The following is a 144,179-nucleotide window of genomic DNA, read 5'->3' as shown; positions in this document are numbered from 1 at the left end:
TCTCAGTTTTCTATCATGTATTAAGAGCCATTTTAAATCACAGAACTAATGTTGCAGTTACTTAATTCTTGTTACTTTTGCTTTTCCAAGGTAATTGATATGCAATTGGATCATTATAAGATCTCAGCATAGGAGCCTAAAGAGTGGACTTCTCAAAATGAAGAGGTTGCAGTCACAAAAGCACATCAGAGATGAAAGCGTCCTGTATTTCTGCAGCTATACAGTGTTTTCAGTTTCCCTGGCTCTTTATCAGGAATGTGTGAGGAGCTTGACTCCAAATCTACAACTCTGCTTCATCCTCCCCAGTTTCTAGCATACCAGAAGCCTGTTCTCTAGACCAGAGCAACTCCAACTCTAGGTTCACATAGATTACCGGGGTATCTTATAAAAATGCCTTAGTCCCTGCTCTGATTCAGTAGGGTGGAGATGGGACCCAAGATTCTACATTTCCTAATGCACTTCCCCGTGATTTTGATGGAGCTGGTCCACAGATCACACATCTGGACCCAGACCATCCAATTCAGTAGCCATCAGCCACGTGTTTCTCTTTGAGCATTTGAATTGGGGCTAATCTGCATTAACATTGACTCTAAGTGTAAAATACATACCAGGTTTTGAAGATTCAGTAGGAAAAAAATAACAAAATATCTCATTAATAATTTAATCTTGATTACATGTTGAAATAACATTTTAGAAATATGGGGTTAGGGGCGCCTGGGTGGCTCAGTTGGTTAAGCGTCTGCCTTCGGTTCAGGTCATGATCTCGGGGTCCTGGGAGCAAGCCCCACCTCGGGCTCCCTGCTCAGCGGGAAGCCTGCTTCTCCCTCTCCCTCTGCCTCTCCCCCAGCTCATGCTCTCTCTTGCTCTGGCTCTCTCTCTCTCAAATAAATAAATAAAAATCTTAAAAAAAAAATATGGGGTGAAATTGGGCGCCTGGGTGGCTCAGTCGTTAAGCGTCTGCCTTCGGCTTAGGTCGTGATCCCAGGGTCCTGGGATCGAGTCCCATATTGGGCTCCCTGCTCCGCGGGAAGCCTGCTTCTCCCTCTCCTACTCCCCCTGCTTGTGTTCCTGCTCTCACTATGTCTCTCTCTGTCAAATAAATAAATAAAATCTTAAAAAAAAATATATGGGCTGAAATAAAATACATTACAATTACTTTCACTTTCTTCACTTGCAATGACTTTTTTAAATGGAGTTACTAGAATATTGTCAGTTAACATAGATTGTTTGCATTTGTGGCTTATGTTAAGTGTCTTTTGGAGAGTTCTGCCTCAGATCAACAGAGCCTAGACGTTTCTGTAAGGGAATGGATTCCCTACCCTTATGGTTCCTTTTCACCAGGCACTGAATTCATCTCTTTTTGTTTTTTGAGAGAGAGAATGTGTGTGAGTGGGGGTGGGGGGTGCAGAAAGAAAGAGAGAGAGAGAATCCCAAGCAGTCTCCACCCTCAGCGTGGGAGTCCAACAGGAGGCTCGATCTCAGGACCCCGAGTCCACAACCCGAGCCAAAATCAAGAGTTGGACATTCAACAAACTGAGCCCAGGCTCCCCCGAATCCACCCCTTAATCCATCTCCGTGGGTCTCAGAACTGATGCTGTGGTGCGTATCGCTGCATCCCTTGCCCCACCCCTTTCAAAGATGGGTTGGTCATCTGACTGCTTGGCCATCTTGGGTCCTTCAGTCAGGGTGTGTGCTCTCTGGCAAGACCTAGCCCAAAATGACATAGAAACCCTCTCAAAAATTCATTAATGGGGCTCTCGTGTTCCTCCCAAAGTCTGTGACATACGTAGAGCCTTTGTAAGGGACAAAGTCCTTAGCAAAAATAGCATGGGCTTTAGAACCAAGAGACGCTGGAGTTTAATTTGATCACGGGATTAATTAGTTAATTGAATAAGCCACTCTGGGCCAGTCTTTTAGGTGCTAGGGATTCGGTGGTGAACAAAAGTAACACCTTCTCTGCCCTAAAGAGCTTAAAGTTTAGAAGAGAAAACAGGCATTAAGCCAGAAAGCACATGAATAAATAGACCACAAAATACAATTCCAGCATCTCTTGTTTTCATGTGCTTCCTTATCCCTTCTGAGCCTCGGTTTGGTGTTTGGAACGGGAATAAAAGCACCCGCTTCCGGGGTCTGTGAGGATTAGAAAGAGTGATGACATTGGTGCAGGTAGCCTTATGCCCAACACAGAGTAGGTGCCTGGCTAAATAAGAACAAGTAGCCCGGATCCTATTTATTTGTTGGCTTATTTATTTGCTGCCCTGTGATGGGTAAGTTTATGTGTCAACTTCACTGGGACGTGGGACGCCCGAATAGTTGATAACATTATTTCAGGGTGTGGTTTGTGACCGATGTTTCCAGAAGAGATTAGCATTTGAATCAGCAAATAGGAAAGAAGATAGCCCTCGCCCTCAGGGGAGGGTGTCATCCAGTCCATTGAGGATCCAAATGGAATCAAGAGGTGAAAAAGAGCTAATTTCTCTCTTCCCCTGCTCGTGGACGTTAGAGCTTCCCGTTCTCTAGCCTCAGACTCCAGGACTTACACCCATGACCACTCCCCTACCTCCCCACCCCACTACAAGGTGGGTTCTCAGGCTTTGGAACTTGAACTGAATTATATTCTATCACCAGCTTTCCTGGGTCTCCAGCTTGCACTTTGTGGGACTGCTCAGCCTCCATAAGCCTATGAGCCAATTCCTATATAAATCTCCTCTTTGATATATCTAAATATGTCCTGTTGGTTCTGTGTCTCTGAAGAGCCCAGGAGAGCACACTGCCTCATCCCCAAAGCGTTTGCAGTAACTGGTTAGGCTGTTGTCACATTGCAACAGCCTCCACTCAAACTTCTTGACATGTCCTAAATCAATTCTTGGCACATAAGAAGCATTCAACAAACATTTCTGGGATCAAACTATACCTGCAACAGACCCCTTGCAAGAGTCCTAGCACAAACCTCCTCATTTGCAGAAGATGCTAGAAGCCAGAGTTGACGCAACTTACCCAGGAACACATTTTCAGTAATCCCTCTGGAAAAGAAAACACTGATCATATCTGCTAGGCACCTGTGGATGGAGAAGAGTTTGTGGAAGTGCAGTCGGAGAGAAGAAAGAGGACAATGGGGACCAGGTTGCGGAGAAGCAGGGCAGTGGAGGCCAAGGGGCCATGGAGGTGAGGAAGTGGACACGATGTCAAGGACTCCTCTTTCAGGAGGTTTGGTGATTAAGAAAAGGAGGGAGCCAAGAGCTCCATGGACGAAGCACTAGCACCAGGGGGCTTTCTGTTTGTTTTAGAGCAGGAGACTCGAGCACAGTAGAGGCTGAGCTGAGTTGCTGGTTGAAATGAGGTGTAGACAGTACAAGAGAGGAAGAGAGCAGCTATGACCCCCAAACCCAGGCAGAAGGAGGATGGGTGAATGGGTGGGCAGAACAGGGGCATTCGGCAGCGTTAGAAAGTAAGGGGGCACCTTGGCTTCTGAGATGAGTAAGGAATGTGATACACATTCAGTTCTATGTTGAGTGGAGAGAAGGACCATTTAAGAAGTGAAGAAGGAGGCAGGACACTCTGGGAGAGTGAGGAGGGCATTATATGCTGGTGTTCTGCCTGGACTTCCAGCCCAGACTCTCCTGAACTTACAAACCAGACCTAGGCTTCTCGAAATCTGGTCTGTGGACCAGTGCCGGACCACACACTGTTTGTTGCTGGTCTAAATTCAGAGAAAGAGCTTTGTGTCCGAATGCAAATAAACAACATTGCTAAGCACGCTGTTTGGTTCAACTGAATTTTTTCCTCTGTCTGAAAGGAGCAGAACATTAATCTACCTTCTAGCTGAGCTCCTTTTCTCATCACAGCGCACAGAGAAGGTACTTTTGGGTAACTCTGATCTGTACAGTCTCCTCCTGACAATTCAGCCTCGATACCCCACAGACCCCTCTCACCAAACTGAATTCATCACCTTAGCTCCCAAACTTGCTCCTGCTTCTTTGCTGTCTTCCTCAGTGAGTCAGTGTCTCCCTCTGACCAGGTCTCCAAGCCAGAAATGTCAGGGAGGGTCATTTATCTCACACCCCCCTCTCCAATCTTGACCAGTCATTCATCAGCCTGGTGGATACTCCCCCCTACATATAGCTCTCAAGTCCACCTTCTCTCCATCCTCATTCTCACTCGAATGAACGAATGATGTCAAGGTAGAAAGGGACAACTTAGTTGACTGCGTACTGAGCAGAGGTGATGAAATGCTGCCTGACTATGGTCAAGGTGGTCTCAGAGCCCAGACTGAACTAAGCCTGTAAATGGAGTCACGGAACTCCATCCAGCAATAGAGGTGGGGCTGGAATCAGGCAGGCCATTCCTGAAAATCTTCCACTAGGTGTGGCTTCTCTCACTGAATCTGGTTCCATTCACAAAAGGTCTCCTGGATCCCATCAAAAGCAGCTTCGGCCAAGACCATCTTTCAAGTCAAAACTCCTACCACCTGTGCATATTGTCAGCTACTTTTCATTTCTAGGCTTCCTGGTTTCGCTCTCTTCCAACCCAAGTATCACTATCCTCCCAACCCCCACCAACACCACTACCATTTCGGCTTTTGCCCTTGACTTAGACCCTATTACTTAAAATCTCGTAGTTTCCTTTACATTCCTGTAGCATATGACTTACAGAATCTGGCCCCAGATTGCAACATAGCAATAGATGGGAAGAAAGACCCACGTCTGACACTCTACCCTGGTCTTTAGGACTCCGCTGTCTATGTTGTGGTGTTGTCACTTTATGCCGAAAGAAAGATAGGTAGGACAGAGAAGGGGTGGGGGGAAGCTAGCACAGTCGGTTGGAGCCAAATAATAGATTATAGCTGGAAACTCCCGTCTTGATTTGGCTCAAGGGCCACAGCTATATTTGGCTGGCCCCTGACTGACATAATTATTATTGCCAGAAAGTAATTTTAGAAAGACCTTAAAAGGAGGACATGGGTGATTAAAGTTCTAATAATAACATTTCTAAAAAGTCTGGGTTAATGAATCTGTAACACAGGTAAAAGAAAGGAGGCTTCAGGTGTTCAGGGATTAGTACCCGGGACTGAACTTGGAAAAAAAAAATTTCTGTTGGGGAGTCAAGTAGGGCAGGCATAGATCACATGCCCCTCAGAAGTCATGTGGAAGCAGAGAGAAATGTTTCACAAAACAAATAATATTTTAAATCCATTCACTGAGCATCCCTTATGTCAGGGCGCCGTACCAGTCCCTTTGCGGGATTCCCATACGTGTGAATAGGGCTGGTCCGAACATTAGCCTAGGCATTCTGGTTCTTTATGGCCAGCGTTAATTGGCTGATGCCCTACCAGTTGTTAAATATTTTGAATGCCACCCTTGGATATAAGGCAAACTTTCTGTCCTAAAATAGCTTACAGTTTACAGGATGAGATACGCCCACGAGTAACTACAGTGCAATGCTGTCTCCTAATAATGGCTACAATTTTATTTCGTGTTGTCCTTTACAACGTGATTTCAGACCCTTTATCACATTTGAACTTTACAACAGCTCCGAGGTGCATGTTCCTATCCTCATTTTGCAGATAAGAAAGCATGAAGTTCAAGGAAGGAGGCAGACTTTCACATTGTACAGAGCAATAACTCGTCCTGGCTCGACAACATCTGATTTTCCCTCCCGTCCTTACCCCCAGGGCCCATGGCCTCCCTACTTAAAAGAGATTCATGAAAGCAAACAACTGTTTATTTCATGAATTAAGTCTTGATTTCTAAATACAGATTTTTATACCCAATAACCACATGAAGATCAGCTTTGTAGATCATCCTGATAGAAAGTTTAAAAAAAAAAAGTCTCATTCTGGGGCACCTGGGTGGCTCAGTCGTTAAGTGTCTGCCTTAGGCTCAGGTCATGATCCCGGGGTCCTGGGATGGAGTCCCGCATCGGGCTCCCTGCTCAGCAGGGAGTCTGCTTCTCCCTCTCCCTCTGTGTGCTCTCTCTCTCTCTCTCTCAAATAAATAAAATCTTTAAAATATATATATATATATATAAAAATAAAAAGCCTCATTCTGAGAAACACGCTGCCACAAAGCTCAGGTCACACACATTCAGGAAGCACAGAGTGCCTTCAGGGACCTCAACTAAGCAGTTATGTGTAAAATAAACAAACAAATGCAAAACAAAACAAAAAAGCAAGGGTGATGTGAGTGGATTGCAGAGGGAAGAACAAAACTAAATAAGCAAGCCAGCAAACAAAAACACAATAGCCTTAAAGATTAAAAAAAAAAAGTGCCCAGTTATCTGGGGACCAGACCTGCCCCCGTGAACAAGCTTCAGCATGTTGCCGTAGCTCAACACAGAACCATAGTAGGTGTTCCTCATCCCAGCCCGGAGAAAAAGAGGTTAGATGCTACAAGAGAGTGTGGATGCCTGCAGAAATAAGCTTTGTTTTCTGGGACCTCGCTCATGCAGAGTACCTCATTCTCCAAGGGCCCCAGACATGTACAGCTGCTTTGAAAGCACCTCAGGCATTTAGAGAAATGGTCACGAACAGCATGCCAGTTGACTACGGGGAGAAAAACAAAATATCTCCCGCGTGAGTGATGACTACAGTCTACATAATGGCTTGTCCAATGCTCCCGATGCAGGAGGATGTGCAGATCCAGGCTCTCAGAGCTGACCCTCTGGCCGATTTCCTGCTCGCCTTCTGCATCTGGCATGCATTTTAGCAGCATTCCATTCATATTCATCCCCCGGAATGATTTCTTTCATGAAACCTTACAGAAATACTCTGTAAGGGTAGGAAGGAAACTTAGAAATAAAGCACCCCCTCCTTTTTTCAGAAAAGGAACGTGGAATTTACAAAAGTGAGATGACTTATTCAAGGTGAGTTACAAAATTAATATTAAAGACTATCATCTCTGGTGGTAGTGACTAGACATTCGTTAATTGCCATGTTTGAAAGAATCTTATTATCAAACGACTCGTGAAACCAGTAACTCCACTAGGTATTAAGGCATCAGTCACGGAAATGAGGCCACCTTATTAGTACCCGCTCACTGGAACATCCTGTTCTCTATATAAGGTGAATTTCTGAAAAGTTGGGCATATGCACACTCCTCATTATTTAGATTCTATTTTGCACATACTCGTAGATCTCTTTTTGATGCATCTTTGAAGGGACTCCAGAATAAACTTTGGCTATGAAGCAAAGCAGCTTCTTACAGCGAATATTTGCTGCCCAAGCCATTCTTTTGACAGCCCTGACTGCTTATCTTCAGGGCTGGCATCCCGTTATCATCAGCGCGATCAGGTGCATTTTGGTCACTGATTCATTCACTTTGCCACCAGAGGGGCCCAAAGGAAACCTCTCCAGGACAGGGGGCATTTGTCTATTTTGTTCAGTCCTGGATGCCCAGGATTTAGACTCAGCCTGGAACACAGGAGGGGCACAACACGGATCTGATGACCAAATAAAGAAATATTCAGAAAGGGAATTTCTAGCCCTGGCTCATCTCTGTCACAGTATCCCCCTCCACAGAAGCTCCTCCTGCCTGTGAGGAGTGTGGCCATACAGCTACAAAGCACCACTGCCCTGCCGTCCTGGCCCCTCAGACAAGCTGGCTTTGATTTCTCCTTCTCCTGACCTGAGCAACCAGCCCACCAGCTCAGCAAGTCAGAGACGTGGGTCTCAGCTCCTGTGACCATCATCTAGGTCTTCTCGGAATGTGTTCTTCTTCCCGCTCTAACCCATCTCTCATCTCGGGGAGAATGTCCGCATCCACCATTAAGGAGTCGAAGCAACCCTTCCATGGGGGCAGGGAAGAGAGCTGCTCATTATGGGCAGGTGCAACTCAGTGTCTTGGGGCCCCTGTTAAGTCAGAAATGCCCTCTCTGCATGGGAAGTTCACCCAGAGTTACAGGGTGCATCACAATCACTTGTGGAGACAGGATGGCATAATAGTTAAGAACGTGGCCTTGGACTACTGGGTATTTACCCCAAAGATACAAATGTAGGGATCTGAAGGGGTACATGCACCCCGATGTTTATAGCAGCAATCTCCACAATAGCCAAACTGTGGAAAGAGCCAAGAAGTCCATCGACAGATGAATGGATAAAGAAGATGTGGTATAGATATACAATGGAATATTATGCAGCCATCAAAAGGAATGAGATCTTGCCATTTGCAATGACGTGGATGGAACTGGAGGGTGCTATGCTGAGCGAAATAAGTCAATTAGAGAAAGACATGTATCATATGACCTCACTGATATGAGGAATTCTTAATCTCAGGAAACAAACTGAGGGTTGCTGGAGTGGTGGGGGGTTGGAGGGATGGGGTGGCTGGGTGATAGACACTGGGGAGGGTATGTGCTCTGGTAAGTGCTGTGAATTGTGCAAGACTGTTGAATCTCAGATCTGTACCTCTGAAACAAATAATGCAATATATGTTAAGGGAAAAAAAAAGAAGAAGAAGATAGCAGGAAGGGCAGAATGAAGGGGAGGAAATTGGAGGGGGAGATAAACCATGAGAGACGAAGGACTCTGAAAAACAAACTGAGGGTTCTGGGGGGGGGGGAGGATGGGTTAGCCTGGTGATGAGAATTAAGGAGGGCACATTCTGCATGGAGCACTGGGTGTTATACGCAAATAATGAATCATGGAACACTACATCAAAAACTAATGATGTAATGTATGGTGATTAACATAACATAATAATAAAAATTTTTAATTAATTAATAAAAAAAAAAAAAGAAGAACGCAGCCTTGGGAATCAACCGACTCCAGGTCAAGTCTGGCAACTTCCACTTCCTATGTAACCTTGGGCAAGTTACTTAATTTCCTTACAACTCAATTTTCTTATTTGTCAAGTCAGGAAAATTCCAGAACATATCTCATAAGGTAGAAGCGAAAAGTAAATGTGAAACATTGCTCAACGCATGGTACGTATTATAAATGCTCAACACATTTTTTATTGTATGAGAGGGGAATAAATAAATGATATTATTTCCAGGAGATGGTGATGCAAATTGGAGAAGTCGAAGGAGGTTCAGATACTCCATATGAGAAGCAAACTGGCTCTGGGGATAGGTTCAGGATGGGGTTAACTGGACAACATGGAGGCAAAGGGAGGACAGAGAGTTTAGCCAGGTTTAGAGGGGTGGAGGACGAGGAATTGGAAAAGAAGAGGAGAGTGTCCTCTAAGCTTCTCAGGAAAGAGAACTTCGCATGGCTTAAGCAACTTTCCTGACCAGCCCTCATCATCCCCCAGACAGGGGTATGTTCCTCAGACTATGAGAACATACAGCCCTTGTTTGTTTTGTAATTTTATAGTCTGTCCCCACTGGGCTGGAAACTCGGTGTTGGTAGCTCCTCTACAGTCTTGCCCCTTGGTGTATCCCAATGTCTGGCATAGTCCCTCCCAGAGGGGACACTTGACTGCAGGTAAAGCAGCCCCAGGTCTTTTACCGTCTTCTGCCAAAGATGGGAAATCGACAAATCCCTCACTTGGAAATGATTATTGAAGAGTTTCAAGTGGTTCCTTCCTTCCCTTGTGGCTCTTGCTGTGAACACAACAGCAATAGAAAGAAATAAAAGTTAAATGTTTATTTCCCTCAACTTTAGTTCATTTTGGGTGTTAGCCTCCAGTTCATTTGTCCACTCAATGGTGTGCCTGGCTTGGCAAGAGAAAACAGGAAAAGACTGAAGGCTGAGCCTGGCCCTCTCAGGTCTCCAAGTTCCGGTCACTCTTTGGTGTCCCGGGTGGTGTGCGTCTCACCGAGGGACTCCCTGCGCAGACAGAGGGCAGGCTGAGAGCCCCAGCTTCTTGCTGCACCCCCACTCAGCCCCTGGGCCATCTGCTGTGCTACTGTGAGCCCAGTTTCCCTTACCATTCTGACCGAGAGCAAGAGATACTTCACAGGCCCCAGATCCCCCGTGCTGCTCAGAACGTGGGTCCAGCTCTCCACCCTCCAGCCCTTGCCCCACAGAGGCTGCATTCCTACCATGGGGCTTTGGCTTTGGCCCCTTATCTCTCAGTCCTTGCTCTGTCAACTCCCAGTCCTCTCCTAACACGACACTGTGCTTGGCTCCCAACAGTAATGATACCAAGGGTAATTAATAATAGCTGACAATTTTTCAGCATTTATAGCATGCCAGCCATGGTGGGTGTTACATAAATGCTGTCCTCACATAGCTTCATTCAATCTTCACAATAATCCTGAAAGACATTAGAACCGTGTGTTTCCATTTCGCAGATTAGGACACTGAGTCTCAGAGAGATTGAATAACTTACCCAGGGTCTGGGGATGGTGAAACCAGCCCTCAACCCAGAGAACCGGTCTCCCTGCATCCTTTCTTTCTTCCTCTCCCCATATTTTTCCCTTACTGAACTCTTCTTTGAAAGAAGAGAGTCTCGGGGTGCCTGGGTGGCTCAGTCGATTAAGTGCCATGATCTCAGGGTCATGGGATCAAGCCCCGCATCAGTCTTTGTGCGGGGCGTGGAGCCTGCTAAAGATTCTCTTGCTCTCTCCCCCTCTCTAAAAAATACAAAATAAAAAAATAAACAAAAGAAGACAGTCTCAATCAATCACTCCCTTGTTAAAACAACTTCAGTGCTGTCTCTGCCTTTTGGAGAAAACTCGCTCTTTCTTGGTCTGCGGCAAGGTGCTGCAAGGTCTGTCCATCACACTGCAGGGTCTCAATCGTATCCCTTTCTCTTCTGTCATTAAATTCCAGCCCCGTCAGTTCCCAGAAGAGCCTAACTTCTTTCCAGCCTTAACATATTTCAGCTTGCCATTTCTCCTCCTGAAGTCTCTTCTCCAGCCTTTGCATTTCTTACTCCATTTCTGCCTTCATGTCTGAGCTGAAATGTCACCTCACTAGCAGTTTTTCTAAACTGGGTTCTCCTCTTGTTCCGTGTCAGAACACCCTGTTCATGGTCTTCATGGCAAATAAGATTTTGAAGTTGCTTGTTTACTTGTTGATAATCTGTACTGTTTCGTTCTACTGGCATGGGTTTTTGATGAGGGCATGAGGGCAGGGAATCTGTCTCATTTATCATTGAACACACAGCTCTTTACATATTAGGTGTTCAGGCAATATTTGTTGAGTGACTGACTGGTCTGTCTGACTCAGAAGTAGATTTGCCACGAAGCCGATACATCTTCAGGGTCCCCCTTTTCTTAAGGGTCATAGGATTATGTCCACATGGTCTCATATTTTTGAAAAATTTGCAAAAGTGATGTGTTGAAGCTACAACTATTTAAAACCACAGAGGTGTTTTCTGTGGTTTCGAATACTTCCGTGTATAGTTAAGAGACTCCTAGCTCTTCCAAAGCAAGACTGATTTCCAGGAATACTTTCACTGCCCAGTATATGGGCTTACTTGCTTTTGTGACACAAATAGGTAGGGTTGTGGCATCACAAATATGGGGGTGTGAAGAAACCAGGCTTGAAATGCATGGCACCTGATGGAAGTCTGTGGGAAGTTCTTCCAAATCCTACAGCTCACTTATGAAACCTCAGTAGAGTTTTCCCAATTTTGATAACGATCTTAAAAATGTATTTGATGTTGCTAAGAATGAGTCACACATCTGAAAGAAGCTTCTCTGAACCATCATGAGGAAAAAACAAAGTTCCTGTGATCAGGGACCCACGGCACTGTGCGCTTTGCAGCGCAGGGTGAACTTTAATGTGCACACATTTTTAAAAACCATTTAGGAGGTCAGGCGATCTTAGGATGGAATGCAGAACATGACCGAATAATCTAACTGCATTAAAAATGTATAAAACAGACATCCTGAAAGGGATGGGGGAAGAAGGTGCCGACCTAAGTAACTTTGGAAATTAGTGGAGTCTGCAGGACTCATGACCAAACCAGGCTGTATGTAAGCACTATACTCTAGTGGATAAAGTTGTGTCCCACGGGGGGGGGGGGGGGGGGGAGGTTAACAATTCTTACACTGCTGTACACGTCTACCCGGAATTGGTTAGGTAAGCAAAAGATGGTCGATAATGGGTGGCCAGCTTCCTCACTGTTGATGTGGGAGGTTACAGATGAGCATGGAGAAGAGGCTAGAATGATGATCCACGAGACAACAGTTCAGCGTTGGAGACACCAGTACAAACCAGTGTTCTGTTTAATGCAGATATAGATGGTTATATACAGAACTATTCATATATATATATGTATATATATATAGCCTAGTGTGTACATCTTCAGTATAAACCAATGATCCACTTAACAGACACCAATGGTTACATACAGAAATATTCATATATATATATATATATAGGCTAGTGTGTACATCTGTATTTCCTTGTTTTGTCAGTTGAGAGCCTAGAGCAACTGCAAGGTAGTAGCAATGAATACACCTGATACTTACGATCTTGGTTTCTAATACCATTCTCCAAAAAAAGGAGCCAGAGCTCCTTCTAGGACTGGGGAAGGAAATAGAAATGAGGATCCTGGAGCATCCTGTAGAGTCAGAAAGTAACGAAGTATTTAATCATAATCATAATCATAATGACAGGGGTATTTCAAAGAGGCATAGGAGCCCAACTTAAAGAGCTTCTAAAGGTCCAAGTGGAAACAATTTGAGCAACAAAATAAATAAAATAGTATTGGATTATAATCAGAAGTCTGAAATTAATACCATGTATTTATAATGATACAAATAAATGATTGAACAAATACATCAGTGGGGGAGAAAAGGTAAATCTTTCATGTTGAAGATTTCAAAATAATTTATGTAGATGCTCTGCCCTCAGGGTGGAGGATAACTCCCCACTTCTTCTCTCTCTCTCTCTCTCATTTTTTGTTTTTTGTTGTTTGTTTTTTTTTTTTAAGTAAACCCTACACCCAGCATGGAGCCCAATGTGGGGCTTGAACTCATGACACTGAGATCAAGACCTGAGCTGAGATCAAGAGTCAGATGCTTAGCCAACTGAGCCACCCAGGTGCCCTGTAACTCCCTGCCTCTTAAGTGGGGGCCACAAATAGTGATTTTCTTTCAAAGAGGACAGAATGAGGAGAGGGAGGGAGGGGGAGGAGGGATACGTACCTTTGACAATATGTGATGAAAATGACACTTTGTCTCTGTAGTTTTCCTCCCAGAAACCTATAACCTCAGTCTAATGACGAGACAAACATTAGGTAAAACCCAATGAAAGGACACTCAGCCCCCCTCAAAACTGGTCCTCAAAAACAAAGAAAGTCTGAGAAACTTACAGCCAAGAGGAGCCTAAGGAGACCCAACAACCAAGTGCAATGTGGTGTCCTGGATGGGATCCTGGAACAGAAAAAGAATACTTGGCAAAAACTAAAGACATCTCTGAGTAGCATATTGATTTTAGTTAATAACAGTGTATCAACATCCCTTCATTAATTGTAGCAAATGTACCATATTAAAGTCAGAGGCTAATAAGAGGGGAACAGGATATGATGTGTACAGGGTCTACTTACTGTCTTCACAATTTTTTTTTTTTTTGCAAATTTAAACCTGTTTTAATAAAGAAAGTTTATTTTAAAAAATTTGATCAGACATGTTAGAGGAAAGACTGAATTATCTTTCCACTCTATAGAAAATAGTCATTGTAATATGAAAAGGTGATCAAAGAATATGGAGTCCAAACACATAAAAAGAAAGCATTTTAGAGATGTATCAGGCAGTTTGCTTTGGAGGTCATAGAGTTGAGTCAAGTTCGGTTGTGAAATTGCATTATTTTTCTGTATTTTGTAAAATTTGTGAACCACCGGGCGCCTGGGTGGCTCAGTCGTTAAGCATCTGCCTTTGGCTCAGGTCATAATCCCAGGGTCTGGGATCGAGCCCCGCATAGGGCTCCCTGCTCAGCGGGAAGCTTGCTTCTTCTCCCACTCCCCCTGCTTGTGTTCCCTCTCTCGCTGTGTCTCTCTCTGTCAAATAAATAAATAAAATCTTTAAAAAAAAAAAATTTGTGAACCACCAACTTTTCCAATTACATAATGCATTGTGGTTTTCTCGTTCTAAATGAAGTCACTTGTGTATTTAACTTTGTGTGTGCAATTTTGTACTGTTTTTCTTAAATCGGATCCCCAAACTGTGTAAGCTTCAAGTCCCCCAAACCAGGAGGTGCCCTGCCTGACTCCAAGCTGTTGCTCCCGACCCTTATTCCAGGTCAGTGGGCTTGTCTGCAGCCTTAGCCCAGGTGTTTAGGGACTGCCCAAACCCCTCCCTTGCCAACCGTTTCCCTGCCTTCTAGTACCTCTTGGAAACTCTAACTTACTGTCTTTTGGTAATTGTTTACTCCTACTATATAGTATTTCTCATACCACAGGGGCATTTTCCTTTTATACCAGACTGCATTGTTCTTTAAAAAAAAAATCATCATGCTTTCTTCTTCTCCTTCTCCTTCTCCTTCTCCTTCTCCTTCTCCTTCTTCTTCTTCTTCTTCTTCACCACTGTATTGAGGTATAATTGAGATGCAAAAAGCGGGACTTATTTGATGTATACAACTCAATGAATTTAGGGATACATATCCATTCATGAAACCATCACCACCATCACTGCTGTAGAAATATCCATTACCTCCCAAAGTTTCCCTGTCCACTTTATTATTTTGTGTGTGTGTGTGTGTTAAGAGCACAACATAAGATCTACCCTCTTAGAAACAATCAAGTATCATTAGCTATAGACACTACTCTGTAGAGAAGACCTCCAGAACTTACCTTGGAAAACCTGCAGCAATGTCACCTCCCCCGTTCCTGTGTGGCTTCTATGGGCTCCTCTCCATCCAGACGCCCCTGACCCCCTCCCCATTACCACTGTTAACAGCTCATGCTCTGTCCTACCCTCAGAGTACAGTTTGTTTCTCCAACTACCTCATACCTATTCCTTCTCACCAGGACTCTACTATATTGTCAACAATCAAGGCTCTCTTTTATTTTTAAAGATTATTTATTTATTTATTTGAGAGAAAGAGAGAGAGAGAAAGCATGAGCAGGGGGAGTAGCAGAGGGAAAGAGAGAAGCAGACTCCCTGCTGAGCAAGGACTTGATCCCAGGACCCTGGGATCATGACCAGAGCTGAAGGCAGACGCTTAACCCACTGAGCCACCCAGGCGACCTGCCAGGACTACTTTCTACACAAGTTCCACCATTTCCTCCATTATCATATTCTTCCTTTTGGAACAGAATTAGGTTCTTCAAAGTAGTCTTAAATGTCATTTTCTCATCCTCCTAAAAGATTTGAAGAAACAAAAATAAATAGATATTCCTTTTCAAAGCATACGATGTCATCCACTCTCTGACCATCTGGGTGATGTCCCCACCACAGTCCTGTTGCCTTCAGCAGCTTTTCCTGGTGCTCTGCTAGTATCCGCGTTCCTGGTCCTCACCGGGGGAGGCAGCATGGAGTAGATTTCCATGATGCTATCACCTCTGACTTCTAATTTATATCCGTATCACTTCCTCCACTTTTAACACTCACATTTGCAGCCTTGCACATGCTTTACTGCTTGTTTGGGTTTTTTTAATCTGTAGTCATAGTTCTTAAACTTCTTTCATTTCACTCGGTAGAAGTGTGTGTGTGTCTGTGCAAACACACAGTGCTTTCAACATCATCCCCAAAAGAAAAGTCTATTTCCTTTTGCTGCGCTGATCATGAGGATAAAAATAAATAAAATTGTCCTGGGAAGATAGTGGAAGAATTTTCTAAGGTAAAACTGGGGTGTTGTTGCAGTTTGGGGTATTGCTCTTTAGGTGGAAGCATTGGTTGCAGACCCTGAAGTTCGAGCAGATGTGAACAAGTGAAACAGATGTTTTCACTGGGGAAACCAGGATGGATGTCCAATTATCAACTATTCTGTTAAAGTTTTGTCTTGTTTGTTTTGTTTTTTGGCAAAATCATTGCTCCCTCTGTGATTCCTGACTTGTTACTGGGCAACAAGAATAAAAATCTACTGGTTAATTAAACCTAGCTGTAGGGAAATTATTAACTATTCCTGAAAACGGTCAAACCAGTCCTTTCACTCAATTGTTGACTCAGAGTGGAGGGGAGGATGCAAGCACAGGGGCCAGCATGGAGTCCATGGTCCATGCACTCTGACCTCGCCATGCATGGCGACCTCATCACACACAGTCTTCCCTGCTTCCACTTAGTCCAGCCACACTGGGCTTCTCTCACTATGTAAGATGAGTCTTCGCACATTCAGTCCTCTTTCTGCAACCCTCTTCTCCCCAGTGATGTTAAATCCCCTTGTTCTGCATTGGATCCTGACCTTTTATTCACATCACTCATCTCAAAGTGATTATTTGATTAGTATTTGTTTCCCTCACCAGACGATAAACTTCAAGAAAGCAGGGACAGTGATGGCTTTTTACCATTATTGTTTTTCTTTTGCAGAGATCTTGGCATATCCTAAAACTTCAATAGTATTTTCTGATTAAATGAATTGTTACTACAACTAATAATTGATTGTATGCTGGCTTTCATTGGATTTTATGTTTAATTTGGGTCAATTAATCATCATCATCATCATTGCCATTTTAATGCTATTATTTATTAAGCATTTTCTAGACACGCTGCAAAGGGCTTTTCATAAATTAGCTCAATGAATCCTCATAAACTTCATAACAGTCCAACCATAATGGCAGCATCTATTGCCATGACCATGTTATAGATGAGGAAAACGGAGTTACAGAAGGCTATCAACTGGCCCAAGTTCACATAGCAAGTGGTTAAACCATTAAGGGATCAAGCATTTAGCCTTGAAATTTACTGAGACTTATGTTATGGCCCAGCATATGGTCTATTTTGATAAGTGTTCCATTGGCACTTGAAAAGTATGCATATTCTAAAGATGTTGGCTGTCATGTTCTATAGCTGTCAATTAGGTCAAGTTAGTTAATGCTACTTTTCAGATCTTCGATATCATTACTGAATTCCTATGTGCATGATCTATCAATTACTGAAAGCCAGACTATGTGCATAGTCTATCAATTACTGGAACTGCCAACTCTATGTGTCAACCTTGGTTAGGCTCCAGTGTCCCCACTATTTAATCACACAGTAATCTAGATGTTGCTGTGAAGATGTTTTGTAGATGGGGTTAATATCTACAATTATTTGACTTTAAGTAAAAGAGATTTCCCTCAATAATATGGGTGGGCCTCTGTCAGCTAGTTGAAAGCCTTTAAGAGCAAGACTCCAGTATCAAGTCCTGCTTGAGTTTCCAGCCTGCTGACCTGTCCTATATATTTCAGACTTGCCAGCCCCCACAGCTGCACAAGACAATTTCTTGAAATAAACCTCTTTACACACATGCACGCATACACACATTCTATTTCTTTGAAGATTTCTGGCTGATGTAGTGTGTGTTAAAATCTCTAGTTTGATAGATTTGTCTATTTCTTCCTTTAACTCTATCAAATTTTGCTTCATATACCTTTAACAGCTCTGTTATTAGTTACATTCATATTTAAATTGTTACCTCTTCCTGATGAATTTCCCTTTCATTATTGTGCAATCTTTCTCTTTAACATTAGTACTTGGTCTGAAATCTATTTGTCTGGTTATTAATATAGACACAATTTTTTATGCATCCTGTTTGTACTGTACACTTCTTTGCATTTAAATAGCCTGTAAGTGAGTATTGCTTTTTCTATTCAGTCTGGAAATAATTCTCTTTTAATTGGAGTGTTCAATTCATTCACATCGAATGAAATTGTTGATATGGTTGAGTTTAATCTACCATTTTGCTATTTGATTTCCATTTTTCCTTCTGTTTTTCATTCTTCTGTTTCTCTATTTTTTAAATTTGTTTTGGATTAATTGAGTAATTTCAGTACTCTATTTCATTTCCTACATTAACTTTTTAGTATATATGTCAGCTTTTGTTTATTTAAACAAAATATCCTCATTTTTTATCCTCCTTTTTGAAAGATATTTTTCTTCGAGATATAGAAATCTTGGTTGACAGGCTTTTTATTTTCCTTGTAGCAATGTAAAGGCATTATTCCAGTGCCTTCTGGTCCCTGTTGTTTCTAATGAGAAGTAGTCTAAATTTCTTATTTTCCTTTGTATAAAACATGTCTTCTTTTTTTTTTAATCTAATGGACTTTAATATTTAGAGTGGTTTTTGGTTTACAGAAAAATGAACAGATAGTACAGAGAGTTCCTGTATACCCCTTCCCTCCCCTGCTCACACTTTCCCCATTACTGATACCTTGCGTTGGTGTGTCACATTTACTACAGTTGATGAATCAATGCTGACACATTATTATTAACTAAAGTCCATAGTTGACGTTAGGGTTCACTCTTTGTGTTGTACATTCCATGTGTTTTGACAAATGCACAATGTCCTATGTCTTCTGTTACAGTACCATATAGAATAAGTTCACTGCCTTAAAAATCCTGTGTTCCACCCATCCATCCTTTCTTATCTCCCCTCAAATCCTTAACAATCACTCATCTTTTTTACTGTCTCTACAGTTTTACCTTTTCCAGCACGATCATATAGCATGCAGCCTTTTCAGACCGATTTCTCTAAGCAATGTGCATTTAAGTTTCCTCCATATCTTTTCAGGGCTTGATAACTCTCTTTTTTTTCTTTTCTTTTTTTCTGTTTGCTTTGAAGATTTTCTCTTTAGTTTTGGCTTGCAACAGTGTGACTATGATGTACCTGGATGTGGTTTTCTTTGTATTAATCTGACTTAAGTTTTCTCAAGCTTATAAGATTTCTAAGTGATATTTCTCTTCAAATTTGCACATTTTCCAGCCACTCTTTCTTAAAATATGTTTTTTCTGCTTCATTATCACTCCTTTCTCCTTCTGAAACTGCAATTACATGTATTTTATAGTATTTGATATTGTCTTATGGGTTCTAGGCTCTGTTCATTCTTTCACTGTTTCTCCCCTTTTGTTATGCTGACTGAATAATTTATATCTGTGTTTCTTCAAGTCTTTTTTCTGTTATCTCTAATTTCCTTTTAAGACCTTTAGGTAATTTTTTATTTCAATTATTTTACTTTTCAGCTCTAAATGAATCTATTTTTTTTATTTTATAGTTCTTTTCTCTGCTAATATTTTCTATTTACTCATTAAGACATGCTTTCCTTTAATTCTTGGTATGTTTTAAGTAAAAGCTTTAAAGTATTTGACTGGCAAATCCAACATCTGGGCTATCCTGATGTCAGTTTCTACTGACTTCTTTTCTTGACCATAGATCACATTTTCCTCTTTCCTTTCATGTTTAGTACTTTTTATTGTATACCAGACATTGTTAATTATCTATTGTAGAGACTCTGAATTCTTTTATTCTCCAAAGTGTTGAGCTTTTTTCTGGCAAGCATTCAATCACGAGGTAATCACTTTGAACTTGTTTAGGCTTTATTTTAGACTTTGTTAGGGAAGGTCTATGGAGAGATCAAGATGTTTTCCAAGCTTTTTTGGTGTGGTCCATTTCAAACTGCTCACTCTGTTTCCCATGCAGATCTTGTCAAGGCTTGGTTTTAAGATGTGTATGGGTGGTAAAGAGTAAGTCTTGGTCTAGGGTGTGTCCCTTATCTCCAGTGTGTTTTTCCTAGTATCTCAGCTGGGTATCTAGGGAAGTTAGCAAGGCCTAAGCTGGTACTCTACTACCCACCAGCACTGCTAGACCTCAAGTATGCCTGTTCTGCTTACAGCCCTACATCAGCTACTATCTGATAAGTTTCCTTTGGTGTCTTTCTGTGCAAGCTCAGCCCATTCTTCACTCAAGAACTCATGGGAAACCCCCAAACAGAGTATGATCCTCTCTTCACAGCTTTCTTCTCTCTTGTGTCCTGTCCCACAGATTCTAGCCGCTTTAACAGCTTCAGATGCTGATCCTTAGTTGAAAGACTCCTATGCACTCTGCTTTTACTCCAGGTCTCTGTGCTGCATTGGAGACATTTTCCACAAATGTGATCTTGTGAGTTTCCCTTTTCTTGGAGATCATAGTCTGGTGCTGTCTACTGCTTGATGGCTGAAAAAAAAAGCCTCACATATTTTGTCCTGCTTAATGTTTATTTATGGGAAGAAGACTAGTCCAGTTATTGGCCAGAGTTAGATGTCTTATTTAAATTAAATCCTTGAATTTAAATCTTTGTCCATCTGAATCCAGAATTAGTCATCTCAACCCCATGCTCTTTTGCCTCCCAATATAAGGCAAAAGAAGTTGAAACCTGTAAACTGTGGTAAGACAAAGTATATAATTAAAATCTAGATCAGGGAGGCTGAGCCAGGAATTTCAATTTCCAGATAGAGTGGGATGGAAAGAAGCCTTTGTTCAAAGAACAGTAATAATAACACCACCTTATGGACTTTCAATATTTGCAAAGTGCTTTGTACCCATTATTTTATTCTCACAGCAAACCTTGTTATACCCTGATGCATTAGATGCTGTCATTCCAGTGTGACAAATGAAGAACTCAGAGACCAAAAATAGCAAAATGGTTTGATTAAGATCTAGTTAATAAGACAGTAGAGCCAGGAGATGTATATGGGTGGTATAGAGTAGATCTCCTCAAATCCAAATCTGTACTGTCAATAAATTAAGGACATCCTTGTAGAAAAGGAGTCTGTGGAATGATTACAACCCTATGCCAAGAAAGAAAACCTTGCTCATAGCTATGCAGTGAAAACTTAGCACTAGCTTCTCCTATCTATTTCATGAGTGCTTGGCCAGAGACACACAAAGGAATGTGGCTTTACACCATGGCCCCTTTCAGAGACAGCTCCACAGTGGACACACAACAGAAGATGGCAAAGACATCTTTCTAAACCTTTATAACTTGCTTGTCATTTTTCATTTCTTGCTCTTTTGAGCAAGGAAAAAATACCGTTCTATGTAAAGTAACCATGTAATAAATAACAGCAAGTCACTCAGCAAATATCAAGTATTACAGAAGTAATTATTAATATCATCATCATCCTGAGTGTGGATTTATAGCCTATATACATCAAGTGAGACCTGGAAAGAATTTATGTAGCACATATATATGGATGCATATCAGATAATGCATACTTGTCCAACCTTCTAGAGGAGAGAATTTATATACAAAGTTTGGGAATTAATTATGGTGGAGTTTAAATACACACGCACATTCACACACACACCCACACACACATACACCTTTCAATGGCAGCCCTGCTGGAAATTCTCATTAGCCTTTATCGGTAAAAGTTTTGCTGGCTCAGCTATTATTTTATTAATCATATTTAAAAGCAATATTTTTCCTATCAAAACTTCCTCCAGTATCTGACTTATCATTCAGACAGGGGCAACAAGAATTAGAAAATGGACATTGAGGGATGCCTGGGTGGCTCAGTCGGTTAAGGGTCTGACTGTTGATTTCGGTTCAGGTCACGATCTCAGCCTCATGAGATTGAGCCCCACTTTGGGCTCGGAGCTCAGCATGGAATCTACTTGAGATTCCCTCTCCCCCTCTCCCTCTGCCCATGCCCCCACATGTGCACACACTCTTTCTCTCTCTCTCTCTAAATAAATTAATTTAATTTAATTTAAAAAAAGAAAATTGGCATTGATTAGCTTGAAAAGGCCAAAAGCTGGGGCTGATGAGTGGACCCTGCTCTTCTTAGGAAGCAGGGGTTGGAATAGCCTCTGCAGTAGGTTCAAACTCCCATGCCCAATGGGGGTGAGGCAAAGAGGATGACAATTAACCAAGAGGAGTTACCATTCTCTTTTCATGCTTTTGGTTTCCCCACTAGTGGGAAATAAGGACTGACACTTAAAACACAGGGAAGAAAAATCTGAACTGCAGAGTCTTCTCCAAATGGAAGATAGATACAGTGCCGAAATATTAATCATGCCTGCTGTGACGTGGGAATTTCTATGACAGAGAGCAAACTTCAAAATGTCATCAACGACTTGACTTTTGAGCTACAGAAATGGAAAACCAAAGAATTTACCCAGGGCTTGGACTCCAGTCTCCTTTTGATGGAGATCATGACACAATTTCTTCAGGAAGACCCCACGTTAGTGCATCAAATAACACCCCGAGCCAGCACTGAAGCAATGGATGGATGACAGGTGAAGGCGGGTAGACCTGAGGGGAGGCCTGGGGTATGTGGGTAAGAAAAATGGCCATTATCTCTTACAGCCTGGAGTGTGGCACAGTTCACAAAGCCTCTCTCTGTACTCCAGCTCCTTTCCTCCCTGCTTCATCCCTGGGAAGAAGTTAGGATAATCTTCTTGTTATTAGAGATGAAGAAAATGAAGCCCAGCAGGAGTAAAAAGCAAGACTGCCAGGCATCTAGACCTTGGCAGAAATGGAATTTGAACCTGAATTTTTTGTACCATGTGCGATGCTCTTCTGAGGTTCAGAACTCAGTCACCTACGTTCATCAAAAGCCTACCTACCGGCCATGTAGCTGAAGAGCTGAGCCTGCCCAGCAGCAATGAAGGGCTGTTTTTAAGAACTGCTGCGTGAGCTCAGTGCTAAGGCTACCATTTCCTTTGTATTCCTTCAGCAAATTCTGTGTAAATGGAAGCTTTATTTGGGTGAAGGAGAGTGTCCAGGATTCTTGAGCGTTCCAGCAACATCAGCAAAACATGGAGAGAAGATCGACTGGACACCAATCAAACAGCGAGAGCACGTAGAAAATGTTCTCTCTGCCCCAAATGCCACTTTCTTTCCCTTTCATTTCTTGCTTTTCTTGAGCTTCTCCATTTCCCCCTTAGGATGCAGGCTGTAGGCCCCTCTAAGGGCACCATGTCCTCTGCATCTTTATATACCTCCTTCTGGAGGGACAGGCATCATGTATCGTATGTTGCAGCCACGTCATGGAGGCTTAGTAATTGAAAACTAAGCTCTGTGCATAAATCTATCACAACCCACCGAAAAGTTCACAATCCTTTGGCTTTTCATTTCCGTCTGAGGAGGGCTTCTGAACTTCCTTTGGCGTTTTGAAGACAGAAATTAATCTTGTATTTTAAAAATATAGAGTCATGATTAAAGAGGTGCAGACTTAGGACAACTCCAAGTTTTCCCTATGATGCAAAAACAGATGGCCAATCCACTTAGTTCAAAGAAAAGATATTCAAACAAGCTGTTCAGTGCTTCCCACAAAGATTAATGTGCACTGAAGGATTTCACCAAGTTGGATGGTAGCAACGGTTCGTAATCTTCCATTATTAGCACCTAACAATTGGATGGACATTAGGGAAAATACATTTGAGAGTATATGCTTTAAAAAATCCTGATATTTGGGGCACCTGGGTGGCTCAGTCATTGGGCATCTGCCTTCGGTTCAGGTCATGATCCCGGGGTCGTGGGATCGAGCCCCGCATCGGGCTCCCTGCTCAGCTGGGAGCCTGCTTCTCCCTCTCCCACTCCCCCTGTTTGTGCTCCCTCTCTCACTGTCTCTCTCTCTGTGTCAAATAAATAAATAAAATCTTTAAAAAAAAGTCCTGACATTTGACTCAACTGCACATTTTGGAGTCAAAGACTGCTTCTTCATGTGTAAAAGCCATCAGGTGAAAATAGACAATTCCAACTAACTGGTCATGTGGTCTACACCCTTGCTTCCCAAAGTGTAATCAAAGGAATAGCATGGGCACCCCATGGGACCTTATTAGAAATGCAGATTCTCAGGCTGGGTCCTGGGCCTCTTTGATCAAAACCTGCATTTTAGCAAAATTGCCAGCTAATTCAAATGCACATTCATGTTTGAGAAACATAGAACTTCACTTCTAGCTGTTTGTATTTGGGAATATAGCTGATGTGCCCCAAGGTTTGGAGCAGGCAGAGTTAGAAGAATTTCTCACCCGAAGACAAAGTCAGAGTAGCCAGTATCGGGTAGTGTCCAGATTAGGAGCCCAAGGGGAAGCCATGGTCAGAGAAGGTTAGGACAGTCAGTGCCCAGAGCCAGTTTTTTTGTTTTATAATAACAACTTATTGAGATATAGTTTATATACCCTATGACTCACCCTTTTAAAGTGTACGGTTCAATAGGTTCTGTGTATTCAAAGAGATGTGTAACCACCACCCAATTAATTTTTTTTTTAAAGATTTTATTTATTTATTTGAGAGAGAGAGAATGAGAGAGAGCAAGCACATGAGAGGGGGGAGGGTCAGAGGGAGAAGCAGACTCCCTGCCGAGCAGGGAGTCCGACGTGGGACTCGATCCCGGGACTCAGGATCATGACCTGAGCCGAAGGCAGTCACTTAACCAACTGAGCCACCCGGGTGCCCCCACCCAATTAATTTTAAGACATTATCATCATTCCTGAAAAAATTCTGTACCCATTAGCAGACACCTCTCAATGCCCCTATCCCAGCCTAGGCAAACACTAATCTGTTTTCATCTCTATGAATTTGCCCAATCTGACCTTTCATGTCAAGGGCATCATGTAATATGTGTGGCCTTTTGTGACTGGTTTCTTTCACTGAGCATAATGTTTTCAGCGTTTATACCTTTTTTTTTTTTTTTTTTTTTTTTTTTAGAGATCAAGATAGAGCAGGAGCAGGAGGTGGGGCAGAGGGAGAGAGAGAATCCTAGGTAGGCTCCATGCTGAGCATGGAGCCCAATGCAGGGCTCAATCTCAGGACCCTGAGATCATGACCTGAGCTGAAATCAAGAGTCCGATGCTTAATGAGCTGAGTCACCCAGGCGCTCCAGAGTTTATCCCTTTTTAACATGTATCACTACTTTGTTCCTTTTGCTGGCCGAATAATGATGTATCTCATTTTGTTTATCCATTCATCTGTTGATGGGCATTTGGGTTGCTTCTTCTTTTCAGTTATTATGGATAAAGATGCTATGAACATTCATTTGCAGGTTATTTCGTTGTGTTGTGTTGTGCTGTGAACAGATATTTTCACTAGAGTCATTTTTGACCCTCAAACAAGTGGCTGATATGGCTTCCAGCAAGAGAATGGCAGATAGGCAAGGCTCCTGGAAAGAATATTGACCTACGGAAGAAGAAACCCTGGAGCCAGACCCAGCTCTACCAGCAATGCACTAACTGTGCGACCTTTAGCAAATCACCAAACATCTCAGAATTACATTTGTAAAAAGGAGCAAAAATGTTTGCCACATCAGTCTCACAGGGTTTGTTTGTCTGTTTGTTTGTTTTTGGGGTATGTGTGAATGCCAAATAAGATAGTAAACATGAAACCATCTTTAACTGCAAAATAGTGCACAAACGTAAAGTAGTCTCAAGAGTCTGATTGTTCTTGTTGTTTTATTATCACCATTCGTTTGGCAATCCTTGACATTGTCAATGGCCAGTGAGCTAACAACTTCTTCACTCAGAGCATGGGGAGGAGAACCATATGGTCGGCCTCCCTTTCTGGTGCCTAAAAAGATCCTCCACAAAGGAGAGATGGGAACTCATTGTGACTTTCTGAAGTTGTGCTTATGTAAGTTTTTCCATCAACATACAACTTCTTCGGGGGAAAAGAAACACTTTACCCACAATGGCTTGCTCTAGAAAAAGAAAAAAAAAATTTAAATAAAAAGAAGTGTTAGTCAATTAGTTTTCAGCGATTGTGATGTGCTCAGTAGGGAACTACATGCTTATAGAGGCTGGTGGAATGTGGGCCAGAAGTACAGAAAAACTTGAAATAGTATGTTGTCCCGGGGAAACCAATGGGCCACATGAGCTCTCATAGTGACTATCAGAAACATAATGTAGTTCTAGTAAGGAATGTATTCTAGAATTGGCCATCAGAAGCACACTTGGAAAGAGTGGCCCAGGGAAACTACGATCCTTTGAAGAAGAAAGGGAAACAACAGAGAAACAGAAGAGAAACATGGGGAGAGGATAGAAGTGAGCAATTATGGCTGCTTCCACCATCAAGGAAGTAATGGAGCCCACATATAGCCCAGGGGTGTTTTAAGATAAATATGAGGCCTGTGGTTTCCCCCAAAACCCAATTTGGTCCCCAGAGGCAGGGAGGGATGCAATGGCCACAAAGCCCGAGACTCCAACTTCATAGAAGGGAGGAGAGAAAGGTAGGTATGTGGGCAGGAGGGGATTTACCTGCTTCTGTTCTAGTCCCTTTTGCTATGGCAAAATGCTGTGGTTTTACTGGTTATACTTAATGCAATTCCCTGCAATTGCCGGATATATGTGTGGTAATGGCACCATCTGGGTTGGTGAAATAGATACTCTCAAGTATAACAGACTAAACACAGCAGGATGTTCATAAAACTCTTAATCCGGGCCCTTTGGGCCACCAATAAGAGACACAGAGGTTATATAAGCAAATTACTAAGTCAATCTGAAACCAGACATACTCACATTTTCATAATTTAAAAAATCCACACACGCCACAGAGGCCAACTCTCAGACCACTCTCTGAGAAATACTAGACCACCTTGACGAGCTGGTGTCTTGAGCAAACATTGTCCCTTGTTGCTGTATGGCCACCACCTCCGGGAGACTCCTCCTCTCCTGCTCTGGACATCAGGGCAACGTGGCTAAACAAAATTTCCTTTCCAGAGCATTCCATTGTTACATTTTGTATTGATTTCTACATGAAGGAAACTACCCTTTCATTTGGAGACTTCAGATCTCCTTCCCAAAGTCATAGCATGGTAGGAGAAAGTGAACTGGAAAAGAGGCTTGCGTACAAACCCCAGTTGCAGCAGCTGGTGGGTGGTGGGGTCCTGAGCAAATGACTTTGGCTTGAGGTCTCTTTTCCGATCATCAGAGCACAAGCCAAGGCTACTCCAGGAGACTTTGTCCCCTCATCTGTACACAGTGCTAAGAGTCTACCACACAGAAGTGGTCTGAAGGGAGCACTTGCTTTCATGCCTGGCACTCCGGAGGCATTCTGAGAAGGCTAGCTCTTCCCCCTATGAGGTGATTTCCCCTGCAACCAAGCCAGAAGGAAGCCATGAAGCCCAAGATCCTTGCATTGAGAGTAAGTACCAGAGAGTTGTTGTTCTCCAGGCCTCACTGCAGGGGTGGAGGAACCAGTCCAACTTGACAGCGCTCACCTCCTCTGTCTACTCCCAAACTTGACATCCCACAGAGAAGGCTGGTGCTATTTTGCAGGGGCCCCAGAAATGCATGCACTTCTACTAACATTTCTGCCTACACTGAGCTCTAACCAGAGTGCCTGGCTGGGGCAGCGACCTGGTTTGTTCAACAGCTTGGGCTGAAAAGGACCTTGGCTAAAAGACACGTAAGATCCAATGAATGTCACAGTCTGCATTTGTGACTGCTAGAAAAGTCAAGGGCAGATGGTAGACAATTAATCTGATAGTAAGGAATGGTCCATTCAGGAGACTAAAAGGGAACCCACTCAGAGATCCTCAGTGTTCAGAGCCAGGAGAAGAGTGAGCTTGTGTGTAGGATGTGTGCTAAGAAAGGGATGGTGAGGTGCATTTTGAATAATCATAAAAATATGCACACCTAGGGTGGGAAGTCCTTATGGCTGCTTTGCAAGAGTTGGGGTCTTTCTCCATTGTTTGAGGTCCCAGGGTGATCCTTCTTTCCAGGGGCATCTGTCACACAGCACTTCAGTAGGGCTGCTCATGCTCAAAGTGTGCATGGACCAAGCGCAGAGGGCTGAGGTTGGCCAGGTAATTCTGGGCAGTTCTTCTTGCCTCTTGTTGCCTCAGTTTTCTCATCTGTTCAGTGATGTTAAGTACGCCAGCTTGTCTGTAGCCTTGGCTTGTGCTCTGATGATCGGAAAAGAGACCTCAAGCCAGACCTCAAGCCAGAGCAGCCAAGCCGCTCCTGAATTCCTGCTTCTCAGGAACCATAAGAGATAACGAGTAATAATTTTGTTTTAAGCCACTAAGTTTGGGAGCTACTTGTTACACAGCAGTAGATAACTAATACTTCATCTTCTTTAGTTTCCCTGAGGCAGTGCTCCAGCCACCCATTGAACTCCCTGCTATTTCATGGACAATCCACAACCCTATGTCTGTTCCCCATCCCAGACATGTGCTATCCCATTCCTCCGACTCTGTCTTGCTGTGAGTAAAAAACCAGGCTTTTCATATGAGTTCTGAAATAAGACTATAACTAGGCAAATCCAAATTGGTACCAAGAGGATACTCATGAAGGAGAAGGAGCTTCCAAAATCCAAGTACCCTATAGTGTGGGTTTGCTTTCATTTTTAGCCCCTTTGCAGATTCACTGCAAAGGGACCAGAATGCCTTTTCCAAATATGCCTGTGTCCATTTTACAGAGGAGGACACTGAGGCTCATGGGGGATCCCTTCCTGGGCTTGGTATATGGAAGGGCTCAGCCCTTTGGCTGACTGACCTGCTCTTGGGTCATACTTTTTGCTTCACGGGCCACAGTCTGGTATTGAGCCACATGTGGCCTTTTTGCCTCGATACACTTGACCCAGTTCACTTTGGGGAAACAGTGAAGTGAAACCGCATGATGTTGTCTGGCCACTGCCCAGCTGCAGACCACCCATCTCTCATGGCTGCTTGGTCTCAGAGGGATCATCACCTGATGCAGAGGCCCTGGGACAAGAGGAGGAGCCAGGGGTAAAGGCAAGCAAGGCAGAGGCCTCAAAACCTGAGCCAAGCACCAGAGTGTGTGCCCCGACACAGGCCCCAACATCAGCTGCCAGATTGGAATAAATAAATATGATAAATTGTCTCCTCAGCCGTCTTGTGAAAGGGCTTCAGAAATGCAATGTCATCATTAATTTCCTTACTGGGGTTCTCCCAGGCACATTTAAAATATCCACCTGAACTGGAAGCTCCTAAGCCCAAACATTATGGAAAAATGGATTTGGTATCAAGACATTTTTCTCATTCTATTTCCTTCTCCCACCCCCTCCCAAACTATAGTTAAATATTAGCAAGGCAAGAGGTAAAGTGAAGCAGTGAAAGGTCTGGAGAGTGCCTGACATTGCAAAAAGATGGCAAGTCACACAAGGGGATGAAGATGTGCACTGGCAGGAGGCATGAGTGAGCCCAGGAGGTTCACCTGTGTGTGTGTGTGGCGGGGCCTGTCCTGAGGGGAAGCGATAGAAAAATGACGAGGTGCACAGTGAATTCACACCCCACCTGTCCCCACCACTACTGGCTTCCCCAGAACTGGGTTTCCTCTCTTCCCGGGGTTTGAATGAGAAACTTGGGGTGTGAAGTACACCCACGCCAGGAAATTTCAGGATTATATGGACATCCCTGTTGAATGCAAAGTCAGAAGCTGCCCTGGGTACCTCCAGGCCCCCATCGTGGTGTTGGGGCTGAAGACTGTCCAGCTTTAGGAACACCTCCTCCCGAGGGGCTGGCATTAGTTGAAATCCTGCTGCATGGGGCAGAGGCCCAGCACGCGCCGGCCACATCGGACAATGTGGCTTCATCAGCATGTTTGAAAGACCCACATCTTGTCCACGAGGGGGGCTGTCTCTGCTCTCTGGCCCCCCAAGAGCAGAAGAAGAAACGATAAGACCAGCCGCTAACACTTAACTAGACTTAATTGTGCCAGCACTGCACAAACACGGCCTCATTGAATCCTCACAACAGATCTATGATGGAAGAATTATTTCCATAAGGATATTTGCAGGCTGGAAGTGGAGGCTCAGAGAGTTCAGTAGCTTGCCCAACGTCGCATAGCTGGCAAGCGCCAGAGCTGGTGCTCAGCTCGAGTCCACCCTCCCCACCATTATGTGGATTCCCAGCAGCACAGGCTCACCAGGCACGTGGAGCTCCACAAAGGAGACCTTTGAGATGCCACACAGGCCACTCCTGTCTCCCACTGCTCCCCTCAGGCATGGCATGGACTCATACCTGTCCCTACAAAGGAAGGAGCAGAGTTAGGTGGCCCCAAAGCCACTGAGGACCCCATGGCGTTGTCCTGTTACTGGTGGTTTTTCTCCAACAGTGATTTTCTATTTCCTTGTGCGTTTGGGCTCTGGCACCTCCACCTACTGCGTGGGTAAGGGACCCAGACACCCAGGACGCTAACATGAAAATTCAACACTTGCAGAAAGGCAGCCCCAAGCTAGAGAATCTGATGGGCTTAGGTGTGGCTCAGAGCTCTGCCACGTAGAAGCCGCCTGTCCTGGGTCAAATTATAGAAAGTTACCTTGGTTCAGACCCCACATCTGTAAATTGGGGATCAACAAAAGTTGACCTTGTAGAGTTGTAGGGACATGATGAGACCACATGTGTGAAGCTCCTGGCCCAGCACTGGCTTCTCTGACAGGTGCCTGATAACCAACTAGCAGTAACTCCCTGGTCATAAATGAAGAGGATTCTTGTTCTGTGGGGAAGTGTGCATTTTCCCCCCTCTATTTCATTTTCAGAAATAAGAATTTGTAAAATCTTTTTGTCTTGCACCACAATTGACTTGCCATCTGCCCCTTTTATGCTGAGGGCTGGAGAGGTCACAGCTGATTGACTGGAGCGGCCACTTTTGAGTTGATAACAGAGCAGAATCACTTTGCAGCAGACAAATGTGGAATGCTATTTTTTTCCCCAACCCTGTGCTGGAGTGCATGTTTTAACAATTTACCAGACCCTCTAGCAGAGCAATTGACTCCATGTAGTCAACTGCCTAAGGGCACCGAAGAGCCCCAGCTTCCGATCGCCTCCAGACATCCTCACGCCTCTCCACACAGCTGGGGTGGGAAATTTTGACATGAGACTCTAAGGAGGCTTCTGTGCTTTTCATAGCCCACATCCTGCTTCCCCCCTAATTGGGTCTCTGGAAATGTTTTCTGCAGACAGAAGGAGTCTCTAAAATATGCTGAATGAATGAATGACAGAATTACCCAATCTAGGATGAAAAATGGACTCAGGATAGATAAATGCCAGCCTTTCTAATTTCCAGATGGCTTAATTGGTCATGTTGCTCCCGGGCTGGATGAGAGCCGCCATCCAGACTCCACCTGTGCATTCTGCACAAAGGCAATCCCAGCACTGGGTGGGAATGGGGTCCAGGTAGTGTGCTTTCCAGGGTACCTGTCTCAGGTGGGGTCCATCCAGGAAAACAGAACCCACTCTAAATATTTAAAACAAAGGGAGTTTGGGAAATTGGTCACACAGGTTTGAAGGAAGAGAGGCAGAGGGAAGAGTCTGAGAGGGAAATGGCTTTATTTGACACGGAAAATTCAGAACTACCTGGGTAGTCCGGTCTGGCTCACTGAGACCCGGGAAGCAGTGGGTTCGACCCTTATTATGCTGAGCAACAATGGCAAGGCTGGAGTGGATCTCCCTTGGGCTGCGGTGACCTAAGCTGAGTAAAGACACTCCTTTGTGATTGTCATGGGCTTGCAGTGACCATGAACCATGCTCAGGATCCCAGAGGAGTCACCCATCATGCAGGAGCCTGGACCCAGAATAGAGCGACTGGGCCTAATAAATCCAGGTGTTCTCCACTAGGTAGTAATGGTAGGTATTCTAAAATGCCGATGACACATGAGTCATCCAAATCAAACCACTCGTAGGCTTTATCAGCCATCAGCCATGACAAAAAAGGGTGGACTGGAAAACCCATTCAAACTTTACAACTGGCATCGTGCAAGCCAAATCATTCAGCGGAAGTGAGTGAAACTATTTTGATTAAATTGACCCAAAAAAGTGGAAGCCAACCTTTCATTTGCAAGCAAGCTTTCTTAATCCAGTGAACTGAGTATTCAGAATGTTCTTTTTTGAATATATTCATTCAGCCCTGGGTCTGCCTTTATGGTCATGCCCAGAAGTATTGCTTGAGACGCAGGTTTGTCGCAGAGAAAACTCTTGGGAAGAAAGCCACCCAGATTCTCCAGCCTATCCTCTCTTTCCACTTCAGGTTCAGGCAGGCTTTAAGTGTGCACAGAGTGACCTGCCTCTCATTCCAGCCTCACGTCTGCATGTAAGCCACTCCTAATGAGCTCACTAATAGAACCCCAAGTGTTACATAGACTCAAAAGGGAAAGCAATTTAAATGCAAATAAATATGAGTATCTTTGTATCTCATAGATTAAGGAAAGTTGCAGGGGGAAAACATGTACTAACTATAAGCAGAAACCATCTCAGAGAGCAGAACGTGATTTGAGAAGTCGGCAGATACTTCCCTCTGACTTCTGCCAAACTATCAACCAAGTCAATGTAGGTAACTATCACTTCCTGTATTCTTAAGATTCTGCTAAATGGACCAAATAGCTCTTTGGTATCTACTTGAAATCTCCTTTTAAAAAATGGGGGTAGATCTTGCTCCTTGTTCAGTCCATATGACAGCGTAGTGGCTCGCAGCTATTCTTGACTTCTGAACATCTGATATACAAAAGGGATGGGAGGGGTACTGTTATGGGAATGTATTTTTTTTACTCAAAATGTCACTTTTAAATCTACAACGCTCTGTCTATAAAAGAGTGGCACCCGAGCTGGGGAGTCTCTGGCAGAAGGAAGTCTCTTTTCAACATCTTTAGCCACAACCTCTAATCTTTGATTCATCTTGAGGCTCCAGGGAAACACTAAGGATATTCCTATGCCTGTCCACAGGTGCAAATAAGAGCTTCGTGTTGGGACTTACTGCACTCCAAACATCTGGAAAGTGAGGAAACCTGTCAACATCAATGTTACAAAGCATTGTGATGTTGGGCACCAAGCCGTGTTGCCACATTTTCCTCTGGCAGAACAAAACTTTGGGATATTATACTGTGGATCTAGCCCTAATTCAGAGAGGTTCTATCTCATTCTTTGAGAAACGAAACTAAGAGCATTTTCAACCTCATTCAGAGACACCCACAGGCTAGGACCTCATAAAAGAGGTTGTTTCCCTGGAATTCAGTGTAGTGGCTCACAGCTATTCTTGACTTCTGAACATCTGATATACAAAAGGGATAGGAGGGGTACTGTTATGGGAATATATTTTTTTACTTAAAATGTCACTTTTAAATCTACAACGCTCTGTCTATAAAACAGGTAGACATGAACTGTTTTGTTTTTTTGTTTTTTGGTTTTTTTTAAAGATTTTATTTATTTATTTGACAGAGAGAGACACAGAGAGAGAGGCAACACAAGCAGGAGGAGTGGGAGAGGGAGAAGCAGGCTTCCCGCTGAGCAGGGAGCCCGATGCGGGGCTCGATCCCAGGACCCCGGGATCACGAGCTGAGCCGAAGGCAGACGCTTAACGACTGAGCCACCCAGGCACCCCGACATGAACTGTTTTGATGAACTAGTCACTGAATTATCTCAAGCGTCTGTAGCTGGGCATTGTGGTAGTGTCTTCAAAGATGCCATCAACAATTCCTCTGGCCATGTTGCTCCTCTCATTGAGGGGTGGAATCTATCTCCCCCCTTTGAATCTGGGCTGGCCTCATGACTTGTTTGACCAATTAAATATGGTGGAAGCAATAAATTTTTGCTCTCTTGGATTCATGCTCTTAGGAAGTCAGTCTAGATTACTGGAGGACAAGAGGCCACCAAAGGGTGCGTTGTAACACCTCAGTTAATGGCCAGCATCAACTGAAGACATGTAGCTGAAGCCATCGTGGATGTCCTAGCCCCAGCCAGGCATATGCCTAAGTACAGCCACATGAGTGCCCCAGCCAGCACCACACAGGGCAGAAGAGCTGCCCAGCTGAGCCCAGCCAACCCCCAGAATCATGAGAAATGATAAAATGCTGCCATTTGAAGTCACTAATTTTGGAGAGCTTTGTTATGCACCATAAATAGTTGAGCAGGCAGTTCAGATGCCCAAAGATATTTAACAGGCAGGGCTGGCCTTATGCACAGGTAAGAAAGTGCCTACAGCATCTGTACTGAAGAATGTTCAGAAGACAGGAAATTTCTCCAAGACTCTCTTAACCAGGTGTCACTGTTTATAATATGTCATCACTAGGAACTCATTTCACTGGGCAAACCATTGTCATTGACATTGTATATAAATGTAACCCACAGGGATGGAGTGAGCAAAAAAGAATCCAAGGAGTCAAAATTGCTAAAGAGAACTCTTCTTCTAGAGCTGCAGTAATTAGAATGTAGATGACAGTTTTGTATATTAAGTATGACACTTAGCCTGATGTAAAGAGAGAAAAAGAGAAAAAAACTTCGAATTGGAAAAGAATAAAAAGAATGGACCAGGGCGCCTGGGTGGCTCAGTTGGTTAAGCGACTGCCTTCGGCTCAGGTCATGATCCTGGAGTCCCGGGATCGAGTCCCGCATCGGGCTCCCTGCTCGGCGGGGAGTCTGCTTCGCCCTCTGCCCCTCCCCCCTCTCATGTGCTCTCTCTCGTTCTCTCTCTCTGAAATAAATAAATAAAATCTTAAAAAAAAAAAAAAAAAGAATGGACCAGTTGTTTCCTGGGTTGTTCCCCCATGTATCTTATTTTCCAAACTGGAACCACAGCAACATGATAAAGAGCACCTCTCAGCTTCTGAGGGTGGCGATGACAGGAACCATCGAGACCCCAGTGCCCCACTAGGATGACATACATCTGATTAAGCCAAGTTTGTCATCTGATAGCCCAAGGGGATGGTAGGAACAGGAAAATGAGACCAGTGATTGATATGAACCATCATTAGTCTTTAGCCAGCAGTGAGGGTGGAATCTTTTTGAGACCTTGGCATGTAACTCACATGGCTGTCTCTGGATAGTTCTAAAAATTCACTTTTAGAGAAAAGTGGCCAAGGTAAAAGTTCAGCTTTGAGAAAAATGATAAAAGACCAATGAGGAAAAAATAGATTGGTATCAAGCATCATTTCCCTAAGTATATCCCATGGGACACTAGTCTTGCCAGAAGCTCAATCCTTAAAAAGGGCTCATAGTCAAGTAAGTTCAGGAAAGGCCTTCACATGCATGCCCTGACCTCTTGCAGAGTGACAGCACACATCAGATATCAGAGCTCTGAGCTGGTTGAGAGTAAAGAAGCCTTCTTGGCTTCATTAAACCTAGAGTTTCTTTGGGGCACCTGGATGGCTCAGTTGGTTAAGCAGCCTGCTCTTGATTTTTGCTCAGATTATGATCTCAGAGTCCTGGGATCAAGCCTCACATGGGGCTCTGCCCTGAGTGGGGAGTCTGCTTGAGGATTCTCCCTCTCTCTCTCTCAAATAAATAAAATCTCTTTAAAATATTATGGAAAAAAACCCTTAGAATTTCTTTTATCATGGGGATTATTCTCCCATTACCCACCATTGCTTCTCAAGTAGAAAGTTGGAGGAAGTTTCCCTTTTTTTTCTCCCGAGTGAAAGATCATTTGAAAAGTCTCAGGACTGAAAGGGATCAGTATTGGATGATAGTCCTCAGGTCTGCCTTTCTGCAAGATATCCAGTGAGGACCAGCCTCATCTAGCCACCTGCATAGGCTGTTCAGCAAGACCAGAAAACTAATGAAGAAAACTGTGTAAATGAAAACACTGGGGTAGGCATGGAACTCCCATCCTTCCTATTAGGGACCCATATCTAGATAAATAAATGTCACACTGGGATTATTTCCTCTGTTCTGCTGAATAGTCCTAAAGATAAGGCAATATTCTTCCTGACATAATAAGACATCAAAATACGTTTATGACAAATCCCAGGTACACCAAAGTTATCTGTGCTGCTGACAATGGGTCTTCTTCCCACTTGTCTCTTTCATTATGTTCCCAACAAAGGAGCTATGACTCTTGCCCTGGCAAAAGATAGCATTTCGGCCCTTGGAGCTCTGACAATTGCACTCAGGCCATTTAATTACTTCCAGCGCAGGCACACGCTCTATTAACAGAGCCAGGATCAGCAGGGGCTTCCTGTAGGTCACAGGAATGGTGGTTAATTGAGACTTATTTATAAGGAGCTATGCACACACAAAGAGGACAGAAAGAGTGGCCATTTTCTTTCCTGTATATGGAGGTCTAGAAATCAGGATCCAGTCCACACAAGAGGCACCAAAAGTTGACAAGTCAACAAACAACAGCAAAATAGGAATGGTGGTAAAATGGGCTTTCTGTGCATTGTCTACATGTTGAGAAAACTAAAGATCCCCCAGACCTTGAAGTACAGCTTTCTTTTGCCTTCAAACCCATCCATTACCCTCTCCAGCTGCTGCCCCTCTGACCCAACCCATCCCCCAGCACCCCTAAAACACAAACAAAAACCCGAATTTATCCATGTTAAAATGTTAACTGTTGTGCAAACTTTCCCCATTGGTCCATTTGTGCAGCAGTTATCTTGGGGCACCATACTTGACCATTTACTCTTAACCTGCTTGCAGGAGGTCCCACCAGAAGCTTAGTGCCCCCCCCACTCCTATGCAGCCCTGTACTGCTTTGTGGCCTCCTTACCTGTGCACACACTTTATAGAAGGGAAACCCCAGGGCACCTTCAAACACTAACTAAAAGAGGCCCTAGTTGTAAACTCAGAGTTTAAGGCATTGTCTTCAAAGTCTCTGGAAATACCCTGTGCACCTCCTCTGCTGTGAAGGGGCCTCATCACAGCCTCAGATGAACTGCAAGGGGAATCATTTGGATGCATTCATCTTTGGGCCTTCAAGCTCTGCCCAGGCCACTTGGGTGGTAGCTAAACCAATGTGACCAAAGGAGGAGGCGGGGGAAAGGGGGGTGAGTTAAATCTAAGCATGATTTTCTTGTTATTCAACCAAAGACAGTTTGTTTCAAAATAGAAGCTGAGCTCAGGGAAATCATGGCCATTTAACTGAACTTCATTTTCTAAGTTAAAATACCTTCCTTATACAGTCATATATTTCTTCCTTCGTGGCAAGTTACAATGAAAGAAGATCTAATAGTTCAGAGGTCTGGATAAACATGCAAAATTGTTGAGAGTTCATCTAAATTTTCTCTGATGACCTAATCAAGAAACCCAATTAGGGGACCTCATGAGAACAGAGCATCAGACACTCATGGCTACAAATACAATTTTTCCTCAGTCATAGCCATTCACCCACTTCATGTCAGGCCAGAGAATTAGAGCAAAAGATTTCTGGAGATTCCAGAAAGCCTTTCTCCCAAAAAGGAGAGCAATGGAAGAGCAAAGAGTGGGTACTCACATACTCTTCTCCAGTAGGGCAGATGCAGAGGTAGAGGTTGAGACCTGGGCTCCAGTTCTAGATCCCCCATCACACAGGATCCCCTCCACCCTACCTGTAGATTCACTGGGGCTACAGCTATCATGCCTCAGCTTACCATGGTTCTCTTCGGGATCCTACAGTAGGGGAGAGATTGTGTGTGGAGGGAGGCAGAATCTAAGGAGGAATGGGTAGGACACAGATTCATTCATTCAAAAAACTACAAGAATCTTTACCATATACAAGGTGCTCTACTGAATATTATGAGAGACACAGAAATGTTTACAAGGGTCACTGACTTCTAGTACCTTTATAGACTCTAGGGAGTGACTCATACCAACAAGACATAGCTGTACTGTGCTCTGTGCATAAATAATGACAACTATGTGATGAGATAGAAACAAAGAGTAAACTTATTCTGTGCAGCAGACGTGGGCTGGGGCGACAGGGTAGCCACGATGAGCCATGAACTGCAACAGCTTCCCCAGCATAGTTCAGCTTTGGGTTCTCCTAAGTAGAAATGGAGGGAAAAAAACACCTTTTCCTCCAGGACTTTGTTGAATATGAAGTGAGGAAAGGCATATAAAGCACCTACCTCCCAGATGGACGCAATCAGATGGCTTCCTGAGATTGATATCAGGCCCTATGAGCTCTAAGTAGCGTCTCTCTGGACTTATTTGTGGTGTCTGAGAGTGCCAGAACCCCATTTACCTCCATGAGCTGGAGATCTCCTAACCTAGTAAAAAGTAATGCCAATTACTCACGTTTATGGAGCACTTAATATAAGCTGCATTCTGTGTTAAAGGCTTTTCAAATAGCACCTCATTTAATCTTTACACCACATGAGTAAGGTCTCAAAAAATCCTCAATTTACAAATGAGGCACCTGAATGTCAGAAAGGTTAAGTAACTCCCCTAAATTCACATCAGATCCAAACCAGGGTCTTTCTGACCCAGGAGTCTGTGCTATTCATCACTACCGACTTGTGTCTCCCAGGTTTCGACTTTGGGACGATATATGTCAACAGCAATAGGTCTCAGAAGTCTGCTCCCATCAAGTGGGGCTGGCCTCAGTCAGGCAGCCAGGACAATAGACAATAGCACAACCTCCCATGCAGGTTGGGGAAAGAGCTCTAAACACAGTACATCTTCACATACACAGGGGAACACTTATAAATAAGTCTTTATAATTCTTGTTCTGAAACGTTTCTCTAACTCAGGGGTCAACAAACTATGGCCCAAGAGTCAAATCCAGCCCATAGTTGGCTTTTGTAAATAAAGTTTTATTGGAACACAGCCATGCTCATTTGTTGATGTGTCTGTCTCTGGTTGCCTTCACACTATGATAGCAGATATGAGTAATTATTACAGACACTAAATGGCCCACAAAGCCTAGGATTTTTGTGATCTGGCCCTTTACAGAAACAGGTTGCCAACTCCAGCTGTAAACTTACTTTTTGCATTTCTGTTGCTTGAACTGTTGTTGTGACATTATGAGAAACGTATATTTGGTCTCTGTCCCCAGTTCCTGAAACAGAACTCCTAAAACACTTGTAGTTTTCTGAATAATAGGAGCATCTTTTGTCCTAATGAAGAGATACTTGGTGGGCTTCTGGAGAGCTTCAGGATGGGGATAGATTACCAGAAAGACCAAGCCGCGATTAGAAGCTTGGAACTTGGCTCCACCTCCCATCCTCCACTAAGAGAAGAGGGGCTGGTGATTAAGTTAATCAATCATGTCTATATGATGAAGCCCCCATAAAAATCCCTAAAGTACAGGGTTCAGAGCCTCTAGGTTAGTGAACACATCCATGTACTGGGAGTTTGGCACACCCCGACTTCATGCGGACAGAAGTTTCCATGTGTAAGAACCTTCTGGATCTCACCTTATGTATCTTTTCATCTAGCTATTCATCTATATCCTTTATAATACCCTCTATAAACTGCTAAACAAAAGCAAATGTTTCCCAGAGTTTGTGAGCCATTCCAGCAAATTATCTAAAGGGGGTGGAGAGTATATGGGAGCTTTTGACTTTGTAGCCAAGTCGAACAGAAGTGCAGGTAGCCTGGGGACCCATTATTTGTGACTGGCATCTGAAGGGAGGGCGGTCTTATGGGACTGAGACCTTAAACTTGTGGAGCCTGATGCTAATGCTGGTAGTCAGTTATCAGAATTGGGTTAAATTATAAGACACCTCGTCAGTGTCTGGAGGGTCAAAAAATTGGTTTTGTGGGGAAGAAATCTCCCCCACATTTGGTGTCAAGAATGTTGGAGTAAAGAAACAGTTTTCCTTTAGTTGTGATTTCCAGATTTGAGATTTGCTTATGTTACAACCGAGTATTTCTTAATTCTTCAGTGACCTCCAGTCATTTGTCTTTGGTCCACATCCTGGGGGAATTCATCATACATCCCCTTTCATAACTTGACCCCTAACTAGACTTCTATCCTCTGCTCTTGTCTGTTTCTCACCACCCCCAAACACACATGCTTGTGACAGAACCACAGTGACTATCCTTCATCTGTAAATAGACCAGACTCTTTCAGGCACTGGTACATTGTACTCTGTTTTCTCTGCCTGGAGTCCCCTTCTTCACACCAGGTGAGGAGCCATTCTTCCTTCGAGACCCAACCCCTATATACTTTAGACTTCACAGCTGTCCCTTTCCCCTACATTGTGTTTTAGTTATTGGTGCTCACATCTGTCTATCGTGGCTGTACGTTTCGTTGTGTTTTTTTTTTTAAGATTTATTTATTTATTTGACAGAGAAAGAGAGAGAGAGGGAACACAAGCAGGGGGAGTGGGAGAGGGAGAAGCAGGCTTCCTGCTGAGCAGGGAGCCTGACACAGGGCTTGATCCCAAGACCCCAAGATCAAGACCTGAGCCAAAGGCAGATGCTTAACCAAATGAGCCACCCATGTGCCCCAAGATTTTATTCATCTTCTATCTCCTGTAGTATATCTCCTGTAGTATTTTGCATAGGATAAACACAGAATACATAAACCATTTTATATATTGAACAAGTAGACACAATTGCCTCTGGAACTCATAAGTTAAACTAGATGACAAGGCAACAAAACACAGTGATAGGAAAAAGTATAAATTACATACACAACCAAAATCTTACAGTTCGTTCAGAAAACAAAATAGCACAGGAAGTTGTTAGAAGTTTATGGATGGAACCAAAGAGGTAAAAGCAACAGTGTTGGTGAAGCCTTCGAGACCAAAGTGAGATTTGGACTCTGTGGGAACAGAAAGGAAACTCGCCTCTTCTGTAGAAAAGCTGGGCTCTCTAGTGGCATTGTTTCATTCCATCCTTCAAGCCACCCAGGATGACACACAAGGGATTTGCCTAAGGTCACCCAGCAGAGTCAGGGCTCCAAGTGACACTTCTCAGGCTCCAAGCCCGTGTCCTTTCCATGGTATTCTGCTCCCCAGGCAGGGGCAAGGGTGGAACAGGGGCACAGGTAGGGCAGGGGCACTCAGTCCCTGCAGTTGGGTGGAAACCGGCGGGAAAGAACAATGGTGCAAGGCAGTCATGAGGCAGAGGGGACAGCAGCATGGAGAGCAGAGCCAGCAAGTCCTGTGGGGGGAGAAGGAATGCACAGCTCTCCCCCTAGGGAGGAAGCTGAGGGGGGACCTCTGGTCGGCAGCGGCTAGTCCGGTGCAGAATGTGCTTGCTCAAAGCAGAAAGTATGAGAGATGGCCCCAGAGGTGGACAGTGATAAGCCCAGGAAAAGTCTTGGATTGTGGGATGCTCTGCTCTGGAAGTCGGGAGGGCAGAGGAGGGGAAGGGGGTAGAAGGAATCCCTGGGGAAGAAGGTTGTCCAGAGGCATGGCCTGTCCATCAGATGGGAGTATGTCTCGGGGCAGATGCCCCAGGAGGAGCCAAGGCCTTCTACTCACGGCTGCCCACGTGGAAGTTATTTCTGGTTCTTAATCTTGCAGCTGGTAGGAAGGAAGCAAAGAGTCAATGTGCAATTTGGGAATCCTCTTTTGTTCAAAGGGCCCATTTGATTAAGTCAGATATCACATCAATCCAGTCAAGAAACCACTTGAGTTGTTTTGCTGCCTAATTACTACATTGAGCACTGATCAACTTAGCAAATAAATAAGTCATAGATCTGGCATTAGATAATGCCAGCCCTGTTACCCCTACAACTGCTGCTTGTACTAGTACTTATGAGTAGTATCATTATTGTTGCCACATTTAATTTTATTACTCTGGCAGGTTCCATTTATTGGGCACCTTCTAGCTGCCAGGCGTACTTCTAGAAGCTTTACATCTTTACTTGCTAATAATACTCAGTAAACTCTAGCAGTAAATACGACTTGCCCTGTTACATGCAGTCTCCAAGGCTTCTTATCTAGGACAGATGTTTTTGTAGATTGTACCTGGGAACCCAGGAAAGAAGGCTTGTCAGCTCAAAAGACCTCTAGGAACCCCATATGCCCTTCATGAACTAGGTGTTCTTTTAATATCTTAATTCTCATTCCCTAGCCTTGTATGTGGGGCTGAGATGCTAAAGGGGGCTGAGATTTTAAAGCTGGCATTTGTGAGGGGCCAAGACCTCCTCTCGGTATCCATCCAATCAATGCCCCCTTACTCCCTCTGCCAGGGGGGGTGGGGGGGGTGGTAAGGGGAATTAATCCTCACCAGAGTGAAGAGTCAGCCCCTATGAAATACTTTATTTTTAATTAAATCACCAGTGACTTTTGATTCACGCCAGAAACAAATGTGTGGATAAAAGATGATATTACAGGGGGGTGGGGGGATGGGTTAGCCCGGTGATGGGTATTAAAGAGGGCACGTTCTGCATGGAGCACTGGGTGTTATACACAAACAATGAATCATGGAACACTTCATCTAAAACTAATGATGTACTGTATGGTGATTAACATAACATAGTAATAAAAAAATATTAAAAAAATAAGATGATATTACAGACAAAAATGACTAGGGTCCTCCCTGTGTCCTCCTCGGAGGTGTTAGCACAGCCACAGTGACCTTACCTCTCCATTCTCGGAAACTCTTCAATGATCTGATGGCAAATAAAAATACGTAAGAGATTTTAGCAAGAAACGTTATGACCTCCTTGTCCACCCACATGCCACCCGGAAATCAGCTTCCCTTTTCCTCACTTTGTCTTATATCAGACATCAGCTCTGCTTCAAAGATCAAAATATGATATTTTATTAGCCCGTATTGTGTTTTATGTAAGATGTCTGTCATAGCAGAACTACTCTTATTATTAAAGAAGTTAAGAAAATAAGAGAAATTCACTTTTAGAATCAAGTCATGCTACCATATTTTTGTTCTTCGTATTTCTTGAAAAAAAAATATGCCTTATCAAGTCATCTTTTATTAGAGGACTCAAGGGGCACTGGTGTGGCTCAGTCGGTTAAGCGTCCAATTCTTGGCTCAGGTCCTGATCTCACAGTTGTGGGATCGAGCCCTACGTTGGGCTCCATGCTCAGTGCAGAGTCTGCTTCAGATTCTCTCTCCCTCTCACTCACACACTCTTTCTCTCAAATAAATAAATAAAATCTTTTAAAAATGTTTATTAGAGCACTCTAGCCCTCGCTCTCTTCCCCACCACGGCCCCCACCCCCTCTGCTCAGGGACCTCGTCAACTGCACACTCTGCTCGCCTGATGGTTGTGCCCTCACTCTTACATTTATGGTCTGATTGCCCGTGTTCTGATAGAACAGGGTAGGACAGTTGTATATATGAATATATGTACACACACATATGTGCACGCATGTATAAATACACATACACACACATATATGTGCATATATACATATAATCAGGAAACCATGTCTACTCACTACCATTGTTGGGCACCTACTGTATAGAGGGATAGGGTCCTGAAATGAACCATAAAGGAATGGAAGCACCCTGAGAACAAGGTTCTTCCTGTATACACAGTATGTGTGCTTCATTGTTGCCTGAGTCCGTTGTCCTATCTGCCACAGCAGACATGAAATAAACTGCTGTTTACTAATGAATGCAAAGGACTAAGGAAGGGAGATGAGGACGGGAGATGTGATCCTCGGCGTGTACCTTCAGGAGCCAATACACTTGACTTTTAACACCTTTTAATATGGCTCTGTCCATGTTAAGGAGCCTCTTGCTTCTACCATCTCCACACTATTCCAAGTCTTTGGTCAGGGGTCCCTGAGGCTAAATGAATGGAGTAAGAGCAAGGAAATGCACTCATTCAGCCCTTTGCTCATAAATTCTCCCAGCCGCTGGTTGGACCAAATATCATTTGACCAGTGTGCTATTTTAACGTCCTTTCCCAAACCTGAGCCAATTTTACAAAGCTAAAAACCAGATTGTGTTCTACCAGAATAACAAGTTCGATGGAAAGCACCTAGGTAGAAACTTCTGCTTACATTCAATTATTCAAACAGAATAAGGCAAAACAAATTTAAAACTTGCTTGACTGAACTTGATTTTTAAAAGTGTGTGAGGTGTGTGTGTAGAGAGACAATGTTGGCCCACAGCATATACTGAGCACCTCCTGCTTGCAGAAGCTAGCCATGGCTGCCTGAAGAAGATATCACCCAAAGAGAAGACAAATGCAAGACACAATTGCACAGTTGGGCAAAAAGACACACTCACAGGGACGTCTGGGTGGCTCAGTCGGTTAAGTATCTGCCTTCGGCTCAGGTCATGATCCCAAGATCCTGGGATCCAGCCCCGCATTGGGCTCCCTGCTCAGCGGGGAGTCTGCTTCTCCCTCTGCCCCTCCCCCCCCTTTCAAAAAAAAAAAAGACACACTCTTAGACAATGTCCCATATTTTTATGCTACAGCATTCTATGGTGAGGCCAGGAAAGAAAGGATAGAAGAGCTACAGTAGAAATAGAAGAAAAGGTTTGAAGAACCAAGATTTGCAGAGTCCGGTCCCAGACCTTTAAATTATATTGAAGCTGCTTCGTGGAGGACAGGCACATAGTGGGAGTGGAGAGGACATGGCACCGTGTCCAGAGGCTGGTGTTCCAGTCATGCCTCAGCCTCCGGACAGCTTTGTGACTTTCGGCCAGCCACGTAAACTACAACACACAATTTCCTCATCTACAGAGAGGGGTCATCTTGGTGTTTCCTTCCAGCACTAATATTCTAAGATGGTTGTCTATCTTGTTTTAGAATATTTGTCCTGACCTCCCCAGCTAGAAAGTTCCAGAATTTAGTGATACTTGTTTCCTTATGTCCAATTGGAATCTCCCCTCCTGCACTTTGAACTCACTTCTTTAGCCTTGTCCTTGGTAGAGTTATAGCAGAATAGGCACTTACATGATGATAAGCCATGATATGCTTAAAAAAAAAAAAAAAAAAACTCTTAATTTTCATTAAAATAAACACGTGCTTGTTGTGTAAACACTTGGAAATATAGGAGAATGTAGAAAATAAAATAATCACTGCTTACCATCCCACCCTGAGAGCTAATCACTGCTCATATGTATTCCTTTCCAGACTTTTCTTTCTTTCTTTTTTTTTTTTTTTAGTGTGGGACCATATGCCAAACATACTTTTGTACTCTGATTTTTAAAAAATTTATCATATCTCATGAGCATATTCTTCATCATTAAAAATTATTTAAAGCAGGGGCACCTGGGTGGCTCAGTCAGTTAAGCATCTGCCTTCGGCTCAGATCTTGATCTCAGGGTCCTGGGATCGAGTCTCGCATTGGGCTCCCTGCTCAGCAGGAAGCCTGCTTCTCCCTCTCCCACTCCCCCTGCTTGTGTTCCCTCTCTCACTGTGTCTCTGTCAAATAAATAAATAAATAATCTTTTAAAAAATTATTTAAATGCATAAATCATGTTAAAGATGGTTTAATATTCTATTATATGAAACATATGAAGTCCATTATTACACTTTTGCTGTTGTTATTTGTGATTCCAGTTGCTTCAAACTAACTTATATTTTTACCAAACTAATACAAACATATACATAAAAAATTAAAGGTTAAATATAAAACTTTTAGGAAAAGACAGCTGACCCTTCCTGACTCTAGAGCCCTACTCCCAGTGAGAGACTTTTCTGACCTTTGACTGTGTCCTTATATGATTATCTCCATGCTTCAAAATTATGTGCTTCTTTACTCACCCTCGATTCATGAACTTTTTGGCCAAAATGGGTGACCATGTATGATGGCAGCTGAGGATTTAAAACTCTTACCCCAATGGCTTCCACCAACTCTCCTCTTGCAATTCTCCCATTAGAATAAAATAGCAATTTTTGGTTAAATCAAGAGTCAGCATGGATATTATTATGATTATAAAAATATTCTTCTCTGCTGAGACAAGTAATACACTGTGATTAAATTTATTTTTTTCCATGTACATTTTATTTGTATATGCTTGCTAACTGGATATTTTTGGTTTTGTTGTTTGCTCCGTTTTCTATGGACATACCATGTTTTTTTCCCACATTTGCTTGCAACTTCCAACATTGTTTAAAACATCAAATAATCTATGAGTTCTGTTTGTTTTCCCTGAAAACATCCTGCTTGCAGTCCCTTATTATCCTGTTCTGTGTCATGATTGTTTAAAGGTCAGGGGCACATCTGTTGTCCAGATATTTATCATGGCACTCATCCCTTTGCCTCCCTTGTGTTCTGTTTCTCTTGTTTGTTTACTTACTTATTTATTTTTATTTTATTTACTTATGTTTTTATTTATACATTTTTGGTTTTCATGCCTCACTCTTTCTTATTTTACTCTTTTGTTTAGATGAAGCATATCTTCCAGCAGCTTTTGGAGAAAAAGTGCATGAAAGGTATAATTCTGAGCCTTGGCACATGTGAAGATGTATGTTTTTTCATCACCAGCTTGACTGGTTGATAGTTTGGCTGGGTATAGCGTTGTATGTTAAAAATCCTCCATAACTTTGAAGACATTGCTCCACTGTCTTCTAGCTACCTTTTTGCTTTTAAGCAGTCCAATGCCATTCTAATTCCAGAATTTACACATGACACGTTTATTCCCTTCTCTGGAAGTTTTTGGAGCCTTCTCTTTATTAATGGCATTTTGAAATTTCATGATGATCTGCCTTGAAGTGATTTATCTATTAATTTATACATTCATTCATTCATTTAGTTAGCTACTTGGTGAGCCCTTTCATTATTGAAATCTATGTTCTTTAGTTTTGAATTTTTTAAAAAAATACTAACTCTGATAATTTATTCCCTTTTGTTTAAAAAAATCTTTGCCAATATGAATGATGAAATATAGCATCTATTTTAATTAGATTTCTTTATAACTAATGAGTTTGCAATTTTAAAATTTGCTGCTATTTTTTATTATACAAATAATACATGCATTTTTCATCTTGCATACAATTTGAACAATAGAGAAATATACAAGCTGTGAAAGTCTTCCTCCCTCTTGCCTACATTCTTACTCTCCCTAAAATAACCATAGCTAAGATTAAGCTGTACATCTTTCAGCCACTGTTCTTTTTACATGTACATAAATATACATTTGTATGTACATATATATAGTCAATATATTTTTTGAAGGGATTATTTAAAACATATGAATGGAATCATACTATACTTCTAATTTTGCAAGTGGGCTTTTTTTTCACATATCAATGAGTCCCAGATTATTTTCCATAACTGTATGTATACATTTCATGGTATATAGCACCACACTGATTTATTCAAACATATATCTATTTAAATGTTTCCATTTTTTTAATGATGCTTAAGAGCTGGTTATTTATTAAAGTGTTAACCTTTTAAAATAACATTTTACCATAAACAGTCATATTATTTGATGGCATTTGTTACACAGCCCTTAGGCTTACTTGCTAGTCTGGACTATGAATCAAATTTGGTGGCCCTCCTACAGCTCAGTGAGAGAGGGGGAGAAATCAAAGATATGAGGTGAGAGGCAGCAAAAAAATAAGTATTCTGGTTTACATGTAGCTCAGACTTACCTTCCAGAAGTTGTACTCTGCTCTGGGGCATGTCTCTGTTCTGTTGAGAAGGAGGCTTGTCACAATCTTAACCCTGCTTCACTGGGGATGGATGATTCTGAATCTTTGGCTATTCAATGATGTCCCACCCCCAGAAAAGAGGTAATAAATAGAGCCATAATAATGGTAATAACATTTGTATAGCACTTTAAGGTAACAGCCTTTCTAAATGCAGTACTTCATTTGCTGTGCATGGTGTATATTAGCAACCATGTAATTTGTCCTCATGGCTCCCATCAGCTACATATTTGTTCATGCTCAGAGTCTGGAACTGTGTGAGCTAACTTTCCAGTCAGGCAGGCCTGGATTAACAAATTCCTCCTTGTTATTCCACTGACTAGTTCATGACTTGGGGCCACAGCTCAGCCTACTTTAGTCTCAGTTTCCTAAGTTAGCATGCAATGCTATGTAGATTGTTGCTTTGGTTAAATAATATTATAAAAGTAAAGTTTCTAGCACAGGGCTCACATCTTTTAAGCATGCAATACCAGAGCTCTGTTTTCCCTCTTTCCCAATCCAAATATCTGGGGAAAAAATAAACATATTCCTTTTTCTCTAGTTGTTCTAGGGATTTGCTTCTGTAAAAAAAAAAAAAAAAAAAAAAAAGCTAATGATACCTTAGAGACTATGCTCATTTTGCCAGGCCAGATGGGGAGCAGGAGCAGAAGACAGAAGTCATCAGGAGGTGGCAGGAGGGTGTAATGGGGAGAATGTATTGGTATGAGGGAAAGTGAATGGTGCCCATTTAAATGCAGAATACTATGTGTTCAGGCAGTAAGGCTGCTGGGTATCAAAACTGATTCAGCAATTAGTAAACATAGACTCATAACATCTTCCAGATTGATGAGCTCCAAATTTTAACCACAGACACCTTGATTAAGGGTTTGGGTGACATGGTTCCAACACAGCCTCATTTAAGAAGTGCTTGGCTGTAAACAGTCTTTGGTTGCTGGGGCTTCATACTCCCAGAGCCTCATCCCAGGAGGTAGGAGTGATTCAGAAGAGATGACTTAGGTAATTTGTAGCAACAGCAATAATAAACTGCTGGGATTTTTTTTCCCCTCCACCCCCTAACCTCCTGACACTTTCCTGTGTTCTCTGCCCTTCTTTCAAAGTATTATAGGACCTGATTCCATGGGGGGACCAAGCAAAGAATAATTGAGATAACACTATATCTGAAATAACCAGCCCTCAAGTGTACAAGGAATGGAATAATGATTGGCAGGGTCTGGTAATCTTGGAAAACATCTTTGCTGTTGTGAACTATTCTTTAACATTATTTGATGAAGTTGGTTTATGATTATTTCCAGCTGGAGAGTCAAGTCTAATTATGGTCTGGCTAAAAAGGCCAAGGAAAAAAAAAAAAAAAGGCTGCCTGTATTGATCTTCAGGGATAAAAGCCAAGTGTGCATACCAGTAATTTTTTTTTTTAAGTAGGCTCCACACTGGGCATGGAGCCCAAGTAGGGGCTTGAACTCACAACCCTGAGATAACAGACTGAGCCACCTAGGCACCCCCACACCAGTAATTTTCAATGATCTATTGATATACTCAATAGAAAACAATGATGATTCCATTTAATACTTTAAATTCAAAGAAACAGAGCTGGAATATTAGCTAATTTTTATTGATTATTAGACACAGAAGGTGGCATTAAGTGCTCAATTTTCTCCCTCTTGTTGTAGAAAAAAAATGTCATAATCAAATCAACTTTCTTTCAAATAAGAGTTTTTCTATTGGGAGGCAATACACAATTATTAAATGAGTTCATAAGCTTCAGTGATTATGGATTTGCGTTTTTTTGAAGAAGATAACATGGCTGACAAGACCTCATTAAATAAACTCATTATCAATCTGCTATTCCATGACCAAAAAAAATAGCTTTATTGGAAAATAATGATAAAACATTTCTCAAGGCAGTTCTAATTCTTCTTTGCTGTTTTTGTGCTTGGAAAATATTTACTTAATCTCATGAATTATAGTATAAAAACTCAGCTTACAATAGTTTTTAGATACTATTTAGCATACCTGGATTCCATTTACCTTGGAAAAGGTACACAAATGTATTCATCTTTGCTTCCCTCTTCTTTTACTCTTTCCTATCTCACTAGGGTAAAAAACATGAGCAGCACTTTCTCTTGTGCTTCTTATGTCTGGGTCCTTGACAGGGCTTTTCAATCTCATGTAATCTGGGTATTTGTCTGTTTGCTGTATTTTTTATTTGATAATTCATTCCCCTTGTTCTTCTCCAATCTTTTGTTGTGGGACTTCCTGTTGGTGAAACTTTATACTTTTTCTCTCCTATTTTTCTTTCTCATCCATTTTGTGGTATATTTTTTAAAGACTTGTTTATTTATTTTTACAGAGAAAGAGAGAACGTGAGCAGGGTGAGCGACTGAGGGAGAGGGAGAGAGAATCCCAAGCAGACTCCTCACTGAGTGTGGAGCCTGACGTAGGGCTTGATCTCAGGACCCTGAGATCATCACCTGAACCCAAACCAAGAGTCAGATGTTTAACTGACTGTGCCACCCAGGTGCCTCCATTTTGTGGTATATTTTATTAGCATCCTCTTTCAACTGCTCCATTGATTATATAAGCTTTTTTCTGTTCTCGTCTTCTCTCTCTCATGCTGTTTTCTTTTTTTCAATAGCATCTCTTTTTTCATGAATGCGCTATCTAATCTTTCTGAGGTTATTATAATAACTTTTTGAAATTTTATCTCTCTCCCTCATTTTCTTCATTTCTTCCCAATTTTTTTGTTTCTTTTTTTCCTGCTTTCTTGTTTTGGTATTTGTTTCAACACTGCATGCTTCCTCAACATGCCTGCTGATTCCTCATTCTCTGTTTGCACTTAAAAACCAAACACTAAAAATCAGATTAGGACCATAAGCAAAGTTAAAAGGAAAATTCCAAACCAGAGAAAATATTTGTTATATATGACAGAATAATGTTCAATGTTTATGTTTCTAAATAGCATGAACAAATCAATAAGAAAAGATAACTATTTCAATAAAAATGGATAAATGTCATGGACAATTAATTTGCAAAATTTTGTTATCTAGTAACATTTAAAAGTGCTTAAATGATAATCAAATATAAGCTAAAACAACAAGATGCCATTTTTAGCACCAAATTATCTTTTTTTTTTTTTTTTTTGAGTTGTAATTCTAAATGTCGGGAAGGATGGGAAAAGGATACTCTCATACATTGGTGGTAGGACTATAAATTGGTGAATTTTTTCAGGGTAACAATTCAGCTGTATGTATTAAGGCTCTGAAAAAGAGTGCACCTTTTGAGCCAGCAATTCTACTTCTAATAATCTTAAGGGAATAAGCAGTCAAGTTTGCAAAGATCTATGTAGAGTCCACTGTTGTTTATTATAGTGAGAAATGGACACAATAAATGTTAAACATTAAAGGATTAACAGAATGAATTATTGTTACACTCATCTGAGGATACTACTCAGCTGTAAGGAATATGTTACTATAACTTATTTATTGACAAGGAAAGATGTTAATGATATATTGTTATATCCAAAAAGTATGATAGAAGACTGTATAAACATGGAGCTCCATTTAAAATGATACCATTTATGCTATATACATACACAGAAAAAGCCTAAATGGTTTACATATATAAACTGTAATTATTTCTAGATCATGGCAATATATGAGTTTTATTTTCTTCTTTATGTTTTTATATATTTTCCAGATTATCTACAATAAACATAATACTCCATGCATAACAAAAATATTTATTTAAAACAGAGAGAGAGAGAGAAAAGTGGATTTAAGCCCTGAGAATGTGTGTGTATGTGTGTGTGAGCATTGGTTGGGCATTGCTTGCTCATCAGTAGGCTTTGCCATAGACTAATGAGATAGGGACGGAGTCATTTCACTGGAAAACCCCTTGTACCAGTATCTGTGAGCATCCCAGGCCTGTGAGTCTTTTTCTACAAAGGTAAATCTTCCATTCTCTTTCTGAGGAAGTATGAGATTAGCAGCCAGTATATTCTGGGAGCTGGGCATCTCCCATAATGAATCCTTCACTTGATTGGCCCTGTTTGCAGCCTGGCATTCTCTTCCAAATCTCTGCTGTGCCTGGGTACTCCAGAAGAGACTTCCAGCCTAAATTTCTCCAGAGAAAAACCTCCTGCTTCCTGCCTGAGTGAAGGAAGTTTAGTGGGCTGCTAGTGAAGAACTGGATGAAGACTGGCATCTCACTACCCCTTATACTGACTTTTAACTGAGCCTCCCATTTCAAGCTCCATCCTTCCTCCAGCCCTCACAATATCTACTGCCTCCAATTCCTACATCTTCCCAGGGTTCTGCAAGTCAGATCCACTTATTTCTTGTGCCTCTCTCCTCACCATTCTTTCTGGGCTCTAATAAATTAGTTACTAGTCATCCAGCTGTTTTTAGATTTCAAAATTTTGTTGACATTTCTTATTTGGTGAGGTCCTCTTTCCTGTTCTCTTTCTTCTTATTGATTTGTATCTTTTCTTTTTTCTACTCTCATCTTAATACAATTTCAGAAGGAGCAGAGATAAATATTTGCATTCAATCTGATACATTTAACAGGAAGTCCTGTGGGTATTTATATATTTGCTCCTATTCATAAATAACATTGTGCACAGATGCCTCGTATAAGAAGCTTCCAGGGCTTGGGAAGGCAAGTTAATGCTAACTTAGTGAAGAGAAGACACATGATGCCACTTGGATTCACCTGACCTAGCTAGAACTTGGGACATGAAGATTCTTTTCCTTCCCTGATTTATCTAGCCATGACCAGGGATATGCAAAAAACCAAGTGACAAGCACAATATGCCAATTCCTCTATAATAAAATGTTGTGCTTGGATAGGAAGGAAATTGCAGCTGTTCAGTACAGATGGCAAATAGCTGACTGCTTTTAACAGGAAACAATGAAATATCTAAAGTGAATAGACACATCAAGAAATAGATCTGTGAGCTAAGTTCCTACTTCCCATTTTTAAAATCTTTGAATAGTTAACATTTACTTAGATTTTTTTAAGTGAAAAGTTCCCCCAAACCACTGACCCATGTAGAAATTCCCTAAAAGTCAGTTCACTAAATACTATCCCCAAGTACACTTACACTTGCCTAAGATGGATTGATTTTTCAGGAATAATCTTTGTGCCCTCTGCTTAAAAGTCTTCATTACTACATAGATGATGTAATAAGGACATGTCTACCTGTGTGTAGGTGTGTGTTTGTATGTATACATGTGTTCACTTAGCCTCTAGATCTACAAAATTAGAATTTTTTTTGAGGGGGGTGGAGGGAAAGAAGGAGAGGGAATCTTGAGCGTGGAGCCCAACTCAGGGCTCGATCTCACAACCCCGAGATAATGACCTGAGCCGAAATCAAGAGTAGGATGTTCAACTGACTGAGCCACCCAGGTGCACCCAAAATTAATTTTGAAAAATTCTTCTGTTTCTCATAGCACCCAACCCTCAGCTAAACACATGGTTGGGATTCAATAAATGCTTGCTGATTTATTAATGGATTATATTGTTGAAAAGGGATGTTTGACCTCCAACAACAACAAGAGTACATCTCGATTTATAAAACAAACAAGTTGACTGAGGAAAATATTGCTTAACAATTGTCCGTTAAATAAGTCAGTTGCAACAGGACACACACTGCATAATTCCACTCATATGAGGTACCTAGAGTAGTCAAATTCATAGGGACAGAAAGTAAAATGGTGGGTTGCAGGAACTGGGAGAAAGGGAAAATGGGAATTAGGGTCTTACAGGTACAGTTGGGGAAGACAAAGAAGGTCCTGGAAATGGATGGTGGTGATGGTTTTGTAACAATATCATTTTGACTTAATGCCACAGAACTGCATGCTTAAAAGTAGTTAGAATGGTAAATTTTATGTTATGCATACCTTACCACAAGAAAATAAGAGAACTGTCAGTCACATCATCAATGCCTTGGTGGGTCTCCTTTTACCAGAAACATGTTGAATCCTAGAAAGAGTATCTTGTTTACCACCAAGAGTACCTTGTTTACCTAGAAAGAGTACCTTGTTTACCTGTTTACCTTGATTCCAGCCCCCTGAATCTCTAGTTCATTGGATCTGATGCACTGGGATCCAGTAAAGGAAAAATCATATCTGAAAAAAACACAATGAAAACTTACTTCTTATGTATTTCATAGAGACTGCTCTCTGCCAGTGTGACTCTATCATTTAACCTCTTTGGGGAAGATAAAACTTCCATTGAATATCGTCAGGCTTTGAGAAAGTGCTCACCACTTGAGGTTTCTAGTGAGATCCAGTAGAGTGAGCCTGGGTCACATTTGTACAGATTTGTTCAGGCTGGGTTGACAGCCGAGCATGGGATACTATGTGAGTAACTAAAGGGAGCAGACTTCAGCTATGGAGCTCCTGGGGTGGAAAACTCTTCTTCCCATGGAATTTATTCCCCAAGTCTCCAGACATTTCCTTCTTTCTGTTATGATTTTGTATCCCTTGGAACATCTCAGCAATGTGATTCATTTACAGACACAATCCTGAGAACCCCCAGATATTTGCTAAGTGGGTTGTAGCAGTTTAGAAGAGCCGGCAATAATGCCCTGAGGTTCTAGAAGTTTCCCCAACTTGGTTTTTGGAAGTCATCCATGGACTGGTCAGACCTGCTCAAACATTATCTTGGAGGCCACTGTAAACTCTGCTCATCAGGACCTCTATTGAGGTGAAGTGTTTGGGGGGCTGAGCAGCACTGCTGGGCTGTGTACCCAGTATGGCCTAAAGGAAAATCCAAATTGTGAGCAAGGATGGAAGCAGAAGTTTAAAGTTAGGAAGAGCAGAGCAAGGCTCTGCTGGGGAGTCCAAGGCTGTGAGATAGATGAAGGTGTCAGAGGCACACAGCTGAGTATCACTGGGGGCAGGGGTGGCTGATGAGGTAAACACAATGTCTTAAATTTGCTGGGCAAGATCAGACACCAGGGAGCAAAGCAAATTACAGAGATGGTAATCCGCAAGTGCTGTGTGGCCACAGAGAGTCACAATATTGATGAAAAGGAGAAAGGTCACTTTTGTTAATCAGATGTGTTAGCTACATGGTATGAAACCTTTGCCTACATGAAATCTTCAAGTTGTTAATTAAATTTTTCACTTTTCTTCCAGTGATGCAGTGACATGGAGAACTAGCTTGCAAGCGTGCATAGCAAGAAGAGAGAAAAAGGACCTAAAAATTCCGTTTCCAGGATGGTTTTGCCACTTGTTCTTTTTTGGGGTCTCACCTCTGTCCTCTCATCTTCAGGGCTTGATTAACTAAAGAGCACATCCTGGTTTCCCATGGCTGAACTTCCTCCAAGGAGTAACTGCTCCTTGCCTAACTCAACTTCCGTCAGCTCGGTCTCCTTACACCATTACTCTGTCGATGTCTTTGCCCTCAGAACACCCTCCAAAACTTCCTTGACTCCCTTAACTTTCTGAGAGCCCAGACATAAGACTCACCCAAGCAGCCTCTTCCTTCCACAGGGAGCTCCAAGAAAAAAACATATTTTTGCAAAAAAATAAAGGAACAGGGAGCCATTTCCTCTGCTTGAGGACTGAAAATTTGGCTATCTCATAGCTGAGGGTTAAAAGACTCAAAGAACTCATCCCTCATAACCCTTTGTTTGAAGTCAGTTTGGAGCTGGAGAAAGAAGAAAAATATGAAGAATATCTAATATTATGAATTTCATTTTCAAATTCAAATCTCAAATGTTCCCTGAGGCAGTGGATTGCCAAGGCAGCACAGTGATGAAAACTTAATAAAAGGCCCAGAAAGATCATAGATCACACTGGCCCATCAGCTGTCATAGGTAAGGGAACAATAATGACATTATTCTAATATTTGGAATGTTCTTGGCTGTGTTTCATTCTCTGCAATGACACCAAGCTGGACTTCAAACTTCATCACTGTCTGTCATGAGCTCATCTGTGGTTACTGGTCATTTCTGCCATGTACCATTCTTTATTCCTTCTGGTTCTGTTTTAGAAATATGTTCAACCACAAAATCTATGCATGATGATGTCTTTATGTCATGATTTTAGTCACTTCCCATCCCGGGCTCTCCTATTTTTCAGCCCATTACCCACACCCACCCCACTATCCTTTTATAACCGAAGCAGGGATCACATAAATGCCATTCTCTGGTTTGCCCATTCCTAAGAATGGAATACAAAGACTTTACAATTAGAACTTTGACTCATTTGACAGCCTCACTTCCTGTCACTGTGACCCTGTCCTTCTCCGTCCCCAAGTCTCCCCCCCTCCACCATGCTTAATGCTGGAACAATACCAAGCATGTGAGACCCATTTACTTCTCCATGCTTTTCCTGGAACATTCTTTCTCTTTTTCTCTGCTTGGACAAAGATGACTTGGTCTCCACAACATATGAGTGTCCTCCTCTGTGAAGTCTCTCCTAAACTCATGCCAAGATAATTGCTCTACTTACCAGTGATATGGCATCATATTGGAACTGTTTATTGATGTGTCTGGGATCTGTTCCTGTTCCCATGACTTTATTCAAAGACACACTAGACTAAGAGCCCCTCACTTTTACACCCCCCTTTTCTGTTACAGTACTCGGTTCCATGTGCTTAATTAGTGTTAAATAAAGGAAAGAAAGAATGAATGAAGAAAGTGAGGAAGGCAATCTATCCAAGAAGAGAGGGTAAGCAGTCTGCCATCTTCAATGGAGCAAAGTTGGCTTGGTACCAGTTACTGTACCCAGGTACTGGAGATGCGCCCCCTCTCTCCTCCTCCAGCAGCTCCCACACTGCATATTTTGAGAGAACAGTCCATCTTTGCTTTCTTTGCTGGTTGATTTCCTACTTGAAGTTCATTTTCTCATTGTCTCATTGTTCATTTCTCACTGGAGTGGAAAGTTGACTTGGAGATGGAAAGAAGTACCTTATACGTGTACATCTGGTGTGACCTCAATTCCTCCTTTATAGTCAGGGCTAACAACCTCCCTAAAGGAGACTGGATAACTTCCCACACCTGTCCCCACCCCACCCCCCCAAACACACACACCCATTCCCAGAGATCCAGGATAGCAGGTGTTACTCCTTCCCCAACTCCACACTCTGGGAAAGTCACAAGGACAAGCTTATCAACTCTCTTCTGCCTGCTGCTGGGAGTGTTAATTAGCACAATTCTCTAGAAAGCAATTTAGGAGAATTCATTCAAAGTCTTTGAAACCTTCCACCTGGTTGATCCAGCAATCTCACTTCAGTGATGGGGGAAAATATATATACATCAATGTTAATCCCAGAATTACTTATATTAGAAAACCATTTAAAAAGCAATGGCTAAATTAATCATGGAACCTACTTTAGTCAGTAAATATTGTATTGCAGAAAAATATTTAACAGCATTCCCCCAAGTAGCTATGTTAATTTGTTAATGAAAAACCAACAAATGAACACCACCTACCAATGTTTCCATACTCACAACAGTTAATGTAAAAGAATTGGAGGCTTTTTCTTCTTGACCCCAGGAATAGCCTTATCCTGAAGTGGGAAAGATAAGCTAGTGCTTAGCTGATTGAAGTCTAAATCTCACAGAGCTGAAACAAGCCTCTCCATCCAGTCACTCCTTCCTACATGTCTGTCTCTACACAGGGACTCGCATGACTCCTTCTGGTGTCTTCTGGAGTGTGCACTCCTCTGCTCGCTCCTCACAGCTCTCTGCCACCTGCTGTTATGTCTTTGAGGCTCCCAAAAGATGAAACACAGGCTTGGTCTTAGCTCACATCCCAGGCAACACCCCCACTTCCAGGAGCCAAGAGGTATTGTCGGACCACTGGTTTCCCAACCTTGAACTGGGCTCATACACTCACCCTCTTTTGTCTTCCAGATGAGAGCCTTTATGTTCCACCTCAGGAGCACGTGGTATATCTGAGTACTGACACCCACCTCTGAATCTTACCACCCAAATGCTTCTCCAGGATGAAAATAAAAAGCAGGGACAATGAGAGAGAGAGAGAGACTAAAAAGAGTCCCCCTCGGCCCTAAGAATGTCCACCCTATGTCTCAGGTACCATCCCTTAGTGGCTCTTTCCATAACTCTGATGCTCCAGGGTCCTTCTCTGCGGGGGCTGAGTAGAAGGGAAGGGTGAATTGGGATCCATGTGATTCTGAAAATGCTTTCATCTCCTTCCTGCTCACCCTCCTCCTGCCAGAAATGCTCCAGGTTAATGACAATTGATCACCTAAATGGAGCATGGCATTAAATACAGACACCCCGACCCAATCTGTTCTCTGAAAGAAAAAGTGGCAGTTTTGTTTTCGGTTATTAAAAGAGGTCAGTGTCACAGGATAATCTTTTGTCTCTTTACTTTCTGTTTCCCAAAGTAGACACAGCTTGGAAAGCATAGGGTTTTCCGGCCGAAATGACTCTGTCCTTCCCTCACTATCCCTTGTCCAGCGTTTTGGGGATCACTTCAGGTCCTTTGCCTATTGCCCTGTTTTTTTGTCATCCCCCTCTCCTCATACAGCACTCCTTAGGGAAGTCTGTCCATGGAGGAAACACTGACTCTCAGTATGTTTTCTTATCTGGCTCAACTGTCCCTCTGCACCCATTTTCTCCAGCTTGACAGACATTTTGTCACTAGTTTTTGTCATCTGAAACACACCTGCTACCGCTCTGGTGACCTGTGTTACCAGACAGGCAACATCTTTGTGTCTTCGGGCTTTTGAAAATTAAACTAATGACACAGCTGCCTACTTGGCAGTTGCTCCCGAGGCTCCAGTGTGCTCCCTTGGCCTCTGTCTCCCAAGGTGAGTAATGGTTGTAATAAAATCATGGAGTCAAGCCTTCCTATCATGGTGGGGCTCCCGGGGAGCTGGAGCTGTCCAGCCAAGATGCATCTTAAAACATGATCCCTCTCACCAGGGCCAGCTTCAGGCTTGAAGCAGAGACAAAGGACAGAGAAAGTCCTTTCAAAGAGTGTTCTGAGGACACTTGGAGGGAAAACGTCCAGAGGAAGGGTTTACGAAGTGGTCAAATCCTGACAAAGTCTTCCGTGGGGTTGGAGGACACGCTAGAACCGAATGTGTGCCTTGTCTTTCCAGAATGGATTCCTAACAGCTGCGTCCTCAAGGTATCAGAGGGCAGCAATATTTCTAGGCTGATGATATTCTCCAGACAGAGCTGGAGGTATGATGGTATGATTCTTCATTCAGCAGTAGAGTTAAAAAAAATTAATCACAGTGGAATGAAATTACCTTTCCAAAATTTAAGGAAATCCTTTCCCATCTGCCTCCACAAAAGAAAAACAAAAAACAACAAAAACAAAACAAAACCACACACACTGGTGTCTCTTTGTCAAGTTTGTGTTTCACACTTTTGAGAATTACAACTTGGTTCTAATACCTCTCCTTCATACTTTCCATGCCCAGTGATGCCCAACTCTGGAAACATAGATACTATGTTGCATCTCTTAGCAGAGCCTCTATTATCTACAGAGCGAACAACATGATTCTCTTTGTTATCTCATTGTCTGAGTGAATCATTTTAGAGTCCAGTATTCTTCAGATCTTCTACTTCCATCATTTCAATCTCTAAAGGTTGATCAAGCACTTTCTGTAGGTCAATCATTATGTAGTTGTCACAAAAATCATAAAAGTGAGCACATGGTCTTCAGATTCAAGTAGCTCTGAAGTTACTATTTTTATACAAACATATTTATCTAGGCACAAAAAATAATATTAGATACATCCTATTATGTGACAATAGTAGAAGTATTATATTGAGGATATTCACTTACTGGAATTTTAGGTGGACATGAATGATGTTTGTAATGAATTACTAATGACTTAACAGTAAAATGAACAAAGCTCACCTTTTTGTATATGATATGATTTTGTGTATGATATTATTATAATTATATGTACACATTTATACACATAGGCATATGGGACAGGAAGAACGTTTCAAAAGTTAATATTAGTCAGCTTCATGTTGTAAGATTTTAGATGATTATTTTACTTCTTATATTTTTCTGTATTTTCAATTTTTTTTAAGTAAACTCTATGCCCAATGTGGGACTTGAACTCACGACGCTGAGATCAAGAGTTGCTCTTGATTTGAGATCAAGATGTTCTACCAACGAAGCCAGCCAGGCACCCCTTGTGTTTCTGATTTTTAAAACAATTACATTGATTTTATAATCACATATCAAAGTTAATAACTTTTATTAACTTATTAATTCAGAAGTTAATGAATCAATGATCTGTTAATGTTCTGATTGATGAACACTTGTAAAGTTCTTACCATATGCTAGGCAAGGAAGCATCCTTTGTGAAAATAAAAGTCTACTGATCTGATGTCCTGGCTCTCACTGAAAGTTACTTAAAATTCTCATACTCAGAAAGAAATGAAATGAAATGAAATGTATTTAACATAGCACAACTGAACCATCATCAGAAGTGAAACCCAAATACATTTGTTTTCAGAAATGGGAAGATTTATCTTTTTAGGTGTAAGAATAATGTGAAAAGCCAGAAAGTCTGTAGAAATATCTGATCCTTGGGAGAGGTCAGGTGTAAGGCCTCATCAGTTCCCATATTTGAGGAAGTGTCTCAAGAATGGAGGGCACATTCTCCATCTCCAGAGACTAGTTTGTCTCTTACGTAGTGAAGGTACCTGGTAATGAGATTGTAGTTAAGAGCTGATTTGAAATGGAATTTTTATAGAGCCAATTTTTTGGTTGCTTAAAGTTAATTGCTTTGTACCTAATTTAAGTCCCACAGGGAGCAATTCTGATCTCCCCCAGCAAACTTTATCTTAAATGAGGCTGATCTATAATCCTATTACATGTGTCTGGGTATCTATCAGTAAATACCATGGGATGCAGTAAGTTTTTAAAGGATACTATGTGGTTTTCACATCCTCAAAGGACTTTACTTTTGGCCAGGAAGTGGGTTGTTTTCCTGGAGCTGGGTCAGTTCACTGTACCAAATAAAAGTTATGAGAAGATGGTGAGAGTTATATTAAATTTGCTTACTCAAACAATAGATCCCACTTGCCTGGCCACTTGCAAGAGATATTATGCTGTAAAGGGAATGAATGAAACAGAGGAATAAATGAAACATGGCATTGAGCATCAAAGGGCATCAGTGTTGCAATAATCGGAAAGAATCCAGATTATTGCCAATCGCCGGCCTACAACAGTGGTTCTCAAAATGTTGTCCCTAGACCAGCAGCATCTACCTTGCTTGTGAACTTAGAAATGCAGATTCTTGTAAACTTAGAAACACAGATTCTTTAGTCCCATCCCAGACCTATTGAGTCAGAAACTCTGGGTTGGAGCTCAACAGCCCATACTGTACCAAGCCCGCATGTGATCCAGATGCACACCAAAGTTTGAGAAATGTTGAGCCAGAGTGTCAGGATTTTGCTGAAACAGAATCCGAGGTGAGAGGTGAGTATGGTCAGGAACAGGAGCCCTCATAAATGTGTCAGATGTTCTCTGATCCATGGAGACAAAGATGGGCAGACTTAAGAAATGGGCTGCTAACAGAACTTCACCCAAAAGGGCTCAAATAGCTATTTCCCATTTGGAGAAGGAGTGGAATTGTAAGACAAGCCACGTCAGGAGCCAGGAGGTATAACAAGGATAATAGACAAAATTCTGGGATCAGGCACAGTTTTCCACTCCCTGCTGGTTTTTACTGGCATCTCTTGCCTGGAGACACATTAAGGTTACTGGAAGTCTCTGACAGGGGAGGTAACCCGCTGAAGATGAAGCCTAAAGGGAACAACTCTTTCATTTACCCAATTTCAAGACAATGCACCCAAAGCTAATAGAACTGAGGTCACAGGGTATAAATAGGTGAGCTATGGGTAATGGAACAAAGAGAACTTTCAGAAAAACTCAATGACGTCCTTTGACACCATTCCAATCTTGGTGGACAATGGGGGTTTCATTAGTGTGAATAAGATAGATCGTTAACAAAGCATTCGATGCCTCTCTCAATGGATCTTATTATAGAAATAGCAGTACAGAGTTATTTGACATAGAGAACCATGCCAAGGATACCAAATTATTTTATAGAATCCAGAGTACATGAAGATGATAAAATATAACTGGGAGGCCTTGTGACAAGTAAGTTTCCAGAGAACTCATGTTTAGCCATGGATTCCAACGATCAGGATGGCCTCCAAAAGTGACTTGAATATTAATCATGTATCGATTAAATATTAAACAAGATTGGATCACTGTTTGGTCTCTGGCCCAAAGTTTGCCTGAAAACTCTCCTTCCTGGATGTCAGAACCCAATAACTACTAAGTAGTAGGAGTCAATCAAAAAGGGTCAGTTGACCTAGAACAGTGGTTCTCAAATTCAACACACAAAAGGATCACCCTAGAGAACTCATTAACTCGCAGTGCTGAGCTCCACCCCCAGAATTTCTGATTCTCTAGGTCTTGGGTGGGGTCTGGGTATTTGTCCGTCTAGCAAGCTAGAAAAAGACACTGCTATTTCAAGGACCACATTTTGGGAACCAGTAGAGGAGAGAAAGCACTGACCAGCAGGGTTGCCTTTCTAGGATTAAAACCACAGGAAAGCGACAGCAAGTATCAACACTCTACTCCATAAAGCTGAAACTATTCTCCTTTTGCTAAGGGGTTCTGACATCCAGGAAGGAGAGATTTCAGGCAAGATTTGGATGATTATTGGAGATAACTTCTGGAAGGTTTAAAACGAAGTCAGGCTTCTTAATGCCTGGATACCTTTCAAGAAGTTTCCATTTCACTGGGAATCAAAACAATGACCTAAAAGGAATTATCTTCCAGGCTGTATGCCCTACCTGCTGAGTTCCTGCCCAGTGAGCTGAGCCAGGCTGGCTGCTGGTTTCCAGAAGGTTAGCCAGTAACTGTGTGAACGGGTGGAAAACTACCTTCTTCTGAAACTCTTGAATAGTCTCTGGCATAGGGCTGTCAAGGGAAGGGTGACCTGAACAGTCTTCCCAAGGACTCCACTCCTCACCCATTAAGGCTGCTTGTAACCCACACTGTGACCTGCTGAACCCCAGAGCATCAGCATCACCTTTTCCTCAAATAACTTGGCCTAGCTCAGGTGTCTCTCTGGCCTCAGAATGGAGCATTTGTACTGAGGAGTGCAGGAGGAAAGCTTCTTTGCAGAAAGGATTTGAGAACAAAGAAAAGCACTTGCCTGTCAAACTTGTGCCCTTGACGTTCTGTGCCTGATTGTCACTAAGTCATTTTGTTCTCAGTCCATCACCATCAGGAGTACTCTGCCTGCCCATTGCCCAGTGACCCATGGGGCAGCTTGAACCTGTGGAGGGTATGATTTGGAAGGGATAGAACCAGCAGAGATGATAAGTTTACTTCAGCCTATAGCATGGAGATTTTTGTATCCACACCCTCTGAAAAGTGCCGCCTATGAGGAAGACAGAAGACCAACAGTGCACAAGAGGTAGGACTATTTCTGTTATTTATATGTCATTTGACCCAGCTAGTCATCCCTACAGCCCATAGCAGAAGATGCTTCCCCCAACACTTTCAGCAATTTGGGGAAGGCCTGAGTAGGAATTTCTAGGCCTTGCTTTATTCCCATAACTCTTTTACCCAATAAGAGGAGGAATGACTTATGCAAGTGGTGACACTGATGAGAACTTGACAATTGTTGGCTATGTTCCTATTACGCACAGTTAAAAAGTTCAGAGTCATGGCCCATGCAGGCTCCCCCATCTTCTGGTTTCCCCTGGACCAGCCTATGTCCCAGAGCAATGGGTCCCGTGCTCTCAGTCTCTGTGGTTCAGCCCCTTGGTGGGACCACTCCAAACCAGAGGGGCCTTTCTCTGGCCTTTCAGCTTGGAACTGGGTAGCTAAATCAGTACTGCAGGGCAGACTTGGCTGTGCTCTGGGTTGGAGGCAGGAAGCCCTCATACATTCTCTATTCTACCTGTAAGAGAAAGTCCTGAATGAAACTGACATTATCATCCTCACTTAGCAATATATTTTTTATCAACCAGAATCCTCAAGGAAAAGAAAGTGGGTGTGTTAAGATCTGGGCACCAGCCCTCCCCAACACCCCACATTCCCAATAAGCTCTGAGATGGACACTTTCCCATCTGGGCTCTTCTTGTGTCAGGATTTATCAGGAGCTGTGGAGGTTTCCTGGCAGCAGGCCAGCACCAGCAGGAAAGGAGTGAGACTTGGCGCCACACACACCCACCAAGGTGGGGCAGGCCCAGCTAACAGCAGAGGTTCAGGGAAGGCACACAGGTAAGGAGTTCAGCCTTCCACACTCTCATTCAGCTAAATAGTTGGCACCAGGTGCTCCAAGTCGAGTGGTAAGTTATGCCAAAAGGTGAGCCACTGGGAATTGGGGGCAGGCAATTCTTGGAAGTCAGGGCAGGCTGCCAGCCTCTGGTAGGTTTGTCCACAGGAGGTCAGACCTCGGAACTGAGTGAGAGTCAGTGCTAGATTGTCCCCAACTCTGATAAGAAGAGAGGGTACATCAAGAGCAAGAGAAGAGACATGGAAATGGGAGCCAAGGCCAGAAAGGCCAACCATGGCTCCCCAGGAGAAGCTTATGTGTAGCACTCTGTAATCACAGTGGGGTCTTACCTGGAAGAGCTGCAGCCCAGAGAGAGGGAGGAGGCCCATGGGGAGCACCAGCAATAAAGAGTGAGGGTGGCTCAAGACAGGCAGGGAGCCCAGTGCTCAGTGGTTCAGCCTTCATTGGGAGAATCTGACTGTAGAGACCAGGAGCCTGCAGAGGAAGGCTGAAACATCTGTAGTACATGCTCAACCATGCGGGCCTGGGGAATGTCCAAGCTGACCTGGGGACCCCCAGCATCATCTTAATTCAAATGGCCGTTCACCCCAAACAGACACGGAGTGCACCTTGCCAAACCTGTAGACAGTGACTCTGGCAGGGCCCCTATGACAGCAGCTGGAACCTTGGGGATGGGACAGCATCCAGCTCCCTCCAAGATGAAGTTAGGGTGTCTGGCCTCTTCTTGGAAGACTTTTGTTGGATGAGTTAAACTGGAATCATCTTGCTTTCCTGGGAAACTGTTGTTCTTCTTGTCTGCTAGCCTCGGGGCAAACTCTTTAGGTCTCACTTGCTGCTATTTTCCACCCTCTAATAATAGCTCCACTGTTGGGCAGACGTGACACAAATGCGTGTCTCATGATCCTGGGGACCCAGGGGATCTCACTTCCTAATTTTCTGTGAGTTTTTTCTTATAATAATTTTTTTTGCTTGTTTCTCTTTATTTGCCCACAGTTGGTGTAGAGAAATAAGCAAGCAGTTGATGGAGGAAATCAATAAAATGTCAGGGTATCTTGAGTTGTTCTGGTGATCTGCTTTTTCCATAATTTTCTGCCCTGTCCCCATATGTGCTGCTCAAGGCACTTCATGCAATGAAACCATCCTTAATGTGCATCATAAGTGTGCTCACTAAATTTGCTGTGTATCCTCAACACTCTGACCTGACCATTTGGGTAGCCTCGACACCTCTTTTTTATTATCTTGTTTTGCATGTTAACAGGTAGGAATCAGGCAAATCCACCCTTTCACCCTCCACTTAGAGCATTTTTCATTTAAGATATGTTTGGTTTGTCTTCTCAAACTTCCACTCTACCTCCCCTAACCCTGATCCTCAACCCCACCCAGCTTCTTTATTTCCTCCTAAAGGAAGCAGAAAGGCAAAAGATTTTGCCACCAAAGAGAAGAAACCTGACAATCTGGAAATTAAGGAAGGGCAGAGAAACTCTCAACCATGAAGGTGAAGCTCGTGGGAGTAAGAGCTCCAAGAACCTGGGGCCCCAAACCTGGGTTTGCACCTTTCCTGTTAGAGTCTTAATGGAATCTTCAATTCAGAGCACAGGCATTTCTTTGTCTGCCTTAGGCTTTTTTCAAGGCCATTTTGGCAGCCCCTCACAGCTGTTTGATGGACACAAAGTACTTCCCAGGCCTGTGGGTGGGGCATACTTTCCTTCTGTGTTTCCTTTGGTCACTAAGACTGCTCCTTCTGCCATCATGCAGCCAGGTGGTACCACTCCAGACAGAGCTGGCCATGACCTCTACACCATTCTTCCAATATGTATCAACCTGATTTCCAACTCCCTTTGTCCACTTTGCCTTCACCCACACTCCCCCTACTCCTAGTCAGAATGCTCTCTTCAATGATATGCATCCAAATCAAGGTTCAAAGCAAGTTCCAATTGTGCCATAAGGTTTTTCTTTCCACTCTGGTTCTCACTGGTATTTCTTTTAATTATATCCTTTAGCACTTGTTATGGTGATTCATATCCTGGATGCTCATGTGAATCACCTGGGGACTATTTAAAAAATATAGACCCTGACCAGACAGACCTAATCAGAATCTCTGTGGGTTAGCTGTTGGCATCTGTGGTTTTATAAAACTTCACAGGAGATTCCAACATATGGCTGGGGTTGAGAAACACAGATAATATATAGATGACTAATTTTCATATTTTAGCATACCTTGCTCTTATCTGCCTTAAGAATACATGCATTGTATGTAGAGGACATGTCTTACCTTCATGCATTGTATGCATGTATATATCAAACAATACATGTATGCATTGCATGTAGAGGACATGTCTTCCCTTCCTACTGTATCTAATCCAATGTTAGTTACAGGGCTGACACTTTTTAATGAATATTTTTACATACATTTCTGCGAATAGTAAAATCACCTAGGAGTTCAACAGACACTTTGAACACCTTTACTGTGCCAGGCACCGGAGCTATGAAGGTGAAAGCAGTATTAGCCCTTTTAGACAACAGTCATTGGCTAATGGGTAAATGCTGTTGAGAATGTTATTGGTTATTGATGCACACGGTGGGCCAGGGAAGGGTTGCTGAGAGAAGGATAACTGCTGAGAGACAGCACTATATGGAAGAAGACTCTGATTGTGTGAAGGGTGAGAGGCTCCTGATTATCTTGAGAAGATTCAAATATTTGCCGCCATCCATATTTCATACCTTCCCATACTGTGCAACAAGCAGGGAGAATTTGAAAACCCAAATGCACCTGCATATCTCCTCAAGTTACCCCCAAGATGGCCACTCAGTTGGCAGAACTGTCAATAGCTTTCTTGCTAAAGGAACATATAGAACTACATGAAGTATGTAAATAAGAACATATTATTTGCTCTGGCACTAACATGAGGACATGGCCACCAGGTCAGGTCTGTAGCTTGCTGCAAGCATCCCTTTGCCCCATCCCTCTGTTCCCAGGGCTGCCCTAAGCAATACTGGGAAGATCATGGGAGGTATCGCTTCAGTACCCCACTCTTCTTCCCATATCCTTCATCTTCCCTGCAGTATTTGCTCCTTCCAGCCCCAGGAGCCAGGTATCCCCAAGATCTCTCTTCCTTCCAATTTAGCAAAACCTGTTCTTAAAAATGAATCTTTAAATAAATTCAGAAAAAGGTACACTTTACTGTCAAATCATTTGCATCTTACCAAATAAATAAGGGAAGGAACATTTATGGAGTTCCTAATGTATGCCAGCTCTGCTATGTTGAGTGATTATTAAGGGCTGGGGTCTCCTGCTCCTCAGCTGCCACAACACATAGATGGTTGCTTCCTCTTCCTTCCCCCTTGTAAGAAGAGCCCTACCTGCTGCTTCCTGGGGTGGGTGCAGGGAAGGGTGGGGCCAAACACTTAATCTTTAGTTCAGATGCCATTCTGAGATCTGCTATCCCTACTGAGGTTTTGTTTTGTTTTGTTTTTCTGTAAGTATCCAGTAGTTTTGTTCCCCACTCTTCTTCCCAGAGGTACAAGGTTTCTAAACTGGCCACTAGTTACTAGGAACTCAGGGAAAGGTCAGTTTCCAAGTGAGCGCTGCCATCTTGACAGATGGTCCTGCTTGATCTGAATGCACCCTCTATGCAATCTACATGCAATATCAACCTTTATGAATCTATATGCAATATCACTTTAAATATGTAATATCACAATTCCACATGCAATGTGACAGTCATTTATTCACCCCAAGAGATCATAATAGCTCCTATCTCATAGACTGGTGTAAACATTCAATGAAATAATGCAGGTGAAGAACCTAGAACAGAGCCCAGTACATAGCAAGCACTTTCCCGAATGTCTGCTCTGTTGTCAACACATTTCCTTTTAAACAGACTGTTGATGGTCTGATGTCTGTCAGGCTACCTTCAGTAGTACCAACCCACCCAATTTCCTCCCCACCTCCCACCCAAGCTATGTCCTCTTCCTCCTTCAACACAGCTTCCATTAATGGTGGTGGTAATAGTAGTAACAGAATTACAAATTAATAGTAAATTCTTTCATAGTGCTTACTTAGTCATCACTAATTATAATCACTTCCTCAGCATCAATAAACATGAAAGAATTCTGGTGGAAAAGGCATTTTATGCACTGCTCCAGCTCTCTCCTCCCTGGCTGTCACTTATGACTCTGAGCTATGACTAGAAATTTAGCTCTATGGGGTCTGCACATGCTCTCATCAGGAGCTTACTCTTCTTTCTGAAGTGGAGACCTCTGCTTTGTTAATGTTGACCCAGTTGAGATGTCAAAAAGAAAAGTGGGCAAAATTTGGGTTCCAATGCTATAAACACCTACTTCAGGATGCTCTGGTAGAGAGAGAAAAACATAGTGAGTGTCTTGAAGATCCTAAAAGTAAGTAATTTATCACAGCATAAACATAGTTAAAGGGAAATTGACTTTGTAGCATAAAACAGTAAAATATAAACCTGCAGACAGAGAACAGAAGACTCTCAAGTTAAAATTATGGGTTTCGGAGAGGTCTGCAGAGTGAATTTAAAATAAATGTACAATTATGGAAATGGCCGAGGATCTCAACAGGAACTTTTTAGCCTCTAGATAAATCATGTGATGCTAGAGCAAAATTAAACAGGCCAATGGAAAGACCCTGCTCTGCCCAAGGGTCACTGATGATTTTCCTGGCCTGACTGAGGGAGCCTCCAGGGGGATTCACTCCTTGCCTTTGTGTGGGGAAAAGCACTACCGCCCCCCACCTTCTGATCTTGACTAAATAGATTCTACAGAGTCCTCCCCCTGAGATAAAATGGTCAAGGTCCACTAGGAGTCTTTGGGCAGAGCCAGCCAGAGTTTTGATTTTCTCTTAAATGTTACTGCTTCTAGGAAGAAGCTTGAAAGGAAATATGTACCTACATTTTTCTCTAAGAGAAAAAAAAATCTATGAAAAATTTAAATTACACAGACAATGAGGGGAAATTGTTTGATTTACAAAGTCTTCTTTATCCTCAAGCCATGCAGTCAGAGAGAGGGGGACTACATTGAGGCATTCCCAGGTCTTCTGGCGCTTTGAGAGGCTTGAGGAGAGGCCTAGTACCACCAGAGGGAACAAAAGATACATTTCCAATGGCTCCATTGGTACTGGACTGATTCTGCATTCCATAGGAGATTGGCTATTTTGGGACAGATAAAGGCCACCAAGATCAAGTGCTTAAGCCCCAATCTGATACTTTCATGTTTCTTCCAATAGACCAGGTCTCCTCATGCTCCTGCTTCAAGAGAACACCCACATGTAGTGAGAGCTTATTAATATGGATGTATGGAGTGGTGGATGGATGGATGGATGGATGGATGGATGGATGGATGGATGGACGGATGGATGCATGGGTGGATGGATGATGGATGGGTAGATGGATGGATGGATGGGTGGATGGATGGATGGATGGATGGATAAATGTTAATGTTAATAACAGGACATAGATGCTTTGCTAGAATAGTTAAGTGGCAAATGATCCCAAACCACGACTGTTAGATAGGCCCAGGCAGTGGTTTAGGATAAGGTACTGATGAACCAACATTGATGAGGATTGAGTTCTGTACCTTCTGGGTGGTTTCATATATATTCAGAAAATATGTTAGAGAATGACAACAGGGATGACTCCAAAAGTTACAAATGCCACCAGCATTTAAGCAAATGGGTTTAGTGATTTTACAGCTCCACACAAAGAAAAGCTTATGCAAAGGAGTTCTGTTGAATCACAGACTGTCTGGCTTCACCCACTTCTCTTGGCCCATGAGACAGAGCCATTGAATTTTAATGGCCTGGGTCTATAGTCTGTGGCCTGACTCTCCACTGAGGAAGAAGTCTGTGGTACCCAGGAAACTGGAGTCAGTGAGAGGTGCGATAGTCATTGATGAGATGGTTTCCTGTGTGGGGAGAAATTACCCTAGAACCTGGATCTCTCAGAATAGATTGTCAGGTCTCTGAGCTTCAGTCCCAGGGCCAGTTCCCACATTTAGGATCTGCATTTTCCTGGAAGCAAGAGTGTCCTTTTAGCTGCAGTGTCTCTGACCCAGGGCTTTGACAAATAGGAAGTAAAAAGGCAATGGGGGCTTAACTAGAGCTTCTAGAAGAGTAACAAGAATGACCACTCTCATTTATTGAGAACCTAGTACTATATAATAGCTGCTGTGCTGTGATTAGATATATTAATATGATTAATGATTATATCTTATGAGGTTCCTTGTCTTATTAGTTTTGCTAATGAAGAAACACAGAATGAGAATCATGAAATAAGTTTCTTAAAGGAAGTGGCGGCATCAAGGTTTTGACGCTATGGTCCATCCTTTCTCTCTTAGGCTCTGCTCTTTTAGAGCGACCATGGGATTAATGGGACATCGATAGCAGGAAACAGAGTGCCAAGAGAACATGTATTTCATTCATGTCATTGCACATTGGTTTATTTGGGCGTGCTTTTCTTGCATATGATTTGGCAACAACAAAGCACTTAAATTAGATGATATTGAAGGGGCATCTGCAACCAGATTCTTGCTCTAAGACTTTTAAGGCAGGCACTAGTCGTGGGACTTGCTCCTGTAGCATGGCCTTGTGAAGGGGAATGTGAACCGGCCCCTTCTCCTTTCTGAGCTACTCTTCTAAGAAATGAACCGGAGAAGCAGCAAAAGGTTACAGTTCTCAGAAGAAGCAATGTTCTTTCCCAACCGCCTCTGTTGTCTACCCTGCTGCTTAAATAAATATTATCCTAAATATTTGAAATGTCATGTTCCAAGAATGCACCTGATAAATTCAAAACAGATCAGGCTCCTGAAACGGTAAGTCCACACAACTTCAAGATCCAGGTAGGTTTTGGATTTTTCTCTGGATGTTTGGCTGTGTTCCTTGGTGTTTTCCTGATACCAGTTCATTAGTTTTCTGGTTTTTCTCCTTGGCTGAGTTCCTCCGTGTAACACTGTGCAATTAACAACTGTTAGCTTGGACTAGTGGCATGCATGGCTGGCTTGCATGGACAGAATTCTTTAATTCCAAATTTGGGCATCTGCCATCCATTACATCTCTCTATCTTATTAGAGATGGTGCAATCAACACAAATAAACTTCAGGGGCCCTCAGCTACAGGTAAGCCGTGCCAGCATAAATCAATGAGGTGTTGAGAAGCTCAATGTCGCGTTCACTGATACTCTGTAATTCTATGGTTCTGGTTACTGAAGCCCTCCCACAGACTCCAGGACTTGGTTTAGAAATCTCCCTGCCTTTCCCAACTTAGCTCATAATGATCTCATACAAAAATTTGGACTTCTCAGAAGAGACGCTGGAACAATGGGAACTATGGGGGCTGCGTTATTCTTACCATTTGACTAAATCTGGATGACGTCCAGTTCGACAGAGTCTGGTCAAGTCTCTCTCAAAGTCATCCCTGGACAACTGGAATCAGAAACAGGCACTTGTTAAAAATGTAGATGCCTCTCTGGACCTACTCTCCATTCAGAATTTCTGTGGGCGGTACCCAGGAATCTGAATTGTGAGCAAGCTTCCTGTTGATTTTTGCCCCTGCAGGAAACAGATGACACACTCAAATTAGGATAATTTGAGGAGAGTTTAATGAAGGGGCCATTCTCAAAGAGAGGTTCTGGTGTGTGAGTACCCCAGCTCAGGGATGTGGGGCATGGAGAAGGAGGGGTTACCGGAAACTGGAGTAGCCGGGTTGGATGCGGAGGACCACCAGACAGGACATCCTTGAGATTCTCCTGATGGAAGGAGCCAGGAGAATGAATACCCCAGGGTCTCTTGGCTCCTGACTTCCAACCTCCCTCCAGGACTCCCCATAGGTGAGGGGCACAGAGATCAGCCCCCAGGGTACAGGGCAGGGCAAAGATAGTGGTAGATCTGCAGGGAAGAAAGGAGGCTGTGAAGCACTAGTTCAAGTTCCCTGAACCTGGAGACAGGACTAAACTTTTGCCCTGTCACTGTCAAATCAAAGGCAGCCTCAGTTCATAAGAAAGTGAGACAGGAAGAGGGGAAGAAGGAGACCAGGAGGAGAATGAAAACCCACCAATGGGAAACCCAGGAAAAGCCAGAGATCCAGAAAAGGAGAAGTAGGCAGTCAGAGGGGTACAAGCAAGTCTAGACTTCACTTCGCCGAGCTCTCCAAATTCCCCCTCCCACTGCTCTCTCAGTCATATTTCCACCTGCCTCCTTCCACCTGGCGCTCTTCCCCAGAGCCCCCCCAGGCTGTCACAAGCCCTTCTTCTCCATGTGCTGGTAATCTGGGGCAGCATTTTGTGTGTTTCGGGGCTCCTTCTCATAACCAATATCACTATAAGTGATCTCCCTGGTTTACGGGCACTTTTTTATTGACCCATTTGACTGATTCCAAAAGTTCTGCAACGAGTTACTATCAAAGGTGTCACATTGAGTGAGAAGGGCACAGCCTGAGTGACAGCTCTAAGACCAGAGGTGGGTACCTGATGGACCCTGAGAGGAAGGGCCTTTCGAGATTTATTTTTAAAACTTTATTGAGAAGCCAGCCCAAATTGAAGATTACCTAAATGGTCTCAAAATCGTATGTCTCTAGACTAGGAAATGCTGCCAGCTCCCTAAAAGTGTCATTTATCTCTTGGGTATCTTAGCGGTTAATGTAGCAGAACTTGTCCCAATCCACCCTTTCTTTTTTTTTTTTAATAAGAAAAACGCAGGATTTTTTTTCCTGTTTGATGACATATTTTGCCCTTCAACTATATTTTCTTTGGCTAGAAATTCGCCTCACAGCTACACTTGGCCATATTCCAGCATCCTTCTTGTTCCACCAGAGTCCTTATAAAGCCAAGGAGTGCAGCTCGTGTCTGACTGGGGAGAATGAAAGCAAAGCTTAAGATTCATTGACTTTTCCTCTCTGCTTTTCATGGAAAATTAAACCTGAATTTTTCTCGGTCCCCCACATCCTAAACCCATGCAACAGCCCATCCAAACGCACAAGCATTTAACCAAAAAGAATCAAATCCACAGAGAAAGAATAACAAGCAATAAAAGTTACCATTTAGTGAGGACATATTATATGCTTGACACATTCTAAATACTTCACTCTGGCTTATTTTATTTAATCCTCATAATGACACTATGAAGTAGGTATTATGATCATCGCTTTTCAAGTACGGAAATCGAGGTACAGAGTAGTTAAATAACTTGCCTCACATCATCCTGCTAGTAAATCTCGGAGCCAGGATTCAAACTAAGGCAGTCTGACTTCTGGGCCCATACCCTTAACCACAAAAAAGCATGCTACCTCCCTGAGTATTATAAGCCCCACATTTAAGTTTATCATTTTGTTTCCATTTGTTAATTCTTTCTTTTTTCAAGACTTTTTTCAAGATTTTATTTATTTATTTATTTGACAGAGAGAGAGATAGCATAAGCAGGGGGAGAAAGAGAGACAGGCTCCCTGCTCCATCCCAGGATCCTGGGATCATGACTTGAGCCGAAGGCAGACACTTAGCAGACTGAGCCACCGAGGCACCCCTCCATTCATTAACTTTCATCAGTAAACATTCCAAGGGTGCCAGATACTGGTGGTACGAAGCTACAGACTGATTCTCCCCTTAAGCAGGAACATCATGGGTCTACAGGATAGAAGAGAACAGTGATGTATCATTGCAACATATACAAAAGACACAACTGGGTGCCCAAATAAAGTAGCATGGAAAGACAGAAAGGAAAGTGACCAGCTCTTTTTAGGGAAGTTGTGGAAAACTTTCTGAGGGACATGACATTTAAGCTTGTTGAATAATAGGTACTTGGTAAATGTTTGTTGAATGAATGCATGGCAATAGAAGTTCATCAGGCAGAGAAGAAGATGATAAATAAAGGAAACATCAAAGGCAGAGGGTGACTATTGACCCTGTTTCCCATCTGGGGATTCAGTAAATATGTGTGCCAAGTACAGGGTGGGCAGGCTGGAGGTTCCTGAGATCTAACTTCCCTGAGCTTCCCCGAACACCTGTGTGCTGGATTTGGGAACTACCTGTGGCAGGAAGCCTGGCTCACTGGGGTAGCACAGAGCAGAGTGATCGGCCAGGGCAGGGGGTGAATGAAAGGGAGTCATGGCCACACTAAGGTGTCTCTAGCAGTGGCAGGAGCTGAGGGAAGCCAAGTCAGCCCAGGAGCCCCTGCGAGCCCAGAGAGGAAGATGATGGGCAAGAGTTAGACCACACTAGTTGCAGACAACATGAGGGAGGGGCATTTTCTCTGCACATTCTAGTCATGATGACAATGTGTTGGCACCCCTACTGCTCCAAGACCATGAAGCCAATCCTTTCAGAGTGTGGAAGGCTCATTTCAGTTGGACCTGCCAGATCCATCTTGTGTGTTTGGCCTTAATATTAGAAATGATTTTGTTTTCTTTTTTTCATTCACAAAGGACCAAGATGGATTTTCAGCCTGGAGGAGTTGGTGGGGATTCTGCTCAGTGGCAGGGGCCCAGACCCCATGTCCTTCCAAGAGCCCTTCCAGACTTGCATTCAGCAACCCCATGAGGATCACCAAGAGTCCCCACCAGGGACCCAGCCTCAGCTACGGAGTCACAGACCTAGGGCTGCACCAGCCAAATTCATGGATCTTTCCTGTCTGTGTTGTCTCTGACTCACCCAGCACAGATCACTCATAGCTGTGAGCCTGGGCACACCATGCACCTGGTACCAGCCTGGATGGGTAATGCTGCTAATGTAGATCCCAGGCCATTGGCATGCTGACTCACAAGCCCCATGACAGGACATAGGCACAGGCCATGCGTTTCTCCTTCCTTCCCCCCAGGAGCCTCAGTCCAGGTTCCAGCCTTGGATATCTGACCTTCCCTTGCAAAGGATCTTGAAGTTAGGGGGTTACAGGTGGAGACTGAACCCACAGCTTCCACCTAGGAGAGGCCTTTTGTTCTAAAACCCCATCAGAGCATGAGTGAGGAGTTTCCATTCATCAACCTGGGTATGATTCAAAGTTTTGCCAAAGCACAGATCCTCTTCCTCTCCCTGCTCCCTTCTGCCACCTAGATCGTTCCTAAAGCCTGGGGAAAGAAGACAGGAGGAATTTAAGAGATGAATAAATGATTTCTCCTACGTCAGGCAAGTAGACTGTGAGTTCGCTGTATATTGTCAGTTCTTATGGGTAGGGACCCAGGCAAGACCATGACATCTGTCAGCATGTGACTTGCAGGCTCAATGACAAAACAAAGATCCCCTTAGTTCTGTTGCCCTGTCCGGGTCTCCTGATTTCCTCTGTTGGCATCAGATCTCTCCTCTGGGAAGGTAAATTAATCATTAAAACCTCTGGTCAAGGACAGCTTGCCAAATCCGTGATATTACCTCACATTCGCATGGGATAGATCTAGAGGTCTCTGTGACTCTCCCAAATACTATTAGGGCCCATCATTTACCCTCATAGAATGTGAAAAAGCATGACTCAGAATTTAAGTGAGCTTTTTCTGACCCTTAAGGGGGATTAAAGTGGAAAAGAACGAAGGTGAACTGAGATGCTGCTGCCGGATAGCCGTCTCCGGGCTGCAAGTTAGTGATTCAGCAAATCAGGTGTTACACCACGTTATGGACACCTGCGTCAGGGTGGCCGGGGCAAAAGTGTACATGCACGTGAGTGTTTGAAAGTGGGTAGAGAGGCAGGAGGACGAGGAAGAATAGAAAGTATTGCTAGAGGGTGGAGTCAGGTGCTGGAACAAGAAATGTGACCAAATGGATGGTCATTTCAGATATAATCACAGATTGGATCTCAGCCCTGCTCTTCACCACCCACATGGTTTGGCAACTTGGGAACTTTCTTTCCTTTGCCTGTAAAGTGGGATAATGATCTGAAACTTGCTAAGTGAGGGAACAGTTATCTACACCTGCCTAGCAGAGACCTTGTAGATCATCAATGCAGGTGCAGTATTATTATGGGTGAGATCTAACCCATCCATGAATCAGCAAACCAGGCCAAAAAATTTTATGAACAGTGAAAACTGCAGCTCAAAACCCCATAGGCTTCTAAATATGAAAACATATCCATATTCCATTTTGTGGTGTACGAACACTCACTTAATGTCAATTCATTTTTCCCCAAAGAAACACTCTTAGGAAGTCATTGTTTCCTTTGTAGAGATAAAGAGATGGGGGCCCGAGGCCATACAGCTGGCAAGTCCAGGACTGGACTCCAAGTCCTATGCATCTTTGTGCCACCCCTGCAATGGGACAGTGGTGTGAGTCATGAATGTGTCCATCAAGCAGCATAGTCTGTGTGACACTAAAAGGATGAGCTAAAAAAAATGGGACCTAAAGACTTTGTGTTAACTGTAGAAACTCTAGAAACCATTCATTCATTTATTCACTCAAGAAATATTTATGAAGCACCTACTGTGTGCTAGGTCCAGATTCTGGGGATATATTAATGAACAAACCAAAGACCCTTGCCCTTGAGAGGTAGACAGTAAACAATAGCAAACAATGTACAGTATATAGTATATGAAAGTGGTAGGTGCTTTAGAAAGAGGAGAGTAGAGCAGAGCAAGGAAGACCCAGACTGAAAGAAATGGGGTGGTTGCAATTTAAAATTGGTTAGTCCCAGTAGATCTCTTTAAGGACAATATATTAAGGAGGGGGCAGGTGAGAGAGTAGATATGTGGAAGTAAAGCATTCCGGGCTGAGGGAAGGTGAGAGCCAAGGCCCTAACACAAGAAAGTACCCAGCATGTTGAAGGAACCATCAGCACCCAGGGTACAGTGCTGGTACTATGGATTGATGGATGATTGATGGATTGCGACAGGCAATCACCAGCCCACAAGCTCAGTTTTCTGCAAGAGTGCATTCAAGATTATCATAAGGACCCTGCATTCAGATCCTCACAAAATTAAAACTATGAGCCAGTAAATTGGATGAGATAATATTATTCCAATTTGAGTAAGAATTCTTCTTTAGCAAAAGGATCTTTTAAATAGGGAATTGTGTTTTCATACTTAAAATGATCTTATCTCTGAAGGTTCCACTGATGTTTGACTTTGCGAGAATGAGTCTATGGTGTAGAGGGGGCCCTGGTCTAGGCACATCTTTAATTACTCTTGGGCATTCTGCCTACTTACTTGGTTACACATTCCATCATCGTGGGCCATATCCAGCCTTGTCACTCAGACACCGAAGACTTTCTATCATCTGGTGCATCCTTCTCTCCCCTACCACCTTTTATACACCCTTCACTCCAAGTCAAGCTAGAAACCCTTCCATTGTCTGACTTAGAAGGAAAATGTCTTCTCTGCGTAGATGTTTGTATATAATGATGAGCTATACAATGAAATCTGGACCAGCAGCTGATTTTCCAATTGCTTTAAACTGATGTAAAAAGAAAATAATTCTCCTTGGCAAATAAATTATGCCCTGGTTGTATCCAGACACCTGCCTTTCCTGATGTTTCCTATCTGTTCTTCCTATGGCTTTCCCATGGCTGTACAATTACTGTAGGCAAGCCAAGGGAACTCTGGACTGCTCTAGATCTTGAAAAGTTGAAGGTAGGAAAGAAAGGGGACTGGAATATCCCTTCACCGGGCCTTTGGAAAGCAGCAGGTCTCAGCACTGTTGATCAAGCCCAGCAGATCATGCAGGGACTGCCACTCTCCCACAAGAGGACATGGATAATGGCAGTCATGTAGATTGTAAAGGAAACTGAAGCCCCTGCAGCTTGGCAGTGACTGGACCCATCCATGTGGCAGTCCTGACCACAGTGCCCATTCTCTCTCCCCACCTCCAGGCAGCCACCATGTTGGCCTTTGTGCAGGGGTGAGGAAGAGAGTGTGGATACAGTGTGAGGGAGGGGAATGGCCTCTCCTTTCAAAATCTCTGGGCTTAACTTTCCAGTCCGCCAGAGGCAAACCAGACACTTCAAATAATCACTCCAGACACCTGAGAAAATTAGAAAATAATTTAATATGTGCTAGGCATTTGGTATGCATTATTTCATTTAATCAATATTTATTTCATATTTGTTATTTATATAATCCCCTCGGCAACCCTCTGGAATCAGTAATATTGTTAAATTCGATTTGCCAGTGAGGATGGTGAGGCTTAGAGAGGGTTTGGTGACTTGCCTAAGGTTACCTACATTGGGCTACAGTTGAAATTCAAACTCTGGCTGACTCCAAATTCTGTAAGTTAAATATTATATTCATCTGATTTTAACAAACAGGTTGAATCATAGAGTTTTAACAAATAAGTTAAAAAGTGGGGAATTTATTGTGTTTGACACCAGTCTTATGCTTGATTTCTCTTACATGTAGGGCCCCTCTGTTCAAATCTCAATTCTTGCGTGTTCGTAATCCAAAGTGCTAACACTCTAGGTCACCGACACCTTGGTTAATAGTGATTGGGATTAACTGGGTGTATTGGTTCCTCATTTGTCTGTGTAAAAAAAGATATATATTAAAATTGGCAAATGTTAAACAATTTCCATGGAAGATATTTTTGAGGTGAAAGTTAATGCTCACCAAGGTTAGAGTGGATAAAATTCTAGAACATCCCTCTCTCATTTCCTTCCCTCATTTCCCAGTGTGAGTCCCCCCCGCTACCTGATCACTGGGAAGAAGATACAGGGCTATAATCCACTTTGCAAACTGCAAACTCATAACAGCAGGATTTCTCGTGCTTGATATTATGGTACCGGATATGCTTACTTGTCATATTTATAGACTTGATCCACTCTTTTTTTTCTTATACTGATGTCTTATTCTTAAATCAAGGGTGAAAAGATGGAAGGAAATAATACCAAAACTTGAGTTCCGGTTCCCCACTATTTTTTATTTTAAGATTTATTTATTTATTTGAGAGAGAGAAAGAGAGCACGCACGCACACATGAGCATGTGAGTGCCGGGGGTGTGGGGGTTAGGAGGAGAGGGAGAGAGAATCCTCACGCATATTCCCCGCCGAGCACGGAGCCCAACGCAGGGCTCAATCCCAGGACCCTGAGATTATGACCTGAGCCGAAATCAAGAGTTAGCCGATTAACCGACTGAGCCACGCGGCGCCCCGATTCCCCACTATCTTTAAATAAATAACAATAACAGAAATAATAATAGCAACACCAACACCAAGCTAGAAAGCTCTACACAATGAAGCAAAGAGATAGCATAAGACAGACACGATCACATTCAAATCAACCATGCGAAGGAAAAGACTAAGGAGGAATAATCCATACCGTACGTTAGACATTTACTTCGACTACCCTTTTCTTTCAAGTTTTCATGTCAGGTCTTAATTCATTAGATAAAAAAGAAGGGGCAGTCAAGGAACGGCGCTGTTTGGAATTCCTTACAGCACCACTGGTACTGGGAAAAGTGGGAAGGAGACAGCTAGGAGACGGGAGCATGGGAAGCTGAACCCCAGAATTAAGTCTGTTATGCAACAAAGTAGTTCACTCTCAGCCTGGTACTGTCAAGAAAGTCAGACTCGCAATAGGCAGCAGCAGTGCTTATATTAAAACACGTGAGGGGCGCCTGGGGGGCTCAGTTGGTTGGGCATCTGACTTTTTATCTCAGCTCAGGTCTTGATCTCAGGGTCGTGAGTTCAAGTCCCATATTAGTCTCCGTGCTGGGCACTGAGCCTACTTTTAAAAAAATGAAAGAACATGTGTGTATGTGTGCAGAGTCACCAATTATGCAGAAAAGCAATTTTCCCTCTTTTCTTCTCTATTGGGGCTTGGCATTGAGACCAGAATGAGAGAAAATTGCTCCAGGTCAAAGTTTTATTATATAAAACCAGGATGATATGGTTCCATAAGGACAAGAAATAACCCTAGATTTATGAGATGCAGAGAAAAGGAAACGGAGTTCTACAGGCACATACGCAGGTAGGCACGTACACCTATGCACACACACACAGACACACGTGCTCACAAACGCTTAGTCCTGATCTGCCTGTCCCTGTCCCTCACTGCATCCACTGATGGTGAGGCAAACGTGCAGGGCAAGCAAGATGAACTAAGAAGAGAAAAATACGAGTGAAATAAGTAGTTGGTACCCTGAGGAAAGTGGTTGTGGGCTGTTCTCCACCCTCTCCATTTCTGTCCAACCACTCGGAGCTTTACCGGATGTGGTGAGAAACTCAAAACCTGTGAATCCAGAAGAAAAGACTAGGTGACACCAAGTTTCCTGCCTGAAAACCTCTAGTTTACATCCTGACACCCCACAAAGCTATTTTGTATGAAGCTACTCTTTTTCTACTTCAGCTTTACTCCAGGGTGGCCTTTGCTGGCTTTCTGGAAACTTCTAGAACAAAAGCTACTCTCGTGAAGAGTAAAGTTATTTTTTTTTTTAAATCAGCTTTATCAAGGTATAATTTATGCATAATAAAGCCCAGTGTACAATTCCATGAGATCGGCAAATGTAGACTGTTATGTAACAACAGCTACAATCAAGTTATAAAATAGCTTCTTTACCCCCAGAAGTTTTCTCATGCCTCTCAGGAGCCCTGGCCCCTGGGAAGTACTGATCTTCCTGCCACCGTAGGCTGCCTCCATAGAATTTCATATAAATGCGGTTAAGCAGTAAGTGGCCCTTCAGTCTGGCTTCTTCCACTTAGCAAACTGCTTGTGAGATGCTTCCATGTTGCTGCACAAATCACTAAATCATTCCTTGTCCTTGCTGAGTCGTATTCCATTGTACCAAGGTGCTGAGATGCGTTTATCCGTGATGCAAGCCAGTAGCATCTGAGTTGTTTCCAATTTTTGGCTATGATGAATGAAGATGCTGTGGACACATACAATTTTACGTGGACATATTTTTTTAAATGAGATAACTCTACTACTAAGTATTTTATTGTATCCTCTCTATTGTGAATTTGGTTTTCTCATTCATTATACACCCTAATGGTTATTTGTGTGTATGAATGCTGGTTCTTTTCATGTTAACCTTACATCTTGCTGCCTTGCTGAATTCTTTTATTGAGTTTTTTAATTGTTAAATCTTTACGATTTCTAGGTATACCACTATGTCTTCTGCAAGCAGAGATCATTTTATTTCTCCTTTCATATCCATTTGCCTATGACTGTTTTCTCTAGTCTAAATTACCTTAGCTAGCACCTTGAGAATGATGCTAGGTGGTCATGGGTGGTGGACATCTTTTCTATGTCCCCGATCTTGTTGGGAATGTCCCTAGAATTTCACATTTATTAAGACGATAGCTTTAGGATGGAGGTAGATATCTATTATCATTATAAGGAGATATTTTCTCAAGAATTTAATTAGGAAAGGATGTTGAATTTTGTCAAGGAATTTTAGCATCTCTAGAAACAACCGTGTGGATTTTTTTCCTTACACTTATTAATATGATGAATTATATTAATATAATTTCTAATATTTAATCTTTTAATTCCTCGCATAAACCCCACTTGTTCACGGTGTATTATATTCATTATTTTATTAATGTGGCTTTAAAGTGTGTTTCCTAAAATTTTCTTTCAAGATTTTTCTATGAATATTCATAAGTCACGTTGGTCTGATCTATAATTTTCCTTTTCTTTTCTTTCTTTTCTTTTTGGTTCTATTTTTATCAGGTTTAGGTATGTTATACTTGCTTCATAAAAAGAATTTGGAAGTTCTCCTTCATTTTGTATGCTCTGAAACAATGTGTGTGCCATATAAAATATATAGTTCTGACTAATTTAGCTATTTTTAACTCTAATGAGGTTATTTCATGGTAAATTTTCACTGAGGATCCCCAAGCACACCTGCCTCATCTACTGCAAGAGGATTTTTTTTTTTTAATGTAATGATCAAAGCAAAGGTTTGGGCCAGCTAACATAATTTTCAATGTTAGCGATAAGTTTGAATAGTAGAGATACAGATGTAACTCAGAAGATTGTCTCTTCCTGCTCACATACCCTGGAGATCTACCTTTAGTTTTTTTGATGCCATCCTCTCACAAGAGCTAGTGTTAAATCTCACCTGGTCCACTCATGAGTTATATAATCTTGAATTGTCTCTTAGCCTCCTGGGCCCTTCGCCAAGGATTGAATAAAATACCATTCCTGAGGAAAACTTTGTGAACTGGAAAAATATATGTAATGTCAGTTATTATTAAGGTTTGTATTGAGGAACCAGAGCACTGGTCTGTATCACTTTGAGCCAGCTATTTCCCTTCTGTAAATTTCAGTTTGACGGCTTGTTAAATAGAAATAGTGGGTTGTTATAATTTAATACAAATAAGCACTAACACAGTGTCTGACCTATAGTAACCACTCAGTGAGAGTAATACATTGTTCCTGCTGTCGTTTCAATCCCCCATTTCCTGGTGACAGCCCAGGACGCCGATCCCACACACGGGCTGGTTTCTGGAGGTGCCAGTGGGAACCTATGGCAGAGTTTCACAAGGACCCCCACAGCCTCCTTTCCTCTTATCTCTCATGAATGTTCCAGCTCACCTCCTAGAGATCAGCTTCTGGAGTGGTGAACACTTAAATCAGTGAGCAGATACATGGAAAGAAAAGAAACACCAAGCAATGCTCAAATATCTCATTTTGGATACAGATGATAATGAACAGGTATTCTTTACAGCTTAGAAATAAACTCAGCCTGTTTCCTGTGCTTCCCATGGGCCCAGAGTAATTGGACACACACACACACACACACACACACAAACACCCCAAGGCAGAGGATCTCTATCCTCTCTTCCTTCTGAGTGCAGAGACCACATAGATCCTGGGCTGCAGATCCCAGGAAGCCCTAGTCAACAGTAGCTGGGAGAAACCGGGGCTCTGCGGGGCAGGGAAGCGGAAAATACAGGGGGAAGAGGCAGCTAATGAAGGAAGAAAGGTGGTTCAGATGGATTTTTAACTTGCGTGCTAACTCCTTAAGAGAAAGGGAGGGTGGAAGGAGAAGCCCAGGCTCCAGAGGTAGGAGGAGAAAGAGAAAACTTGCCATGAGCCAATACACGCACTTGCCCCGTGCTCTTTTCCAGGTCTAGTTACAGAGTACAGCCCAAGACGTTCCCACTAGCGTGTAAGATACAGCCCAAATGTGGAAGTCTTCCCTTCATCATAAACCAGGTGAATGCAGTTAAAACAAAAACACAGCATTAGGAGGTTATAGGGGAAGGTATTTCCATTTTCAACACTTTGTTTTGAAAAACAAAGGAAGTAAGTTTATTTGAAAAACAGCTTTTTTATGACACTTTGTTGATGACAGATGGTTTATTACACTTTAGTACACTTACACTAGATTGCCTCCAGTCTAGTCTCAGTCGGGGTCCCCAGCAGCCCCAAGTATTTAAGCACGTCCACAGTGGAACCTTTCCCCAGACACCCAGCCATTTTCTGAACTCCAGTTCCTGCCCCCTGTGGAAGACTTCTTGGTTTTTCAGCATATATTATAAGAAGAGCAATCCCTCCGAGCATGCAGGAGTTATCCGGTCGTTATCTAGTTCTCTAGAACTAGATTCTGAGCTCCCTGAAGGCACGAATACCACTCCTGTCTCCTCTTTCTGCCTACTGCCCTCTGCCCATTACGACACAGGTTGAGCACCTAGTGAATAATGCACCTAGTGTGTAACGTGCATCAAGTGTAATGTGTCCAGCGTGTAATGCCCCTAGAGTATAATGTGTGTAATGTATATTGCATGTAGCTTGGAATCCCTGTCATGGGTGATACACGTATTTCAGGGGCACGTGGTGTGTAACGCACCTAGTATAGTGGACCCACATCATATAATGTGATCGTCATTGCGCAAATGGCCATACAAGAATCACCACTAAGTTTAACTTCCTCGGTCACAATGCAAATTCCACGTCAAGATGTTTTACTACGTTTTTTGTTTTTTGGTTTTAACCATATGCAGCCTACATCTGAAACTCACCTTCCCTTCACTCTTCTTAAGGGCAGTTCTTCAGGGACCTCAAATAACCAAAGGAAACCCCCAGTACCTTTTCCAATCCTTTGCCCCGCCTCACCCCCCACCTGCTGCTGCAGGACCATTGGGTACATGCGGTTTCTCTCCCATTGTGAACCCTCCAAGAGGACGGGGACGGGATCCGGCCCTCCTCCTGGGTCATCCTGCACGTGGCCCCTTGTGGCCTTCACCGTGGCTGGACACCCACAGCCGGACCGGACCTCTGGGGCACACAGGGAGAGGGCAGCCGGTTCTCAGTGAGGTCTGCCCTTTGTCTTGGGGCCGTGTAGCCTGCCAGCAGTGATGCTGATCGTCTCTACTTAGCAGCCGTGGCCTCTGAGGTCGTGTTTTCACAGCGCGCTGCTTCCTTCAGCATTGAGACTCTCTGGCTGTAACTCAGTGTTTTCAATCACAACAACCTGTGAGGAACGTGGTGTCGAAGAACATGGCCCTTGCTGGCATGGTAAGTGTGGACGTGTTCTTGGGGGAAGGAGGGAAGCAGGGAACCAGCGGCGGGCTGGTGGGGATACCTGCGTGAGAGGCGCTCGCTCAAGCCCTTGGCAGGACATCAAGTCCCTAAAGAAGGAGAATGACCCGTCGTGTTCAATCTTGTCCATGCTGTGGCGCAGAGGGTGAAAGGAGCTGTCTGTTCATGGGCCAGGGTGAGCAGAGCCCAGTGAGGCCAATACGTGAGCATGGCCACACAGGATGACATCCATGCGGAAGGAGGAAACTCTTGGGTAACGTTACACCTTGCTCTAGGGGAGGGGGTGAAAACATATGCACCACAAATCAGTCTTGCTCCTAGAATGGGAAAAGGCAAAAGGAAGTGCTTTCTGATAGGGAAGTGAAGGCACACAGGAAGGGTAGTTATGAACAGAATGGGGTTCTTCAAACGCCAGCAGATGGTCTTCGGTGGAATGTCCTAACAGTTTCTAAGTACAGCGAGATCACAAGTTTCATTCACACAAGGACTTGAGTGGGCACACACACGAGACACAACTCTTTATTTTGTCTGTAAGTATTATGGTTTCTTTCCTGAGGGCTCGCTGACCACTTAGAGCAGGAGAATAACTTAGAGCCCTTTCAACTTCAAACCTGGTCAAGTCTGATCGTTGAAACAGCCTCTCTAGTGAATGTTTAGGTCACATGTTAGGCTCTCAGCTGCCTCTGCCTTCTGCCTCCCTCCCTGGGAGCTGGTATCCTCAGAGATAGTGTCTAGGCAACTGATGCTGCCTTATGGTAGAGGGGAGACCTATGGGTCCTCTGGCCTCTCTATTTCCTAGAGAATCTGACTGTTACTCCCCCCACAGTGACCCCCCGCTTTCTGCAATTGATGCACAAGTACTTATATGGGGTTATGCAGTCGCTCCATGGGGACTATTTCCAGGTTCTGACCATGATATATAGGAACCAGGGTAGTACCTGGAAACTAAGTTTTAAAGTCTCTTGTCATCAGACCATGCAGTATGGCCAAGTTGACCTTGATGGAGCTGTACCCACATCAGGATGAATCTGACTTTTGTCAAAGAGCCCAGAGGGAGCAGACCAAGAGCCCCTCCTCACCCTCGGCGTCTCTCTCTCCCTCCCTCTCTCCCTGCCTGCCTCTCTCTTTTATAGATCCTGCTTTCTGGGCCTCACAAACTTAGATGTCCCAGGACACAAATTTAAGCTCCCAAGAAAGTAAGAACAGCCAAGAGTGACGGTGATCATTTAGTCCAATGATATTCCAACACAATTTAGAAACACTTCACTTTAAAATAATAATAATCTAACTTGGAAGCCCAGTATGCCAGACAGAGTAAAGCAGAGCTGGCCTGTTGAGGCAGGTAGGGAGGGACCAGCACTTACAGGATATGAACCCCAGAGCTTCACAGGCATCATCTCTAAAATACACTGATCTTTTTCAAACCCATCATCTCCCAGATGGAGAAGTGGGGTCTAATGAATGAAAGTAAGTTGCTATTCAAGTTGCAAATGGCAGATCAGAGACTCAAAGTTTTTCTCTGAACTTCCCACTATATCATGCCTTTCATTTCCCCAAAACCTTAACTTGATCACAAGGACCATATGCTGCTGATGTTCAAATGGCAAACCCACGTGCTGATGCTCCAGAGGCAATAGATTTCGTTGGCAGGAATGAACAATTCACTATCAAAAACAAATATTCTAACAGCCACGCTTAACTGCATAACAAGTGAAATATTCTAACATGTTTCAATCTGACTAGTCTTTACTTAATGACTTCCTCATGTCTGGCCCTAATGAGGCATCCCCATAAAGCCTCCTTGAAGCCTATAGTCATGCTAACGTCACAGACACAAGCAGACACTGCACCCTAAATACTCCATTTAACCTGGGTCTGTTCTGATTCATAGACAGCTGAGAAATGAATAGATAAACCTCAGGATGTTAGCAGACTGTTTCACATACTCGCTGAAGAAAGGCTTACTTGAGGCTTACAGAGCAGAGGAGTAAATAAATGACTTAAGCCATGATTAGGATGCCCTTCCAAAATGACACACAAAGAAGTGAATTTCAGAGAGAGAGTGAAGATAAATTTTTTAAAAAAGTGTCAGGCATTTTCATTCCCCTATAAGCACTTGGCATTGGAATCTCCCAAGCCCAAGCCATTGCTGGCTGGGGGAAACGAGAATCAGTGGGGCCTCTATTGCATGGCCCATGATTTGTAAATGCATCTTGTCACTACATGTGTCCAGGCAATTACTGGCCAATGATACCTGCAAACTGCCTAGTAAATGAAGATAGAGTCTCACGTGAGCTGCCATTTGGGAAGCACTGTCTGCGTCCTCACTTCACTGGCATGATCACATCCTCTTAAGATGACCAAATGCCATTAGAAGCCAAGAGGTAGGTAATCTGTTTATAGGACAACTGAACGACAGAGGGCAGATGGCTCTGATTCTGAGACGGTTCAAAGCAGTCCTTCCTGGGGTGAGAGGAAAGTCATGTCTGAAAACGCCTACGTCCTGGTGCACATGTGGGGTGAGCATTTATGCAACAAGTGTCCACCAAGCAGGGGGCACATGTGGAAACTTACACCCAAAAAATAATGCTTACAAAAGATCTGTCAGGCCCTGGGCACTGTGCTGAGTGTTTTATACTACCTTCTCACTTAATCTTCCCAAGTAGCCTGGGGGACAGATGTAATCATCTTTATTTTACAGATGAGACTCCCAAAGCTCAGACAGGTGAAAGAATGACCCCACGGCCCCACTGCTAGTGAATGGTTGAGTTGGGACATCAACCCACATCTTCTACCTGCAGATCCTGTGTTTATTTCCTTTTTCATCTTCCTGGGATAGGGGAATGGAAGAGAATTTAAAGACGTAATTTTAGCCTTCCAGGAGAGTACTGAGAGTGAAAGGACTATAGATCAATTAAAAGTAGCCCATGAGCTAGGACAAAAGACTATAATGTGGATTAAAGACAGCACACCAAGAGCAGAAAGAGTTAAAGGTATATGGTCTGTATATGCACAGTTAATCTAGAAAGACCTCCTAAATGGATGGGTTTTGAGCCAAGGTCTAAAAAGTATGAATGACTATTTTTAGCTTCATCTATGGCAAGTGTTAAGTTGCTGTGGTTCCATCAGCCTACCTAGGTGCCTATTGGAGGGGAGTTGGAAATACACTTCTTACCCTGGAAAACATGATGTGCTAGAAATCGCTGGCTGGTGGAATCTTATTTTGACAGCCAACCAGCTGTGCAAGAAAAACCTTGGTTAGGGACCTGATTTTAGAAGTTGATAACTTGAGCTCCAGTATCTTTTCTTTTCCTTATCATTTTCGAGGATAGTGCAAAGCTAGGAGGTATTATTAACAGTTACCAAGTCCTGTGTAAGTTCTGCTAGTCTGGAGACCAGTAGACCAGGCATAAATGGTAGACATTTGGAGCAACTTTAACAATTGAAATATGAGCTCATTGCTGGCCCTAGAAAGGAACAATTTCTAAGAGCAGGAGTCCAGTTTCTATGAGTGTGAAGAATCCTCAAAGTTTGGTTGAGTGAGAACTTTCTTATCAATGTCAGGTATTAGAGCAGGTGATTTGAGTTAAGGAAAAAGGAGGGATAAAGAAAGAGACCTGGTTTTATCTGTTACCAGCAGGTTGGCTTATCACTCTATACTTTACTATTCTCATTTACATAATTCAAATGATACAATGTACTTGTATGTGAAATATATGCAAAAGTACTTAGTCAGTTCAAGAAATCCTTTAGTGAGGAGGAGCAAGATGGTGGAGGAGCTGGAGACGTAAATTTCCTCTGGTCCCAGGAATTTAGCCAGATAGAGATCAAACCATTCTGAACACCTACAAACTCAACAGGAGATAGAAGAAAAGAATAGCAGAAACTCTATGAACAGAAAAGCGACCACTTTCTGGAAGGTAGGACGTGTGGAGAAGTGAATCCGAGGCGATATTCGGGAGGATAGACGGCGGGGGAGGGGGCCCCCATCGGCCACTTTTGGCAAGTGATAGAGCCACGGAGCACAAAATTGGAACTTCTAGAAGTCTGCTCCGCTGAGGGAAGTCGCTCCAGTGGCTAAGCAGGGGGGTGGAACACTTGCTGGGACAGTGTGGTCTCAGGACCCTCGGGGTCACAGGAAGACCGGGGGTGCCTGAGTGTGGCAGAGCTCCCAGGTATTGGAGCCGGGAAGCCAGCTGCAGAGATGGAGCCAAGGAGCGGGCTCTCAGCTTGGGGTTGCCATAAACCGTGATCCGTGGCACAGTCGGGCCACTGCTCCTCCAGCAGGGACCCAACAAGCGGCAGATCTGGGGAGACTCCCCTTCCTCCCCAGGAGGAGCGGCACAGGAGCGCACCACAGAGATCTGCTGGGTTTGGAGACTCCACAAGGAGTCTGGTGCCAGAGATAGAAATGCTCGGTCACAGGCGGGGTGAGCATGGAGTGTGGCCAGAGACCAGGGAGATGGGAGTGATTGACTGCTTTTCTCTGGGGGCGCACTGAGGAGCGGGGCCCCGAGTTCTCAGCTCCTCCGGGGTGGAGATTGGGAGGCCGCTATTTTCCCTCTCGTCCTCCAAAGCTGTACGGAAAGCTTTCAGGGAACAAAAGCTCCTGAGAGCAAACCCGAGCAGATTACTTAGCCCAGACCAGCAAGGGCAGGGCAATTCTGCCTCCGGCAAAGACATTTGGGAACCACGGCAACAGGCCCCTCCCCCAGAAGATCAGCGAGAACAGCTAGCCAAAACCAAGTTTACTGATCAATGAGAACGGCAGAACTCCAGTGCTAGGGGAATACTGCACATAGAATCCATGGCTTTTTTACCATGATTCTTTAGTCTTACAAAGTTAATTTTTTTTAATTTTCTTTATTTTTTTCTTTTACTATTTTTTTTAATTTTTCTTTTTCCCTTTTTCAACCAACATCTTATCAATCCCTTTTTTAAAAATCTTTTTTAATTTTCATTTTTAGAGTCATAATCTATCACTTCATTGTACTTAACCTTATTTTTTGCATATATATGTTTTTCTCTCTTTAAAATTTTGGTATACAGTTTCTCCTAACAGACCAAAATATACCCTAAATCTCTGGTGTATGGCTCTGTTCTAGTCTCCTGCCTGATCACATTCTTTCCCTTTTTTTTTTTAATTTTTCTTCTTTCTTTTTTCAACCAACTTCTTATATTATCAGTTTCTTTTATAAAATCTTTTATAATTTGCATCTTTACAGTCATATTCCATCACTTCATTGTATTTACCCTTATTTTTGTACATATATAAGTTTTTCTTTCTTCAAAATTTTGGGAGGCTGTTTCTTCTAACAGACCAAAATACGCCCAAAATCAAGTGTGTGGCTCTGATCTATTCACCAGCCTGATCATATTTTTTTTTTCTTCTTTCCCTTTCTTTTGCCCCTGTTTTCAGGTCTCTTCTGATTTGTTTAGTGTATATTTTTCTAGGGTCATTGTTACCCTTTTAGTATTTTGTTCTCTCATTCATTTTCCTATGGACAAAATTACAAGACAGAAAAACTCACCTCAAAAAAAAAGAACAAGAGGCAGTACAGACTGCCAGGGACCTAATCAATACAGACATTAGTAAAATGTTGGAACTAGAGTTCAGAATGACGATTATAAAGATACTAGCTGGACTTGAAAAAAAGCATGGAAGATACTAGAGAATCCCTTTCTGGAGAAATAAAAGAACTAAAATCTAACCAAGTCAAAATCAAAAAGGCTATTAGTGAGGTGCAATCAAAAATGGAGGCTCTAACTGCTAGGATAAATGAGGCAGAAGAGAGAATTAGTGATATAGAAGACCAAATGATGGAGAATAAAGAAGCTGAGAAAAAGAGAGATAAAACACCACTTATCCTGAGAGCAGAATTCGAGAGATAAGTGATACCATAAGATGAAACATATTAGAATAATTGGGATCCCAGAAGAGGAAGAAAGAGAGAGGGGCAGAAGGTATATTGAACCAAATTGTAACAGAGGACTTCCCTAATTTGGGGAAGGAAACAGGCATCAAAATCCAGGAGGCACAGAGAACCCCCCTCAAAATCAATAAAAATAGGTCAACACCCCAACATCTAATAGTAAAATTCACAAGTCTCAGAAACAAAGAGAAGATCCTGAAAACAGCTTGGGACAAGAGGTCTGTAACCTACAATGGTAGAAACATTAGACTGGCAGCAGACCTATCCACAGAGACCTGGCAGGCCAGAAAGGATTGGCATGATATTTTCAGAGCACTAAGCAAGAAAAATATGCAGCCAAGAATACTATATCCAGCTAGGTTGTAATTGAAAATAGAAGGAGAGATAAAAATCTTCCAGGACAAACAAAAACTAAAAGAATTTGCAAACACCAAACCAGCCCTACAAGAAATATTGAAAGGGGTCCTCTAAGCAAAGAGAGAGCCTAAAATAACATAGACCAGAAAGGAACAGAGACAATATACAGTAACAGTTACCTTATAGGCAATACAGTGGCACTGAATTCATATCTTTCAATAGTTACCCTGAATGTAAATGGGCTAAATGCCCAAATCAAAGACACAGGCTATCAGATTGGATAAAAAAAACAAGACCCATCAATATGTTATCTGCAAGAGACTCATTTTAGACCCAAAGACACCCCCAGATTGAAAATGAGGGGGTGCAAAACCATTTACCATGCTAATGGACATCAAAAGAAAGCTGGGGTGGCAATCCTTATATCAGACAAATTAGATTTAAACCAAGGACTATAATAAGAGATGAGGAAGGACACTATATCCTACTTAAAGGGTCTATCCAACAAGAAGATTTAACAATTGTAAATATCTATGCCCCTAACATGGGAGCAGCCAATTATATAAGCCAATTAATAACAAAATAAAAGAAACACATCGACAACAATAAAATAATAGTAGGGGACTTTAAGACCACCCTCACTGATATGGACAGATCATCTAAGCAAAAGATCAACAAGGAAATAAAGGCTTTAAAAGACACACTGGACCAAATGGACTTCACAGATATATTCAGAACATTCCATCCCAAAGCAACAGAATACACATTCTTCTCTAGTGCCCATAGAACATTCTCCAGAAAAGATCACATCCTAGGTCACAAATCAGGTCCCAACCAGTACCAAAAGATTGGGATCATTCCCTGCCTATTTTCAGACCACAGTGTTTTGAAACTAGAACTCAATCACAAGAGGAAAGTCAGAAAGAACTCAAATAAATGGAGACTAACAAGCATCCTACTAAAGAATGAATGGGTCAACCAGGAAATTAAAGAAGAATTAAAAAAATTCATGGAAACCAATGAAAATGAAAACACAACTGTTCAAAATCTTTGGGATGCAGCAAAGGTGGTCCTAAGAGGAAAGTATATAGTAATACAAACCTTTCTCAAGAAACAAGAAAGGTCTCAAATACACAACCTAACCCTACACCTAAAGGAGCTGGAGAAAGAACAGCAAATAAAGCCTACACCCAGCAGGAGAAGAGAAATAGTAAAGATCAGAGCAGAAATCAATGAAACAGAAACCAAAAGAACAGAGAACAGATCAACAAAACTAGGAGCTGGTTCTTTGAAAGAATTAATAAGATTGATAAACCCCTGGCCAGACTTATCAAAAAAGAGAAACAACCCAAATAAATAAAATCATGGATGAAAGAGGAGCGATCACAACCAACACCAAAGAAATACAAACAATTATAAGAACATATTATGAGGAATGATATGCCAGCAAATTAGACAATGTGGAAGAAATGGGTGCATTCCTAGAGAAGTATAAACCGCCAAAACTGAACCAGGAAGAAATAGAAAACCTGAACAGACCCATAACCAGTAAGGAAATTGAAGCAGTAATCAAAAATCTCCCAAAAAACAACAGCCCAGGGCCAGGTGGCTTCCCAGGGGAATTCTACCAAACATTTAAAGGAGAATTAATACCTATTCTTCTGAAACTGTTCCAAAAAATAGAAATGGAAGGAAAACTTCCAAACTCGTTTTATGAGGCCACCATTACCTTGATCTCAAAACCAGATGAAGACCCCATCAAAAAGGAGAATTACAGACCGATATCCCTGAAGAACATGGATGCAAAAATTCTCACCAAAATACTAGCCAATAGGATCCAACAGTACATTAAAAGGATTATTCACCACGACCAAGTGGGATTCATTCCTGGACTGCAAGGTTGGTTCAACATCCACAAATCAATCAATGTGATACAATACATTAATAAGAGAAAGAACAAGAACCATATGATCCTCTCAATAGATGCAGAAAAAGCATTTGACAAAATACAGTATCCTTTCTTGATTAAAACTCTTCAGAGTGTAGGGATAAAGGGTACATACCTCATTATCATAAAAGCCATCTATGAGAAACCCCCAGCGAATATCATTATCAATGGGGAAAAACTGAGAGCTTTTCCCCTAAGGTCAGGAACATGGCAGGGATATCCACTATCACCACTGCTATTCAACATAGTATTAAAAGTCCTAGCCTCAGGAATCAGACAATAAAAAGAAATAAAAGGCATCCCTATTAGCAAAGAAGAAGTCAAACTCTCACTGTTTGCAGATGATATGATACTTTATGTGGAAAACCCAAAAGATTCCACCCCAAAACTGCTAGAACTCATACAGGAATTCAGTCAAGTGGCAGGATATAAAATCAATGCACAGAAATCAGTGGCATTTCTATATACCAACAACAAGATAGAAGAAAGTGAAATTAAGGAGTCAATCCCATTTACAATTGCAACCAAAACCATAAGATACCTAGGAATAAATCTAACCAAGGAGGCAAAGAATCTGTACTCAAAAAACTATAGAATTCTCATGAAAGAAATTGAGGAAGACACAAAGAAATGGAAAAACGTTCCATGCTCATGGATTGGAAAAACAAATATTGTGAAAATGTCTATGCTACCTAGAGCAATTTACACATTTAATGCAGTCCCTATCAAAATACCATCTACTTTTAAAAAGCCAAGATGTCCATCGACAGATGAATAGAAAAGAAGATGTGGTATATATATACAATGGAATATTATGCAGCCATCAAAAGGAATGAAATCCTGCCATTTGCAATGACATGGATGGAACTGGAGGGTGTTATGCTGAGCAAAATAAGTCAATCAGACAAAGACATGTATCATATGACCTCACTGATATGAGGAATTCTTAATCTCAGGAAACAAACTGAGGGTTGCTGGAGTGGTGGGGGGTGAGAGGGATGGGATGGCTGAGTGATAGACATTGGGGAGGGTATGTGCTATGGTGAGCGCTGTGAATTGTGTAAGATTGATGAATCACAGATCTGTACCTCTGAAACAAATAATACAATATATGTTAAAAAAAAAAAAAAAAGATAGCAGGAGGGGAAGAATGAAGGGGGGGAAATCAGAGGGGGATACGAACCATGAGAGACTATGGACCCTGAGAAACAAACTGAGGGTTCTAGAGGGGAGGGGCGTGGGGGGATGGGTTAACCTGGTGATGGGTATTAAAGAGGGCATGTTCTGCATGGAGCACTGAGTGTTATACACAAACAATGAATCATGGAACACTACATCAAAAGCTAATGATGTAATGCATGGTGATTAACAAAACATAATAATAAAAAAAAAAAGGAAAAAAATACCATCCACTTTTTTCAAAGAAATGGAACAAATAATCCTAAAATTTGTATGGAACCAGAAAAGACCCCAAATGGCCAGAAGAATGTTGAAAAAGAAAAGCAAAGCCAGTGGCATCACAATTCTCAACTTCAAGCTCTATTACAAAGCTGTCATCATCAAGACAGTATGGTACTGGCACAAAAACAGACACATAGATCAATGGAACAGAATAGAGAGCCCAGAAACAGACCCTCAACTCTATGGTCAACTAATCTTCGACAAAGCAGGAAAGAATGTCCAATGGAAAAAAGACAGTCTCTTCAACAAATGGTGTTGGGAAAATTGGACAGCCACATGCAGAAGAATGAAACTGGACCACTTCCTTACACCACACACAAAAATAGACTCAAAATGTATGAATGGCCTAAATGTGAGACAGGAATCCATCAAAATCCTAGAAGAGAACATAGGCAGCAACCTCTTCAACCTCAGCCTCAGCAACTTCTTCCTAGACACATTGCCAAAGGCAAGGGAAGCAAGGGCAAAAATGAACTATTGGAACTTCATCAAGATAAAAAGCTTTTGCACAGCAAAGGAAACACTCAACAAAACCAAAAGACAACTGACAGAATGGGAGAAGATATTTGCAAATGACATATCTGATAAAGGGCTAGTGTCCAAAATCTATAAAGAACTTATCAAACTCAACACCCAAAGAACAAATAATCCAATCAAGAAATGGGCAGAAGACATGAACAGATATTTTTCCAAAGAAGACATCCAAATGGCCAACGGACACATGAAAAAGTGCTCAACATCACTCAGCATCAGGGAAATACAAATCAAAACCTCAGTGAGATACCACCTCACACCAGTCAGAATGGCTAAAATTAACATGTCAGGAAACAACAGATGTTGGCGAGGATGCGGAGAAAGGGGAACCCTCTTACCTGACGGTGGGAATGCAAGCTGGTGCAGCCACTGTGGAAAACAGTATGGAGGTTCCTCAAAAAGTTGAAAATAGAGCTACCCTATGACCCAGCAATTGCACTACTGGGTATTTACCACAAAGATACAAATGCAGTGATCTGAGGGGGTACGTGCACCCCAATGTTTATAGCAGCAATGTCCACAATAGCCAAACTATAGAAAGAGCCAAGATGTCCATCGACAGATGAATGGATAAAGAAGATGTGGTATACATATACAATGGAATATTATACAGCCCATCAAAAAAATGAAATCTTGCCATTTGCAATGACGTGGATGGAACTAGAGGGTATTATGCTAATCGAAGTAGGTCAATCAGAGAAAGACAAGTATCATATAATCTCACTGATATGAGGAATTCAAGAAACAAGACAGAGGAGCATAGGGTAAGGGAGGAAAAAATGAAACAAGATGAAACCAGAGAGGGAGACAAACCTAAGAGACTCTTAATCTCAGGAAACAAACTGAGGGTTGCTGGAGTGGTGGGGAGTGGGAGGGATGGGGTGGCTGGGTGATGGACATTGGGGAGGGTATGTGCTATGGTGAGCACTGTGAATTGTGTAAGACTGATGAATCACAGACCTTGGGACACCTGGGTGGCTCAGTTGTTAAGCGTCTGCCTTCGGCTCAGGTCATGATCTCAGGTTCCTGGGATCAAGCCCCGCATCAGGCTCCCTGCTCAGTAGGAAGCCTGCTTCTCCCTCTCCCACTCCTCCTGCTTGTGTTCCTTCTCTCGCTGTGTCTCTCTCTGTCAAATAAATAAATAAAATCTTTAAAAAAAAAAAAAAAGACTGATGAGTCACAGACCTGTACCTCTGAAACAAATAATACATTATATGTTAAAAAAGAAGAAGAAGAAGAAGAAGAAGAAGAAGAAGAAGAAGAAGAAGAAGAAGAAGAAGATAGTAGGAAGAGAAAAACGAAGGGTTGGAAATCGGAGAGGAGGATGAACCATGAGAGACTATGGACTCTGAGAAACAAACTGAGGGTTTTAGAGGGGCGGGGGGTGGGCGGATGGGTTAGCCAGGTGATGGGTATTAAAGAGGGGTATTAAAGAGGGCACGTACTACATGGAGCACTGGGTGTTATACACAAACAATGAATCATGGAACACTACATCAAAAACTAATGATGTAATGTATGGTGACTAACATAATAAAAAAAATTTTTTTAATTAAAAAAAAAATCCTTTAGTCATTCCATACTATTAATACCCTGGATCCTTGCTGTACAATTCCAGATCAATGAAATTCATATCTTTTTATGAAAGATCAAATCTTTTCTCACTTATTTATAATGAAAAGTAACTATAATCCAGGAATAACATATTTAAAATAATGGATCAGTATTCACAATAAAAAATATTTTTAAATCTCTTTTAAAATTTCTAAGTGGTTATCACTGCTCTAGAAAATAGCTGTTATTGACTATTAAAAGATCCAACTTGCCATCCCTGGTGACAGATAATGGTAGCTACCCTTGTTAGCAAAGCATAACACATACCATTGTTGAATCACTGTGTAACACACCTGAAACTAATGTAACACTGTGTCTCAACTCCACTGCAATTAAACAAATAAATAAATATTGAATTATTCCATTACAATGAGAATGATGACTGCTATTCTTTCTACAAATAGGCTTAGATTTCTACCCTTTTGCTTGAACGCATGTTGAGAATTTTAACCAAACGAATTGAAAAATATTTGATGAACAATTACATAATTTAAAAGTTCTGAGGTGGAAGATTGTCTTTGTCATTTTGTGGCTTCTAATAAATAATTGACCACTAATTGGGAAAAGAGATTTCTGGCCAATAAATTATAAGTCTCCCTTATATTAAAAAAAAAAACAAACCCTCAGTCAATTAGAGTAAAACACCCTGATAATGTTAAAAAATAGTAATAAGAAAAATCATTTTTTGGGTGCTTAAAAAGAAAAAATACAATTCAATGAGCCTGAAAGCAGGATATTCAAAGAGTCTAAATCATGGCAGTGTAAAAATTTTTAAATTTTCTTTATTTGTATTTTTCTATCATTTGAAAGAAGATGTTATCACAAACATGACTAAGTGGCATTGGTTTGGCTATTCTATACCATTGACAGCACACCCATAAAATATCCTAATTAGACTCCCTTGGAATAGAATGGGGAAAGATGAGATCATATTCGTTGTTACTGACCCTAGCGTGTCACAGACAAAAGAACTACATAACCCCTAGTTCTGATATCTTCAAGGGTAATGATAATGTTCAACAATATGCCTTTTTTTCTTTATTTTCCTCCAACAAAGTTATGTTCAGTTTTCAATTAATAGCCAGCTGGAGGAATGCCAACTAACCCTTCCCTCCCATGTTGTGGGTGAAAGTTGCAGAGCCAACCTATTTTATGTTGAGGCATCGGTGTTACACATCAACTCAGTGCCCTTTTACCCTCTTCCCTGATTCCAGCCCCCGTACCTGCTGTTCTATGAATCACTTTCAATCCTAATTAATCAGAACATGATAAATGCTCCTCAGCAGCCAGACAGTGAGGGCAGTAGCTTGGCTTCCAACATGAGGTCCAGCCCTCCGGGGTGGTACCCAGAGTGAAGCCTGGGTCCCAGACTTCCCACCTTCAATCAACCAAGCTGGGGAGCAACAAGTAGAATGTGTAGGAGAGAGTGCCAGCAGACCTGGGAAGTTGCTCAAGTACTTTGTTGCTCTAGAAAAAGAGGCAAAGACCCACAGAGTAAAAGAGTACACAACAGAAGGAAAGGTTACCCATAGCTGGTGGGGAGACCCAGGGGGGCAGCCTAGGGGAAGTTCGTGGGTTACTAGCAATTTCCTTCAAATTGGATTTGGGGGAATTTTAAGCAAATGAAATGGAGCAATTTGCTATTTCTATATATTTTTTTAGTCTACATTTCTTATTATCGTCATGACTAGTTTATTTTTATAGCACAAATCATGTAGGAAATATCCAGGTTAAGAACAGAACTGAAAATCCCAGCAAGGGGCTGCTGACAGGGGGAGATGGGGACAGTCAAGTGCTTATAGACCTCTATCTAGGGGGTTCATGGTTCTGAGGACCCACTTCTCATGCCAGGAGTCTTGCAATGGGGGAGGAACCCTCCAAGCCCAAGGGAACCAGCAGCTTTAGGAGAAGCGTTGGGTGCTCATGTCTTTATGGGTAAAACTCAAGAAAATGCCAACCTTGTCTTGTGAACGGGTTTGCTTATGAGGGGAAAATGTCACATCTGTGACAGAGACAGCCCCTCAGGGAATTGCTCTTATACTAAGAGTCCATTACACTTTCTTTCCACAGCCCACCCAGTCAAGCATGCCATGTGCAGACATACTGGTAAGATACTGGCTTCTTCCTGTCCAACCCCGGGCCCTTCTGCTATTTCTATAACCACTGTCTCCACCTCCTGAAACCATTACTTCCCTGTGTCACACCTGCCTGTAGGAGGGGAAGCAGTGGTGAAGGTAAAAATCATGGTGATGGGCACCTGGGTGGCCCAGTCTCTTGATTTCAGTTCAGCTCATGATCTCAGGATCATGAAATTGAGCTCTGAGTCTGGCTTCACACTCAGCACAGAGTCTGCTGGAGATTCTCTCTCTCTCCCTCTTCCCCTGCACCTCCCCTGGCACACATTCTCTCTCTCTCTCATCCTCTAAATAAATAAATAAATAAATAAATAAATAAATAAATAAAATCTTTTTTAAAAAAATCATGGTAGTAACATAAGCCATTCATAGCTCTGAGTCTCCAGCCCACAGATTTACTGAGCATGCGATGACCCAGTTTCTATCCTTTCTTGTGAGTCCCTGATTCCAGGTATCTGATATGCCATGTTGAAGATGTGTCTTAGTTTGTTTGGGTCTTTCCTCACCTGCAGGAGCAGTTGTTGAGACAGAAACTAGGGAGCAAGTCATTTATTTGGGAGAAGATTGCAAACAATTGTAGGGAGTGGGGTTGGGGATGACAAGAAAAGGTGGCTAATAAAGAGTAATGAATAAATGACCACTTTGGGCAATAGAAGTTTACTCCTGCTGGGAGCTCCATGGGTCGCATGTTTCAGAGGACATCCCCTCAGATGTCCAGAAGTGTGGGGGAAGTGGAGTATTAATACGCTCACTCCCTTGGTATAGGTCAAAAGCTCTTGTGAGGGGGACATCAGTTCCCTGGTATTTCGGACCCATGGCACAGGTGGGAAACCAGCCTCTGGTGGCCAGAGAAAGCCATTGAGCAAAGAGATGCAAAGTTTGGTGGTTGAAAGGTGGCTCTTATTCACTGAGGTGGAAAGAGCAGGAGCTGTAAGTCCGAGCACTGACAATTTCTGTCACACCGTGGAAGTTTCTAACTACTTCCTGTTCTACTGCCTGTTTGTGACAGTGGGTTGCATTGATGATGTCTGCTTGAGCATTCCTCCTATGAAATGACAGCTGATAGCAGAGAAGGCGACTTGCCCACTAAGGCTGCAATTTAGTAAAAGGATCCCCAAAGTGTGGGAACATTCTCTGTCTTCTTAGAAAACCTATCTCCAAGGATTTCAGCACAGGATTTCTAGGCTGGGTTAAATGGATTAAATGCGTACGGCACCAACTAAATTTCCAAACAAAATCACGTTTGTCTGCTAAAAACAACTATGATCCTGGACACAGAAGGCATCAAGGTGAGTTGTTAACTCACCTAGTGATTCTCTGAGGTAAGTTGGCATGGTCTAGCCTCTTTGCTAGGATCTAAAGCCCAGTTTCCCAGGCCTGGTCCTTGGTCTCAAAGTCCACAGAGCTATCCACTGTCAAGTTCATCAAATGCTGTGCCAGGTCTCTGGAGGTGGGCATGTGGTTTAGACCTCCATATACCCCACATTCCCACATTGCTTTGTATCACTCTCCAATCATGCTGTGGGTTTCTGAAAGATAGTTCTGCTTCTCATATATCTTTGTACTTACCAAGTACAACCTCTGGCACTTGAGAATAGTGAGTAAATGTTAGCTGAATTGACATGCCCAGAAAAGGCAGAAGCATAAAATCTCAGGGTTCCACACCAGATCCTTGTGGTTCCAGATCACAGCTGATCCCGCTCTTTCACCTAGGACACAAGAGCCACCCCTGCATGATCTCTCCGAACACTGCTATGTTTTTGAGGAAACAGGTGGGGTGGGCCACTTAGCTTTGAAGCTTTTGTTTATGACATGAAGAGAACAGATGTCAGCCAAATGAGGCATGAGGGCAGAATATGGCGCTCTAGTCTCCTATGAGACTAGAGTCTCCTCTACTACACTGTAGTAGAGAGAATGAGGATATGAGTGGAGAGACAGCCTAGAACACTTGGGCAGCTCCAGGTATATTGCTCCACTGTGTCCCTGAACTTCAGAAAACTCGGACTAACATGTCATGAGCATTCCCTTAGTTTCTGAAGAATGGAGACAATAGCAACAATGAGCTGGTGCTCAGGACCCAGCTCTGGAAGGAAACTTGGAGGTCATCAGACTTACTTGTTTCACTTTTCACTTGAGGACTTGGAGGGCCACAGATGAACAGTAACATACTCAAGGTCACATAATAGTTGGTAGCTAACCATAGAGAAGTTCTTCTTTTGGGAGATGCTTGTGGCTTGCCAGGACTCTCCTTTAAGGGAAGACCCATAAAAGCTCTATATCTTCTAAATACAAACCTAAAGTGTCATATAATCACAGAATATCATGTTGCTAAGTATGTACATGTATAAGTTACATGTAAGTTACAAAGCATGTAACTTGCATAAAGACATCCCTGAGACTAAACACACACACACACACACACACACACACACACACTTCTCAATCTCCTTCTGAGGAACTTAAATATAGCTCTGATGCCCCTCTATCTTGGCTGTGCTAGGAATATCCCAGAGATAGTGGACTGGATAATGTGTCTGGGATTAGTGAAGTTCATTCTCTTTCTTTCTCTCTCTCTCTCTCTCTTTTTTTTTCACTTGTGTAGTTATTCTACATGCATCTATCTATTTATGTCTACTGCTGTAAAAATTGCTGAGATTCATAACAGAACATCCCTAATCCAATATGGCTATGCTCTCTATCTTTGGAGAATTTCAGTCAAGAGTAGACCCAGCTTTCAGGAGATGGTATAAAGCAGAGTATGATTAAATGGTAAAACAGGTATTCAGTGCTAGAGATGCTCAGAGGTAGATGAGCTTCCTGGTGGCTGAAGCGAGCAGGGAAGGAGTCATAGAAGGGGTGATGGTGCCAGCCCAGGAAACGTCTGCTTACACAGAGGCAGAGGAAGAAATGAATTCCCTTTTTTAAAAAGATCGTATTTATTTGAGAGAGAGAACATGCGCAGGGGGAGGGGTGGAAGGGGAGAAAGAAGCAGACTCCCTGCTGAGCAGGGAGCCTGACTAGGGATTCTATCCCAGGACCCTGAGATCATGACCTGAGGCCAAGGCAGACACTTAACTGGCTGAGCCACCCAGGTGCCCCAAAGAAATGAATTCTCTGTGATATCAAAGCACAGGGATGGGAGGAGGGCAGAACCTCGGGTACCTACTGCTCCCATCTCCAGGTCAGACAAAGTCAGGGCTCCCAGGCAAATCACAGGGTTGAAGAGAAGACCTTGCCTGCCCCAGCTCTGTTCTCCAGTGGCAAGAATCAAGCTGTGTGTATTGTAAGTTTAAAAAGTACCTTCAGACCTACTCATTACCTTAGGCAGAGGATTAATTAATGCAGAACTATAAAATACAGCACTCAGTTCCTGAAAGGATTTTGTTAGATAGCAATTCTCAACTTGTATGACACTGGGTTTAGAAACTTCATGAAGATTTATAGAAAGTATAAAACACTGCTACAACTATTAAATGAGAAAATCTAAAACCCGAGAATGAGTGGCAGGGGAAAGTGGAGAAATTATAAATCTGCCAAATGTTTGAGTCAACATCATATTCGAAGACAAATTGAAAACATCTGACTGTGAAAAATTATGGTTGCAGAGTGGATTTGACAAGAGTAGGTTAGGATGGTAGAGTCTAAGAAGCTGAGACCCACTGCATTTGATGGTTCTGTCTTTTTGCCAAATTCCTCCTGCCCAGAAGGGATTGCTTTTCTTAGTAGACTGTATGGGTTGGTGAAAAATGCTGTCCATAAATTAAACATAAAATAAAAATCAAATAATAAAATGTAAGGACCATATATAAACATCTGGACAAAAAGTTTAAAAAAATAGGCAATCTGCTTTATATAATCCCCAATATATAGTCATTTAGATGACTGACAGAATTCTCATTTATTTCTAAGCATCGAATATTTTATAGAAGCGACTTCCATTAGCCCACATTTATTCATGAATATTTGCCCTACATAATTTTCATCCTGTTAACATTTCTCCATTTTGAAACGGCAGTCAAGGTGTCAGTAAAGTCTTCTTTTGGAAAATGCGCGTTGTCTTTAGCAGGATAGCCATGATGGAGTAAAATGGCGAGGAGAGGTTTATCCACGTGAGGACCAGAGGAAAAACAAGCTAACCCTGTCTTCTAGTCTGGACTAGTTGTCCTTCATGGTACCACCTCCCGACTTTGCTCAGTGACTAGCTCTCCTTAAGAACACACTAGTGATACAGAGGGGTGTCTCTTTGCTGTCCGGTCCATTAGACCCTAAAGTTTAGAGACCGAGACCAAAACAGAGAGATATAGTGGCAGTAGTGTGTTGGCTTCTTCTTTTCCTGGATATCAGATGTAACTGACAAATTTAAAAACACAATGAGAGAACATCTGAGGGGTAAATGCTATGTAGCCATCTCAAGGGAAATGGCTTGTTCTAGAATAAGGCAGAAATATCTAAGTATCCTATTTAAATCATTTTGGAAATTTTGAGATGAAAATATGGAAGGAGGAAATGAGGGATGTACTCAACATACAGGATCGTATAACTCACCTTAGAATGCAAGTAATCCACCTTAGAAATACACACACACACACACACACACACACTCCTGCACAGATGAGAACATTAAGGATCAGGGACACGAAGTGACTCATCCTGATACAAAACTAATTAGAAACAAAGCTAAGGCTAGAACTCAGACCTCTTAATTTTTAATGCCTTTCTTCACTGCACTGTGCCTTTTGATTAGCTGGAATAAATCCATCCAAACCTCAGAATGATTTGAACTCTTCGAAATGAGACATTCCTTCCCCCATCCCATTGCCCTTTGCTGCCTCTGCCCCATCCAGGATGTCCTAAAGCACAGAGCCGATCACCTCATTTCCTTTTACAAAAACCTGGAGCATGGGAGAGCAGCTCCTCATTTCCCACCAAGGGAGCCTGCAAAGCTCTAAGACCCAGTTCCCACTGAGGTCATTCCCATCTGTCCAATGCCTTTTCACTTGGAGTGTTTTCCACCCAAATCAAACCACCTGCGGCTACACTTCTTCCTCCACCTCCTGTACCTCTGCTCACCCTCTTCATCCCCCCACAGAAACCCCCCCATGGCAGGCTTCCCTGTAAAAATTCCACTCATCCTCCAAGGCCAGATCACATGCCGTCTCCTTTGGGAAGCCTTCCAGGAGACCCAGCTATCTGGGACTGCTCTCTTCCACTTTGCCTATGTGTCTGCATCAGCCCGTATCACTGTCTACCATCTGCTCTTCTGTAAGTCCCTGCAGGGAAAATCCCTCTTACTCAGCACTGCAACTCCAGAGCTCTGAACCACACAACACACAAAGTAGGTACTCAGTTAAAACAAGCTCATGCATAAATAAACGTGTAGATGTATTAACAATACAATAGTTCCATCTTCTTCCGCTCCAGAATCCGTGAATTCACGTGAAAGTACTCCAAATAAGGGACATCGGTGAACTGATCAAGTAACTAGCCAATCGCCCATTTTTTTATTACACTTATTTTGCATGATGTCTGTATCACCCTAGCCTCTCAGCAAAACTTTCAGTAACTGGAAATTTAAAGTCAATTTTAAACTCAAAAGAGACACACATTGCCTTTGGGAAAAAAAAGTATACAATTCCATACTAAATTCCCTGGTTATATTACACAGTCACACTTTGTCACTATTCATTCATTTCAACGAAGCCACAATGCCAAAAGAAAGGTCCTATTGCCAAACTTATCCAATGGCATTAAATACGGTATCTGCTTCTGAAATTGTTTATTAAACATTCACATAAAGATATGCACTTTGAATATTAACAAAGAAGAGTTTGGGGAAGAAAGTACCAGGTAGAGAAGGGGGCTGTGGAGGGTTGGAGAGGCATGTGCCATTCTGCCTACCTAACACGATTATGGCACTGCCAAGTTCAGCAGTTAAATATCTGGGGAAGCAAAATTATCCTCTTGGTGCATCCATTTTACAGTTAATACCTACAGGTGGTAAATGATGATTCTCCCCTCCTGAGCTGCACAGTAAGTCCAACAGAGAAAATGTTAGAATCCCAGATCAGAGATTGGTCCCTTATGTTGTACACGTTCAAGGTGAAAGACAAGGTCCATGTAGCCCAGTTCAGGCTTGTCCTGGTCTTCTTTTGCCCTTTTTCTCCTTCATGATGATCTTACTACTCCCAATATCCGGGTGCCTGCCTGAGCATCATTCTTGTTTTCCGCTAGGTATTCATACTCACAGATGAGCTAACAAAGTCCCAAGGTGTCATCTTTCAGGGCAGCACATTTAACTCCTCCTCCTGAAATAATTTGAATTTTAGGTGCACTTTAAAAAGACCAAAACAAAAAAGAAAGAAAGCAAACTTTTATAACCCAGCAAAAGGAGGTTCTAGTGGTGTTATTGTCAGGTATCTAGAGTCAGTATGGTAAATTGGGAGTTATCCAACCCATCTTTTCCAAAAGGCACATTGTGAACATGGCCACTGGGGTTGGGAAATCTCCAGCGGGAAGGGTTTGTGGGCAGAGTGAGCTCCGCGGGTCTGTCGCCCCGCACTGGAGGGATGTGAGGAGTGAGTAACTGAAGATTTGGCAGGTCACTTCTGAAAGGCCGCCAACGTCTGTGTCATCCCTGCTCTTCTAGATTTGTTGTTCTGCCTCATCCAAATAAATGCTCCCTCCCTGGGGCTTGTAAAAGCTGGGTTTTCATGCATAATTTCCTCCCAAGTTGGGCAAACCAGCTACCCTGCATTAAATCAATTGTGATCCAAGCTGATTCTGCTTTAAAATGACTTCCAATTAGCATGCAGCAACATGCTATAAGAGTTCCAAATAGATCAATTAAATAGCTGCATTGGGAAGAATCATCCTCATGGGTCTCATTTTTTTGTCCTTCATGTGTTGGGGAAAAAAAAATTTTTCCTGTAAAAGATGACTCCTCTGTAAAAATATGACATGATCTGATTTAAATGTTGCTTTTGAATGCTGCATTTGGGGCTTATGGAAATTTTTCTTTTAATTCTTCTCTGTCTGACAGTCATTATCCACCAGACTTGGGATCATAAAGCTCACCTTATCACCCTGACCTCTTTCTCCCAGGAGAATGCACACATCACAGGTTATTATAACCTAAATGTGTATATATGTAGCAGGAGGATTACAAAGTACACTCAGTCCATTGTTTAGAATCTATGGAATAGAAACAATGTATATATATATATATTACTCCCTCTGTGTGTGTGCATGTGTGTATACGCTACTCTGAATGTATTGTTACTTTTTCCAAAATCCCTCAAAAGATTTCTATAATAATTTCCTTATTTATTATCAAAAACTAAACATTAACACATTATGAGCATTTAAATAAGTCTTCTTTAGGATTATTAGCACATTCTAATTTTAATCAGTATGTGTTCTGTCTTCTCAACATTATACTTCAGAACAGCTACGTATGGTGACTAACATAACACAATAAAATAAAATTAAATTAAAAAAAAGAACAGCTACGTAATAAAGAACAACAACATATATAAATTTGTTTTGGAGGGGTTACTGCAGCCTAATCATTTTTCGGTTCTCCTTGTTACATAATATTTACTTTCTTTGAGATAAATAACCATCTCTCTGAAATCCCAATCTTTTCCAAAAATTCAGTTTGTTTCAGACCTGATTGCAGTTGTGCTACGGGTGGTCATCCTCCTTTCTATGGAGAAGGTGATTACTCCCCAGTCCCTGCTTAAAGAAACTCACATGCGATTCTGCAGCTGATAACAGGTAGAAAAGTCCCGCCCATGAGCCAGGAGCCCCATGAATTTGGCTCCAGCTCCGCCGTGAATTCTCTTGTCCCTTTGGTGAGTTCCTTTGCTGTTTGGTGTCAGTATCCTCGTCTGCAAAATGGAGTGATGAGGAACCCATTCCTCTAATGGGTTGACTGGGCATTTGCCATGCACTATGGAGATGAATAAAGATATTAATCTTTTGCCAGTCCAGCTTGCTGCAGTTTTGTTCTGAATTAACTGGGGGGAAAATGTTTTCTTTTTTTTTTTTTTTAAGATTTTATTTATTTATTTGAGACAGAGAGCATGAGAGGGAGGAGGGTCAGAGGGAGAAGCAGACTCCCCGCCGAGCAGGGAGCCCGATGCGGGACTCGATCCCAGGACTCCAGGATCATGACCTGAGCCGAAGGCAGTCGCTTAACCAACTGAGCCACCCAGGCGCCCCAAGGGGAAAATGTTTTCATTTGAGGATATATTGCAGTGACTTTTTAAGCACACAGAACTTTTAAATTTTGGAGGACCCAAATCTGTAATTGACCAGATTCCTTGGAGACTTCTTCCATTCCTTCTATACTTAAAAAGTTCTTACTTCTTGAGGTTTCAGATCACTTCTTTCTATTATTATCTTGCCATTTTTCTGTGGTTTTCTTTTTAAATACTTAATTCGTTTGTTTTTCCAGTTCTAATTTATTTTGTACGTCCGAAGGGGGAGGCCAATACTGTTTTCTCCCCCTCAGTGCTCATAGTGTTCATGCCACCATAAAGAGTGTGGATAATACCACATTGCTCCAGTGACTTGTGATGCTTCTTTCCCACCTGCTGCTGTAAGAATCAGTCTTCAGAGAGAACGTTACTTCTTCCTCCTCAGAAATGACACAGCATTATATCCTGGGTTGCTGTTATATTCCTCTAGTAACTTGTCTTACGCCTTTTTTTTGAGATTGTGACCTTTTCCAGGATGTAGGGAATAAGTCCTTTTGATTCTCCTTATTTTCACTCCATGGTTAGGTAACTCGTAATATGTTGTTTGAGTTGGATTCTGACAACATATACCAAAATACACATGAGGATAGAAGATGGGGAATGTAGATGTGATTTAAAAAAAAATGCCTTAACATAGCCAGGGTTGCTGGTCAGGACCCTTGACTGCGGGTCCACAGGACAGACTAGAGGGCTGTGATGCCAGTTTCCAGAAAGGGCTGCCCTGACTCGGGTTGCGCTGAATGGAGGCCAGCCCTCCCCATCACATTTGTTTGGGTCCCCCCACCAGCTTCTCCATGTGAATCAGAATGGCAGTCCCAGCTAAGATACTAGGCAGAAGGTCATGAGGGAACTGGGCACAAGCCGACACCCTCAGTGCCACGACAACCACTCTTTCCCCATGATGTATATAACTAGACAAGAAATTTCCCAGAACCCATTCAAGTTCATTTTTGAGCAATAGAGGCCCAGCGACAAGCTGCCGTCCTGGGATGACAATCTGGTCTAACTTTCCTTGTGAAGATCTCACGAGCCATTAGCTAGCGGATCATTTCGTAGGGTCTTTTCTTCCCATAAACTTATATCCTAGCCCACACGTTATCTCAGGAGGGACATTTGTCACATTTGTCTTTCTGGCAAGAGGAACCCTGAGCTGTTAATATTAGAACCAAATTCCCTCAGCCTTTGTGCACTCTGGTATAAAATGATACCACACAGCCTCAGTTCCCCTTTTAAGAAGACTGCTTGATGTCCTAAGTCCCCGAAAGGATAATCCCCACCAGGGCAGCTCGGGTAACATTTCGGTCCTTCTCAATTGCGGAAAGGATAGCTACAAATTAATGTCCGGCTCACTGAGGTCACTTCAAGTGAACCTGGGGCAAATAAGTATAGCATGTCCTTGACCCCACTCCTCTACTTTCAGAGGATGGGAAGTAATTGAAAGTCTTGAAAACACTTGCAATAGTACACTGGAAGAAAGTGAAATGGTTTAGGAGAATTAGAGTCTGTTGGGTCAGAGTTTGAACCCAGATACTACCACATTGAGATATGTGATGGGGGGTAGTTATTTAACTTCTCTGAGCCTTGATCTCTGCATCTATTAAACAGAATACTGGTCACCTTATAGGGATATTGTGAAGATCAGTCATAAGTGCTTGAAGTGTCTGGCCCATAGTAAGCTCTCAATGCGAAGTGGCTATTATTAGAACTGGAGTAAGCAGGGTTTATTTGGAGGTTCTTGGATGGTATGGGCAGAGATCAGTGAGAATGAGTATCGAGTTCTTCCCTGTGTGTTCCCTGGGGCAAGGCCAGAGGTGAGGACAAGGGCTGTATGGGCCATTAGGTTGCTCTTGCGTTGGCACCTTCCTGATATTAGGAAGGGCTAGCCCTGCCATTGATGGTGGGAATCAGAAAGTGTAGGTGGCAGCTATGCTGGACAGCTGGGGCCTGGCTGGGTTTATGGGGCTCCTACTGTTCACTCCTCCTTGCTGGGCCCATCCCTCAGGGATTCTTCTCTATGGGTGCAATGCTGGTGGTCAAGGCTGATTACAATGTGAAAATGAGTAGCAAGCATGTGTGTGGTCCCAGGTGGCTAATGCCACCTGCCAGAGTCTCATGAGAGAAGTTTCCAGACTTTCCCAGAGAAAGGCAATGGGGCAGCTCATGTCTGCACACCTGGAGCCCTAACGCCCCCCTGGTAGAGGAGTAGAGAGCCATGTTTGCCCCCTTGGCCTTATCTTTATTAATAGAAACTTGGGTAATGTCATCTGGGAGAAAATAAAAAGGCTGGCAGAAGAGGGTATATATTTTAAGATGACACAGTTTATATTTAGAGACTGGGATTATGACCCCTGGGAGACATGAAAGAAGAGGAAGAGATATTATAGCTGAGCATCTGGCCTGGGCAAATGTCATCTCCCAAAGTGGTTATGCTTCTCACCAGGTGCACACCAGAGCTGAGAAGGCACGGAAGGTGGGAAATCCAGAGCTCACCCATCCCTAGATCTTTCCACTGCCCAAGGTGCTAAGGGGATAGTCCCCGAAGTCGGGGCTGGACCAGCCTTTCCTGGACCAAGGGAGGCTGAGCCAAGCCATGGTGCACTTTCCCCAGGAAGTGATTTTGGACAATGTGAAGTGCACCGATAGACATCAGGTGCTTGAGACATAGCATACTTCACCTCTGAGATACAGATTAGTATTCTCCACTGAGGTTTCTAAGGACTGACATCATCATTTTAAGCAGAACTGGAAGGGTGATGTGCTAATTTGACATACAATTATCACCTGTCTATGGAGATGGTACAAACTGTTCTTGGATAATTTTTACATTAAGGTTTTATTACTGCTTCCCCTGAAGTTGAGTAATCACCATAAAAACAACAATGCTTACCACATTTTTTCAGCTGCCTTCCATTTATTATCTCATTTTATTCTCATAATATCCACATAAAATTTGTCGAATAGCCTTTGACATGTTAATATAGAAGTTAATAATATAATCACTGTAGAATTTTTTTTAATCTAGGGAAATTGAATTAGAAATATAAAAATACATCCACCTGGAGAAAACCACTGTTAATATCTTAGTGAATCTATTTTCATTATTTTTCCATGCATATTTTAAATAGTTACGATATTATGTATAAAATGTTATGCACTATTTCTCTGCTAATATTATACCATAAGTACTCACTACAAAAAGAGGTTTTCTATACAAGATTCTTTGCAAATATAATCTTAAAGCAGCATAGCGTGTTGAGGGATGTGTCATAATGTACTTAATAAATTCTCGATGTTTGGAATTTATTGATTTCCAGTATATTCTGTTATACTGCTTCAGTGAACATTTCTGTGGATAAATCATGATCTAGGGTGAGGACTAGGAAGTTGCTTTTACAAATGAGAAAGCACAGGTACAGACATCATCCATAGATTCTCAGCCTGTGAAAGTGGGACAGCAATTACAGCATAGCCTTTCTTCATGCCTGACTCATTATGAAGAAGCAGAGAAAGGGGATTATCAACCCAGCCAAGGGAATAACACAATCAGAGAATTATAGACCTAAGTTTGTACCTGTGATCATATTCATGTTGTAGACTCTTACAACTAGATTAAAACTAAGAAAGGCATTTTAGATCAGTGGTTACAAAACTGGCTGGCACAACATTAACACATCAAGGGTTTATTAAACTAAATCAATAGGTTTAAGGTAAAGTTTGAAACTCTGTAACAGAAAGAAAGGAAGTAAAGAAAGAAGGAAGGAAGAAAGGGAGAGACGGAAAGAGGAAGGGTGGAAGGAAGGAGGGAAGGAAGAAAGAAAGAGAGAGGGAGAAATGCAAAGGAAGTGGATGGCCCTTCTGCTTTGAAGCAAATTTGCTAGCATTGCTTTGAAGTTATTTGGCAACTTCCCTATGATAACTGCTAGAAGAGATGGTTGCCAAGATGGTCTATATAAGGCAATGTCACAAGAGCAGGTGGGTCAGTGGGACTCCTGTGTGGAGTGTTAGCCCCCTGGTGGGTCTCCTAGCAAAAGGAAGAGCCAGTTAATGGATGCCATGTACAGTAATCTGAGCTCAGGTGTGGGCATGGGCTCTGTAGCTCCTGATCCCACATAGAAGGGGCTGCTGATCCCATACCACTGGCCTCCCTGGTTGCCCATAGTAGCATCCGTTTTGTGTCAGGGATGTGGAAAAGGAGCTAGCCCTTTAACCCTGGCTTACATTGAAATAAGCTGGTAAATGTTAGCTGGAGGCTGCATTGAAGTCAAAGTTGAAGTTAAACTCAGCAGTACCTCATTAGTGTGCTCAGGTACCCCAAAGACTATTCCAAACATGGCAGTGGTGAAAAGATTAGAGCATCTGCTGAAAATTTAGGGTCAGCCATAAGCGTGTAGTTTGGGAGAGTCGTGTAAGGGTCAGTTTTATGCTTTGGGATCAGGTCACCTTTTAAAGATGACATCAGGGTGATCTGGGCTTGTGTCTAATGACTTCCAGACCGAGCGCATTCCATGTGCAGTCCAGAAGATGAAGTCTCCAGATGCTGCTGCCTGAGAAGTCCACCTGGGACTGATTCATCCAGCTGGATTTCCCTTCTCCTAACATCACGGTTCATCATGAAAGCAGGTCAGGTCTGCCTCTGAGGTTGTGCAGACAGCTGGTGGATGATGCAGGGAGCAAATCCCAGCTTGTTCTCACTTTGCCCATTATCTGGCCAGCTGGGCCCTAAGATGGAATGATTGCCCTGCCTTGGGGTGGCCATGGAAGGAAACAAATGCAATCCCCTCTTATGTAGTGTGGTTTTGCTGAGTGCTAAGTGCACTGAAAGGCGAGATACCACCAGGGAAAGTGGGGTGTGCCCATCTTGCCTGGAAATGCATTGCCATGGCACTTGAAGTTGCCCAACGCCAGTGGTGTCCTTCCAGAGCAAGCCACCAGAAGTTTGCTCAAAAGGAAAGAGTAACTTTGCCTCATTCTGCAGACCAGGGAGATGTCTGTGACTTTATATCCCCAAGAGAAGCCTCTCTGCTTGGGTGATGGGAAGAGAAAAAGGAGAAAGGAAAGATGTGGGTCACTGGGGGCCGGGGCCAGGTTACAGCCAGGTCATTGGGAAACATGGTCATCACACTTCCACCCTGCCACCCCCACCCCGCCTGCCCCCCCCCCAAAAGCAGCATGGTATCTGGCAGGCAATTACTCAGATATCCTGTGAAAAATTCTTTCCACACTGATTTAAGTAGCAGGTTTTCACTTCAAATTAATATGGATAATAGTTTGGAGACCTGGGTCGACCATTCCACTGGCAGGTGAATCTGCTCTTCACCCTTATCAAGCTACTACATTAGAAATAGTTTATATGATTATGTAGGCATCAGCATTTGGCCATGTGTTTAGGGAATGACATTTTGTGGTCCTGGGGGCTGGGTTTGATTTTACCATCCTTTTCTTAGATTCTTAGGTTATCCAAGTTTGTCTCTTCTTTCCTTCCCCTCTCTCTGTACCTCTCCCACCTTACCCTCATTTTTTTTAATCACCTGCAGTTGATCTTTTATTCCAGGGATTTTTCTTCTTTAGAATTCTGTTTTTTCTTCCTGTGCTATCACACTAAAGGGGCAGAATTGTGCCCACTTACAAGAATGTGTTCACTTTATTTTATTTATTTTTTAGAGGTGGGGAGGAGCAGAAGGAGAGAGAATCTTAAGCAGGTTCCATGCCAGTGCAGAGCTGGATGTGGGACTTGATCCCACCACCCTGAGATCATGACCTGAGCCGAAATCAAGAGTCAGATGCTTAACCCAGGTGCCCCAAGAATGTTTTCACTTTAAAATCCCATCTTCTTAGGTAAAATAGATGCTAGAACTACAAAGTCCAGATACCAACTACAAAGGATAGGTGATAATAGATAGATAGATAGATAGATAGATAGATAGATAGATAGATAGATAGATAGATAGACAGACAGACAGATATAAGACAAGTAGGTAATACACACCTATTTATTGTTTCCAAGATACAAAAGTATCTTGCAAAAAATGCCACCCTGACATCGTGAAACATACTCGAGGGCAGAGGCCATATTTCACAACCACATAACACAACACCTTTCCTGGGCTGACAAACTGTCTCCCACTGACCTTGGGCTTTTCTCGAACTGACCTGTGGCTCATTGCTCGGGCAGGTCCTGATCAGCCAGGCAGGTGGAATGTTAGCGGAGCTTGACTGGAGGCCCCTAGGTGGTTGGTCCTGTCTGAGTTCAAGGAAGTACTTCATTCTTGTTATATTCAACTTCAAATCTGAGAATCGTGTGAGAGATTCATGAGACAAGAGGTTGCTTAGACAAAAAAGACAAAGTACATACTAAAAAAGTACCTATTAAAAACCATACTCTATGAGTTCCTGAAAAATATACTCTTTCAAGCCACTGTGGTACTTCTGCATCATCAGTCCTTACAAATAGCTAGTCACTGTGCAGTCATATGCTGCACAGTCCAGAATCAAGCCCTAACTGCTCTGTGCCCTGTTTCTTCATTCATTGAAACAGGAATAAAAATAGCATCTAACCCATAGGTTTGTTGCGATGATTCATTAAATTAAAACGTACATCACAGAATAGTGAGTGACTGGCTGGTAAAAAGCCATAATATATTTTAGCTGTCTTTATTATTGACTGAGATAGGATGTATTTATGGGTCTTAGTATTACCGGTATGAGCTAAGAAGAGGCAAAGAAGCAATGCTTACAGAAACAAGCTTTTCTCTCCATTTTGTGGATGGGGAGTGATCTGCTTAATGCTAAATAGGAACGCTTTCTGACTGTTGGCATATTGACTGCATGGTGTCTATCGCTCAGATAATAGCACAGGAGGGACCCCTTCAAAGTGGATATATTCGCAATGGTTTCCGGAACTGAGGTTACTTAGCTGAGTACAGAATACTGGAGAAAAGATATGACCACTATCCTCAAATACTGACGGGCTGACATGGGGAAGAACAGTTACCTTTATTTTGTTTGGATCCAGAGGACAGAGGTGTGCCCAGCCAGGTAGGAGTTATAGACAGATTTGGATTCAACATGGAAAGAACTTTCTAACCCTCAGAGTTGTGGGCAGTTCATAAAATAATCTTCAGCAGGATTTTATTAAACTCTCTGTGCCTCAGTTTCCTTTTTTTAAAAGATTTTATTTATTTATTTATTTATTTGAGAGAGCGACAACATGACCAGAGGGGGAGGGGCAGAAGGAGAACCAGACTGCCCACTGAGCAGAGAGCCCAATGCAGGGCTCCATCCCAGGACCCCAAGATCCTGACCTGAGCCAAAGGCAGTTGCTTAACCAACTGAGCCACCCAGATGCCCCTGTGCCTCAGTTTCCTAATTTGCAAAATGAGGATAATAATATCTACTTTTTAATTTTAATTCAATTTAGTCAGCATATAATGTATTATTAGTTTCAGGGATAGAATTTAGTGATTCACCAGTTGCATATAACTCCCAGTGCTCATTACATTAAGTGCCCCCCTAGAATAATATCTATTTCTGAGGGATGTTGTGAAGACTGAATTCATTAATATGTGTACAATCTTTTAAATAGTGCTGGAATGCATTTAGCATTTTGTAGACATTAGCCATTGGATAACTGCCCTGTAAAGATGGAGAGGGGCAAGTGTTATTATCTCTTATATTATGGACAAGGAAAACAGATCAATTATCGAGCAACCTGGTCTACTCTTAGACAACTGATCACTATGACAGCCGGAATGACCCCAACTGGCATTTCATGGGTGTGCCCCCAGCAATAGCGCTCTCCATAGTCTCAATTCTTGGAGCAATAAACTATATTGTATATATTTTTGGAGATCTCACAGACTGTGAGTCTTTAGTAAATACTTACTGTCTAGACTTAAATAATCGTACCTTCTCATAGAACGAGTATGGACTTATGCTCTAGAATTCCAAGTATCCCCATATCCTTCGCTAATCATGATCAGGGCAAACCACAGTCTAACTGGGTACCGGACAAAGTCATTTTACATTTTTTCCTAACTCAACAGTTGCTGCAATTTAACTTGATGAAATACAACATAGGTTTAATTGGAACTTACCTGCAAATTAAGCACAAAGAATCTGTAGAATTGACTGCTCCTTAAATATCACTTAGCTCGGCAAACTAATAGCTCTTCTATGGAGATGCCATTCTGGGTAGACATTAAATTGTGGTTCAAATGGCAAAACAAACAATGTGTGGGCTCCTCTCAGTATTTATTGTGATTATGCTATGTGAATAATAAGTAATATTTGAGGACATAAGTCATTATTGGCTTTGCATACTTCCTAAGCAGTCAATCCTAGAGCCAGGATCAACAAGCCCCAGGATGCCCTCCTGCTTTTGTTTTTTTTTGTTTTACATGTGCTCCTACATAAGGCTGGAGGGGAGTTATTCCCTCTCGAGACATTTGGTACAGCTCATTTACATATATTTACTGTTTTCGTTATCCAGAAATCTAGGGTGTTGATGGGATCTGAAATGCAGTATGGCTCTGTGTCCATAAGCAGGGCAAGGAGAAAATGATACATTTGTCCAAGTGTCAGACTGTCCACAGGAGACAGGGCAAAGCCATAAAGATTGTGGGGGCTATGGTCACACGGCACCTCTGATAGACACATGGAGTTATGTTTCCCATTAAGGATCTCACACGCTCTTATGGTTTAAACATAACATTTTGATCCTGATTCTCAGTCAGTGGCTGAAGGCCAGGGCTCCCCAGAATGCCTTATCTGTATTGTCAGTTGCCTGCTGGACATGTCTGTCTCAGTGTCCCATGGGACTGACCACCCATGATCCTACTTCCTTCAATCTGCTCCTCTGTTTTTCTTATTCTTGTGACTGAGTGGATCTTGGCATCATTCATTAAGCCAGAAACCTTGGAGCTGACCCCTGTTTTTCTCTTTCTTTGATGCATCAATTCTGGTCACCATCTGGGTACTGTTGATTCTCCTTTTCTTCACTTTTTCTTTCAAGCCCTTCTTTCCACATTCACTGTGACCTTCTCGATTTAAGACTTACTGTTTCTTTCATGGACCATTGGACTCCATGTCTAGGTCTTACTCTGCTGACAGTCTTGCTACTTTCTTTCCTCCCCCCTACAACCATGGTGACCTTTCAAAATGAAAACCCAAATATATTTCTCCCCCCTTCAAATCCTTCCCTGGCTCCCTGAAACCTAAATGTGAAGACCACGGTATGGCACTTAACACCCTGCATAATCCAGCCTGTCCTGATTTCCTAGCCTTGTCTCTCTCCACCTTATATTCACGTTCTGTTATGTGACAGTTCTCCTTAAGCCTCTGCATGGAATGTCCTTTTCTGTCTTCTCCCTCTTCGGAATAGCGACTTACATTTTTAAGTAATTAACTCAAATACCATCTCCTCCGGAAAACCTTCCATGACTACCTGCTCTAAGGATAGTTGACCCCTCTCATCTTTGAGTTTTCCACCTGAACCTTGCATACATTTCTATAATAGAATTTACATTATATTGCATTCAATGGTTTACATGCTGTCTTAGTCCATTTGGGTTGCCATAACAAAAATGCCGTAGCCTAGATGACCTATAACCAACCAGCATTTATTTCTCACAGCTCCAGAGGCTGGGAAGTCCAAGATCCAGGCACTAGCAGTTTTGTTGTCTGTTCAGAACCCACTTCCTGGTTCATGAATGGTTATCTTTTTGCTAGAACCTTATATAGTGGAAGGGATGAGGTAGTTCTCTGGGGTTTCCTTTACAAAGACACTGATCCCATTCTTTAAGTGCTCTGCCCTCAGGACACTTTCACCTTAGGGGTTAGGTTTCAACACATGAATTGGGGGGGAACAGGGGAACATCAACACTCAGTTCATTACACAGGCCCTTCTTCCTCCACTCCTCTTAAGTCTCCAAGTAGAGACACTCAGTCTCCCTCATGTTTTAAATTCCAGTGGATTACTCAACATGGCATAGGACTCGAGCATTCACCAGTAAGAAGGCATAATGGAAGCCCATATGCAGAGTAGGAAGGCAAAAAGGAAGGATCTGTGTGGCCGCATTCCTCCAAGTGACAGTGAGGTGGGAAGCAGGGAGACTTGTTAGGGGTTAACCTGGAAGTGGGGTTAATGGGGATGAGGTCAGGACAAGTATCCTGGCAGGGGAGTGGACAGAAAGCTCAGGACATGCAGGAGAGGACAATAATTTTTTTTTTTCAAGACCAGAATTGGGGGCAGAGAGTCAAGCTTTGCTCTCAGCCCCCAAGTCCCTGAGTGATGGTCTTTAAGCACACAAGAGCTCTGTCTGAAAATCATACCATGAATTCAGATTCCAATGTTCCAATGTGGTCTTTCCACTAAAAGAGCACATGGATTTTTCAAACCATCAAAAGGTAATTTAAAACATCAGGACCCATGTTTTACTGTTTAGTGAGTCACAGCGTCCCTCATTAAAATAAGTTTTTCACACATCTGGTCAATGTTTAGACACAATGGCTTTTGCATTCAGTTCTCTCTGAGCTGGAGATAACACTTTGCATGTTGAATAGGGTAGTAGTTGGATTTTGTTTATTCCTGGAGAATCAAGCAAATCACAGGGTCAGAGGAACCCAGAGGGCTAATGCTTTCTGCTTCATTTATTAACTGAGGGCGCTCCCATCCCAGCCACAGCCTGGAGGTCCACTCCCAGAGCTTAATCCTGGGAGACAGCCCTGCCACTGCGGCTTACTGTCCGGCCGAAGACCACACAGACCCAGGCCTGGCTCTGGGGCCAGGCATTCACCAACCCAAACAATGATGAACTGCTTTCCTCTCTGCCCAGCCACACTTCCAAGACCAGAACTCTGGGGCACCCCCACTTCCTGCCTACTTGCCCTGAGTGCCTCCTCCCCATCTGAGGAAGAAGCAGACCCTTAGCTCCTCAGAAGTGTGGTCTTCAGAGAAAATCCACTTTTGTACTAGGAATTAAAGCACCTCTGCATTGTAGTGGAAATACCAGATAATTCTGGAAAGAATTTTGGATGACCAATCATGAGCCTGACACAGATAATCTATTGGAAGCACAAACAAGTAAGGGGCTTGAGGTCCAGGGTCCCAGATTGGCCACTGCTGCCCTCTGGGCCACCAGGGAAGGTGAAGCTCTCAGGAATGACTCCATCCAGGGGCCAAAGCAACAGGAAGCCAAATGTGACAGCAATGGGAGCAGAGAACGGGGTTCTCTTCCCCTGTTCTGGACCCAAAGTCCCCTTTCTGTGAACTCCCTGGGCAGTGTCACTGGCCCTCACTTGCAGCCTTGTCATTTCTAGCCTGTGCTTTAGTTTGCTAGCTGGGCAACCGAGCAAGTTGATAAGAAGATGGGGATAAAAGTATCAACCTATTGCATTACTATAAGAAATAAATCTTTAGTGTTTTTCGGAAGTGTTTAGTTAAGTCAGTACCTGGCAAGAAGCAGGATTTTTTTAAATGTTATTTTTCTTCCTTTCTTGACAAGTGTGTAGCACTGTGGTTAGGAACGTGGACCCTGCAGCCTGACAGCTGATGTTAAAATCGGGTTCGGCTGAACTAGCTGTGTAGCCTTAGGCATATTTCTTAGCTTCTTTTCACCTCAGCTTTTTCACCTGTAAAGTGGGGATAAGAATCATAGACCCTATTCCAATAGGATATTGCAAGGATTTAAATAAACGACTATATACAATGTGCTTGGGACAGTATTGACCATATGCGTGATGAGTGTTGCAAAGCTTGGCTCTTATCATTATTATCCTCCTTATGTAGGAATAATTCATTTATGCAGTCTCATGGAGCCCATAGAACATTACTCCATCCATGGCAGGTGCTCAATACCTCTCTGCAAATTGAACGAATGAATGGATGGAGTAACCTTTCTTTTAGACATTGTAGGTACTTCACAATGCATTTTGTAAGATTCTCATTCAGACAAGAAATGTTTATGGAGGGTCTTCTACATGCCACGCGCTGTGCTAGGGTGTGGGGATACCATACCTCACAAAGCTGACATGCAGTCCCAATCTGGAGGTCTCAGCTGTCCTCTCATCCTGGTACCTCGCTTAACCAATGAGGACATGGAGGCCCAGAGAAGACAAGGAATTTCTGGGAGGTGGTAACTTGTAGACCAGTTGCCTGTTCTTAGGATCCATGTGTCGATACCCCATCTTGTTAGTTGAGACTGGTTTGTTTCAATGTCCTTGTTGGTATGGGAGGCAACACAACCTGGTGGAAAGAGCTTGGCTCTGGAGTTAGACAAAATCCAGCTCTGCCATGTGCCAGTGGTACCACGGGACGATGTGCTTCAACCATCTTGGCTTCAGCTTTTCCGAGCAATGGAATATTAGCTTCTGCCTCATCTGTAAGAGCATTCCTACTGCAGAGTTGCAGAATGAGAACCGGGAGACACACATGTCCCACATGGCGCCTTCATTTTGTTATTTTTAATTGAATTCATTGCAGACATTTAACAATTTATATAACCCCTAATGTCTGGCTCCTCTTGACAAGTCAGAAGTTCTGGCAGCAACATTTAACTGGAGTGAACAGCTGCCCCCTTGGACATGAACCTTCTGATATGGCACAGTCCTCACCTTTCTCCATTCATTTCTCATACCTGGCCTGCTCCACTCCTTGGCCTACCTGCCTGACCTCTGTAAGCATGTCTGTTTTCAGGGCCTGCTGCATGGATGAGGTCTGCATGGATGAGGTCTGTGGGGGTGGGGGGGACATTATTATAAATGATCAAGTTGCTTCCCTTTTTAATCTTCCCTAGACTATGTGCTTCCTTTGTAGAGCCACGGGATGTGTTTTCTCCAAATAGATGACTTTTTCCTGTTAGCTTCACACAAGATTTAGGAGGCACAAGAATAGTAAGATGAAAATGGAGCAATATGGGTAGAGGGACATCGATGCTTCAACTTCCCTAGTCACCTCCACCCCAGCACAATGCAGAAAGAAGAGGGAGAGGTGAGAAACTGCACCAACCTGAGAAACCAGGGGCTGTTAAGAAGTGGGCTGGTCGGGGCCTCGTGAAAAATGGCAATTTGGCAGAATACTTGATTTCCTTCCTTCCTAGAGCCAACATGAGTTTTATTTATAACTCAGCTCCCAGAGCTGCTTCATGTTAAATCAGTAGTGGAGAGGCCTGCAGGGCTCCAAGCGGGAAGTGGCTTTCTAGACATCTGGACTCGAAAGCTGTGTGGTGCAACAAAAGGAGCCCCAGCCTGGGGCTGGGGGCCCGGAAGTCTCAAGTCCTTGTTCTGGCTCCTGATCTGTCACTGATGGGCTGTGCTGTCTTTGAAAGTCATGTAGCCCCAGTTCAACCCACTTTAGAAGCAGCTGTTAGGAGCATCCAATGACACAACTGATGCATGTGTGTGTGTGTGTGTGTGTGTGTGTATCAGTTTTATACCTAATGTACCCCAGATGACATAAAAGAAAATTCAGATGTGTCATTTGTATTAAACACGTAATCTTCTACGAGGCTCCATGCTGATGAGACCAGACTCTGGGTCCAGGAACTTGAGGTGAGAGAGTGCCTCGGAGCTCACCACTGCAGCATCTGCAGAACAGCCAGCTGTCTATGTGTGTGTGGGGGGGGTACAATTGGGCAGAATCTTATCACTCAGGTAGCACAACAGGGCATGGGGGCTAGTAAGTAGTCAGTGAGCAGCTGGATGCTGGCTTTGCAGGGCATGTATGACTCCACCCTTGAAAGAAGCTTGGCCCATCAAAAGTGCCCATCAGGAAGACGCTTGCCAAATGAGAGCAAGGGCAAGCAGTTCAAAATCCTACCAGGTAAAAGATCTCATATTAATAGCCAAGATCATTTAAAGGAAATTCACTAGCTGAGTCCGTATAAGATGGGTGATGAAGATGAAGGTACTTGGAACTACTCCTACAAGGAACATATAAACAATGATGGGCAGTTGAAAAAGGGAAGAAGAGGGAAAAACGACCTGAGGTTGGCTTGAAATATGACTCGTGTCATATGAAAAAGCATTAGACCAGCCACAAATGGAGATTTAAGAATAATGGTAGAAGTTACAGGTCTACTGATTTTTCATTTGTGTATTTATTTATTTATTTTCATTTATCTACACTAACAATTAAGAGTTCAACCTCAGAGCTGCACACTTGCATTAAATCCCCACTTTATCATTAACTGGCTACATGACCTCAGGCAATTTACTTAGTCTCTCTGAATCTAATGTTTTTTATTCTGCAAAAACAGGGATAAGAAGAATATTTATCATGAAGGGCTGTTTTGAAGGTTAAATGAGTCAATGCAGGGAAGGTGATTAGTATAGGGTCTGGCATACACTAAGCACTCAGTAACTGTTAACTATTATTATAATTCAACCAGCACTTACTAAATGCTAGACTCTGCACTAGGCATCGTGGTTATGATGGTAAATAGCACACAGTCAGTCCTCAAGGACCATCCAATCTAGAAGTGGATTGATATTTGCAAGAATAGTCCTGAGAGAGAAGCCCGCATCTGTATAGGGATCAAATCCCCATCAGCAGCTATTCTTACACAACAGCTAATCAGCTACTTGGAAAGATGGAGCAGAAGGGACTCACACTTCAGGATGGTCCTTGGATGGGGTGACCGTTAAGGTCCCCTCCAACCCCAATAGTCTCTGATTCTAAATTTCTTCCTGGAGATAGTGTTGAATATTTATGTCCCAATCCAGAGCCAGAAATAGGCTGGGGGAGGTGGGGGGATGGAAGGCAGCTGCAGCCCTTGGTGACAAGCCAGTGTCAGAGCCCAATGGGGGGAAGGGCTCATACGCCTGACCACAGGCAATCACTATGTCTTGTCCTGCACTTTGGTCCCATGACTCCAGGCAGTGACCTCCCTGTGAAACAGGGGCCTGCCATGACTCCTCTTACCCCAGTGAGTACATGAGGTTCTTCAAGGATCTCTTAATGGTCTTGACCTTGTCCACAATATTTTATACCTGTCACTTACTGAGGTCTGTTTACTCTGAAATTATGGGGAGGGTTGACATTGTGCTTGGAACAGCATTTGATGAATGTGTTCCCTGAACCCTCACCCAACAAAAACCCAGAAGAGAGTCTGAATTTAGGAATATGTGCTCAGTTATGGGTTGTATCCTGGTTTACATTCTTGCCCCTTGTCCGTGACCCATTCTTGGGAGCTGTGACCAACAGCACAATAACAACCTCAGACCCACAAGAAAACTGCAAAGGAGCCACTTTTAGTCCATCAACCTGAAATACCCTCCACATGTAACCAACATGTGTCCTTAAATTATGCAGGAAAGAATAGCCCTCCTTGCTTAGATGTCCAAATATTTAGAAATACTTGAGTTGAGATGAAAAATACACCAAGTGTTTTTATTTTTAATTTGTAATCTGTAAGAAATCTTTTTAAATTTTTAATTAATTTTTTAATAAATGTAATTAAATTCATTTTGTATTTAATATCCAAAAAAGATGATACATTGCAACTCAGCATCGGTACTCATAGATACACAAGTCCCACTGACAAATCCCCTAATCCTTACAATCAAATAACTTAACATTTGTTTCAATACCAATCTTCAGTATTCATCATGTTTTGTGAATGTTGGTTTTGACTCTGGAACTAGATGAAAGGCGTCTTAAAGGTGGGAACCATATTTTATCATCCCTTGAACCTCATTCCATCCTTATAATAGCTAACAATTATTGACCACTTTTTATGTGCCAGGCATTGGGCCCAGAAATTTACATAAATTCATTTATTTAAATGAATCCTTACCCCAAATAATGAAATAGTTATCAATATATCCATTTTACAAAGCAAGAAACGTAAGCTCATAGAAGCTAAGTACATTGACCAATATAAGACTATTAGTAAAGTAGTACTAGTTTGGGACCCAAACCCAAGTCCATGGAATTCAAAAGCTCATCTACCTAAGCTGTTATGTTTTCTTTAGCTCAAGCTGTGCACAAAATAAGTCTTTCTTATTTAATAATGATTATCCAGGCAGTTTCATTTCAAGAGAGTCTACTGTAGTTTGCTCCACTGAATACCTGATTATAAAGCAGGTTACCATGGGCAAGAGGAACTTTTGTGATTTTATTTCTTGGAAGTCCAGCATTTCGATTTTTTAAAAATATTTTTTTTGTTATCAGTATGGATAAAGAATCCTCATTTAGGAGAGATTACGAGTTGACCAAAGTAAGAAATATATTTACTCAAATAAAAATGTTCCATGTAGTTTTGGTTTAGAAAGGTTGAGATTCAAATACAGTGTGATGGAATATGTTTTAGGATGGGGTTGGTGGTGATGGGAGGAAGAGGTATTTACACATTATCCTCCTTAAGTTAGTGTGGATTCTATTACCTGTTCTCCTTCCTCGTCCTGCACCCCCCTCCAATACAAATGAAAATGGGACCACAGATTGTTCTAGTCTGCCTCGAACTTTAGGGGCAAATTATAAGCATACTTTGAATATATTTTAGTTGGGACCTATGAAAGAGGGCCAAGTTCACGACACTGATTATCTAAGAACATTGCCTTATCTCTCCCTCATACTGACAGAACAGAAAAGAAACTTGTTTGTTTTATGCTTTATATTTTGGATTAATTTAATTGACTAGATTTCAAATTTTGCAAGCACTACTTTTGAAGTTTTCTTTTTTCTCAAACAACCCATAATTTTTAATCACTTATTCTGTCATAAGCACTATATCAGGGACTGGAAATATGGAGATAGGGATACAGTTCCTGCCCCAGTAGCCCACAGCCGAATGTGTGTAGACGGTGAACTAGAGGTTGCACCACAAATCTGACATCTTCTGGAGTCATCATTTCCTCTCATGTTCCAAGTATATCATGTGGGCTCCACCCTAGATTACTCTACATACACCAATGCTGAAGTTATTTCTGAAGCCCTTTTTAAAGAGATCTCACTATTGAAAATGAATTTGGGGGGAGCAAGAAAATTCTAAAGCATTATTCTTGGCTTTTAGGTTTTCAGAGTTTCTGGTGCTAGTGTCTGGGCCACTCTCAAGGATCATGGGATCCCCTGTGTTACATCTCCTGAGCAAGCAGTAGCCCCATCTAGCAGTGTTGTCAGTTCCTAGAGGGAGAGGCAGCCCATGGGCTCCCCATTAAACAAACAAACAAACAAAAAAGATAATTATGGGAGAAAACAGGAGAAGGAAATTTTAGAAAAAAAGTCAAATTTTTTAAAAGCCAAAAACAAAGGAAAGGGAGTGGGAAGAAGGTAAAATGTGGGAGAAATAGGGTGTCTGGGGAATTGAGCTTGAAATGTGGGACTTCTGAGTCTCATGTGGACTTTTCATGTGCTGGGCATATGACAGGTGCTTGAGACTGAATCTTCGGGGGCTAATGTCAGGGGAAGCTCCAGAATTTTTCCTATCAACTAGAAGATGCTGGGAAGAAAGTCTCCACCTAATAATACAGTAGGACCTGGAGAGTTTACATGTAATATTCACAGTTTTGACCACTGAATTACAAGGATCCATAATAGGCAGAAAATGTTTGCTCAGGAAAGGATCATAATTGAGGGTTTAGAGCTGCCAGACAAGAAAAATTCATTCACTCACTCATTTATTCATTCTTTGAAAAATATTTATTGACCACCTACTAGGGCCCAGGTCCTACATCAGGTGCTGAGTTTATATCTATGAACAGGACATAGTCTGGATACCCAAGATGCTCACCTTCTAGAGAGGGAGAACCATCAATAAATGAGCATTAATTATACAAATGGATGAGATGTGAGTAAGAAAAGTATAAAGTTCTGAGAACATACTTGGGAGGAGCTCCAACCCAGCCATGAGAGTACCCTGGTGAGTGAGGTGGCATGTTTGATATCAACAACACACTTCAATTAAGTTTTGTTGTTCTCAATGGTTAACATGTATATAATGAAGTAATTAAGAAGGTCTGTGTGTGTTTGTGTGTGTGTGTGTTTATTCATGTAAAAAAATGATCCAGAACAGGGACACCTGGGTGGTGCAGCCAGTTAGGTGTCCTACTCTTGGTTTTGGCTCAGGTCATGATCTCAGGGTCGTGAGATCAAGCCCTGCATTGGGCTCCATGCTGAGCCTGGAGTCTGCTTAAGACTCCCTCTCTCTTTGCCCCTCTCTACCATCTTAAATAAATAAATAAAATCTTAAAAAATATATTTTAAAAAATGATCCAGAACAGAAAGACAGCTAATGATATGGTGGTATTTAAATACTTGACAATTCTAGTAGTTCTCTTATATCTTTATAAATGTCATGCATTTAATTAGCAACTATGGAGAAGAAATTGACACTGCAAGTCTGGTTGCTGAGTTATTTCATGTCCAGGGAAGCCTGGAACCATAACTGACACTTGGGCAACTCCTTGTGTTCTCGCGTTACTGACTGATGATGTTGTATATGCCTAGATAAAGGGGCCATGCTGTACCAGCTAGTCAAGACTTTGCAAGATTATTTAGCGAGAGTCATGATGTATCTGGTTTCATTGTTAGGGGAGTTTGGTTAGCAAGGCTAACTGCATAGAAGTATATACCTATATGGTCAGCCCTCCTTAGAAGCTTCAGATGCTGAGATTGGAATGGTCCTCCCTGGGCAGAGACATTCTACACATGTCGCTGTAGTTTTTCTAGAGAAAAAGTATAGACTGCCTGGCCCCAGATGGGGCAGGACTCAGAAGCCTATATCTCACATCTCTAGACTCCACCCAATGTGTATCCTTCTCCTGTTGCTTTTGCTGTGAATCTTTGCTATAATAAATTTTGTTGTAAGAGAAAGTGAGTCCTTACAGCAACTCACCAAACTTGAGTTGGTCATAGGCTGCTGAAATAACCCAAAAGATATACTGAGAAGCATTATAAACCAGAGAAGTTGTATGATGGTTAAGGTAGGGTGAGAAAAGATGAAGGTATTAGGTATTGCTTTTTACTTTATTATTTTCAACTAGGAGAAATATAGAGTTCTTTTATTGTTTTAAATCAAATTCAATCTGCTTGAGTCCTTCACTCATCAAGGTAAATGTAAATTCTAATCTTTATTATGACAGGCTGCTTTTTATCTTAGGTTCATAGAAGAGTCTTGGGGTCTAAACCAGTCCAGAGTTCTGAGAAAGGCCTTTGACCTTTAGTGAACACTAGTTTTTGATGGCCTGCTCATTGTCTATGAATGTAGACAGCCCCACTGTCCTCTGCCAAACCTCTGCTCAAATACTGTCCAGCGTGTGTAAGTAACCAAGAAACCACTCCCCTTGAGAGCCTGCCTTCTCCTTAGAGTCATAGTGAGGTATGCCTCACTGCTTACTGAACTTACAGAATCTTGTCTCCTCTCAAGAAAAACTCCTTCCCCAACCCCAGTCCAGCAGATTCTATTTATCTGAACACTTGGATCTCCCCCACACTGGAAAACTTACCTCTAACTTACACAGATGAAGCTTCCAATCACAAAAACCTCCTTAGATTGTCCTCTGGGGGTCTGGTAACATCTGCTTTGGGCCCTGTAACACAAAAGCCACTAATAAATATTTCAGTCAAGGTAATAGAAAGGTTTGGCTATCTTCTTGGGATGTAAAGGAGGAACAACTTACATCAGAAAGGACAACACAGAAATGAATCTTACTGCAAATTATCTTGCTCCATTTGGAATACTCAGTCTCCACTTAATAGAGGAAATTAGTCTAGTGAACAAACTACTCCAGAACAAAGTAAAGTGCTAATGCAAGTGTCATAACAAAGGTTCATACACACTAAAAGCAGTAGAAGGGACAAGAGGGCTTGGGGGACATTGTGGATGGACTACTATAATGAAACTCAATGGGTAGGCTGGACTTGGGCCAAGAGAGGCCACTTACTATCACTGCTCAAACCCACCCAAGAACCCACAGTTCAAATCACAGCACCAAAAACAATTACCAACAATTAAAGTCAAAAGTTTATTTCCCCAAAATCAGGACCCAGAAGGATATTTTTATGAAGAGGCAGCATAGAAAGAATTCTAATCAGTTGGGCTTTATCTTCAATGAAGACATAATGAAAAGAAGAAGACTTGTACTGGATATAGAGGGGCTTTATACCCAAAGCAAGGACCTCCCTTGGTATCAATATTATTGGCTGTGTGTAGAGTCAGTGGAAAATATTACTAAGCTCTCCTCCTTGGAAGTCTGCAAGATTGGCACTGATAGAGCTTGCAGTAGAATGGAGAAGACATCAACTGTCAGGTTAAAGAAACCCGAGCTCTCCTACGTGGCTTTGGGCAAAGTTCTCAGGTTCTCACATAGAATGGAGATCATCATATTTCTTTTTCAGGGTTGTTGTGAAGTTTAGAAATAATATCTGACACATAGTGGACACTAAATCAATGGTAGATAATAGAATTTTCTCTTTTAGATGACACAAGTGATTTCGTGTCCAGGACCAGGTCACTGGGCTAAGTAATCTCCAGGCATCTCCTCCAGTCCCAAGATTTTAGCCACTGCTAATGCTAGTCCTCTTTCTTTTTGAAAGAAGCTGAACTCCTGCAGCTGTCCTGGCACATTGATCAAGTTTATTATCAGCAATGCTTCATTTATTCCCTACAAGGCCCCACTCCCTTTATTTACCCCCACTACCACTGGTATCTTGTCTGAATCTCCTAGACACTGCCTCCAACCTTCTTTCTCTCTACCCCACCATTTGAGTCCCAGGTTCTCCGGGTAATTATTCACTTAAGTAGGAGGCATAGGGCTAATTTGATCAATTCATCTATGCCAGTGTTTTAATAAGTGCTAATGGGTGACCTGCCAAGGTGGGTGAACATCACATGGTGAAACACTGGTAATTGAATATCCCAGGTAGTTAAAAAAAAAAAAAAAAAAAAAAAGAAGAAAAGAAAAGAAATCAACACCAAAAGGTATCTTCACTCTAGGAGATCTCCCTATAGGCCAGTGACAAGGTATCGTGGGCTATTTGGGGGCCCTTGGCCACACTCAATAAGGACACTCTAGGTTGCTTTCTGGTGTACCTACACAGACAGATCAACTTAGAAAATATTCCTGCTGCTTTACCAGGGCAGCCAACCCATGGGCTGTGCAGGCTGAATGCTGCAAGCCACACTGTAGCTAAGCCAGATGGAAAGACCCAGACTCTTCTTCATTCAGGACCATTTCCTTAGTTCTAGGGAGTCAGACTTTTGGAACAATGGGGTTTGGAGACACTTTGGAAGTCATTTATGCTCATCACTTCATTTTTTTCTGAAGCAGAGGCTCAGAGAAATGTTGTTATATGTTAGGCCCCAGAGCTAGTTAGGGCTGGGCTGGATCTGCAACTCATGTTTCTTAGCTCCAAAGCCGGAACTGTTTATCTTCACCAATCTGATCCTTACATATACAAACTTACCTATTCTAGAAAAAGGCGCCCTTGTGGTGGAGGATCAGAAGACCTAATCTCTAGACCCTATTTTCCCACCAGGAATCAGGGTGACCCACAATTAACTCTCTAGAACTCAGTTTGCCCATCTACAAAATGAGCAGTGTTCACATGGTCCTGTGTCCCTGGGCTATTATTCTGAATATAAGGGAATGTTTTGCTAATAAAAAAGATGCTAAAAAAATACTGGTTGAATGAAGGAAAGAAGGAAAGAATTTAGAAAGTCAAAGCTCACACACACACAAGTTATTCTAATTTATCTCCATTTTCAGATATAGAAGCCACTGATGGTGTTCTCGGAGGCTGGAATAGCATTGGCCTTCATAGCTAACCCCAGAAAATGGAATGGCTTCCTGTTGGAAATGATGAGCTGCGTGCTTCCGCAGGACAAGCCCTTGGGGCAGGTAATCTAAGCATCTTCTGCCACCTGCTGATGGGCTGCCACTTCTGGTACCCAGACTTTGGCCATGAGCCCCTGGACAGACACTGAAGGGGATGCAGAGAGAGAGAGAAAGAACAAGCTGACCACCGAAAACTAATGGCCCTCATGAAATGGAGTGTCTGCAGGGCACAGATGTCAATCTGGGATGGGAGTGGGGAGAGGGAGAGACAGAAGGAAGTAAGAGGAGATGGGGCAGGAGGGAGGAAGAGAGAGAATATGAGAATTCAAGGGACCTGGAAGTTCAGCTGGAAGGACATGCATACTAACACCCAAAGCAAATATCCAAACCTCACCATGAGTAATACAAGGGACCTGGGAAGAAATTCCCTTGGGTGAGGCCACACAAAGCTCAGCTCTTGGGCTGCTGTGCCGTCTCTCACAACTCTAGCCACCGCAGTCAACTCCCAGGGGAAGCATTCTGGTCACCTGAGTTCCTGACTCACAGTCTGACAATGGCTCTTAGCTTTCACACCATCCTGTGTCTGGGAGACTGCCGCTTCTCTCCTTCTCTGCACAGAGTGAGCAAGCTGCTGACATTTCTATGTCAGCCACAGAAGCTGTGATGAGGAGAACAAGGAAATACGTGGAAGAGGACAGATGATTCCCTCACATCTCCACCCAGGGATTTGCGAACAGCATTTCCCCAGGAACATTCTCTAGAGCTCCATCATGGGAGAATCAGTTGCCTGTCCACTGGGTCATAAGCCTTCCTTCTACAGGCTCAGGTAAGTCTATAAGACCCCCAGGCAGACCTCCAGTCCCTTCAGTGGAACCCATCAGGGTTTGTGTGTGTTGTGAGCAACTTGTTCATCGCATGGACTTGGCCTGGGCACAAGCCAGCTCCATTCCAGGACCATGTGACACTGGCAGGGTTACTCACTTGGTTGCCCTCCAGAAGGGGCATCTGGGGACACCTCCCTAGAGTGACTACAGCGTTTATCACTGGGATGACTCAGCCCAAGCCTCCCACTCCCTGAAAAGGGACTCTGAGGCCAGGGCCGGGGGTGGGGGGGGACCGTCGATTAGACCCATCTATGGCTGGGAGAGCACCGGAACTGCCCCTCACCTGGAAAGCACGAAGGATGGGGTGAGTAAAGTTCAGGTCAGTGGCTCAGAAACTCAGAGGGAAACATGAGTTTATCCCAGAAGCGTGGGTGACAGGTGGGACATTGTGTCCAGAACCCCAAGGAAGATCCTACTGAATCTGAAACTTTCATTTCAGATTTCCATTCCTTCCATCTCGCTGATTTCACTCCCATCTTTATCTTGTTTCTGTCACGTCAGTTACTTAACCTTGATTAGAGGAGTTGATAGAACACAGTCTCGGGCGGGTTCTGCCTGGTTTCCCAGCCCATAACAAGTGCTGCTTCCTTCCTCTGAGCAGATTGTATTGTGTCTGTCCAGATTACAGACAAAATACCTGTGTGGTCCCTTCTGTTTCTGTCGTTTATGAGTTTAGGTCGCCTCTCGCCAACGTGTTCCTCCAAAGAACTAGCCTCCTCTCAGGGTTCTAATCCCCTGTGGCATTCAGCACTGGGACAAGCACATGGCAGACACTTACTCAACACTTGTTGCTTGGTTGTTCTCAATCTTTAATACCCCAGGGGAAAGGGGTTTCGCAGCCTCACCAGTTGCCAAATCCTAAATCTAAACTCATTTAGAAAGAGGTTGTGATAGCAAAACTAAAGCCTGCATTTTGCATACTGTCTCTTATTCAATTTCAAAACAACTCTGTAGTTTAATTGGTCAATTTCCACCTGCGGGCCTCCTGGTTAGCGCTGTATTGCTCTCCTGATGTCACCACTAAAGCTATTCCTACAGGTTTCCCATAAAAATGACTGTTATTTGTGTAGCACTTAGTCACTTACGAAGTGATTTCCCAGGTATTTTTACTTCGTGCATCGCCCTCTGCGGCTGGCGGTTCAGGTACCTCAAAGGTCTTCAGTCGCAGGGAGCACGCTTGGCTCCCGGCCCCGACGCTGCTCTGGAAGCTACAGTGTGTCCGCGGCGTGGTCTGCCAGCCTGCTCAGCCTCGCCAGCTCCAGCTCCAGCCCTATTTTACCCCACAGGCTTCTGCCCTCAAAAAATGTTGTTGCTCCTATTATCCTGTCTTCACAGCTGCTTCTCAAAGGACCCCCTCTCTCCAGCCTGGCTCTGGGGGCCCCTTCTCTGGGTTTCCAGAGCAATCCAGATCTCTCTCCATCGGAGGACTGACCATACCACCTTGTGCCATCTCCGTGGGTCTCCTCCTGAGACCTGAACCACTAACCTGAATGTAAAGAGATGAAAGCTAGTCGAGTGCTGGAAGTTCTAGTAGGGAGTGGGTCCCTGCACCGGGGAGCTGGCGAAGGTCAAAGGGCTTCCCAGGGGCAGATGCATTCAGCTGTGTCTTGAGGGAACGGCAGAATCCAGGTAAAGAGAATGGTGGCCAGCATCAGAGGCAGAGGGAACGGCATGAGAAAAAATGATGGTCTTTTGGAGCCTAATGAATATCGGTATGGCTGGAATGTAAGTGCAGACACAGCAGCTGGATTGCAAATGCCAAGCTGAATTGTTTTGACTTTATGCTGTACATAACAGTTCTCAAGCCAGTTTTTAAAAAATCAGCCTTCACCCCATGTATAAGCCCGGTGTCATCAAATACATCTTGCCTGTTCTGCAATCATTCTCAGGGTGGGTGGGGTGTTCTCCAAAACCACTCTGAACAGCACTGTTTACTACCCCACCGCTAGCCGTATGTGGCTACATACATTTTTGTCTGAAGTCATTTAAATTTAAAACAAACCGAAGGGGGGCCTGGGTGGCTCTGTCGGCTAAGCGTCTGCCTTCGGCTCAGGTCATGATCCAGAGTCCTGGGATCAAGCCCCGCATCGGACTCCTGGCTCAGTGGGGAGCCTGCTTCTCCCTCTCCCTCTGCCCCTCTCCTCTGCTTGTGCTCTCTCTCTCTCTCTCTCTCTCTCTCTCTCTCGAGCGCCTGCTCTATCTCAAATAAATAAATAAATAAAATCTTTAAAACAAACAAACTAAAAATTTAGTACCTCAGTCATACTCGGCACATTTCAAGGGCTCAGTAGCTACCTGTGGCCCATGGATGCCCCATACAGAACAGCACAGAGGGGAGTCTGGGCAGGGAGGGATACAGGATAAGGAAGGTTGGAAAGCTGGAGGCGAGAGATGTCAGGAGATTGTCACATGGCTGACAGTGGAAGAGCAGGACCTGAAGCCTGAATTTTGTCACTTTTAACTGGAGTGACCGCCTCTAGATTTTTCTCTTCTCCCAACTTCCTGGAGCTGGTTGGCAAGGAGTCTCATCTATGGCCCGATCCTAGCCCAGAGGTGCCGGAGCGGGCGTTCTGTGGATGGTCCAGGTCTATACTGAGATGACATAGGTATGAATCCCATTCTTTGTTTGGTTGATGCAGAATTCGGTGAATCCCATCATCCCCTCCGTGCCTCAATCTCCTCACTGGTAAGTGGAGAGGATGCATTCATTTACATCTACCGCACACAGTATTGAGAAAATCTAGAACTTTCCAAAATCAATTAGCAATATGATTTTTTTTTTGTATCGAGAACATTTTTCTTTTTTTCTGTAATTTTAAAATAATACATGGTGGCTGTAAATAGTTTGCGGGAAAAATTTTTGAAAAGAATGTGTAGAGACAAAAGCATTTAGAAAATGATAGTCATTTACTTGCACAAGTGAGTCTAAATTTGAGAACAGTGGTCCTCAACCTTGGTTGTGTATTGGAATTTCTTGGGGAAATTTTAAAGTCTTGGTGCCCTGACACCCCAGACTAATTAAATCAGGATCTCTGGGGATGGAACCTACACATGAATCGTTTTTAAAACTTCCCCATGTGATTCTGATGTGCAATGATTGAGAACTATAGTTCTAGGATAGTTCACCGGGTTAAAGAATATATACTCCAGGTATGTAAAGAAAAGACACAGATTACAGGTTGTCCGCTCACACTGGGAAAAGAGCCATTTTAACAAATGGCTAGCACATGGCAAAGTCACACACAGATATCAGCCATTGGAAAGGTCAAGGTGGAAGAGGACTTTGGCTGCCTCCATTTTGACCTCAAACATTTTAGTTGGGTTCTTGTTTCCAGCTTGTCCCTTGGCTCAGGCGGAAGACCCTGTGGGCAAAGCATCCCCAGATGGGAACCAAAACTCTGCCCTCCAGCTGCCAGGAACGCCCTGAGCCAGCAAGACCCTGCCCGCCTGTAACGGACTCTGCCCATGATTGATTGAACCTTCACTGCCTCCCTGCAGGTACGCACCTACTTTTGCCCCATGTTTTCCTAGTATACCTGGAAATATTTTCTGCATTTTGGAGACAATCTGCGAGGTTAGTCCACTGTTTTCCCAGTGTTGGCCTCACTGAAGTAAATCCCTTTCTTGTTTCACCACTGTTTGTTTTTCTGCCTTTGGGTTTTGTCAGCGGCAAGTGACCAGACCTGGCCGGTTTGGGACCCTGGAGTCAGGTGTTCTTGCATCCCTTGTATCCCTGAGCACCAGCTACTGTTGGTAGATGATGCTGTTCGGTAAGGAATTTGGAACTTACGGCAACTGGCCTAAGATCTCCTTTATTTGGGGGACTTCATGGGGACAGGGTAACCCTCCTAGTGCTTATTGTTGTTTGCTTTCCTCCTGCCTGTCTTGTTAAGGGTGATATACACACTTATAAAGCAGGGCAAGAGGTCAGTTTTGTGTTCTCATAAGGAATTATGTAAAGTACATATATAATGTCCCTCTCAACCTCAAGCCCACTCCCAAGAGGTAACCACTGAATATTGTAGAAGTAATACCTGTGCTTATACAAATCACACACACACACACACACACACACACTGCACATCTTGGGACTTCTACTAAGTAATTTATCATGGATACTCTTCCATAGCAAGGCCTCAAATTTCTCTCATTTTCTAATAGATATGTATTGTTTCCTAGTTCCAGCATATAATGAATTTTTTGGATATTCCCCAATTGGTGGTAAGTTTTGCCCTCACCTTTTTCTATTTTACATTATCATGCAATAAACTTACTTGTATGTTTCTCTTTAGCTTTTGCACAAATGTAGTTAGAGGATAAAGCCCTAAAGGTGTGATTGCTTAGGTTTGCCAAATTGCCCTCCAAAAAGGCTACAGCGATTTACATTTTCTTCCGATAATGCAAAGAAGTGACCAGCTCCCCACATCCTTCTCAATACTGGTCTTCATTTTTTTTAGAGGCTCACCTAATGGATATTTATTTATTTTTTTTTTAAGCATCTTTTTTTTTTAAGATTTTATTTATTTATTTGACAGAGAGAGAATGAGAGAGAGAGAGCACATGAGAGGGGGGAGGGTCAGAGGGAGAAGCAGACTCCCTGCCGAGCAGGGAGCCCGATGCGGGACTCGATCCAGGGACTCCAGGATCATGACCTGAGCCGAAGGCAGTCGCTTAACCAACTGAGCCACCCAGGCGCCCCCACCTAATGGATATTTAAAAGTGCTTTGCAAATGATTAAATGCTATGCAAATGCCAGGTCTTATGACTAGTAACCTTTTCTGAAAGGCCCCACATCAAAAGTAGCTGTTCAAGCCCCTGATGGGGCAGTATGCTCCAGAGGGTTTTATTCTATATCCTGTCATTTTCTGGAAATAATGTTTTTGGGTTTGGATCCTATTTTCTTAGGCCTAAATGTCAGTGTTCCAGGGTGATAGGGGTGGTAAATAATGAGTGAGAGGGACCCTCAGGCAAAGGCAGCAATCATTACTCTCAGAGCTTTTCTGCCCAATAATTGAATACCAATGCAGACAGGCCCCTGGTGCCAACCAAAATTTTATTGAGCCACCCTAGCAGGGAGTAATTTGTGAGGGCCTCTCCTCCGCTGTCTTCAAAATCTTTATTCCATCTATTTTCTCTCTTCTCATTTTTACCCGTTATTTGGGGTGCTGTGAACTGGAGGCCTTCGCATTTACGAACTCACTGTTTTTAAAGAGGCTTAACCCAGTGGACTGAAGGAAGTGTCTCCTGTTGACTTCAGCTGGAAAAGAAAGGAAGTCTGACTCTAAGCTTCTTTTTCTCTACTACGGGATCCATTCATCCCAACACCACCACCTGGTGAACTCCTAACTCTCCTTCAAGAACCAGAGGACCACCTTTCAAGTCCGTTCTTTTGTAGAGCCTTGCCTGACTATTACAAGGTTCATCACTCCTGCCTCTGCCTTCCATAAATTTCATTTATACCTCCAGGCTATTACGTATAGCCCAGTCATTTCCTCTTGTGCAGCCTTCCCGGCCTCCGTTCCCCAATTAAGAATTCCTCAGCTGGACCTGAGTCTTATTTATCTTTGTATCTCTAGCTGGTAGTACCTGGCAAGTTTTTCGAATGGACTTTTCCTCATTTTTGAATCCCTGCCTGGTTTGGACATAACAAAACAAATAATAACAGGTGACATAAACACTAGTGCTCTCCAAATATTCTACAAGCTCCCCCATATTTCCCAGCCTCCCTTGCATTTGTGACGGGGTCACGTGACTGATTCTGGTTCATGGGAGTGAGTGTGAGTGAAGCAATGTGTGATATTTGCTGTCTGGGGCAGTAAAAAGGGGACATGAGCTCCATGCATGCTCTCTCTCCTGCCACTATGGCTGGAAGCAAAGAACCCAGAGACAGCAAAGTTGTAAGCTAGAAGCAACTCAAATCTGACCACTGTTAAAAAGTAGCCACCAAGGGGCGCCTGGGTGGCTCAGTCGCTTAAGCCGCTGCCTTCGGCTCAGGTCATGATCCCAGGGTCCTGGGATGGAGCCCCACGACGGGCTCCTTGCTTGGCGGGGAGCCTGCTTCTCCCTCTGCCTGCCTCTCCCCCTGCTTGTGTTCTGTCTCTCTCTCTGACAAATAAGTAAAAATAAAATCTTAAAAAAAAAAAAAAAAGTAGCCACCAAGCAAAGCAGAATGGCCTATATCAGACTGTAGTGTAAGTGAGGAATAAACCTTAGGGATCTGAAGGTTTGTTGCCACAGCAAAACTTAGCTTACCCTGACTAATGCAGCGTATGAGTTTCATGTGAAATTGTAGGTAGGAGAGAAGCTCTTAGAATAGATGCTATCATTTGATAGTGAAACCTTTTCATAACCTAGAACAAGTAAGGATTTGTGCCATGGATTTGATGATTGCAAATACAAGTCATTTTCTGGGAGAACATAAGCATCCCCATTATATTGATGGAGAATCCAAGGCACAGAGAAGTGAAGGGATTGGCTTCTGGAATTATAAGTGAAATTAGCATGAGAACACAGACCTCAATTTCATCTAAGCTATTTCTGATCCCTCTTCCTGGATGGAATTTCCTCTCCCCCAATATTTGTGTCCTCTGGGGTTAGTATTCTAGGAATAAGATCAGCCTGTTTAGAAATGGGACAGACTTTGCATGTCTAATGCTAATTCCACTTAAGAATATCTGTTTTGCAAATAATGCAATATATGTTACGAAAAAAAAAAGAAGAAGAAGAAGGTAGCGGGAGGGGAAGAATGAAGCGGGGGAAATCGGAGGGGTGGACAAACCATGAGAGACGATGGACTCTGAAAAACAAACTGAGGGTTATGGGGGGGGGTGGGGGGATGGGTTAGCCTGGTGGTGGGTATTGAGGAGGGCACATTCTGCATGGAGCACTGGGTGTTATATGCAAACAATGAATCATGGAACACTTCATCTAAAACTAATGATGTAATGTATGGGGATTAACATAAGAATAAAAAATTTAAAAAAAAAGAATATCTGTTTTGAAGCAACATGGTGGTAAAAAGGTTAATACTTAAAGTTTGAATTTTATTTTCAGGCAGACATTCTGAGCCCTGGAGGAAAGATTGCAGCTGCCCTGTGGCCCAGATAATGCAATATCAGGGTGAGCAAGGACATCTTAGAACATTCTGATCTCCTCCCCTGAGACCAATTAAAATCTGTAGGCATCTTTCTTGTTGACCAGACTGACTTACTAATTGAAACAAAACTGTGATATTTTCATCAGCTTTCTCTTATCCCTCTCTGCCTTGCCAGAAGAGAGAAAGTTTGATGACCATAGGTCTTCAAGCATATGAGGCCCAGGGAACAGATCTACTCTCACCTTAAACCGCTATACCACCATTATACATTGAACAAGATCCTAACAAGGATGGTGCAAGATTGAGAGTGTGGTAATATCCCCAAACCTTGGATAAGGAGAAGCTGAACACCAAAACATCACCTTCAAGATCCCTGATAAACAATAAATCTGTCATTTAGCAGCTACTGTTCCAATAAACCAGCTTGTGACCTCAGCCTTCCTAATTAACTAGCCCTCTGCCTGACTGGGAAAGCTTCTAGTAACAAAGGACAAAATGCTTGCTAAAATCCAACAATATCTCTTTCCTAACAAGCAAGAAGGTATTTCTTCTGAACGTGCAAATGGCCTAGTTAACCTTAGAGATTATTCCAAGCAGCATCCAAGCCTCTAAAAATGGGCTACATAGTTTCGATTGTGTGAGATTTTTTCTGCTCCAGTATGATGATCTCCATGCTAGCAACCTCTGTGGAATCACTTCTTTATTATGTGAATGGCCTCAGAAGTTAGCCATTTGGGGCAGTATTGATTCCAGCAGTGAGGAAGCTTTGGTTGACAATTATCAAGGGAGAAAAAAAAAAAAAAAAAACCCTCTGTGACAAAGATTTCAGCCTTAGGACCTATTTCTGAGTTTTCTAAATGGAAATATGAGGCAGGGGCATGGTTGGGAAAAGTTATTTTAGCTTTGATGTTGCCTCTTTACCACAATGGTAGGGAGAAGTAACTATATCAAAATAAAGACTGTAGGGCAGGAAAACATTTATTTTACCCTCCAGGCTTCTTCCAGCTGGTTTAGGAATTAAATTGACATGAGTCAGATTAACAGGAAAAAATGAAAGTTTTATTACATGTGCACAAAGGCCATACAATGAAATTGAGACCCAAAGAAATTATCAAAGCAGACCGTTTTTATACATTTTAGAGAGAGAGAGAGAGAGATAATAAATTTATGAGGAATTGACAGATGTTTGAGAGCTTTATTAGTAAGGAATTCTAAACAGAATTTGAGCTGAAATAATAGATTAGTAAAAAGTATCAAGGTTTGTTTCTACAGCTTTCTCAGCTTTAAAGTTTCTATCTCTGCCAATAAGGATGTCTTTTTACTTTTTGGTACAGGGTGGGTATCTTTCATGTGGGAGATTTGTTTCCTGCTTTCAGGGGGCAGAGGAGGGTCTGGGTGTTCTTGCATCAGCCATTTCCCACATAGCTTCAATTCAAAATAATCAATATGCCATGGTGGCACATTTTGGGATAGCTTGTCCTGGTCCCCTACAGGGCCATGGAGAAAGGACAGAGATGAAGAGGGTAAGGGTACCTAAAGTTCTCACAGGGAGCCGAGTTGGAGCTACCTAGACATGAGATCTCCTACACAGGCTCAGAGACCGTCATGATGATCCAACCCAGCTTCATAGTTTAAGAGCCTGCAATTTTTTATCTGGAATCTGTTCCTCATTGCGTCACTGGATTACCAGGTGACCTTGAGATACTAAACTAGCTTCTCCAGGTCTCAGCTTAGGAAAGGAGTATGGGCAAATTTATCATAAGTTGGTGGCAAGAGGGACATGAGAGTCAGAGTATTTCTTCTTATGGGTGGTAAAAAGATTCAGGTCCTACATCCTCTCTCTGCATAGGCTTGTTTGGGCTTATTCATAAACATCTTGCCTTAACCATCCTTCAGGTCTTCTGTGGCAACAAATCCCTTTTGGTGATGAAGAACTGAATGTTTTCCCTTAAATTTGAGAATAAGCCAAAAATGCCTGCTCTCATCACTTCTATTCAACATTGTACTGGAGGTCTTAGCCAATTTAATAAGGGGAGAAAAATAAATAAAAACATACAGTGAAATAAAGAAGAAAAAAATTCACTTGTATTGCAGACAACCTAATATCTATACAGATAATCACAAAGAATCCAACATATATGATCATCGATCTTCAACAAGGTGCAAATTGACAATTTTTATAACAAATGATGCTGGAACACTTGAATATCTATATATGAAAATAATAAACCTTGACCTTTACCCCAATAATATACAAAAATTAACTCAAAATGGATCACAGGCCTAAATCTAATGTTGAAGCTATAAAAATTCTAGAGGAAATAGAGGAGAAAATCTTTGTGTACTTGAATTAGTCAGATTTATTAAATAGGATATATCAAATAATTATTGGGAACACACTATAAAACACTGATAAATTGAACTTTGTCAAAATCAAACACTTTTGCTTTTCAACAACACTGTTAATAAAATGAAAAGGCAACCAACAGACTGAGAAAAATATTTGCAAAACATGCATCTAATTTAAATCTGGTATCCAGAATATATAAAGAACTCTTACAATTCAATAATAAAATGACAACCCAATTAAAAAGTTGGCAAAAGATTTGAACAGACACTTCACCAAAGAAGATATACTAATGGCAAAGTACATGAAAATTCACATCACTATTATTTTTTAAGGAAATGTGAATTAAATCCACAATGAGATACCACTTAATTCTCATTAGAATAGCCAAAATTAAGTGTTGATGAGGATGTGGAAGAACTGGAACTCTCTTTGCTGGTGGGAATGCAAATGGCACAGCCATTTGGAGAAATAATTTGTTTCTTATAAAGTTAAATATACACCTATCATACTACAATTCTACTTCTAGATATTTACCTAAAAGTCATGAAAACCTATGTTCACTAAAAGATTCTTGTGTAGGGGCACCTGGGTGGCTCAGTCGTTAAGCGTCTGCCTTCGGCTCAGGTCATGATCCCAGGGTCCTGGGATCGAGCCCCACATCGGGCTCCCTGCTCAGCGGGAAGCCTGCTTCTCTCTCCCACTCCCCCGGCTTGTGTTCCCTCTCTCGCTGTGTTTCTCCCTGTCAAATAAATAAATAAAATCTTAAAAAAAAAAAAAAAAAAGATTATTGTGTGAATGGACATGGCAGCATTATTTAAAATACCCAGAACTGTGAAGAATCCAAATAACCATCAACTGGTGAATATTTATACAAACTGGTATATCCACACAATGGAATACATCTTAGCATAAGAATGTAACAAACTACTGATGGATACAACAACCTGGATGGATTTTAAAGGAACTGATGCTAAGTGAAAGAAAGCAGTCACAAAGATTACATACTATACGATTTCATTTACATGAAATTCTAAAAAAAGTGTAGTGATAAGAAAGAGGTTTATCTGTGGTTGCCAGGAATTTAGGTAATTGTATTGACTGCGAAGGGACATGACAGTTCTCTTTGGGATGATGAAAATGGATGTTTATGATGCTTTCATAATTGTATACATTTGTTAAATCTCACTGAATTGTGCACTTCAAATTGGTAAATTGTATATAGATTATGCCTCAAAGCTGATTTTATAATATATACACGTATATGTTAAATAATAATATATAACTATATATTATTTTAAATGACCATATTTAGTGTAAAAAGGTTATAGACCATCATTGACAGGAGATAAAAATTCTTAGCAAGAGACGGGATTCTAGTTTCTCCTTATGTCCCTGATGTTCTTCCTTCTACCTCTCTGGGATGGTAAGAGGGTGAAAGACACAGTCTGTTTAAGGAACACCAGACTCTTCCAAACTAAGTCCTCTATAATACAAGCTGTCATTATTATTGAATGGATCTACAGATGGACCTAAACCCTGTGCCCTCGGGCAAGGAATCTGGAGGCATTGCCGCCAACTCAAACAGTTTATCAAAATATTTTCCTGTTGAGAAATCAAGCAGTCAATCTTCAGGATCCCTGGCTGGCGAGGAATCATTTTGGCTAAAGCACTCCAGTGTTTCTGCTGAAGCAAAAGCCCATGGGCTTACTAACAACAATGATGCAACAAAACTTGTATTGCAGGGTAGAAGGGCAAGAAAAGGGGGCACTTTCTTCTGCCATGGATCTGTTTACTTTGCATTTGTTGAATCAAATAATTATTGGGAACATAGTACGTGCCTAATACTGTGAGAGTCACCAAAGAAAGAGAGCAGGGAACAGACTCTTCTTGGTCTCTATGACATGTTACACCTTCGAAGTGTGTACATTTATACCCTTTAATTCTTATAGATTGATAACTTCCCATACATATATCAGAAAGTAAGAAAGAATGAAAATAAATAAGTATACAACTCAAGAAGTTAGAAAAAGAATAAACAAAATACCCCGAAGGAAACAATAGGGAAGAATTTGTAAAAGACAAAAGCAGAAATTAATGAGTTAGAAAAAAAAAAAAAAACAGAAAAATAGTAGGACCAACAAACAGATTCAAAAGCTGGATCTTAGGAAAAAATAAACAAACAATAAACCAAAAAGCAAAAGCAAAAACTAGATCGATTACTAGATTGCCTAATCAAGAAAAAAGTTGGAGAGCTTATAAAAACAATAAAAAACTAGTTTGTGGGAAATAATTCAGGAACTGAAGAAAACAAAAGAATCACAAAAGACTCCTTCTCTCAGTTCCAAGTAAATAAATTCAAATTTGAAAACTTCTAAATTCATAATAAAAAGTAAATACAACATTGGTAACAAAAACCAACAGTACACAAAAAAAGATAACATTTATTAATGTAGACACTTACTCATTTAGATGCAAAAATCCCAAATAAATTGTCAGCAACAACAAAAACAAATTAGTGGGGCATTAAGAATCATACATACACCATAAGCAAGTGGGATATACTCCAGGAAATGAAACTATTCTGGGATACTTTAATATTGGGAAATATATTAAGAAAATTTATCTTAATCATACATTGAAAGAGAAAATCAAATAATCATCTCAGATGTTGAAAAGATATTTGACATTACTCAAATAATTGAACTGATAAAAGGCACTCAAGATAAGAATAAAAAAAGACACACACTATATCTATACACGTGTACATATGTCAGAAAAAAAATGCATATATGTGGACTGGGCTTTACATCCTTGGCTCCCCTGATTCTCAAGCTTTCAGATGTGGACCGAATTTCACCACTTGCTGTCCTCGGTCTCCAGCTTGCAGATTCCATAATTGTATAAGCCAATTCCTCATAATATATCTTCTTTTAGAAACAGAACCATCCTGCTGCTTCTGTTTCTGTGGAGAAAGCTAGCCAATACAGATTTATAAAATAAGCCCAATAGCCAGCACCATACTTAATAGGAAAACACCATATGTATTCCCCCTGATGCCAGGGATAAAAGAGATACCACTTCACCACTCTTGTTTAACATCGTAATAAATTATTACCCATTGGAAGCAGACAAGAGAAGGGTAAAAAAATGGAAAGATAAAGACAAGTATCAGTATTTGCAGCTATCCCTGTATATCTAGAAAATCCAAGAGAATCAACTGAAAACTCACTGTATATATTAGAGAATTCAGTGAGGTTATGGAGAACAAAATTAATATGCAGAAATCAATGACTTACACCCATGCAAACACCAACAAATTATAGAGAAGAGAATGGAAGATTCCATTTATACTAGCAACAAAATGTGATAAAATATCTAGAAATAAGTATCGTAAGAAATGGGCAACGGGTAAAGCATATATAAAGCACTTTAAAACAGCCTCTAATGACCGAAGACTAAAACAAGTGACTATGAAAATTATTAGGAAAACACGAAAACACAGCACCAAAAATATATCAATTTCCCTATGTCAGTTTAAAGTTGGGATGTAATTGTTCCTGTGTCGGTGAAGCTGTGGGGAAGCCCTCACTCACGCTCCTACATTGTTGGCAGGAGTTTGAATTGGTTTCATCTTACAGAAGGAAATGTGGCTAATGGTACTTATCAAATTGGAAGCAAACATACTTTTGGATGCTGAGACCTGTCCAATTCATGTTACAAATATGCTCACGCAAAATAACATAAGTGCAAAGTCATTCATTCTATCACGTTTTGTAATAATAGCAAAAGATAGGAAATCGCCTACCTGTCCGTCAGGGAGATGCATTCATACAATGGAATAGAATGCAGGTGTAAAATTGAATACAGAGAAAAGAAAAATGTAAGAAAGCTCTAAGTACATGGGATAGGAATAACACTAAGGCTAGTATTAAGAAAGAAAACAAAGACACAAAACAAGGGGCAGAGTAAGTTACTATTCATGTAAAAGTTTGTGAGTCTGAGGAATTAAATATTTATATTTCCCTGGATATTCAGAGAAAACCCCTGGACAGATACACAAAAAGAAGCTAGTAACAGTGGTGCCATTCTGAGGACAGGAGTTGACACTGGGAAGGATAGGAAACAGGAAGAAAAGGGAAAATGTTAAGAATATACATTTTGATCATTTGAATGTTTGATCCATATGAGAACATTAAAATTCAAAATGCCCAAATCAAATTTTTTTAAAGATTTATTTATTTATTTGACAGAGAGAGAGAGCACAACAGGGGGAGTGGCAGGCAGAGGGAGAGGGAGAAGCAGGCTCCCCACAGAGCAGGAGGAGCCCGATGCGGGGCTCGATCCTAGGACTCCAGTATCATGTCCTGAGCCTAAGGCATTCGCTTAACCAACTGAACTACCCAGACACCCCAAATCAAATTTTTAATAAAGATAAATAGATGAAATAAAATATAATAAAATAAAAGTTAATTTGTTTAAAGATTTTATTTGTTTATTTGAGAGCAAGCACAAGCCAAAGGATGGGAAGAGGAAGAGGGACAAGCAGACTCCCCACTGAGCATGGAACCCAACAGGAGGCTCCATGTGGGGCTCAGCATGGGGCTCAATCCCAGGACCCCAAGATCATGACCTGAGCCAAAGTCAGACACTTAACTGTATGAGTCACCCAGACGCCCCCAAAGTTAAAATTTTAAAATAAATTCAAATGGGAGAAAATCTGATTAATAAACTATTAAAATATTAGCAATTAATTACTGAGTGCTTAGGATGTGCTGTGCCCCGTTTTAGGTATTTTACATGTAAGTATGAGATGAGTACTCATATTATCCCCATTCATAGGAGTGTTATTATTACCCTCATTTACAGATGAGGAAGCCAATGCAGACAGATATGCTACATGTCCAAAGTCACAACCAGGCAGTTTCCAGAAGCCTGCAGTTTCAACTGCTTGGCTAAGCCACTTCCCGATCTATAAATGGCACGTGGTACAGTTAAACACATTCACACCACCACAAACTCTGCCACCACCACACCAGGACACCCGAGATTCAATACCTCACTGCTTACTAGCTGTTAACTTTGAAAAAGTCACTCAGCATATAAAGGTTCGATTCTCTCCTTTGTAAAATGGTAATGATGATACCTGTCCTGTCTCTAAAGCTTGCCATGAGCTCGTATGTGTTTTCATGCGATGGGAAAGCAGATGGAAAGATCCAGAATTTAAGTATATGCTACAGGACATAGATCAGAAAAGTTGCAAGAATCCATCTTTCTGACAAGAGAAGGAAAAAAAAAAAAACAGTTGAGAAGGAATCCTGTTTTCCCACTGATTTCCTGTGTAACTCTTGAGGAGAAGTTGTACTGGGAGACATTCTAGACCCTGGCTGTAATGAAATGACATTTAAGGAAAGAAATGATATATACTGCCAAGAAAAAATGGTAACTTTCTAAGAAAATATCAACAGTCATATCCAAAAGAGTAACAACTTTAAAAATAGTGTGAAATGGGCGGAGCCAGAACCCAGCTCGCAGGGACCGCAGAACAGCTGGGAGCAGAAAACAGTCCAAGCTGGGGGGGTGACAAGGGCAGTTTCTGGTGATCCTTCTAAAATGGATCGCCTTGGGCTTTCATGAGGTGGGTTTCTACTAAGTGGGAGCTCTGTCACCCTTCGGAAGGCGGGAGGCACAGTAAGGAGAAAGCTTTCCTTGGGGATCTAGCACAGTGATTTCACACTGATGTTTAACTTTAAAAAAACAAAGAGCCTTTGGGGCACCTGGGTGGCTCAGTCGGTTAAGCATCTGCCTTCAGCTTGGGTCGTGATCTCAAGGTCCTGGGATCGAGCCCCGAGTCAGGCTCTGCGCTCGGTGGGGTGTCTGCTTCTCCCTCGCCTTCTGCCGCTCCCCTTGTTTCTGCTCTTGCTCACTCTCTCTCTCTAAAATAAATAAAATCTTTAAAAAAAATTTTTTTTAAGTGCCTTTAACACTGTGCACAGATATCTGTGTGGCATAGAGCTCCCACCAGAAGTCTGGGGCAGGCGGCTGGAGGCAAGGAGACCGCAGATTTACTCCGTATTTCCTGCTCTGTCACATTCACAGTGAGCTCAGTGGTGGTGACTCTATCCAGAGATCACCAGGATAACTCCCTCAGGATCCATGATACCCCTCAGAATACCATCCACAGAACCCCTTCTCTCACCTCCCCACCAAGTAATAATACTAATCACAGTTGGCTTTGATG

At 42.4% G+C, this 144,179-nt stretch overlaps 3 long non-coding RNA genes across 8 annotated transcripts; 1 reads left to right on the top strand and 2 right to left on the bottom strand.

Moving 5' to 3' along the window:
- Positions 1-39,828: 39,828 nt before the first annotated feature.
- On the bottom strand, positions 39,829-43,577 carry LOC118014067. The gene is made up of 3 exons (XR_004680191.1): positions 43,540-43,577; positions 41,922-41,950; positions 39,829-40,856 (listed from the first exon to the last, which is right to left on the bottom strand). It is a non-coding gene; the product is annotated as an uncharacterized LOC118014067 (long non-coding RNA).
- Positions 43,578-52,771: 9,194 nt separating this feature from the next.
- On the bottom strand, positions 52,772-125,345 carry LOC118014066. Its single transcript, XR_004680190.1, has 4 exons — positions 125,281-125,345; positions 111,991-112,127; positions 70,563-70,636; positions 52,772-53,043 (listed from the first exon to the last, which is right to left on the bottom strand). It is a non-coding gene; the product is annotated as an uncharacterized LOC118014066 (long non-coding RNA).
- A 2,797-nt stretch (positions 125,346-128,142) lies between these two features.
- LOC118014065 lies at positions 128,143-136,026 on the top strand. 6 transcript variants are annotated; one of them, XR_004680188.1, is made up of 5 exons: positions 128,247-128,437; positions 131,135-131,181; positions 131,831-131,993; positions 132,163-132,265; positions 135,549-136,026. It is a non-coding gene; the product is annotated as an uncharacterized LOC118014065 (long non-coding RNA). The 6 variants fall into 6 exon arrangements; XR_004680187.1 differs by lacking the exon at positions 128,247-128,437 and adding an exon at positions 128,575-128,814; XR_004680184.1 differs by lacking the exon at positions 128,247-128,437 and adding an exon at positions 128,581-128,799.
- Positions 136,027-144,179: the final 8,153 nt, after the last annotated feature.

Source organism: Mirounga leonina, unplaced genomic scaffold (genome assembly GCF_011800145.1).
Source record: "Mirounga leonina isolate KUSES-001 unplaced genomic scaffold, KU_Mleo_1.0 Mir_154, whole genome shotgun sequence".
Lineage (NCBI taxonomy): Eukaryota > Metazoa > Chordata > Mammalia > Carnivora > Phocidae > Mirounga > Mirounga leonina.
Note: the sequence above shows the minus strand (reverse complement) of the source record. Positions and strands in the feature narration are given on the sequence as shown.